General features: G+C 39.7%; 3 protein-coding genes across 3 annotated transcripts; all 3 read left to right on the top strand.

Moving 5' to 3' along the window:
- Nucleotides 1–4416: 4416 nt before the first annotated feature.
- On the top strand, nucleotides 4417–5026 carry LOC128740907 (adult cuticle protein 1-like). The gene is made up of 2 exons (XM_053836483.1): nucleotides 4417–4422; nucleotides 4484–5026. Exons 1-2 carry the CDS (start codon nucleotides 4417–4419, stop codon nucleotides 4859–4861), a joined length of 384 nt encoding a protein of 127 aa, XP_053692458.1. The 3' UTR covers nucleotides 4862–5026.
- Nucleotides 5027–20762: 15736 nt separating this feature from the next.
- LOC128740906 (uncharacterized) lies at nucleotides 20763–21479 on the top strand. The gene has a single exon (XM_053836482.1). The coding sequence runs from the start codon at nucleotides 20763–20765 to the stop codon at nucleotides 21477–21479; it is 717 nt and encodes a 238-aa protein (XP_053692457.1).
- Nucleotides 21480–38038: 16559 nt separating this feature from the next.
- LOC128742247 (trichohyalin) lies at nucleotides 38039–103828 on the top strand. Its single transcript, XM_053838542.1, has 6 exons — nucleotides 38039–38181; nucleotides 48602–48898; nucleotides 92337–92487; nucleotides 102555–102686; nucleotides 102748–103440; nucleotides 103506–103828. The coding sequence occupies exons 1-6, from the start codon at nucleotides 38039–38041 to the stop codon at nucleotides 103581–103583; spliced, it is 1494 nt and encodes a 497-aa protein (XP_053694517.1). The 3' UTR covers nucleotides 103584–103828.
- Nucleotides 103829–144179: the final 40351 nt, after the last annotated feature.

Raw genomic sequence — 144179 nt, 5'->3', positions numbered from 1 at the left:
TGAACGATTGCTCTTGATTTACATTTAAATCTCAAAGTTTAGTTTTTTAAACTGCTTGCTTTAAAAATCAACCAAAACCTGACTGGAAGAAAATAATGAAACACTTCGAAGTAATGTTTATTGTAATTTCGTTTGCCGTTGTCGGCAGTTCAAAATGAATAAATGATTCACATTTGATTTCATTCACTATTGTCGGGAATGAATCATAGTAGAGAGCAAGGCGAACATGAACGCAAGTGATTCGCTCGATAGTTGGTTTTAGGTTGGCAATGCTAAGTTCATTTCATCTGTACTATAAACAGCAATGAAGGAGCAGTATATTAGATCAATTCAGGCGTATTGCGTAAATTGAAAATAAGATTTCTAAGCAATGAATTTTACTGTCGCTCCCGATCCGGTTAAGATTCTAACAGCCACGGTCTTTGCCTTCGGTTTTCGTACTCCAACTCGTAAAATGAGGAATAGAGGGCAGCAGGCTGCTTACGAGTTGTTTGCCTCGTAAGCGGGCTATGCAAAAAGAAACACTGCGAGGCTGTGCGTTCTCGAATGTGTATGTAGCAGGATGTCTGCACACAACAACGGCGGCTGTTTATCGTACGCTTGCGGCAGTGGCGTGAGCGTTGGGTGCAATGCTTCTCACACTCGCTCGCGTGAGAGTAGGCATTGTTTGCTTCTCACTCGATTTGTAATATTACATACGACAACTGCCCTATTGCACCAGTGTCGTACATCGAGGACAAACAACAACAAAACTAAACAGAAAGTAATAACAAACCTGAAGAAATAAAACTAAAAATGGTACAAATTACAAAAATGAGACAAAAACGACACAAATGACAAAACTAAGATAAAAATGATAAAATTACAAAATCGACCTCAAAATGTAACAAATATATGATAAACTGAGACAAAAATTATGCATAAATGTGATAAAAATAAGAGGATATTTAGGCAAAATTGAGACAAACATGCGAACAAAAGTGAGACAAAAATTAGACAGAAATTATATGAAAATAAATCGAAAGGAATTCATTTCCAATTAGTTCGCGTTAATTCGTGAGTTCTACTATACGCTAAAATAATTTTAGTTGGTCGACAATTAGTTAAAAATGAGATAAAAATTAGACAGAAATGAGTTTGATATAAGATAAAACCGAAAAAAATGAAATAAAAATAAATGAAAAATGGACAAAAATGTTGAAAAAATAGAAAAAAAGTAAGACAAAATTTTACCAAATAGACATATAAATTTAAATCAGAATGAGACAAAACTTAGATAAAACTGAGACAAAATTTAGACATCAATAAGACAGAAACGTGAAACAAATGAGACAAAATATCGCAAAAAATAGATAAAAAGTAAAACAAGCATGTGTTAAAACTGAGACAAAAATGAGATAACCACCCAAGTAACAAATTCAATTTGAAGATGCATTTGAAGAAGTTTCCAGCCTTTGCTCCTTAAAACCGAATATAAAACTAGCAATTCTACAAATCTGCGATTAAACAGCCATAAAACCCTTATAAATCTGGGGAGGCCCACACTAAAGAAGGTTCTCAAGAATATTTCCAAAGGTCTTTTTAAAACTTGTAATTCTTATCGATATGTATTTATAGTGACTTCCAAGAGTCGGTTGAAAATAAAAGAAAATCACCACAAGTGTTGATGATTTTTTTGTTGTCGTCTCAAAGAACACTTGCAAGACATCATACATTTAATACAGTCTTAATTTTTTTAAATTGACTAAAAGCTATAAGAGAAAAAGCATTCACAGATATTGCTTTTCCAAAATGGATATAAATGAAAATTAAAAATAAAAGCAGCTGCTTTGTTGTCAATCTATGAGAAATTTTTCATGTCACGCTCAGTTTGTCGATGTTTTGTGACATGTAAGTTAGAAAATTTTAGCGCGCCGGTTATTTTCGCTAGATTATTAAAAACTTTAATTAATGAAAAAATTCAATAATTTCATGAAGAAGTTGATAGCTACTAAATTTTTAACAAATTGCGGTAAAAAGTCTTTTAAGTGTCCGAACATTATTTATTTAAAAAGATAAGATTACCTATGGTATTGCATAACAACATATTTATAAACGCCCATATGCAATTGGCTAGAATTTTAAAAGTAATAAATACACTCCTGCTCGCCATTTTTTCAATGGTTTTATCTAAATCAACCTGAAAGCGCTTATTAGACTAACATTTCTTGCACAAGACAAAGAAAAATTTTCCGGTCGATAAGTCGAAAAGTTCATCTATACTTATTGTATTCTTGAAGAGGACAAGTTGTGCTTGAACAACAATTGTTTGAATTACTTAAGGGGACCAAGTTTTTTGCAAGAAAATCATTCTAGTATAAACAAAGAAAACGCCAACAAAGTGTCAATGTAAGATGTTTTTTGTGATGGAGGTTCACCTACTTACATTGAGTTTAATATTTTTTATGTACAGCAGTCATTATGATTACCAATATAAATTGATTTTAAAAATTAAAAGAGGACTGCACGGCAGTTCCATGCGTAAAGTTTAATCTGCAATATTTTTTATATACTTTGTCGTTACAACCGTTTTAAAAAAATATGCTTCAACGGCTTCAACCCCTTTGAACATTTTCCCAACACCGGCTAATGACCTCTATATTCAGTTTCAAATATACAAACAACTCTACAAACCCGCACCGCCTCCGCCAAAAAACGATCGAACCAAATTTACTAATAACATACAAATCTATCGTTGATGCATCATCACCAGCATAGTCCTTCCTCAGCTCATTTTGACATCTTCATTGTTTTTTGATTTCGCTGATTGTTCATATGAAATCTTGCTAAAGTTTCGATTAAAAGATCCATATTTGTTCAATTTTCTCCTGGTTCAGACGCCCATTTTGACAGATCAGTTGTTTACGTTAGAATGTTCTTTCTTCAGAGTATGATTTCTCTTACAAGAATATACAGTTTTAAGACGGTTTTATGATAGTATTGTTAAGACAAACCAATCTTGCAGAAGAATGTCATAAATTTTTGTCAAAACTATTGCTAAGCTTTAAGGAACGTCGTTTGTGAGCAGAAATCAAGTATCCTTTAAAACCGCTTAGGTGAAGGTGAATTACATTTATTGATATTTCAGTTTTATGTGTGTTTCTTCAAGTCTCCTTCAATCATACTTCAGAAATGTTCAGATAACATTCACTTGAGGAAAAACATTATAAAACCTGTTAGATTTTGCAATGCTCTGATAAAACTACTATAAGAAATGTATAAGACCAATTTGCTATTGGGTTGTTACTTGGGCATGAAAAACAATCATAAAAAGAGATAGGTTGAGGGGGCCGGCGGAAACCTAGCAACACAGTTGTTTTAAAGTAATTGTAGAGACTGATATGTATAGACTCGGATGAAAAAGAATAAGACTTGCTGCTACTGTCGCTCACAATAAATTAGTCGCACAATTTTACCGTAACCAAATTTTCACATATTTATTAAGAATTTCAGTTCAGTTGTAACTCAATGTTCCAATAATCCTATTGGTACTTTACATTACAACCACTTTCGAGATACTAACAGAAATCACTGAAACCAGAATTTCTTTTATACTTCACAGTTTCTGGGCGCGAACTGTGTGTCATACCTTTAAGGAACAGCTGATTTGTGTTTACAAATGTTGATCTATTCTAATAAAACCTGTTCAATTTAAATTTCAACTACATTCAGATTACACAATCTACGTCAGCAGCAGCTAGCCGGGGCGGCATGGCTGACCTTCAGTGACACATCGGAAAGCAGTCAGCCGCCGGAATTGGTCCGTACTAATCAATCCATGTTGTAAAACGACGAGAAAGTTGCCTGCACCGAGGGATGAAAATTTTGCAATCATGTACTTAATAGAATTCATTGCGGTGGCTATCCGATGTATCAATTACCCCATTAATTTAACATACTGTCACCCGGTTGATGAATTGATCTCACAATCAAACCGATTTAATGAATGTAAATATTTGCCGACCGCCATTAACGATTCACCGATGTCGTGCCGGCAGCTTCTGTGATTTCTGGATCATTCGTCGCTGTCCATCACCAACCAGCCAGCCAGCCAACCTCGGCTGGCTGATGAAATTTATCTCGGACTTGAGCGAGGGATGGATCACCGATATCTGAGGCTGAGCTCAACTGAATGGGATGGCGTTTAATTTATTCTTCCCCAGGCCAAGCCGGCCGGCCGTACCCACACGCGGTCGCGAGGGATCTCCTCAGAGGCTCTCCTTTCTGAAATGGAAATCATCTCTGGAACTTAGCCGGCTGGATCCCGCCGGACTATAAAAGTGAACGAATGTTCTTCGCTGGCAGATCAAAGTTTGTTCCAGTTCTGTGTTCAACGGTCGGTTGTATTCGAACGTCCCCGCCAAACGCCTGCCAAAGATGAAGGTGAGATTCCTGCCCTGAAAATTTTTAGTGGATTTTGTCTTTTAAAATGATTTTTTCGCAGTGTTTTGTTGCTTTAGTCATTGCTGCCATTTCGCTGGTTGCCGAAGGTTCAGTGATTCCGTGGGTACTGCCGGCTGGGATTGCAATTCCCGCCCCAGCTGGACTTGCTATTCCAGGAGCAACCGTCATTCAATCGAATCCGGCCCCAGCCACCGTCCTGATTCCAGCGGCGCCCGGTCCCGTAACCATCGATGCCTCTGGCATTCCCATTGTGCTAGCTCCAGGTCCGGTTCCGGCTGTGGTGGCTGTTGCACCCGTACCGGCACCAGCTGCAACGTCACTTTCTGCAACGCGTGGAGCCGTTCATGTTGCACCTCTGCCCGGACATTCCGTTTCACAGCAGCAACTGAATTTGGCTCCCGCTCCCGGTTCGGAGTAATCACGACACTCAGGAAGCAAAGCTTCGAATTTTCTCCTTAAACAACAACGACGACCAACCGACCTAGGACGCGCTCAATCCTGCTACGGTGATAGAATCTTGTTCCTGCGGCGATCGGAGATTGTATCCCGAGCGGGACAATCTGTTTTTATGATAGTTTTGTTTTGTTTTACTGGTTATAAAGTTTTGAATAAATCGTGAGATTTTTGCATGAAAAAGTGAAATGTATTTTATCCGTAAGAATTTCGCAATATTTTTGCTGCAACCCATAGTTCAACATTTGCTGAATTAATTGATACGTCTAGTCAGGTTAATTATTTGCAGTTCAATAGCTCTTACATCTGTTATTTGCTATAGCATCAGACGAACTCGGTCGTGCTTCAGTGCTTCGATGAGACGTGACCAGCAGGTGCAGCTAAATTAATGAAAACATCAACTTTGTGCCAACAACACTACGGTACACAATTGTGACCCTAACCTTGGCCATCAAAATCGAAAACGAAACTCGGTGATTAATTTTCGTCGTCCTGTTGCAGAGGTCGATGTCCAATTATTAAATTTATAGTGTATAAAAGTTGTTGCGCTTTGGCAACCGTCGATCATAGTTTGTCAAAAGCTTCTGCCGATCAGTTCCGGACGGTATCATCAGTTGTACAATGCTGAAGGTAGATAATTGTTCAGAAAATAATAACTTTTTATACAATTTAATTTGATTATTGTTTGTTTCTAGGTAATATTTTATTCGACGTTAGTGGCGTCGATTGCTGGGCAAGCCTTTGGTCCAGGGCAACCGCCAGCGCCGTTCTTGCCGCCCGAATATGTTCAATATCCTGGTCCAGTCCCACCGCCATTGACCCCGTTCAACGTCGCTCCGGATGGGTACTATGGATTTAATCCATACCAGCCAGCTTTCGGACCCGCCATAGCTCAACCCAATCCGGCACTCGCCGTTAACAACGGAATTGCTCCTCAAAATCGATTTGTGAATCCTGCTTTCAACACGGTGGTGCCTCCCGGCTATCCACCATTTCTGCCTCCGCAGTTCATCAACCCGGGATTTCAACGAGTGCCTCCATTCCCGCCCACCGTGCCGCAGCAGCTTCCTCCGCAAGCCAATGCTTTCCCAAATCAGCCAGTGATCGTACAGCATGGCCGCCCTTTCTCGGATGCAACCGCCGTTTCGTTTGCTAACTTTCAAGCCAACAAAAACCAAACTGCGCCCGCCGGAGCTGTTCCTACGCTGGGCGTCAACGGAGCCGCAGCGCGGCCAGTTTCATCAGCTACCCTCGTAAATAGCAACGTCAATGGGAGCATTCCAGTGGGAGCAAGTTATGGCGCTGGGTTCATTCAGTATGCACCAGCATCTGTTAATCCTGCTCCGATCAGAACGCTAAATCCAGCGGTCCCATCAACCCCACGAGGTTTTCCCACTAGTTAGAGCTGTTGATTGATTTAAGTAACTATGTTAAGGCAACACTACTAGAGAAATTCCAATTTCTACCAAAGATTTGACCGAAACTAACTGAACTATTTACAGCTAGAATACGTAAAAAATCAAATTATTCACATCCTAATACACCGCTGCTAGAGGCATTTTAGCTTACATGTTTTAGTTCAAACAGACAAATCTTTAACCTGTACAAAGCGACAAAAATAAAATCGCCAATGGCGCAATCCACTCCGCCACGCCATGTTCGGGTGAAGGAAGTGTTTTTATATGTTTCATATATGCCAACAGGATACGCTAGAGCTACAATAAAATGAATACCAGAAAAACTAATCTCGATTTCGAAACCGCGGGAGCCGGGACCGTGTCGCTCGCCAAAGCAAGCGGTTCGACCTTCCCGCCTTCCAGCCCTCCCCCTGGTTGGTTGCAAACAACAGCAGCCAAGCTGCTGCTGAATTATTAAATTCTAATCCAATAAATATATGGAACTCGATCGGGGTTCCTCTATCGCGCCCGCCTTCACCGATCGAAAGCCTAGTAGGTAGGTATACTTTTGTTCGGCTTCGGCGCGGCCGCGGCGACACGGACTTGTTGTTCTTTTGCGTACCTATATATTGTACCTACATACGCTGTACCAGGTGTAAGCACCTAAGGGGACCCGCCAACGATTTCCTATCAGCAAGCTCAAGCCCAATCAAAGTGTTGGGCTTTCTCTTCTCGAACTGTTTCTTGCCTTGCAAAGTAGGGCAACAGGATTTTTGTGCACAAAATCTTTAAAAACTTAAAAATTTAAATAACGTCAAAAACTGCACTTTTCTACTTGAAATAATTTTTATTAATTTTCAGGAGATTTTTTTTTCGTCAAATTTCACTGATCGTACATGGGGGACCCCCACCCACTTGTACGGATTGTCGTCGGTTGACGTTCGACGTTTAATTGTCGACTTGTTTGTTGTGTCGCGCGTGGGCGCCACAGAGATTGTATTGTTCGGTGTTCAACATCAGCAGCACCAGCAGCAGCAATAGCTTGGACGTCACCTGTTGCATTGCATCGTGATTTCATGTATCGACTGAAAAAAAAGAACTGCTTAAGGCTCTCGAGAACGAGAGCGCAAAAATTTAATTAAACTAGGCCTCCGGGTGACGTTTGCGAAAAAATCTTACGAAATAACCTCAAAGTATTGATCGTAGCTTTTGGCGCTCGTGAGTTTTTCAATTGATTATTAAAATTAGAAGCTAAGAAAGAATTTATACTGGCTAAGTGACAAATGTTCCTAACAAGTTTTAGCAGATCTGATAGTTGGGAAATACAACTTATAGAATACCTGGAAAAATACTAAAAAATCTACTGCTGACACCGCTCGTCAGCCGGTGCACACCCTCCCCAGTCACGGCCCCAGCCAGCCGGCACCTCAGACTCCTCATCATTCGCTTCATTATCCCCCAGTATTTCAATACTAGACGAAGCCGGGGACAATTTGGTGCACTCAGCTCTATTGAAATAAACTGAAGTTCATTGTCCATTTCCGAATTCTTATCTGTCACAAAACACTGGGTTTTCACCCAGTGCCAAGTTATGACCCTTTATCATGAAATCCAATCTCTAATCTGCTACAAACCCTACCGCGAGCCAGAGCATGAAGAATTTAACCCCTGGGTTTGACTGAAATCGGCCTTCTCTAAAGCTTATTCATCATCGAGTCAGATACATGCATCACGTTTCGTCTCTATCCGGCCGCACAGCCCACGAGACCGGATTCTAGCCTTTTTTTATTGTTTGAGGCTTCTGTTGGGCTCCTAGTGGGGAGCAACACTTGTAGCCATTCCTAGACGGATTTGCTGTACAGTACAGCGGTCAGTATTCAGTTTTTTCGCCAAAGCACAATCCGTGATGCTGAAATCAGCCTTCGCTTTCCGAATGACCCTCAACCACATTTGACGATCAAGGGTTCATCTCCAACGTTTGGGCTGCGCCTTACGAACAGCCCTGAGAGTTTCCTTCCCTCAATTACTCACACCACAGCTCTTTTAGGATAATTCGTCAGTCCCGCCAGCTCCCGAGCCGACGCTGACGGATTCTGCAGGTGACCGCACACAATTACTTGTCATTTATCCTCCTGCATGATGAATATCTCGAAACCAAGTTACCTTTCAACAGTGAAAAAAATTTACCAAGCAGAAATGTTTACAAATAACACAACGCTACCAAAGCTAGCATCCACGGCCACTGGGAGCGCCGTTATCGCCAAAATGAAGTGCCCAATTTCTAAATGATCCCATCTTTACTATCGAACCGATTTAGCAAATAAGCCATTCAATATGTCCCGTATTCATCTAAAGAGAATCTGGTCACTTTATATTATTTCCTTGAATTCAACAGAGAGTAAAATTTTATTGCTAGTCCTTTTGCAATGGTGATTATAATGACCAACCGGTTCGTTAGAGTGGGGGGTTCAAATAAAATTAACCATTTTATTTTTAATTTTTTGCCGTGGATTTTTTAAGATATTTTGAATCACTTCCACTGATTGAAGCACTCGTAAAAATGGTTTTGATATCTGCACAAATCTAGTTCAATAGCAGAGATAGATATGCGATTCTAACTTCTCTCTGCAAAATGTGTTAAAACATAAACTAAACGACAGCAGCAGTTAGATAGTGGCACACAATCCGAGCAAGACTTTTTTTGCGAACTGGAAAAATGAACTCTCCCAGTCCTGGGCTGCTAGTCGTCAGTTTGTTGAGCGTCTCGACTCATGCAACTCGTCTTCAACCTGGTCTAGAATGTTTGGCCCCTCTATTCCTGGCGCCGGTGAGGTTCTGGGCGAGAACGGATTTCACTACGCAGACGTCCGACATCCTTGCGACGTGGATGGCCTACGCCATTCTGCGCTTTCCGTTTATACTCTGCCAAAAATAGTCCACAACATCTTTCGTTCGTAGATTGCCTCCGTCGTCTCAAGGTTTCTAGTAATGATGTTGAGGTCATCTGCGAAGACTAGTATTTGGCTACTTTTGCCCACAGATCATTTCTCTCGTTTCGATGCCCCCTCGCTGGATCACAACTACAATAGCGATGTTGAATAATATACAGGACAGTCCATCCCCTAGCCGCAACCCTCTGCGCGATTTAATGAAACTCAAGAGTGCCCCCGAAACACGCACGTACCACATCACTCGTTTCAGGCCGCGCCAGTTTGTCCAGAAAGCCGTTCTCGTGCATTATCTGCCATAGCTGTTCGCGCTCCACTGTATCGTATGCTGCCTTGAAATCTACGTTGTATACCCGATACTTCTGAAGGATTTATCGTAAGAGTGAAAATTTAATTCGCAGTACCACGGGCCCCCGTAAAGCTCACTTGATACTACGAATTCCTTTATTATTGGGAATAGGCGACGTAACAAAATCAGGGAGAGCATCTTGTAGGCGGCGGCGGCGGCTCTTTTGATAGGTGGGACGAACCACACCTTCCATCCACTACTGTGGTAGTTTTTCCTCCTCCTACAAATACTTAAAATTATCCAGTGAAGTGCCATTGCTAGTGATTCTTTGCCATTTTTGTAGAGTTCTGCCGCGAGTTGTTTTTTTCCGGTGGCTCTATTACTTAGCTGATCGATTTCTCACGGAATCTCATCGTTTGTTTGTTGCACTCCTCCTCGCGTTCGTTTGTGACCAAGTTTCCCTCCTCATCACAATACTAATCTGGCTTCGGTATGTATTCTTTAGGACATTGGTTCACCTTCACATAGAACTGGCACATCTAGTTAGGTTAGTACGGAATAGTTGTTTTACTCTTCACGATCTCGGTCCTCCTTCTGGCACTTTTTCCTCCTCAGGATCGTGGTCAACTCATTCCGTGCACTCAATGTTTCTTCACCTAGCACCAAGGTTGCGGCCACGTTGACGGCCGAGCGAATCCTACTCCATCCACCTTCGAGGGTCTCCACAGATAACGGTAGAGCTTCATCCAGCAGGTGTGCGTTGCTCTCAGCAACTCGCGGGTTGTCTAATTACCGAATGTTTAAGCAAGGAGGACGAATTTTTCTCGAAGTATATACCGTCCATAGTTTTGAGCGTATATGTATTGCTATTAGATACTGATCCAAGTTGATATCCGTATCCCGTAAAGAGCGTTTGTTGGTAATATTCGAGAAAATCCGGCCATCGATGAGAATATGGTCGATTTGGCTCAATGTTTGTTGGTCATGTGATCTCTAAGTGGCTTTGAGGATGTCTTTGCAGGGAAAGAAAGTGCTTCTACTGATCACTAGGTCTCGGGAAGCTGCAAATTTGCTGTATTGCTGACCGTTACAGTTTGTGTCAGTACCGTCTATGGGATCCGAATACTGGTCTATACATCACTTCCTTGGCGATCTGGGCATTCATATCCTCGATGACGATCTTAATGTCTCGTTTTATCCTCAACAAACACATCCACTCGGTGATCACCTTGCAGACCATCACACGATCCTGCATTCCGTCCATTACTACAAAGCCTGTTCCCAGATTGTTGGTTGCTCCGCCGCTCTGGTAAAATTAGGCTTTGCCGCCACGAATCCTCGACACCTTCTCATCTTTGCGGCAGATCTCCTGCAGTGTCACGAAACCGAACTTTCGAAGTTCTAACTGATCGAGCATTACCCTGTCGTCACCCACGGAATTCAACGATCTGTAGTTTCAGGTACCAAGTATTCATTCCATGTCCTTATTTTGACGCCTTTGTCCATGCCGTATGAATTTTCTTTATTTTTCCTTGTTAGGTGGGTTTGGTAGGTTGTCTTACTAAGGTCTTGTGATACCGAAACTCACATTTCCTAATTCAGTTGCTTGCTCCGCGGATCACACGCTTTCGTAAGCCCTTCCTAACCTGGAGTACAACTGCGCACTTGGTTAAAAAATTATCAAGCCTTCAAAAGCCGCCCCTGATATGGGAACAGACGCACGAGGCTGATAAGGCTATTCCTCGTTACACTGCCTCCTTCCCTACCGGTATACAATCTTAGTTTCCACCGAGGTTGGTTACCCGGTCTTCGCTATTTACACACTTAGTTGGCTTGCCGTCCTAAGACAAAGCCTGATGAACAAAGTTTCTCCAAATTACTTGGTGATGGGCTACCGCTCTCCAATTCCTCGGATACCGTGCACTCTACATGCCAGATCTCGCTCCACCACATCTGTCTTGTTCCTACTGGATGAGAAGCAAACATCATCTTTGCATGGTAGTTGTCCGACATTCCTCCAACATGCCCTAACCATCGTATCCGTCTAACTTAAGCCACCTTTTGGATACTGGAATACCACAGAGCGGTGCGAGTTCATGGTTCATCTTCCGCCTTCATATTCCGTTCTCCTGTACGCCGCCGAAGATCTTTCTGGACACTCGTCTTTTGAAAACTCCGAGCACTCGCAGGTCCTCCTCGAGTATTATCCATGTTTCATACCCGTAGAGAACAACCGGTTTAATGAGCGTCTTGTATAGAGTACACCTTGTACAGGGGCTTAGTCTGCTCAACCACAATTGCTTACGAAGTCCATAATTCCGCTGATAATACGCCTCCGAATCTCACGGCTGGTGTCTTTGTTGAACAGCAGGCATGACAGACCATCACCTTGACGAAGCCCTCTGTGTGATTCTAATGAGCTTGACAATCCCCTCGAAATCCGAACACAGCACTATGCACCATCCATCGTAGATTGAAGCAGTTTAGTGAGCTTACTGGGGAATCCATTCTCGTCCATGATAACTCTTTCCGATCGATGGTATCTGATGCGGCTTTGAAGCCAACGAACAAATAGTGCGTGAGAACTCTGTTTTCACTGCCTTTTCAGGGGATCTGCCGCAGTCTAAATATTTGATCCGGTGTAGACCGTCCTTCGACGAAGCCGGCTTGTGATAAATTCCCATAAATCTCTTCGTAACTGTAATTAGTGATAGTGGGGAGAAAATGATTTGGGACAGAACTTTGCAGGCGGCATTGAGAACGGTGATCGCTCGATAGTTGTCACAGTCCAACTTGTAGCCCTTTTCATAGATCGAGCAGATAACCTCATCTTTCCCCTCCTCCGGTAGCTGTTTCGTTTCCCAAATTCTAACAATTGGTCGGTGCATGCAAATGGCAGATCCGCTAAGGTTGCTCGTATTCCGGTTGGTATTACGAGCAAGTTGCTGGATAAGAGGCTAAGGATCTATTTTAAACCTGCAGGTACACGAGGCACTGATATTACGCATTATCTAGCCGTTTACAAACCTATTTTTCTTACTTTGGGATTACGTAGGATCACATCTTTTTGCGGGATATTTTGGTGCAATCTAAAAATGAAAATTGGGATATGTAGCTTTAGGCGGTCAACTGAGGAACGTTTACAACACAAAATTCCCTCGATGGACCTCGGATATTAGCGCACCACTCGATAAAAACATTTCTACTCATTTTTCTAGCGGTGCATTTTGGTAATTTTCAATATTGGAGTTGCTCTGGTTTATTAACGAATACCGTTTTGATTCAAACTTCGAACACTTAAGCCATGCTGAAACTTTCTCCAATGAAAAATGTTCGAAAACATCTTTATTCTACTCCCATAAATGGTTTAATAGCATGACAATTTAATTATTTTCGTGTTAGAATTTTAAAAATGAGGATAAAATGTTAATTTACATTGAAAAACACTAAAAAACTGCTGTTCGGTTTTGATTCAAACTTCGAACACTTTTATGGTCGACATTCAAAGCTCGAATATTTCAGTCTCAGACATCGAATACTTGTATTATTGTGAAAAGTATTAATACTTTTAGTGTCATTCAACTTAAATAAGTGAAATTACATCCTTTTTCTAAACACTGTCCTTTTAAATCCACCTAACAGTGTGATTTAAATTTTTCACACAATAATTAGTTTCAATCCATATTTCTTAAGTCAATTGCTAATATTCTCGAACTCCATGAACCACATCTAAAGGAAATTTACTTTCTACAGCTTTATCAATACAGACAATCAATTTTCCCGAAGGAAAACCCGGAGAAACCGGATATTATTCGTGGGTGTTCGAAGTTTGAATCACACCTCAAAACGTGATTCAAACTTCGAACACTTTTTATTTATCTAATATCTTTAAAATAATGCATGAAATATTGTATTTTAACTATGCTTTAGTACAGAAATACCTTGCACTTATCTAATAATCACGTAGTTGGAAGGTAAACATTCTAAAATTGGAAAAATAATGCAAACAAAATAACAGCTACTTTTGCACGAAACGCTAAGAGTATGCGAACGAAGTGAAAATCTGAGTTCTTTCTTTTTTCCAGCGCCTGCTGATTTATTACAAGGAGTCCGACAGTTCACTGTAATGCCTCACCGGATAGAGGACATTCTAACGAACACGGTGGTGTACAATAAGCATAATATTTAATCATATTAGCGATACTAACGAGCATTTTATTCGGAAGTGTTCGAAGTTTGAGACTGTTCTAAGTTTGAATCAGAACGGTATCTAATTCAGTGACGGCCAAACTGCAGCCCGCGGGCCGCAATTTGCCCTTCGACATGATTTGTGCGGCCTGCGGACTGATTTGAAAGATGGTGGACTTTTGAGAAAATTTTTTGATGACCTAGGAGACTCTCAGCTTAGTCGTAATGCCTCGTGTATGTTGTGAATCTGAATGTTTTCCGGTTTAAATCTTGTGGTGATTCCAAGCAAATGGATTTTGTTATCGCACAGGAAAGGCCAGAGATTATTGCGGCCCGCGGCATTCATGAGCGATCCGGTTTGGATCGCACCATGTCTATAACTGGGCACCACTGTTAATTGATACTGAACTAAACTTCATTTATTTAAAATAAAAATTTATTGCTCGTTAAAAATTTTAAAAAAACATTTGCGCTTTTACATATCATTTCAATTGCCTTCCGGTCAGTTCATTTCCGATTACCAATATTTGTTGTATCCATATCCACCGTTCCAGTTGTTCCACAGTCCATTGTAGGCTACTGGAGCACCGTAGCCCCAGCTCTTGCCATAAGCTGGCCAGCCGGTCCAGCCGGACCAGCCACCCCAAGCCGCCGGATAGGCGGACTTTCCATACAGACCTCCGTAAGCTGGCCAAACGGTGCTGGTCACGGGCCAGCTGGCCACCTCGGTAGGGTAAGCTTCGACGGTCAAAGCCAGAACTACCAGGCACAGGGCGGCGATGATGAACTGCAATTTATGAACAGACCACACGTATTTTTTGGTACAATTAAAAATTAATTCTAATGAACTAACCTTCATTTCTAAATGTTTGTTGTCGAACTGAAGTCGAAACGAAAACTTTAAAGAGCTGTTGAGTAACTGATTGACGTTTATCAGTTTAAAGTCTCTTTTATACTTGTTTCCAAGAAAGGATTCAAAATCTGAAAAAAATTACCAAATTATTTGAAAGGTTAAGTAACTATGTGTTCTGAAAGCTTTTACCATCGATTATCATTGTTCTAATTGTTTGGCTTGGTTAATTGCAGACCGCCTCTATTTAAAAATTGAGAATGGATGATCGTTTACTTTCAAAACAACCGAAGCGTGTCAACACTCACAACGACCATACCTACGCTTCTGCCTTATACAATAATGAACATTAGTAGAATTGTTAAAAATGATTTAAAATTCCAATAAGTAACGTATCCACTGGCATCCAGTGATGATCAGTGATATGATATTTAGCTTGAGGCACCCGCGACACTACATTCGGGTTTCGGCTTTAATTATAAATTACAATTTTTGTTTAGAGTAAAAGTTTCTTTGTTCGGCTATATAATTAACTATACATTTCGAAGGTAGAAACATCCATATAAAAGATGGTAGAATCTGGTTGAAATCTATCAGTCACTCAACTGATTTAAACACTAGTTGCACCACAAAAATTTCATTACTCCAGTATCCAGGGTTTTGAAAGGAGTTTTCATTAGATTTCTAATTAAAAACAAAACCTGTTTTTTACCGTCCTCACAACGCATGGCACAAAGAATTTACCACATTTATCTACGACTAGGCTTAAGGCGGAACTAGCGCAGAAGAAAGATAAAACCAACATACGCTTTGTTTGTTATGTTAGAATTATCCAGAACTGGAGCATGAACGCGGCGGCGGCGTTTGCATTTTTTTTGCCTTCTAATCATTAGGCTTGCCTAGTACAGAGTATCACTAAATCGCTTGTACGGAATGTTATGCTGTCGCAAGACACCAGTCCCCAATCGTCAGTATCAATCCGAAACGTTCTGTGTTTCCTTACCTTACTGCCAGTGCTTGCCGTGTGTACAGGAATTGCAAACCGGACTTCGACGACGACGGTTAGTTTTTCCGTAAGAACCCACCGCGCACAGTGGGGAATCGTTGGCCATCAGCCAAAAAATTTAAAGTTAATTCAGACTCTCTGTTATATTTTTCCTGTTATTCCCACTGTGAAAAAACTTTAAAAACAATTTGCAATTGGCTGGTTACAAAAATATCAGCCAATTAGGTTGTAAACGTTAAAATTAAAGTTGAAATTGGACTAGAAATTAGACTTGGAACGGAACTGGAAATTGTACTAGAAATCAGACTTATCAAATTGAATGGGAAATTGGATGTAAAACTTTAATAATTTGGACTGACAGTTTTACTTGGAATAAGATATGAAATTGGACTTATAGGAAAAATCGAAGTTTTCATTTCTAATTGGATTTGTAATTTTACTAGAAATCGGAATTGAACTGGACTAGAAATTAGATTTGATGTTAAAGTTGAAATTGAACATGAAATTGTTGATGGTATTTGAACACAAATTGAACTTGCAATTAGACTTGGAATTACATTTGAGTTTGACTTAAGCCAAAAAACCGGATTCGAACCTAACTTCGAATCCTATGGATCGTAGGGCCTGGCCGAAAAAAGGGTGCACGACGCCAAACATAAAGACGATAGGCATAATGGACGGTAGGCATAATGGACCATAGGCATAATGGACGTTAGGCATAATTTACAAAACTTCGTTTTCCCATGAAAACGCACGAAACGCGGGGTAGCCCCTCCGCAGTAATCCCATTTGTCTAGTTTTATTCTCTTTCTTAGGCCTTCTCAGGTTTAATATAGATAAAAATAATATTTTTAGGTTAATGTTAAGTTACTTAAGCTATCATCAAAGTAATTAAAAGATTTTTCATGCGTTTTAGAAACATATCAAATAATAAAAGAACAAAAGCATTTCAAAGCACCTTAACCCATTTCCTCCCAGCGTTGCGAAAACGCAACGCACTTTCATTCGTTTCTAGAGAAGGCCCGGTTGAAGATATCAACTTGGACCCTGAGAAACAAAGAAAGATTGGAAAAAAATCTAATCGACCTGTTTTTGCTCAAAGGTCAGATGTTACATGTAACATAATTACAGCTGTGACAAAAAAACAGGTTTTGCTATTTTTCAGACAGTTAAGGAAAAATTCTCATAAAACTCGACTTTACCTCTATTAACGCCTGACCTATCAATCAGTGTTAGTAGGAATCGGTTGCTTGCCAAAAAGAAACTTTGTTTCATAATTTTGATTACTTTTGTAATTTCAAGATAGGTTTGAAGCTTTGCGTTGCGAAAACGCAACGCTAAGAAGTAACGATATTCAAAATTTGCAACGGGAACGTTTGCTTTCGTTCGTTCGCTGCGGTGTTTCGGTGATATCGTTGCTTTTTAGTAAACAAATGAATGTAAATCTTATTTTTCGCTTATTTAAAATATCCCGGAAACATTATAAAAGTTTACATAACATAGAATTCGCTGCTTCAAACACTGATGGCAGATGGAGAAGCCGTTGTGATAAGAGCGTAATAAAATTGTTAAAGTACCTTTGCCTCCGGAATATCTGGAGGAATTGAGTGATGGCGACGACAGTTTCATGGACCCAAATTTAATGTTACAACCTTTCAGGAACGCGTTGGTAGGCATTTAATCATCTGCGATGACATGCATTTAGCATTCAAACTGCATACTATGCGTCTAGTGCAAAGATGGTCTCCAAACCAAATGTTTCGATATCTATCATAAAACATAACATTTAATACTCTAAGTCGTTCATTTAATCTTTATTAATACTCAAAATCACAAAAAAAAATCCCAAATTTGATTTAACGGTAAAAAAGTATGACGCATTTATATGCATAATAATGAAGGTATGCAAAAACGGTGTACCTTTAATGCCCAGTGTTGCGTTTTCGCAACGTAGCGTTGTGGGACACAGGGTCAAAATTAAAAATACATGTCAGCGGCTTTTTCTTAGTTGACCTAAAAGAGAATTTTCCTGAAAGTTTCAACTTTCTATCCCTGCTGGGAAAAATGTGGGGCTTAATGGGTTAATTGCGCTCATTATGAGCTGTGAGACTTATTTACCTTTCTGTAGCCAACGTTTTCTCAGTGATTCAGGGCGAGACGGCCACAGGACGTGAGTGTACGCCGGCGCCCTTCACAGAACTCACCTCTATTTAGGTGCATGCATTTTCCTAGGTTTACTGACTAGTACGGGTTATTCCTTAGTTGAGTCCGAATGAGCGGTAGCGAGTAAGGACAGTGTATATCCAACATTTAAGCACGTCGAAGGTTATTTTCTCTGACATTCGGTCATTTGTTGTGTGTTTTGACCATTTGTGATTCGGTCATTCGTAGGTTATCCGACTCACTTCATATGAAATGCCTTTTTAAACTGAGATGATCAGACTGCTTGCAAGCTAACGGCAGAATCCCTAACGTCCGTTATGTCTATCGTCCATTATGCCTATCGTTCATTATGCCTTACGTCTGTATGCCTATCGTTAGTATGCCGGCCGAAAATTGCGTTCGAATCCGATTATTATTGGTTCCATTTGTATTATTGGCATTGTAGCTTGGTTCGATCCACGGATTTCTCAGTCTGAGTAAAGAAGAACGTTATACCAACTTAATAAGCGTTGCATCGATGACCCTCCCTTAAGTAATTTTGTGCTCTTTCTCCTTCACGCCTTAACTATCCTGGGATACTATCAACACCTTTGTTTCATTTCTTTCGTTTACCGTTCTCTTCGTCGATTGTGAAAAACTATTGTCATAAACAAATATTTTGTCTTACTCTCTTTGACACGTTTCTACTCTTTTCTAAAGGCATTTTTCTATTTTTCGCTTCATTTTTTCTTTTTTCCTGTACCGTTTTTTTTTTGGGTTTGCTCTTATTTGTCTTCTTTTGGCTTTCGTCTTTTTTTCTTACGTTTTTCTTGTTTTGTCTTGTATTTTCTGTTTCATTATTGGGTTTCTCTTCGTTTCCTGCATATTTTTTTAATCTTCAGTCCTGTTTTACCCGTTTTCCCTCTATTCGTCTCATTTTCCCTCCTTATTTCTATTGTTTTTCCTTTTTTATGTTCGCTGCTTTCTCGTTCTCTTTTCCCTTTTCAATTTTTATTTATATTTTTTTAGTTTTTCCTCATTTCTAGGCCCGTTTTCTCCTTATTATGTGCTGATTTTCCTCCTTTTCTGTTACTTTTTGTTGTTCATTTATCCCGTTGGTCTTTCATTTTCATTTTTTTTCTCCGCCCTCCTTTTTGCGTTTGCTATTTTTGTTTCTCAATTTGCTTTCCCTCGTATTTTCCCCTATCTATTCCTTTTTAGTTCTATTAGTTTATTCCTTTTTAGTTCTATTTTGTCTTCTTTTCTGTCTTGTCAAACCTCATTTTATTTTCGTTTTCTTTATTGTTTTTCCTTCTTTCATCACAATTTTCTTATTCTCCTTACAGTGCTCCTTTTTTCCTGTCCAGTTTCCTCTTTTTGTCTAGTTTTCCCGTGTTTCTCCCATCTTTTTTCTCAATTTTTCTCTTTTTTCGATTTTTCTTTCGTGTTATTTTTGCATGCTCATTTTTGCGTTTTTGCTTTTTGACTCTCTCGTTTAACCAGGTTTTTCACGTTTTCCATCGGGCTCTATTCCATTTTTTTCTTCAATAGCAGCAATTATTCAGGAAACCATGTTTTCGATCATAATTCTAGAACAATATATAATGAGATCATGAAAATTTCATGATTAAAAATTGACAAACAAGAAAAAAATATTGCAAAACTTTAAAAAAATTGTAGAAAAAACACTCCTCACAAATATCCATTCTAATGCAAACCCAAACATAACCTGAAATTCTAGTTCAGCCCCCCAAAATTACTTGACAACCATATGTTTATCATCGTTTATTTAAGGAGGTTTACTTGTCCACCATTTGCATGAAGTCGCCCCACAGTGCACCGACATTCGACAGTTGTGTTCGCGCTTCTGTTCCAGTCCCAACCAGCAGGCAGGCAGCCTAGAAGGAAGGAAGGCAATAACTGTATCAAGGTCAACTCCTTCCACACACTCACTCGTTGTCCCTTTGCAAGCGAGTTATCTCTCCAGCAGCGCAGCAGTGGACTTCAAACAACTCCTTTCGATGTTGAAATTCCTATCGCGAACGCGCGCGATACGATACCAACGACGACGACGACGACGCGAGACTTCCCACTTTGGTAGGCATGCACCGCACAAAGTGACTGTGGCTGTTTGCGCGACTGCAAATAGGCAATTTACGGTCGTAGGTCTTGACGTCCTATGTAAATCTAATCCAATGCAATGGGTTGCGCGGTTGGGATTAAATTGGACCATACATATGCTGATGATCGTTTTCCAGTGACAGATAGGCCGTAAAGTTGTAATTTATTGTTGAATCTAAAACAAATGTTACAGAACGGTAACATTGTTCTACTGACGATTTTTTTAATGAAACTAACCGATTAGTCGACATACAAAAATGTAAGAATGTTTGCAATTATCGTCTAGTTAAAGAAAAATCAACTATCTGAAAAAATATTACAATGTTAACACCAATAGATTTCGATTTTAAAACAAAATTATCTTGGAGGATGCACTAACCTCGAAAAGAGGATATGAACTTTTTCAATAATTCAATATTTTTTTAGGTGTGATGAAAATTCATTCACATCAATCATTCTGGAGGTCACTCACCTGCATCATTCAATGGCCGCACGCGGCGGCTGAGCAATTAAAATGCAGCACTAAGCCAGATTATCACGTAAACGTGCTCATTTTGTGTTGGCCCACCCCGGATGATATGTAGTGGAAAATTGGCAACGAAAACTCAACTTTGATAAACAGCCTTTAACGGTTCGCTACCTTCCACACGTGTGTGGCGGCGAAAAAGAGCACCGTTATCTTTCTCGGTCACATCAAGATGTCAAATTGAAGATGAGAGAGTTGACTGCGAACTCTGAAGAAACATTTTATCAAATATTGTCTGGATATAAAAGTTGGTACCATCGGATGTCATCGAGTAGAGTTCGATTGATCTTTCAAGTGTTCGGTGCGGAGTGGTTTTCTGTGGTTTGCTGGAATTTGATCTTTTCATAATGAAGGTGTTTAATTCTATTCTGTGATTCTTAGAATAAATAAAAATTAACTATGATGATGTTCTTGCAGGTGTATTTCATTACATTTGCTCTAGTGGCAATAGTGGCAGCGGATGCTGAAGTGCAAGAGCCTTCCGTACATTTGCAGCCTCCGAATGACAGTCAGCAGGACTTTAACGCTCCCTGGACCGAGCAGCATACCTGGCAACCGGTCGCCGATCCAGAGCAGCCAATTAACGTAGCTCAGACTGGTACCTACGACAATCAGTATGAAGGATACAGCAAACAGTACCCGGAACAGAGCCAACAATTCCACGACCACAACAGCCTTGATAACGTTCCATCCTCGGTGGCAGTTCAGGTCAATCACCCACACTGTGCAACCTCGTTCTCCAACGTGAACCGCTTTGATACACAGTGGCCACACAGCAACTCCGTTGCTTCGCCAGCCGTCGCCATCGATTACCACACCGAACAGCCTCAGCCACCCGTGGTTGACTACAGCAACAATGTAGTCCATTCGAATTCATGGAGCGGCAACACCGACAATGCGGGCAATCATCATTATGCTGCTGTGTATCAACACCAGCAGCACCAGACTTATGGACATTCCAATGGATACGGTCAGTATGATAGTGTCAGTTTTAAGAGCCATCAACCTGTCGCCAAGTACATTGCCATCACTCCCGGTTCTGTCCATATTGCTCCACTGCCGGGTCACACCGTCTCACAGAAGGTTCTGAACCTGGACAAGGCTGGTAGCTGGTGATTTCTTATGATTCCAAAGAGGTTGTTGATTAGTTTGTAAAAAGGAAGACTGTTGAAAAAAATGCATACAAATTGTAAAGCTTGACACTGTTTAGCTACGAACAAAAAAGAATTCCTTTACTGTGTGTGATTCATTAATATCAACATCAAGGTTCAGTAAGATTTGAGGATATCCAGAATTGAGTTGTTTTCTTAAAATCATCATTCAAATGTAGCCAATGACGCTATAAATACATAGCCATAGCGGTAATTGGACAACAAACACTGCTGGTCCAAATGATCGCAGCGTGCCACGACAGTTGTGTTGATTATAGTCGTCGTATTAATCGAATCTAATAACTGTCAGCCGCGAGTGAAAAGGTGATGAAAGCGAAAGTTATTATTGCCTTTCGTACGATTGATATCAATTAGCCTTGCAAAGCAGGTACTACGCACCGGGTTGGATTTGTAGGTGCAATTCGAGTTTTTAATAAGTGGTTCTTTTAATTGGATATATACGTTTGAATACGTGCTTAGAAAGCAGGTGGCGTGCATATAAATTACGGAACCATGACGGTAGGCTGGCTTGTTGTTAGGTATTATCAGTGTGGCTAATGCTGAATGTTGACTTTCTATCACTGCAGAACACCGTTTCTAGACAGCAAATCCTTGAATGGTGGGAGAAACCAAGTGTTCTCTATGCGTAAGTAGCATTCTGTAATCTCAGCTAAACACCGATAGTAAACTATTGTCGTCTAAAATGACAGATGGGCAATCATAAATCGTATAAGGTTAACTTGTTAGTTAGGGTCTTTAAAGGTACTGTCATAGTCAAGAAACCGTGAATAGGCTAAATACACATCAGTAGGAGTTTCTTTTTCTCAAGTAAGCATAACAGTTTTGACTTTGAATTGCATAAATTACAATTAGACCAACAGTACTATTCTAATATGGAAATTTAAGTCGATTAACTACAGTGGAGCCTGTCAAATAATTAGTAATATAACTTCATAATACATAAACATTTATAAATGGTGTACCACTAAAAATAACCAATATTGTAATAAGCAACATTCCTTGAGTGGTCGTGAAAAAGTCGGTTTTGTTTTCTGTGTGCTAAAAAGAAAACAAACGCTGTCTAGTAAATTATCGAGGAATAACTTCACTCTCCGCACGGGATCAATGTTGTTTGAAATTCTAGTCGGGAATCGGTCAGTCCTACAACGCGAGTTTAAGTCATACGTCATAATGTGGAAACAGTATGGTTTCTAATCTGGTAGATCCACAACCACAAACTTGTTTCAGTTTACATCTCATTACATTTAAAATACGGAAAGTGGCATGTAAGTGGACACTATCTATACTGACTTAAAAGCTGCGTTTGATCGTGTCGATCACCTTATGTTTTTGGCTAAATTTGAACGACTTGGTGCTTCATTAAATATTGCTGTGTGGCTGAAATTTCATCTCTTGGCAGTTCGCTTTTTATCAAATTGAATCAAACATCTTCGCTAGTTTGTCTGGTGTTACTCAAGGATGTAACTATGTGGACCGCTGCTGTTTTCTCCATTTTTTAATGACATCTGCTTTGGTTTTAAATTCATTTAGGTATGTTGATAATGTGAAACTATTTCTTGTCGTACAAACTATGTTTGGACTGCATTGATATACAACGGTTGTTGGACACTTTCTTTAACTGGTGCTAGTACTATCTACTGACTATTAGTGTGTCAAAATGTTTTGTGATTTCTTTCATACGTAAGAAAAATATAATATTACTAGTAGAGCCCGAATCTTACGATCCGGAAAATATAAATGTCTGTTCAGAATTCCGAAAACTGCGTATACATTCCATTGGCTATTGTTTGCGAAGATGTTTAATCTTTGTATTAGTTCTTTGAGTTCTTATATTGCATAATATAGCTCTAAGATGTTGTACATAAAAGAGTCATAGCCAGAAACTGAAATAAATAGTTTTTATGGTCGTATTGGATTTTATTTAACTGAATAAAAACTTCTGGCTGTTTGCAACATTTATGTTTGCAACATTGATTACAGTAAAATGTTGCTTAGAAAGATCTTGATCGTTTGCGAGCATCAACTCATTTTTTAAAATTTTGCGACTTGGTCCGATCTAATTTATCAAGTATCAGCATCTTTGGCTCGAGCAGCACGTTCCTCACAATCATGTGGAAGATTTGTGCCGGTCTGATTTAACATCAACCATATGATATCGCGACAAGCAAGCAGTCGAGTCGAGCAGTTCAATCGTGCAGTAATGTCAAGCAGTCGAGTCGAGTAGTAAGTCGAACAAATGTGTCAAGCAGTCGAATCGAGCAGTTAAGTCGAGTAGTCCACTCGAGCAGTAAAATCGAGCTGTTCAGTCCAGCAGTCAAGCCGATCTGTCCAATCAAGCAGTTGAGTCGAGCAGTCAAATCGAACAGTTCAGTCGAGCAATTCAGTTAAGCAGTCCAGTCCAGCAATCAAATCGAGCAGTCTAATCGACCAGTTCAGTCGAGCAGTCTAGTCAACCAGTAGAGCAATCGAGCAGTCCAGCAGTCGACCAGTGCGGTGAGAGGTGACTGAGAATACAACCCATTGCTACGAAAGCATGACGTCCTGTCAGGGACCTGTTTTTAGTTACCGATAAGCCTCTTATGACGTCCTGTCAGAGACCTGGTTTTCGGTACAGACATAACCTCGGTACCTCTTATATAAATAGATGCGACTACACAGTATCTGGAGAAACACTTGAAAGAGTCTATGTAATCAAAGTCCTTGGAGTATAACAAAAACGTCGGCTTTAACATGAGAATAAATTTTCAGAGAATTCACTGACTTTTGCTAGCGTTCGATATACGGTTCACTTGGTCACCTTATTTTCCTTCGCTACGCCTCCCACTTGAAAGCCCTATTATTTCTCTTTACCGTGTCGTTTGTTATTTGTTTCATCGCAAATTTAGGAAATATCACATGATATAGATGTCAGGGTTTGCTAAAAATAAACTTTATTGAAACTTTGTTGCCTCTTGGTCCACGGGGCGACCAGTGTTTCGAAGTTAAAAGTGTAATTCTTATTTTTTAACCATCTGCATCCCATCTAGTATCAAAATGTACAATATTTCTCTCCTCGTGTCGTGTCAGTTAGGGCCCTGTTTCATCAAGAAATACTCCTGGTAAAACCAAAAGGAATGTGTAGTTTCCCAAGTAAAAATTTCAGGCTGGTTAAGCGCTTTTAAAGTTGATTCTAGACAAAGATTTTGTTATTCAAAATAAAAAACTTTATTCAGCTCCTAAATTTCTAAATCGGGTGATAAGCAGTTGTTCGCTCAATTTATAGCGATAATGCAAAAATCCATATGAAAAAAGTAATTTAGTACTAGGACAGTTATAATAGCGTACTAACTTAAGATTACTGCGCCTCACGCCGGAAAAGTCTTTCCGTCATCAAAAGCTTTCACAGTGGGCATTTTTGTCTCACATCCGATACAAATTGCGGTTGGCTCTTCCAATTTCATTATAGAGACCCGATTTCCGTTCCACTACTCCAAAATTTGTGGCCGGTTCACCGTCACTCACGTTTCTGAATATAACTGGAGGCTTGACTGAAGTGGACTATTCCAGACTAGAAGTCAACTGTGACAGGGACTCGAATGGCGTAAAATTGGACAAATATTGAACTGCAATGAACTGGGATTGGTAATAAAATGCCATGAACTGGGACTGGGACTGGGACTGGGACTGGGACTGGGACTGGGACTGGGACTGGGACTGGGACTGGGACTGGGACTGGGACTGGGACTGGGACTGGGACTGGGACTGGGACTGGGACTGGGACTGGGACTGGGACTGGGACTGGGACTGGGACTGGGACTGGGACTGGGACTGGGACTGGGACTGGGACTGGGACTGGGACTGGGACTGGGACTGGGACTGGGACTGGGACTGGGACTGGGACTGGGACTGGGACTGGGACTGGGACTGGGACTGGGACTGGGACTGGGACTGGGACTGGGACTGGGACTGGGACTGGGACTGGGACTGGGACTGGGACTGGGACTGGGACTGGGACTGGGACTGGGACTGGGACTGGGACTGGGACTGGGACTGGGACTGGGACTGGGACTGGGACTGGGACTGGGACTGGGACTGGGACTGGGACTGGGACTGGGACTGGGACTGGGACTGGGACTGGGACTGGGACTGGGACTGGGACTGGGACTGGGACTGGGACTGGGACTGGGACTGGGACTGGGACTGGGACTGGGACTGGGACTGGGACTGGGACTGGGACTGGGACTGGGACTGGGACTGGGACTGGGACTGGGACTGGGACTGGGACTGGGACTGGGACTGGGACTGGGACTGGGACTGGGACTGGGACTGGGACTGGGACTGGGACTGGGACTGGGACTGGGACTGGGACTGGGACTGGGACTGGGACTGGGACTGGGACTGGGACTGGGACTGGGACTGGGACTGGGACTGGGACTGGGACTGGGACTGGGACTGGGACTGGGACTGGGACTGGGACTGGGACTGGGACTGGGACTGGGACTGGGACTGGGACTGGGACTGGGACTGGGACTGGGACTGGGACTGGGACTGGGACTGGGACTGGGACTGGGACTGGGACTGGGACTGGGACTGGGACTGGGACTGGGACTGGGACTGGGACTGGGACTGGGACTGGGACTGGGACTGGGACTGGGACTGGGACTGGGACTGGGACTGGGACTGGGACTGGGACTGGGACTGGGACTGGGACTGGGACTGGGACTGGGACTGGGACTGGGACTGGGACTGGGACTGGGACTGGGACTGGGACTGGGACTGGGACTGGGACTGGGACTGGGACTGGGACTGGGACTGGGACTGGGACTGGGACTGGGACTGGGACTGGGACTGGGTTTCTATAGGCACAGTGAGTTCGGTTGATACAACACACTAGAGAATTTTTTAATTTGAAGGAGCGTTTGGTGATGAAGAATGGTAGACTGGATGATATTACGGAACTTCGATGTGAGGCCAACAATATATTGTGTAGTACAATGACTAAGTGGGACTCTAAACCACACTTTTTTGGTTTGCGCCAAAATGTTTGGGGAAAGAGTGTTCGTGTTCGTGTGAAAGAGCCTTCTCGCGAGAGTCACCTCTCCGTGCCAGACGTACACGCCAGACGTGGAGGGATATCGCTCACCTAGTTAACAGCTTGCTCAGAATCCATTTAGCTATGTCAGAGAGAGCTTCCCCATGTAAGCAACCCCTCCGTCCCAGACGTAATGCAACGAACTCGGAGGGATATCGTTCAACTACATGACAGCTTACTCAGGTCGTTTCCGATATCGCAGAGCAAGCTTTTCTGTATGAGTGACCCGTCTGTCCCAGACGCAAAGCGACAGACTTGAAGGGATATTATCCGCTCAGTAGACAGCTGGCCTTGAAGTGTACTTAGAAAATTTGGATAAGGAATTTTTAATAAGGTTGAAGACGCAAATATGAATATGAAGACGCGGAGCTAATTCACACATTATAACCGAGGTTACAGTAGTAACCGAAGTTGTTACACCCAGTTGTAACTGTTGTAACTGGGACGGAGACTGGACCGCTGTAAACAGGGACTGGACAGGGATTTTGACTGGGACTGGATTGATGTGGACTGACACTGAACTGATAGGTACTGAAACAGGCATAGATACAAATTTGAAGTGCGTTTGAACTGGGACAGAAACTAAACAAAAGTGAGCTGGGACAGGAACAGATACTGGACTGAAAGTGACCGAATTAAAACTTAAATTCATATCTTAATCTTTTGCAATGTCTTAAAATGTCAAACCCAATTTTATTACCTATGTCAAATTCATTTTCTAGTGCACTACTGGGCCGAAGTTGAGGCACGTGCTCTCTATAAAATTTAATGTGTCAGAAACGCTCATGGTGGTGCCCACAGTTCGTAGTTTTTGACCTAATCGGCCGGTTTCTCGATAAGTAAATTAACTGCCATAAAAGCAGACAGTGTGCCATCCTATGATTACTTGATTTATTCAAGCCAAAAGATGATTTTGAAAGGTCAGCGGCTCACCTTCTATTTATGTCTGGGCACGCCAGAGATTATCCAAATGCCTAACTTTTTCATTAATTCGCAAATTTTACCGAAATGCGCGGAAAACATATTTCTAATTATTCTTGAAATGTTCATGTTGTTAATGTACAGTTTTACTGTGCAGTTTTACTGTGCTTTTTTCAATGCAGTTTAATATTCAAAACTAGAAAGTATTTTCATCTCCATGCTCTGCTTTCCTGTTTTGCCTAGACTGGCGATGAAAATGGCACAGTAATATAACTGACTTGCGGTCATTTTTCTGACAGGGATATAAAATATAACCGCAAGTCAGTCTCAACAAAGTTGCGTTGACAATGAATTTCAATTCAATTTTCTTGGTTAAATATTTTGAATCAGCAATCCGGGATTAACTAATTTATTTTTATTATGAGTTTATATATTTTAATCAAGACTAAACTTGTTCTGTGTTGATTTACATTATGTTCTTTTAGGGACCATTCAATAATGACGTCCATTGCTTATGGGGGGGAGGGGGGTGTCAATTTTGTGACAGGTTGTGACAAAGGGGGAGAGGGGGTCTAAGCAAATGTGACATCCTTGAATCAGCAATCCGGGATTAACTAATTTATTTTTATTATGAGTTTATATATTTTAATCAAGACTAAACTTGTTCTGTGTTGATTTACATTATGTTCTTTTAGGGACCATTCCATTGCTTATGGGGGGGAGGGGGGTGTCAATTTTGTGACAGGTTGTGACAAAGGGGGAGAGGGGGTCTAAGCAAATGTGACATCCTTCGAAGAAAAGTTTATTTTCATCAATAGGCTGCAAAAATTTGCGATTTATTTCGATTTTCAAACTTATCTTACTTCAGAAGATCGCAGCAGGGCCCGACATCGTCGAAACACATAAATGAAACTGATCCTACCTTTGCTTCACTCAAGAAGCGACTTGTTTCATTTGTTGAACAGAATCTTTCAAGCAAGCTTTAATTGAAGCTGGTAATTGTTCCAGTAGACAGCGCTTGAAAGTCAGGAACAATTTGTCCATGTTAACTAGATAGATCACGCATTACGTTAAAGAATATAAGTTGCTCAATTTCAGTTCGTTTGCAATCAAAGTTTCTAGCCTTTTACTAAATATTGGAAAGAAAAGTACAATGAACTCTAAAGCTATTGTCACGATGTAATGAACCTGCTTCGCCGACGCAAATTGAAGCTTGTTTTGAAGCAAAGCGGTGCTACTTTAATTGAACCCAAAGCTTCATTTTTTCACTGATTTGTGACGATTTGCAAGAGATGGTTGAGTCCTTATTCGCAGTTCATAAATCGTTCCCATAAAAATATTTCAACTAAAAAAATACATACAAGCAAGTCAGCAGTTCTATAAAAAATCTGTAAAACAGCAGCATTTTCTGTATTTTTTAATCATACTCAAACTCTTAAAAGGTTAAGCTATTTTTATAAACCACTTTTTGCTATCAATACACTTTTCATATTAATTTTGAGTTTGTGTGACGTCCAGAGGGGGCGGCGGGGGGGGGGGGGGTGGTTGGAAGGTTGGGTTTTGTGACACAATCGGACAGAGGGGAGGCGGGGTCTAAAAAAGTAGAAATTTGGTGGACGTCATTATTGAATCGTCCCTTAGCGTACAGTGCAATGTATATTTGCAATACATTCTTTATATTTCATTTTTGATAAATATAAACGACAAGATGCAGACTAAATATTTTTACCCAAAGCAAAGCAAAGTCTAGGTGCTACATTCCGTTATCGAAACTTGACCTTATGTTTTTGTACGACAGACTTCGCAACCAGCTGTTAGAGTACAGGACAATTGCAGGGCCTATGACTCTAACAGCTTCTTCCAGCCAAGATTCGAACATACGACGACTGGCTTATTAGACCAGCATCATACCCCGAGGCCAATTGAGAGGCCCTTATTCGAGTTCCAAACCCTTATTAGAGTAAATGATGTATTTCAATCCCCTCGAACAGACAACTCAAATAACTCAAGTAGCAAAAATGTTAAGAGTTTCTTTTGTAAAAAGATTGGTAGACAAAATTTAAAATAAATCCTTCGTCTTTATTAAGCTGTACAGTATTAATCCATCATTCGCAGTTTCTCGATTTAGGCAACAATCAGTTTCTGGTTGACGGCATGTCCGACCAGTGGCGCCACGTGAACGGATCCGGGATTTGCGGCAACATACTTGGCAGTCGGAACACCGCCCAGGTAGTTGTTGTAACCGTGTCCGTACGATCCCCAGTTCAGTCCCCATGGGTTAACCTTAGCTACGTTAGCCTGGACGACAGTAGTCTTCGGAGCGTACCATCCGTTCCATGCCTTGCCGTAAGTTGGCCAAGCACTGCCATAGTTTGACCACGAATGTCCATAAGCAGGCCAAGCAACGGAGCTGTGGTCATCCCAGCTGTTCCAGCCATTGTTCCAGCCGTTCCATCCGTTGTTCCAGTCGTTCCATCCGTTGTTCCAGCCGTTCCATCCGTTGTTCCAGGAGTCCACCGGCCAAGCTGATTGGACGTACGATCCCTGAGCAGCAACGGCCAGCCCACAGGCGAGAAGTGCGATGAAGAACTGAGGACAAGAAAAAGTAATCAAATTAACCCTAAATTATGACAAATTTGAACAAAGCCAGCAAACCTTCATGGTTGATGTTTGATTGAACTCGAATTGATGTTCGTAGAAGTTGCTGCTGAACTGTGATTTGCTAACTTGATTCTATTAGTATTTATACCATATCGGTGGCAAACTTTCAGAGGATTCACCAAACCGTAACAATCCATCCTTGAGAATGGATGGATCCACTCCAATTTGCAGACGCGGAAATGTAAGAATTTTGTTAAAAATTTTAACTGCTGCTCGTTGATGTGGAACTTTCGCGACACGATGCGATGTCGAATGTCAACGGATAATTGGATTCTTCCTCTGCGTGTTCATAGGCCAGTGAAACATCGTTCAGGTGTTTATTTGTTGTACACTACAGGCCGACATGAAGTTGTCGTTTTGCTTTATTCATTAGCTCATTTACTGTTTGTGGAGTAAGCGTGAAGGTAGCAAATATCATGTGACTGACACTTTCACTGAATTGGGATCGATTTATGTCTGGCAATACGGACGGTGGCACATGTTGCTAGGTCAAAAAGCAACGAATCTATACCGTACCTATTTGATAGAAAGCCCGTGAAAAGGGAAAAACAAATATCATTGACGTTGCTGCATTGGTTGATCAGCCGAATTTTACTGAAAATCAATAGAGTAACACCTTGTTACGTTCAACTGTTGTGAAGGGTTGGTTATTGACCTGAAAATCATGATACTACTGATTGCTGTTAGTAAGTTAGAAATGAAGAGAGACAGGCAACCTCGCCGGAACTGGATCAAGTAAATTTGACGGTTGGCAGAATCTGTTAGTGTTGTGCTATGATTGGATTTTCGTTTAGTACGTTTAGTTTAGTAGTTTATTAGAAAACGACCAGTAAATTTGATCTATACTGACATTGTTCGATTGAATTGCTGTCAAAATTTACGTTCTTCATTTTCTCACGCTCTGTTTCTTTTATTGAGTAAGCAGCATGCGATATTCTCGGCAATTTAAGGTTTAATCACTTTTATCGTTGCTTTTATCTCATTTTTTTTTATTAGTTTGGCTTTTTGGCCTTCCAACCTCCCTTTTTGCTGAAACTTGAGCATGAATTAATCTACGAAGTGTTTTAGTACGTGTTTATTCATTTGAAAGATCATATTCAGCAGATTATCGTTCGTCGGTGCCGGAACCTGTTTTGGGCCAGGTGCTGTTAACAATTGTGTGTAAACCCCATTGAAAAGGGATGTGAAAAATAAGCAATACTCTTTGCTGATACAAATCACAAAAACACTTTTGAGTTTCAATTTTGTGATTTAAAATTATCATTAGTAAACCAACTCGCAGAAAGCAGTTTCACATACAATAAATTATCAAATATTTTAGAAGAGTTAGTTAGTAACTCACTTTACTAAATTTCTTGACATTTTGCATTATCCAGTCAAATGAAATGCAAACCAGTTCAATTCGCTGCCATCCAAATCTCAATTCACTATTTGTCTCCGTCCCAATCCACTTCAGGCCAGTACCTGTTCTGTTCACTTCAATCCAGTCCATCCCAGTCCTAATTCAGTTCAGTTCACTATCTGTACCAGCCCCAGTAATTCCAGTACAATCTCCGTCCCAGTTTTAGTTCACTTCAGTGCAGTTTCTGTCTCAGTTCGCTTCAGTCCAATCTGTATTAGTCCCAGTGCACTTCGTTACAATATTTGTCCCAGTCCAACTTCATTGTGGCCCAGTATCTGTCCCTATCCTCTGTTTCGGGCCCAGTTCTAGTTCACTTCATTTTATTCCCCATACCAATCTGTCCTGTACAGTTTGTCATAGTCCTCTTCAATTTGTGAAAAAAATAAAATATTATCTAAAAATAAAAAATAAGAAAACTTATCCAATTTTATTCTACTATGTGTATTTTATTCACGACAGATACGTATTTCGCCTACGACTTGCAGGCTTCCTCAGTGTCAGTTTCGTATTCTACTAAGACGCTCCAAAAACTTCAGTCAAAATATTATCTGTTTCAGTCCCAGTAACTTCAGTGCAATCTCCGTGCAGTGTCCCAGTTCCAATGTCCCAGTCCTGGTCTCAATCGTTGATTCAATGCCCAATTTGAATGTCCCATTTTCAATACTCCAGCCCCAATGTCTTACTTGCAATGTTTCAGGTCCTATGTCCTAGTTTCAATGATCTTGTTTAATGTCTCAGTTCCAATGTACCAATTCCGATATCCCAGTTACACTGTTCCAGTTTCAATATCCCAGTTCCAATGTCCCGCTTCCAATGGCTTTCGCTTTCAATGTCTCAGCTTCAATGTCCCAACTCCAACGTTAACGTTCCAGTCCTAATGTCTCAGTTCAAATGTCCCAGTACTGGTCCCAATCCCTGCTTCAATGTCCAGTTTAAATGTCTTTCTTTGCGATCCCAGTTCTAATTGGGACATTATTTTAATATCTCTGTTCACATATCTTAGTCCCAATGTCCCAGCTCCAATGCAAAGCATAGCAAAAACTAGGTGCTACATTCTGTTTTCAAAACTTGTTCTTTTGTTTTTACTTCGCAGCTAGCAGCCATCGTACAGGACAATTGCGGGGTTAGTGCTACAATTCTATTGACAATAACTGCTTCTCCCAACTGAAATTCGAACATACGACGACTGACTTGTTAGACCAGCTTCGTACCTCGAGATCACCTGTGACCCCAGCACCAATGCACCAGTTCCAATTTCCCAGTTCTAAAGTCCCAGGTCCAATGTCTCAGTTGCAATGTCCCACTTTCAATGTCCCATTTTCAATGTCCCACTTTAAATCTCCTAGCTCCAATGGCTCAGTTCCTATGATCTAGTTTAATGTCTCAGTTTCAATGTCCTATTTCCGATGTCCTAGCCTAGTTTCAATATTCCACTTCAAGTGTTCCGAAATCTAATGTTCCAGTTCAAATAATATAGTTTCAATGTTTTAGTTACAATGTCTCAGCTCCAATGTCCCAATTCCAACGTGAACGTCTCAGTTCCAATATCCCAGCCTGATCCCGATTCCTGTTCCAATGCCCAGTTTCCTAGGTGCTACATCCGGTTTCGAAACTTAACCTTCTGTTTTTATTCGTCAGACTTTGCAGCCAGCAATTGCGGAGTTAGTGCTTCGATTTTATTGACTAACAGCCTCTTCCAGCTGAGATACGAGCATACGATGACTGACTTATTCGACCAGCGTAGTACCCCGGAGCCGCCCAGGTCCAATGTACCAATTCTAATTTCCCAGCTCCAAAGTCCCAGGTCCAGTAAGTTCCTACGTCTCATTTATCTCACTTCCAATGTTCCAGTTTCAATGTCTTAGTTCAAATATCCCAGTAACTATGTCCCAATTCCAATGTTCCAGTTCAAATGTTCCAGTTCTAAGGTCCCAGTGTCAATAAACTAGTTTCAACGTCTCAGTTTCAAAGTCCCAGATCCTATGGCCCAGTTCCAATCTCCCTGTTTGAACAACCAAGTTCTATTATCGCACTTCCAATGCTCCAAGTTCAATATTCCAATTTCCGAGTGTCTCAGTGTCCTAATCCCTGCTCAAATCCCAATTTCCGTATTCCCGTTCTAGTGTCCTCGTCCCAATTCCTGTGTACCAATTCCAGTGCCGCAATTCCAGTGTCGCAATTCCCAGTCCCAGTCCCAGTCCCAGTTCCCAGACGCAATGAGTCCCAGTCCCAGTCTGAGTGTCCCACTTCCAGTAGCCCAAACCCAGTGTCCCAGTCCCAGTGTTCAATTTCCAGTGCCCCAGTCCTAGTGCCCCTAACCCAGTGCCCCAGTCCCAGTGTTCCAATGTTTTAATGCTCCAGTGCCAGTGTCCCAATGTTGTAGTACCGCAATGAATCACCCAGGTAGCCAATAGGCATTACCAATGCAATTTAAATGCAAGCCCATAAGCATTTAAGTCAACTTAAATTCTACTTAAAAACTATTTTGGCGAAACACCCAACTATCTTACTGCCGCTTCTCGCGAAACAGTCTCATTTTCTATGGAGGTTTTATAATTAGGATTGTTATGCGAGTAGCGGCAGTTTACTGCTAAAGGGTGTCCCACATCAAATTGCACCACGGAAGAAACGCTGTAGAAAATTACCTAATTGACCGATCGTTTTCAAACTTTCAGACAATAAAATGTAACCCATTATCAAACTTTTGGCAGATTTATTTCATTCAACTTCAATACAATAACCGCATGCTCGCCCCTTACACATAACTCCACTTTTAGGGTTTGGTACAACATCTGACTGCAGCTTCCTCTGTACGGAAACCCACTTTTTCTTCATGTTTTCCTCAGATTTGACCTTTTTGGCATGCTTCCGTAGTGCCTGCTTTATAATAGCCCAGTATTTTTCGATGGGACTCTGCCTGTTTACAGTACCGGTGGTCACGAACGGTGCACTCCGTTTGTCACATGAGTAGATTGCTTGCCAAATCATGTATTTTTTGGCAAACTTTGAAAGTTTCTGTGTTCTTACTTCCTCCGGAACATCAAACTTGTGCTGGGCGGTGAAGAACAGTAGCCCCGGAAGCTGCCGGAAGTTCTTTTTGAAGTAAGTCTCAACATCCCCCAGTATTCGAATTACAATTGCAGTGTCCCAATTCCAGTTTCAGTGTTCTTGTTTCAGTTCTATTGTCCTAATTTCAGTTCCTGTTTCCAAATTTCTGTTCCAGTGTTCCAATTACAATTCCCTAATTATAATACCAGTTTTCCAGTTAGAGTACTGTCATTCCAATTTCAGTCCCAGTCTTAGTGTCAAAATTACAATTCCATCCCAATTTCTGTGTCCTAACTCGGGTCCTAATGTCCCAATTACAGTTTCTGTGTTCTAAATCTATCTAGTTTCAGAGTCAATAATTACAATAATAGTTTATCAATTTCAGTTCCAGTTTTCCAATTCCAGTTCTAGTGTCTCAATTCTAATCCCAGTTCCAGTGTCCCAGCTCCGGTTTCAGTGTCCCAACTCCAGTTTCAGTTACTATATCACATGTCCAGCCCAAAGATTTAGGCCATTGCAAATCATATTTAAAGTTTTTGTCACCCCCCCCCCCCCCTGGAAATTGGCTTGAAAAATCGGGGGGCAAAACAATAATTTGTAGGATATGAGTCAAATTTCTTTTTATAAAATCAATTGTCTGTGGGCTCTACAGTCTGAAAAACTCGAAAAATGAGTCTCCGAGTTGAATTAACGCTTCTGCACGAAACAGAAATGGAAATTCGAACAATGGAATTTCCGAAAATTGTCAAAAAAAAATTTTCCTCGTTTTTGTCTTTTTTCGTATATTTTTGCATAGAAAATAATAACGTATATATTATAAGCAAGAATAGATTCGGTTTTCACGTTTAAACCTTAAATAAAAATTCTTAAAATCCATGTTTTTTTTGCTCGATTAAAAAATTCACTTTTTTTTTCGCCCCCCCCCCCCCTCCTTCAGTGGCCGAACACCGGAAGGACAAAAACTTTATAATATATTTGTAATGGCCTTATTTTTTTCGTGCGTCCTGGTAGAATACACGAATAAATGAAAAAAAAAATTGGAAAATTTTTCCGTTCAGGAGTTCTCATCGGCCAAGTGTAAAGAATCATGTGTATTGGATTTAAATTTTCTTTCGTAAACTCTTGCTGTTTGAATTCTTGGGAAAAAGGAATTTAGAAATAAATGCCGGACATTGTAATTTTGCTGTTGACAGTTTACATTCTCTGTTTGAATTTTATTCTATATCTGATTTGAAGCAAATATTTAAACAATGCGATAAATTTGGGAAATGAAAGGTTAGAAATATAACCTGTTTCACGTGTAGTTTGTACCGATAATTATTATATCAAATCAACACTGAAGCATCTTTTAGTTACATATGCATATAAAATAGTAGGTAAATGAGAGTTGGTGACCTTGTTGCATGCGCAAGAATGGAAAGCTGGCACCCTCACTCAAAATCTTCCAAATTAGTCTTTTTGTCTATACTCTAGTAATAAAAAAGTCTGGAAAATTCAGACAAATTTGGAACGTTAGCAACACTAAGCCAGACTAACAATTAAAAGTTATTTCAGAATTACGTCGATCTGGCTTTCGATGTTCGAAATAAAATAAAAAAATTAAATATTCGAGATTTTTGAGAAAATTGAGCTACTCTGCTTGTGGTTTCATAGTTGATGTAACTTATATGGTTTTAAATGTTTTTCTCGATAAAAATGCGTTTTCTCAGCAATCATGATTAAGCGAATCAATTACAAATTTTTAAGTAAAATGTCTATAAAAGCAAGATGTAAAAAAATCTGAAAGAATGATCTTGTGAATCTGTTGAGAAGTGATTATATTATGTCAAAAAGTTCGTGCATTACTGCATTTCAAACCTACTTCCACCATCCGATAAACTGTTTTTCAATAAAGTTGGCTATCCTGTCGAAGGAGTAATAAAATTTGATAGTAAATAACACTGAACCAGTGGAACTAACTTCGCGCGAAAAACAATTCCGTCCATCAGATTAGTTCCTGCAAAATTGAAACTAAGCCGTTTGGAACCCTCCCGCAAAATTTAACTTTTTGATTGCCAAAACTATAATTGTTACAGTCAAACTTCCACCTAGAAACTCTACATTTTCCAACAGGCCAACATTACAACATGTACAGGATAGGATTGTTTTCCTTCCGCAGGGTGCATGTAATAGACCCCGAAAAGTCCCCGAGAAGCATGTAAAAGACCCCGAGAAGTTTTTCCGGTGCGCCCATCGTATAGAGAGCACCCACCGCCCAGGTGGGTTAGCATTTGCCGGTCGGTTCAGTCGCAGTCGTGTTCCAAAAGTTGATGCGATAGCTTCTGCGGCTGTAGCTGGTTGGTTGGCCGCCACCGCGACGCGCTTCGTCCATTTTCGGTGCGATGAGGAGGAAATGATAAACGGCTCCGTTTCTGTTTTTTTCTGTCGATCGAGCGTCTCCGGTAGGTGCGACTGTGGGAAAGCGATGTAGCTTAGTTACACTTCGGTTCGGAATGCCACCGGGTGTTTTGTGGTGCGTGAAAAGTGACGGCTGACGCTGCTGCTACTCCCGCGCGCCGCGGTTGAATCGGCGTGTCGATACGATGGTGTAGATTGAGATTTATGATTTGCTCACTGTGGTATTGTGTTGGCAGAGATATAACACCGGCGGTGGTTAAAGCCGATCACTTTACGACCCGTTTTATTGTGCAAGGATAAATCATTTGGCGTGTAAGCTTTGGCCTGTGCTTGGCAGCAGGATTTTAATTAGTCGATTCGAATAGGGGAAAATTGTTGTACAATGTGACGATAGTTTCAAACGTTATGCTATAATACTACCGGTCTAGTGGCATGTTGACCATCAATCTACACTTGGTAGAACGAGATAAACAATTTTTATTGAACTAGCAATATCGTTGATTTATGAGGATGCAATGGCATATATTTCTTTGTGCTTTCATTGAATGAGAAGACTTAACAAGCAATTAACACAAGTATCACGATCTTAAACTGCAATTATTCTGAACGTTGTTCAGTTTCAATGAAGTACATAAAATTAATTGAAACATTTCAAATAGGAAAAACTGAAAGATTTGTTGATTAAAGGTTTCAATCATAACTTGTTGCTTGCAATATAGGCAAATTCCACCTCGACTTTTTATGCCTCCGGAAACAGAAGAAAAGTAAGTTGTAAGAAAAATGAAATGCAATTAAATCGACTATCGAAATAACACTAGTTGCGACGATTGCTCCAAAAAGTATGACCATGAAGTCTGGACACCAACAGCAGCAACCATAACAATCAACTTGATCAACGATAATACTGCCATCGCGTGACACGTCGTTAACGGGCGGAGGATCGAAATTTCTCTCGGACCAATAATCCTTTGTCACCTTTGACCGAGCACTGACCAGGGTAATAATGAATGCCGGCAGCTTCTGGGGCACGTTCGACTTGCTGCTGGGACGGGAGGCGCGGAAACATGGCGGTCAGGATGCTCTCAAGGTTGGCCACTGGGTTTCGGCGTACGCCGGAATGCGAAAGCTTGGACCGGGAGGATGCGGGTGAGTTTATTGCGCTTTGACACTTGCCCAATGTCTAATAGCGGACCGAACTGTATCGGCAACAACCGGTAGAAATGAACTGTGAATGTTTGGTTTCTATTTTAGTTGTACTCATGAATGTTTAATGCGTAATTTACCAGCCATAGTTTCAGCTAAGGTTACTCCAGGTCAAACTATGAGATGGCTGGTCTGTCGAAAATACTCCCACAAAAAGGAAAAAAATTGCATTTTGATCAATTCCCACTGTTTGTATAATTTTAAGCGAAAACAATTTTTTTTTAAACAACGAACTAGGAAGCAACCTACACCTCCATCGCATAACATTGGGTTTTGGCTCTCTGCTTACACGAAGCTTTTCCGAACCGAACCTTGATTGTCAATGCTCTTCCGTGGGGTTATGTGTACGAATTCGAAGGTAGGTCTCGAACATCGTACACATGTTGTAAAGTGTTGGATATGAGAATCATTGAAATTGTACACTTCCACTTGGCACTACGTGCAGGGTTATTAAATTGAGTGGCACATCTGTGCCATCGCTTGCCGCCCGCCTGCGGGCGGTAGTGGGTGGTAAATAACTTTCAACTGAACTATCGTGTTCACTCGAATTCTTCTACTATGTATGATAAAGTTTATTCGAATCTTTTTCTAGTGTTTGCTGAATCAACCTACTTTTTTAAAATTATTATCATTAAAAAATGCAGCAGTTTAAGGAGTTTTCAATCACAATTCTATTTGTGTGCTGTTCCACGGCTTATGCTTCGTGAGGAAGTCCAATGAACCGTAGCTGATACGCGTGAGCAAAAAAAAAATTGTAGCCGTTGGGGTAATCCCTGGGAACTGTTGCAAGCCGTCTGCCCTGTCTGCTATAAAATACGGTGTCATATGTGGTTGCACTGTTGTAACTCGGTACCGATAATGGTGGAAAGGTGAACCGATTGCTATCTTGTCTCGTCACTCGCGACGTCTTGAACGCACGCTAGTCGTATAAATCAACGACGTGGCTGTCCCGCCCCAAACATGATAGGCTAGGAGAACATGGAAAAAATGAAAAAGAAAAAATAATAATAACAAAGAGAACATGTTAGCAAATTCAGTAATAGAAGTACAGCAAGTGTTGTTCGCTGAAAATTTAGTTTTAGTTTTATTTATTACTAGCTAAGGGCCCGATCTCATAATGCTAGAGACAAAACCGTTTTTCTTCTTGTGAATGTGGCTGCACTTTGTTAGCACCCGCCTCATGATGTCCCCCAGCCACATGTAAATTTATCTTCTTTTAGGTAATCCCTATAAAGTCTGATAAACCCTTTTTTACATTCTTGAACCTCCACCTTAGCAATGGCCACCCTATTCCCCCTTTCAAAAATCGCCTCTCCAGTGTTGCCACGTATTCATCTGTACCGGAAGGGACAAAAATCTTTTTCATCTGTATTTTTCTTCCAAAAATCTGTACCAAAATCTGTACCATTAAAAATAATTATTGCATAGAAAAATTTGGTTTGTTAGCATTAAAAAAACGAGTCTCAAATCATTTATTTGTTTGATGATGTTTGCACATATATCTGCTAAACTTAATCATAAATACGTTTTGTATTAATTTCATTCATACTAAGAATTGTTTCTCTATTGATTTCAAGAAACAGCACTGAGAAAAAAGTATGAGTTTTGACACTCAGAAAAATCTGTACCTATCTGTACTTTTTGGCAAAAATCTGTAATCTGTACCGTACAGAATCTGTGCCAAAAAATTTGAAAAAATCTGTACTTTTCCAGATAAATCTGTACATGTGGCAACACTGCCTCTCGTCGTTCAACCACTTGTTTATTTGTTTATTGTACAGGTGCTATCGTTCCAAATGAAGAGAAACGCAATCCGTTTTACTCATTTGGACCCCCTTTTTTAGAGACCACCTCTACATTTTGTCAATCCCCTACACTGGCCTACAATATTGATTGGCGACAATAAATAAATAAGCTGATTATTTTATGGCATGGAACAAGTGTGCCAGGCTTGATGCAGAATTAATATTCATCAGAATTAAGGTAGAACATACATTCATAATCACGTTCCTCGTCGTCCCTGATGACTCCCTCCCAATCAGCTCCCCCTGAAATCATCTAGCCAGTTATGCATCTGTTTGCTCTCTGAAAATCTCTATAAAGGAAGAGAAATAAAGTCTTTTATCATATATCCTTTCTCGGCTCTCTCCCTCCCTAATTCTCTTTCTCCCCATAACACCTCGCTTCCACCCCAGCCACTTGTATAACTGCAATCGGTCTAAATGCAGAAGAATCTTAACCCCTTTCACTTGGAGCTCCCTCCTTTGATAGGGACTACCCCGCTTTTTGTCAACCCCTCAGTGCTGATTCCCTTATGTCAAGGAACATGTGAGCTAAGTTTGGTGGAAAACGATCAAGGCGTTTTGGAGTTATGGCGGAACATACAAATTACAGAGACTATAGACGAGGTTGCTCTGTTGACGAGGTTGCTAGAACAGCGGGTGTTAGGGGCGACTGGAGAGTGGCAGCCCAAGACGGAGTAATGTGAAGACGGCTCCTGAATTCGGCATGGATTCGATAAGCGGATTATCACCGAAAAAGTAAAGTAAAAGTTAGTATATTGAACGAGGAACAAAGCCTTTTTATTTTGGTCTATAACTGCGCTCTTTTTCAAAAGCCCCTCCATTTGTCTCCCAGACTGCTACCGGTCAAAATATAAGAGAAAAACTGCCCCTTTTACTTAGTTGGCCATCCACCTTCTTAACACCCCCTTTAATTCAGTAGTACTGATTCTCTTACATCATGAAACATTTATGCTAAGTTTGGTGGAGAACGGTCCAGCCATCCCAGAGTCATGACAGCCAACATATCTACTCACGTCCAGTTTCATTCACTTAATTGACCTTCTGTCCTAAGACATAGAAAACATGAACAAAATATTTCCAATGCACTCTGTTGTGGGATACCGCTCTCCAATTGATTGGACAACGCGTACTTTCTGCTAGATCTTTCTCCACCTGGTCTGACCATCTTGATTGCTGCGCTCCTGGTCGTCTGGCTCCTACCGGATGTGAAGCAAACACCATTTTTGGAGGGCAGTTGTTCGGTATTCTTGCAGCATGCCCTGCCCGTATCCGTTTAGCTTTAGCCACCTTTTGAATACTGTACTCGTCTTTTGAAAATTTCGAGCCCCCCTCGAGCATTGTCCACGTTTCATGCCCGTAGAAAACAACCGGTCTAATGAGCATCTTGTAGCAGGGTACACTTTTTATGGTAATCATGAATTTCGCAGATAATACGCCTTCGAATCTCATGGTTGCTTCCGTCGGCTTGCACGTTTTAGACGTATTTACGTTCCCAAACCGGAGCAGGTGACCTCCGTTCGTGCTTTTTGTTCAGCCAGATCAACAGATCTTTTATCTTTATCGGTCCAGGTGTAGTCTTGTTACCATTTAGTCGACTACTCCTCTCACTTACGAGCTTGCGAGCTCTTCTGAAGCATCAGTGCCAGCACGCCGTTGCACATTCCGTTTAAAAAGTGGCGGTCCGACGATGTAACCTTGCGGAACTCCCGGCACGGCAAGCTTCGTCATCCACCCCATGCCCGTCTTGTAGAAAAACACCCGGTTCTGGAAGTAACTCATCTGAATTCAATTGATATCCAAAGAACTTCCAAAGCGTATGTTAAACTGGTGTGCTCATCTTTCTTGCGCATCCTTATTGTAGCTTTCGACTGAGTATCTTTGCAGAGTGTTGGTTTTCGGCTTTGCAGTCAAATTGCTGATAAATACGAACGTTTTTCTTCTACTTCCGACGTTTCGATTTGTATTGAATCTTTTTCAAGGATTCTATAAAAAGTGCATTTACAAAAATTGTTTGGTTAATATAACATTTACGCTTACAGAAAATTAGCCTTTTTCGTCTAGTGGCTCTATTCAGTTCCTACTTATACGATTGAATACTTCGCGTACAGCTCAATTCATGCCTTTCCTCCCTATTCTTAACCCTAGAGCGGTCGCGTTAAAAAAAGTTACGTAAGCGGTCGCGTCGTGTACTGAGTACACGGCGAATAATACTGCCTATATCTCAGGACTGACATGAGATAGAAGGTTGCGGTTTTCGACAAAGTTGTTTATCTATTCAAGACGCATCTGGAAACGAACAATAAAGTTTGAAAACTGATCCGCTAGATGGCGCAAATGGCGACCAAAACAAATGATTCTAGAATCTCGATGCTAGATTCTCTAATATCTCAGGACTGAGAAGAGATAGAAGGTTGCTGTCTTTGGCAAAGTTGTTTATCTGGACGAGATCAATCTGACTGTGGACAATAAAATTCGGAACTGATACGATAGATGGTGCTTATAACATATTGATTTTTTTTGGAATATCTCAGAGTCGTGACGAGATAGAATGTTATTGTGTTCTACAAAGTTATTTGTTCGAACAAGACACATTTGGTAATGCATAACAACGTTTGAAACTATCTCACTAGGTGGCGCACGTGGTCAAACTATAATCTTATGATGATATCTCATAACCATGATACGATAGAAGGTTACGGTTTTTGACAAAGTTGTGTGTCTAGACAAGACGAATTTGAAAATGATCGGTCAAATTCGGAACTGTCCCGTTAGATGTCGCAGTTGGTAAAATCATATTTCTATTTGCGATATCTCAGCTTATGTCGAATAAACGGTAAAATGGCTTATCTGGTCTGGAAGAGAACACCAAAATGTTTGCAAATAGTATTCTTTTGGCGATTTTCCCAAAACAGAGTTTGTGTATCATCGACAATGTTGACAAACTGAATAATGCACATATCTCACCTAGAGATACATGATACTTATTCAACTTACCCAAGTAGCACACTTACGATACTTTTATTTATATCAATTTATTAATGGCTCACATTAGTTGTATAACAATTAGTTGTACAGTTTTATAATGAGTATGTTATTAGGGAAGTTTGCTATGGTATGTTGAGGTAATGCTTTAAACATTAGAATGTTAGACACTTACCATTATGTTATGTTGACACTTACCATAAAACAATACAGAACGAGTATTTGTTTGTTTTATTTCCTGCTATGATAATAAGAATGAAAAATGTGCATTAGGAAACAATCCCGTAATATTCTTATTACGGTCACTTATATCATACACGAAATAACACACACGTAATACAAGGAAAGAGTAAAGAACTGGAGCCCAATGAAAAAAGTAAGATGTATACAAATGAGTATCAAGAGAGTGCACTTCAGTCGTATTGTCACGTTAGCAAAACAAATAGCTTCGGTCCAATCATCACGCACACGTTAATAATTGCAAGCTTCAACGTTGCCATTAAGCCCGTCAAGTTTGCTCCGGGCTACGATGCTGGCCCAACAAGCCAGTCGTCGTATGTTCGAGTCTCGACTGGGTGGTGCCGCTACAGAGTTAATAGGATCTTTGCACTAGCCCAGTGATTTTCCTGTACTCTAATAACCGGCAGCGAAGTCTTTCGATAAAGAAGGGTCAAGTTCTGAAGGACGTTTATACCCATGCATGGTTTTGCTTTGCTAATAAATCTAGATTTTACCAGATTTTTTTATTGCATGCCAGCCAAAGTTCAAAATCTTCCAGATATTTGGTAATGTCCCAGATTTTTGCCAGATTTCTTTTTCTCCGTTCTGCAAAGGAGTCATCACTCCTAATTTCAGACAACATTTTATATCTACGTTGAACAAAACTGGCAAGACGTTTCCCGAAAAAGTCCTCCCCATCGGTCAAATTGATCGCCAGATTTTGGCCAGACATTTATTCGTGTTTACCAGATTTTCGAATAAACCTATCAGCGACCCTGGGAAGAATAGAGACTCAAACACTCTAAAATATTTTTGAAGAATGTTATGGAAACGCAGCACGGGTTTCCAGGAATTTTTTCCTGGTGATATTTCTATATAGACGATGTAGACGACGAAATTGCTTCGTCAAAAGCATTTTGATCAGTCTGTGCTCTTCATCTTGTCTTTTGATAAAAGTTGAAGCAATACGTATCAATTGCTTCTGTCAGGAAACTATAAAAATAGCTGTTGATTGGCTGGAATTGACAACGCAGTCAATGATAAAAAGGACAACGATGCGTTATCTAACGTGTTTTGACTACAGAAACCACTTTGTAGCGAACAGCAGTGTTCTATGTCATCATGGTTCCGCAATATTCCGAAAATAATTTGATTTTCTCATCATCTCCACCTACTACTGACTTAATTCCGAATTTTATTTACCATCATCGGAAGTATCTTGACCTGATAAACAACTTTGTCGAAAACATCAACCTTCTATCTCGTCATGGTTCGAAAATATCGCCAAATGAATTAAATTTCACCGTATACTCCATCTAGCGGACTAGTTCCAAACTTCAGAGTTCGTTACCAAATGCGTCTTGGCTTTACAAACAACTTTGTAGTAAATAGCAACCTTCTAGCTCATTACGGTTCTAAAATATTCCAAAATGAATTTAATTTCTTCATTATTAGCGCCATCTAGCGAATCAGTTCCGAACTTTGTTGTATATCACCGGATGTGTCTCAACTAGATAAGCAACTTTGTCGAAAGTCGCAACCTTCTATCTCTTCACAAACTTGAGCTATTGCTCGCCGTGTACTCAGTACACGACGCGACCGCTTGTGTAACTTTTTTCATTTCAAAAAAGTTACGTTAGTGGTCGCGCTGGTGTACTGAGTACACGCGCGCAGACACACCATTTTCACAAGCACCTTTCGACCACTTTTTTTATTTCTTTTTGCTATATTTTGGCATCATTAGAAAGAGGAAGAGTAGATCTTCGAATACAACCAAAACCTGATGTAATTTGATTAAAATTTCGATGATTTTTTCGCGTTTTTCGAAAACGCGTGTACTCAGTACACTAGCGCGACCGCTCTAGGGTTAAACAAATAGGGTGTACCACAAGGCAGCAATATGGGTTCATTATTTTACTCGCTATACTTTAACCACTTGGCATATGAGAAAACTAGGGTAAAATACCCTTCATTTGGCTAAACTGCTAGAAACAAATGCATGCTGTGAGCATGGATCACACCATTCAAATTCCTATAAAAACCTCTTTGTTTTAACAACAAAAGATTCAATGTTGCCTAGCGGAGTTTGGAGATGTTGGGATAAATGACATTTAAAAAAACTCTTCTATGCACGATCTGATAGAGATATGAAAAGAAAAAAACCTGTAGCATTATTTCCTGTCTGCAACTACTCTAGTTTCCTGTTATAGGAATATTCGCTCTACCGATTTTCCAAAAGCTCATGGCGAATGGTGCTTACTCACTTACTTACACTCACAAGTATACCCACACAACGAATCAAAATTTCAACAACAGCTGCACTTCAATATAATTCAAATTTATTTTCAACATAAATTTCTCCCTTACGAATTTAAATCCAATATCCGCAGTTGTTATGTGTGCTATACTATATTGTAGGTACACTCAACCCCCGCTAATATGAAAAACAGCTCGTTCAGATTGGGCGAGTTAATTTTTAATTTGAATATTTGGTAACTGTATTCATTTTCACACACGCGCAAGACGCGCACCCTATGAACTTGTTGTTTTGATTTGACGAAAACAGACGTTTTGAAAACATTTCAAACATGCGCGAATTCTAAAGGTTCGGTTTGTATAAGACGAAATTGGCTCGGCAGTTTCGACTAAAATGGTCTATTTTGAGTGCTGGAGAGAGGTAAGCTGCATATGAGCTATATTGCCAAAACTCCTGAGCAAGAGGAAACGCATTAAGATTTTTTGCTTTTTTTTAATTTACCGATCAATTTTAACGTCAATTTTGTGTGACGCTTGATCGGTTTTTAATGTGAACGCATTCATACCACCGGGGTACAGATTAAAAATGTTCAGATTAAAGATGGTCATACCAACGGGGGTACACGGTATAATGAAACTAATGGAGAAGAAATTCGCCCACAACTAGTTGACCATACTATTAAAACTCCAATCTCCTCGATTTCTCCTGTCATAAATTCAAATCTGGTTGTTTTGGAAATAATCTTTTTAGTGTTCTGCCCAAAATATGTTTTTTGAATATATCATAGCACCTTATTCTGTAATTCACGTCGAACAACTCGACAGTCACTCCCAAGTAACAACGGTAGCTGAATTGCAAGAGCAATGACTGTTTACGGGTTGGTTAAAGGCGATCAAAGCTGCTTAAAGCAAGCACTTAAATGGTGTTTGAATAAGCGATGTTTAAGCTACCTTAAGTTTTTCAAACCAGTTCTCTCTCAAAAGCTGATAAACAAGCTTAATAGCGGATTTTTCTGCTAAACAATCTGCTTCCAAACAGCCATAAACGTCAAACCGTTTTACGGCTGCTTAAAGGTGTTAAAGTGTAGAGTGGAAGCTTTCATTGGGCTCACAGCTTTCGAAGTGCTTTAAGGCTGCTTAAGAGTGTTAAAGTGGCTTTACAAACTTCCACCAAGTTTTCTTTCGGGTCACAGCACACATAATGTCAGATCATAGAATTTCGCTATTCGGCTGACAGCAAAAGTTTGTCAGTTATCGACATTATCGACTGCTGCACGCTTGGCGGGCTAGGCTTCAGATGTAAAGATATTCTCACTGTCTGTTCTGTAGATACAAATGGGGCGGATCATATGGTGAGTGCTTATCGATCAAAAGATGGCGGGTTCAATTCCCGGAGAAAAAGACATGCATTTTTAATTATTTAGCTTACTTATACGAATTAAAGTTATTCGAAACTAAAAATATCGCGTTGACGGGAGAAATAAAAATTACGCGTTCCATTTTTTTAAATTTAAAAATAGATTTTTTTTGGCTGCATAAAGGTTGATGAAGCGTTGATTAACCGACTGGAAAAGTAGATTGCAAAACTATTTCTCGTTCTAAAAATAGAATTGACAGCATTGCGCAAATTGGCTATTTAAAAGTGCAAAAAAGTTCCTATTAAGCTTCATCGCAGCTTCGAAAGCAGCTATTAATTAGCCTGAAGCTTGATAAAATCACCAGATTTAGATGTTTAAGAGCTGAAAAAAGGTTTTCATTTCTAAACGTAAACCATAGATCAGCCACAGGTTGAATAAAATCAGCTATAAAAGCGTTTGATCAGCCTGAAATTGTTACTTGGGCTGTCGAGTGTCGAGTGCGGGAAGAACGTGCAACATAGTGGCTCTACAAAGAACCAAAACAAATCAAGTTCAGCCACCACTTGCTGACAGTTGACTCAGTGAGCTTTTTAGCGGTTGACTCAGTCGAGTTACTCGACAAAATCGTATCGCGTGTGACTTACATAATACCAAAAGTGGACTAGTCGAGCAAAATGACACTCGACGTGACTTACAGAATAGGGCCCGTAACCTTTTCGGTTTTCTATCAGCAGTAATTTCTGGATAATTTCTCCGGAGCTAACAAATTCTCCCATCCTAATTTGATCGCACACAAGACCGCGCACCAAGACGGTTCGCTACCGAAACCCTGACACATGTGTAGCTATCCATCGATAGACGTCGTATATCATATCTTTCATTTTGGATTCCGGATATTGCCGCATTACCTACCCTTTCCGAAGGAATCAACCAGCGCAGCAGTTGGTTCCATCAGGATCAAGTGCAGCGAACAATGCGTACCCTATACTTATGTGCAACGATATCCTTGCATCATCGTCGGAACGGCTGTCCCCGGGAGATTGAAAAAATAAATATGAAATTGTTTATTGCAATAGGTATTGTGAGTGGCTTTGCCGTCTAGGTTTGCTGGTTGTATTTTACTCCATAACAACTCCGTAAGCAATCCGCTAGTAACGTCTGTTACGGATTGGAGGCGGGCATCATGTATGTATTGCGATTGGAATTAATAAAAAAAACTGTTGTTGCAACTGTTAAATTGTGCAAAAAATATTTTATCGATATCAACTGCTTGGCATTGAAAACACTACGTGTTATTGAACAAGTTTCATTGTCCCTTCAGGCGTCATTGTTAAGAACCGTTTTTATTAAAGCATTCTTTTTTATGATGAAATGCAATTGGCTTCAAGATAGGAATGACACCAGCAACCAAGGCAGTAGCAGAATTAGTTTTGCAAATAATTGATTCTAGTAAATGTCTTAATCTACCATCAATCAATACACAATCGAAGCCAGAATCGATTCGCACTTCATCATAGTTTACCGTTTCTACCAGTTTGTTGGATTATACAATTCCCCCTACATATCCGGCGGCAATCATCCGGATTGATTATTATTAAACCATTTGCTGCCAGTCGTCCCTTCGGGACAATTCGGTCCGTCTGGCTTACCCACGCATAATACGCTCAATTCGACATAACCTGTCCGATTTGTTTCCAGGACCGACAGTGGCGGTGCTGCCGCGGGCCTGCATTCAACAGGCAGCAGCGATGGATTCACCGCTTTATCGCGTTCCGCTGCCGGTGGAGGAGGGTTTCCATCGATTTTCCGTCAGCAGTCGTTCGCTGCGACGACGACGACGGCGACGATGCTCGGAGGCAATCAGCTGATCGGAACGGAGGAAAACAATACGATTGCTGCGGGGGATGGAGACGGAGGGGGCAAAAGTCGCAGCAGCAAAAAGCTTCGACTGCTGAAACAGCAACAGCAAAAGGAGAAGCAGTTGTTGGAGCAAATGGAAGTGCTGCCAGCGGAATATTCCGGGCCGAAAATTGAGTATACGTTAGTATGGTAGTATTATGTTTGAAGCTGCACCTAGGATTTATTAGCACGATGCACTAAAATAACACAAGAAATTGGTAGAAAACAATTAACGTTCGCTATCTACCATCTCGGCAAGCACCTTTATAGAGGCGCTGTACAAATTGAAACTTTAGAGCCGGCTTAGTATGTTTGTTGCAACTGATTTTTAATGTGCTTCAGTCACGCAAAGCTTTCAACTGCACCCACCCGCTTTATTTTATCCTATCGCTAGCGCTGGAGAATGTTCAATGGTGTAGGAAATGCGCGAAACGTAAAGCTCTTCGCTGAATGAAGCTTTTATTCACCAGGTGATGTTACAGTTGGGGCCGGCTCATCGTTTAACAAAGCTTTTTATCGAATGTTTCGTTAAAAAGCTTTTCGTCGACCAATGAAAGCCAATGTATTCTGGAATAGAATAAACCACATAGAGTGGGATTTTTGTTGAACATATAAATCACGATTTTAATTTTTTGCAGTTTTTAAACAATTAAGTTTAGAAAAAAGTGATTTATTTAGATTGGACACTAATATAAATTGGATTTTTCTTTATTATCGTACAGTTTATATGGGATGAATGAATAAAAGAGCAGATACACAAAAAGTCCTGTTTTTTACGTTAGACAAGACTAGCCACGCACATCTTCACTTTGGACTTCCACACCGACGGGCAGGAAACCAGAAAATGTTCAAGATTTCAGAAGGATCAAAAAATTAGTCATACTACCTCTTTTCTATTGGGTTGATTTTGCGCAAAAATAATACACAAATGGTACAAATATAAGTTTAATCGATGTTTCTCTTGCCTGAACAAAATTTAAATTACAGGTGAGCCATTTTGAATGACGACTTATTTGTAACGATGTAAAGCATCGTAACTTCGTGTCAAAAATGTTACAGAAACGGTACTGAATTTATGCAAGCATAAACCGAAATGATACAAATATGACAGAAAAATTACTCAAAAATGACAATAAAATCATACAGAAATGAAACAAAAGAAGGGACAAAAATATAAAAAATGATTCGATAGTAGAGGAGTGTCGACGTGGTTGGGCAACGTTTTGGCATTCGCCCATAACTTTCGTTTCAAAAGGTATTTCAGAAATCTGAATACATCATTGCAAAGGTCTAAGAATAAGGTGTATTTCCAGAAAGTTTTGAGCTGGTTGCTTGAAAAATAAAAAAGTTATAGGCTTTTACTGCCCATAAAAGCATAACTGTCCCATATGGAATTTTATCGATTTTGAGAAAAGCACGAAAGTAGCTTATTTATACCCTAATTTATCTAAAAAACTTTAATTTAGCCGGACTTTGTTCGAAAATTTTTCCAAAAAATATCAAACCTGAATTGTCCCATACGAAAAATAAAAGCATAACTGTCCCATAATAATATTGTCCATCATAAAAATTTTTTTCTGTCAGCTGAGGCAACCATTAGGCATATACCTTTGATAAAACAATATTCTTTTAATTTCCACCTGAATAGGATAAAAACTTAACAAACAAAGAAATATGACAGTAATACATATTTGTTTCTAAAAGATCGACGACTTTATGTCCAACACCGCGACGGCTTTCTTGCCTTCTTTAATCACGACCTTGAGATCTTGGAATATTATAGGAGCGTTTCTGTAGCGCATACTTTGGCACAGAAACTATCTTTCACTATGTACTGGCAAAAATTGAAAAAAAAATATGGGACAGACATGCTTTTATTTAGCAACTTGCGCTTCTAAATAAAAGCATAACTGTCCCATCTTCGAAATTTTGAAAAAAATATTGCATTGGTGTTTAATTTTACAACAAAATTTATGTGGATAGTTCAATTACTAGTGTAACGTGATGTTTTTGTCGAATAAAGTAAAATAATTCTTGTATAATGATGCACAATATATAAATCAGTCAGCCACTTTCAATCTCATTTTCCCACGCTTGACGTTTTTCCATATGGGACATTTATGCTTTTATAGGCAGTTTACGTGAACACAAAAAATGTTGCCATAGCCGGGCCATGTTGTACAGGTTGGGCCACCGCAGAAAATACGTATTGAAATTCTATATAGAGATATGAAAACAATGAATTCCGGGAACAACGGCTCATATAGGCTTATATACCGTATTTTTAATTGCATTTTTGCGAAATTATGGCGAACTTGTAAAATCAATATTGCTACAATCGCTTTTTCCGAAGTATACAACTACAATGATAAAAACAATAAAAATCTAGGTTTTTATCGTACTAATTTTGCTTTATTTTATCACAATTTACGTGACTGACATTTTCTAGCGATTATTGCGCTTCTGCGCTTAAAATTATGGTGGCCCAACCATGACTACTCAAGTGGCCCGACCTTTACAAATAGCAATTTTGTAGTATTTCACCTTAGCCTTCCCAAACACCTTACTGGAGGGGATTTTTCTATAGTCTTCGTGTAGAGAACAACACACTTTTTACATTTTCAAAATTTATCTCGATAATTGCATTTCATGAATCATTTCTTGAAGAAAAGTTCATTGCGCCTGGAAAACTTTTTTTGTAAGATTTAGTCACTGAATTCAGTACGAGTGTTTTGAATACACGATTGAAACTCACAATATTGTGAAAAGTTAGCTATCACAGTAAGAAGTTTTACAATGGTTGTAGCATAGATATCATGAGTTACTAAAACTGTACAATCGTGATGGCCCGACCATAACAGTGGCCCGACGATAACGACAATACCCTATTATTATGGAATAATACGAATTGATAGAATTATTACAAAATATTTCAAGAAATCATGAATCCTAAAATGCGTGAAGAGATGAAAGAGGTACAAAAATTTGTAAAAGGGTACGAAAAAAGATACAAATATGATGCAAAAATGATCTCAATCAAAACAAAAGTATGTAAAAATACTAAACAATTAGAATTTAAAAATGGCACAATCTATACCTATAAAAATGGATTTCTGCCTGTCTGTCTGTCTGTCTGTCTGTCGGTATGTTCCTTATAGAATCAAAAACTACTAAACCGATCGGCGTGAAAATTTGCATGTAGGTGTTTTTGGGGCAGGGGAAGGTTCTTATGATAGTTAGAGACGCCTCCCCCCTAAGAAGGGGGTTACCGTACAAATGAAACACAAATTTCTGCATAACTAGAGAACTAACCAAGCAATTCGAACCAAATTTGGCCTGTGCATGTTTTAGGAGGCAAGAATTTTTTCTATGGTGAATTGAGACCCTTTCCCTCTTTAGAAAAGGAATTATGACCCCTCTCCCCGTTAATTGGGAACTTCCATACAAATGAAATACAAATTTCCTCACAACTCGAAAACTAATCATGCAAATGGATCCAAATTTGGCATGTGGGGTATTTAGAAGGTAGGATTTTTTCCTATGGTGTACTGAGACCTCTTCCCCTTCTAAGAGGGGGGGGGGGCTCCTATACAAATAAAACACAAATTTTCTCATAACTCGAGAACTAATTAAGCAAATGGAACCACATTTGGCATGTGGGAGTTTTTAGAGGCATGAATTTATTTTATGATGGTTTGAGACCCCTCACCCCTGTGGTAGGAGGACAAAGACTCTCATACAAATAAAACAGAAATTTTTGCGAATGTGCCATATTTTCTGCTATGTAACAGCAAAAGCCTTGCTATGTGGAGCAAAAGACAGTGAATCGACGCCGTTAACTTACGTGCCTGTTGCCATTCATGTCAAAAGAGAAGGACATTCGAATGGCACGTCAGATTGGCGATGAACGTGCTTTGGCTTTAATGTTATTTGTAACCAATGGCCCTTTTAAGGTCACAAGCGAGTAAAAGTAAGATTATTGTAACATGTCAAGCTACGCATAATCATATTTAATACAATAACAATAACAGAACCGCCAGTTTTGTTACAGGGTGATCGTAGACACCGCTCGCAGTTCCAACTGTCGCTGATCGGATTCGACCGTCCGATGAACTTACCTTTCGTTCCTGGGTTACCAGGTACTGGGTAGGATGGATGACCACTACGTCGTCTTGCCCAATCGGCTTCGTATCGACGAACCATTTCGTCCGTTTTGTGATGTCGGGAAAGTAGTCGGATAACCAGCGCTTCCAGGACTGATTGGCCAGCGCTTGGGATGTACGCCAGTTTTGCTTCAGGAGGACTCCGCCGTCATCCAATGAAGTAAAGGTTTTCGAACCATCGGACGACCTCACTAGAAAGTCATTCGGTATGAGTGCTGGTGACGAATCCTCATCGATGGGCACATGGCCATGATTTTGTCAGAGGACAGATGGCCATTAAGTTTTTCTTCACATTTCGAATCAGCCGCTCCCAGCTACCGCCCATATGGGGAGCCAGTGGCGGGTTGAACTTGAAATGCCAACTCGTCTCAGCGGTTACGAAGTTGCTGTTAATTTGGTCGCCGTCAACTGCGTCCCGAAGCTTCTGGAGTTCTCGACTAGCGCCTATGAAATTGGTTCCTCAGTCGCTTCAAATCGTTCTTGGAGTACCGCGACTTCGAACTTCAGAGTGCAATTATGCACGAGTTGGTGCTTAGCGAGTTGACCAATTCTATTTGAATCGCTCGCACCGTGAGACAGATGACCACCCTTCCCCACCTCTTCTCCGTTCTTCGGCCTATTACGACCTCTATAGGCCCGAAGTACTCTACGCCCACGTGGGTGAAGGGCTGTGTGTAAGCTGCTAACCGTTCCGCGGGAAGGTCGGCCATTATTGGAGGTTGTGGGACCGTGGATTCTTTTTCGCACCTTTGGCAATAGGCCGTATGAATAAAAGAGTTAGAGCAAATGCTCCCATACGATTTAAACGGGAAAAGCAAAGTATGTAAACTGTTTTATTCATACGGACTAATGTTTTCTGATGGTTTCGTACTGAACGCGAATGCGAGTAATGACGTAGTTCGTTCACGACAGTGTCATGGTTTTGATGATTGACCTTTTCGAGGTAGTGGGTAATCAACAGGGTGGTCACAGGGTGTACGGGAAGGATTACCGGTCGTTTTGTTTCTTCGGTAACATAATCGCAGGCAGATATTCTACTACGCATCCGCATTACTCCACGGTCATCCAGCCAGGGTGATAGCTTGTACAGTTGGCTATATATGCTGATTTTGAGGAAACATGGGCCATTCCGCTTCACTGCGGTAGAGAAAGTCGGGACCTCGGAAGCATCTGGATTCTGGGGTAGAATTGGGCTTTGTTTTCCACTTGGTGCCATTGTCTGCTTCATTCAGTTTTGACGGTACCCAGCGTCAATCTGCTGCCTCTGTAACATCGAAAGGCTAACCCGAAAGGGAACGAATGTGTTGAATCGCCGGTGATCTGAATTTATCCAGCTTAGAACGTCGCGTGAGTCGGTCCAATAAAATTCGTGGTGTATCGGGGTTGAGAGGGATTGCGTAACCGTTCGTACCAACCTAGCACCTAGCGAGTTGCTCGTCCGGTTACGAATTTCGAATCCACCCGCAGAATGCAGTTGTCGAACTTCTTGTGCCAGACGAATAGCGTGCTCGGGCGTCTCGGTACTGAACATCGCGTCGTCCATGTAATGGCGTGGACTGATGTCGATGATGAAACTCTCCCACAAAGCGTTCCGCGTTAACATTTTTTACGTACTGAGTGCAGGCTGGGGAGCAACTAGCTCTGAACGACGTTACGGTCTTTACGTACACCTTGATCTTGCCGGTATCGTCCTTTCAAAAGAACTGATGACATTGTTGATGTTCACGGTGCTCCAAATAGCGTTATTATCACAAAAAATTCTCCATGAAATCTGAGTACACCAGTCGATTTGTAGCACTTACCACTATATTTGGGTGAAATTTAAAAAAAAATCGTAGGCACGGTTTTGGAGATATGCCCCTTTAAAATAAAAAGAGCATAAATCATAAGAAAATTGACGCAATAGTCAATTGCATCAAGAGTACCAAATATCGGTAGAAGTATTTTAATATTTTTGTGATATACTGCATGCAATATAACGGAAATATGAATGACTTAATGAGTTTTGAATAATAATAATAATAAGTTATTATGTAAAGTCGCTTGCCACTCACGTGCCACTCAAGCCGTTTTGGCTAGGACTTGTAGCCTTCTTTAGTGAGTGGCCAGCTTTAGACATAAAATATTGTAGTATTAAAAGGAGTTTTCCAATTTTTTCTCGTATATTAATGAATTTTGCTTTAATTAACTGCATATTTGTGAATATGTGTAGAGTAAAGAGGGGCAAAAGTGTGATTCAATGGTTTATCAGTGCAGATTACGCGTAATTTGACAACATTAGTATGAATAGTCGAATACTGAGATAGCTTGAATTTATCGTAAACATTTGTTGTTTATGAAGCATAATTGCTGAATTAAGTGTAAATGTTACTTTGGGGTGGTTCTGATGTAATATTTCGTTATATGGCAAATACGGCTCCTGTTGATATGGACGCTATTGCTTGTTGAAACATTGCAGCAGCGTTTCGCATCACTCAAACACCTTTTTTAAAAATGCGGTGAGAGAAATTCTCAAAATATATTTCTATTTCCATAATTTGATCAAAGCCCTTAAAACGTCTTGTAGGGCAAAAATGCGATTCACGGGCGGAGCTAAAGTGCGATTCATGGACAAGTTTTTTTTGTTAGATTATAGTCACTTTAACCAGCTTGGGTCATTCGTGACTTCTGCGGGGTTGGAATTTGAACCCAGGTCCTCGGCGTGAGAGGCGTGAGAGCTAACCACTACGCCGGGACTGACCCCTCATGGACAAGTAAATAATGCGTTGGTAATTATGAATTGGATTCAAACGAACTTTTGCCACGCTAGTGGGCATTTTTATTTTTCGTAAAACTTTCCTACGATTTTCTACTTGATTATCCATTAGAGTAAGGTGGGGCATAAGTGCGACATTTGAAGTTGTCTTTAATTTTCATGGAATGAAGCACAACAGTAAACTATATTTAATATTGATGTAACAACTCAACATCTTCACATTCGGCTATAAATCATCTGGAGCAATAGTATTAAAATAGTATTCATTTTTATTATCAGGTGCCGAATCGCACTTTTGCCAAATTAGCACGGAAAACGTGCGTTGACCGCGAGGCAAAAGTTCGTAGTTTGAATTTATGAAATTAGTGCACTTGCTAATACACTAATTGAATTGCATTTGCATTGCATTTGGGGCTTGGCGGGATTTGATTAAATTATGTAAAATATATTTTGTAAATTTTTCTCACCGCATTTTCAAAAGAGATGCTTGAGTAATGTGAAATGCTGCTTCAACTATGTTTATATTGCGTTTCCCGTATTACGAAATAAAACATCCAAACCGCATTAATTGAACATTTCCATTTAACTCTGCAATTATTATTCGTAAATAGTAAATGTATACGATGGACTTTAAGCTGTCAAAGTATGTCAAGTCCATATCAATGTTGTCAAATTATACGGAATCGGTACTGATAAATCCTTGAATCGGACTTTTGCCCCACCTTACTCTATCTCAAAAAAATAAATCTTACATTAACTTTTGTTGTAGCGCAGAACAAGGCCTACTATGTTCTTTTTATGATAATGACTGCAGTATGATTATTTCAAATCATTGTGTGATAAAATAAGCACAATTGTATATGTATTTTGTCTTTTTCTACGAGATTTACGCCTTTTTGACATTAAATGGCCGTTTCTCCAAAACTGTGCCTACGATTTTTTTAAAATTTTGACTGAAGATGGTGGAAAGTAATACAAATCGACTGGTATACTCGGATTTTATGGAGAATTTTTTTTGATAATAACGCTATTTAGAGCACCGTGTGTTCCTTTCGCATAAGAACCTGGTGGAACATCTCCTTGATATCCCTTGTTACGCTCACACGATATTCATGGAACTGCAGCAGTATTGCAAACAAGGAGCACAGCTAGTCGGGGCCTGTTAACAGAGTTGAGTTTAGAGAAACATCGAAGACTTTTGCAGCACTGTCCCATACGGTTCTAATTTTCCCAGGGTTATTGTGGTTCAAAACCGGAAAGACGGGCAAATACCATACTCTTGGATAGTTCCTACTCAGATCTTCATCGGTAAGTTTTCGTACATATCCTTTGGTTTGGTACTGGACGTCAGAATACGATTCGAATACGGGCAAGTTCCGATAGTACGGATACTGTTGGGCGATCTCGTTGATGTCGAGAGATTGGAATGGCATCATAATCATAAGTCGTTTCACGGTCCGAACTCCCTTGAGTTCAAACTGCTTGGAATGATTCTGAGTTCCAGTGATTTTCAGATCCTGGCGCCCAAAGTGGGGCAAGTTTAGTAAATCTATGTAATTTGAGCCGTCTACTAAAACTTTTAAAGTTCCGATCACTTAGAGTAGAATGGTAAAGAGCATTTTAGTTTTGATGGAAACAGCATAAATTTAAACGTTAACAATCGATGTATTAGTCGAATTGAAGCGAAACAATAAATTATAATAAACCGCAGATATTTTTATATAAAACGAACTGACGAAACTGGCATTTTCAGCCGTGAACCTACCTATAGTGCTAAGAACAACAGATTTAAGATTCTGTACATATTTTCAAATAATAAAGTTTAGAAAGTCAGGATTTTTATGTTTGTTCTTACGAGTAGCATCGGAAATCATAATTTATTATGTTACTACGAATACATATTTAAGGATAAATGAAGAAATTTGAAAGGATCATAATCTAATAATTTTTAGAGTTCTTTGCTTCTGATTGGCACCTTGTAGATACAGTCTTGTTAGACATCAAAAATCCATCTTCCGAATTGCTAATACTCATGATAGGTCTAATACTTCAAATGCGGTGTGATGATCTCAAGTTAAATTAACTAAATATACTACCTAATTACGCAGTCCGGCTATTTATAGCTTAACACTTTGACCCAGATTTCGCGGAAACAACTTCCCCATACCAATTCGTTGGAATAGAGAAAACCTACAGAAACAATTTTTTTCCTAGCAATTATTCATTTCACTTTTCCGTTCTTATCAGCTGGAAATCTACACCGAAAGCGCGAGTTTCCTACGAGTCACGATGGCTGTTCATCGAAAAACACAGTCGTGGAATCCTTCGCCCCCCTGCGCTCCCCGGCTATGTTGTTTGAATCGTGTTTGTTGTTGTTTTTTTATTGCGGAAATAACTCTTTAGCACGGCAAAGGACAAAGTTTCCTGAAAGTTACCGCACGACCTGATCTCCACCTGGAACGGAGCCACCGTCTTTGCTACTGCTGCTTTCTGCTGTTGTTCCTTTGAATGAGGTGTGGAATGTTTTGTGGCACGCAAAAGTTGGCTCGTTCTTTTTTTCTGATTTCGGTTGCCGTCGCTGCGCTGCTGCTACTGTCTCCATTGTCGTACAACTTGTGACAACCAAACACCCAACTAGGACACCGAAAGTGTGAACGAGACTGATTTGTTGCCGTTTTGCATGAACCGCAAATTGTTGATTCCATTCTAATTAGATGATGGTGCTCTTTTCGCTGAAAGTGGAACTAATTCTCGGAAAATTTTGTTACGGTGAATGTGAAACGACACGAGGAAGTTACCTTTCTAGACTCTGACACATACTGGCTACTTGCTGCGGCAGGATTGGCAATTTCGACTGAAAATGACTCATTGAGAGAAGGGTACTTACCGCACCGGTGTAGGGATAGTCGCTTTGCCTCATGATTCCCCCGCTGCTTTCCAAATATCGGAGTGTATATCTGAGAGAACCGCCTGCGCAACCCTGTAAGTTTAAACATTTTATTTAGTAAATAATTCTTTATAAGTTTTACGTTCGGCAAAACCTGATTTCCAGCCACCGAAGAACAGTCGACCAGCTGTTGCTGGCTGACTAGCTCGACGCGGCCAATCCGCTTCAAGATTTGGCCACTGATTGCGAAGGCTATGCTGAACGCATAACATGAACCGCAGGTCTTCTGATTTTCCAGATTGGTCTTAAAGCCTTTGTCGCGCCAGTCTAAACTGGCGGGCATTCCCGCCGGTGCTCCAACCATCTCGTCCGCAATTTCCACGTCCATCTTTCGATGGTTGGTATCCCGCATGCGGACCATTCGCTTTTTGTACAGTTCGTTGTCCTGTAGAAATTAAATTTGACTCAATGAGCCGAATATTAAATCTGCTTCTAATTCCCCACTTTTATCAAAATTAATTCTAGTAGACAGGTATGGCTCAATCGAACTCACCAAATCGGCAAACACGTTCACGCCCATCTGGAACGAACTTTTCCCCACCAGAAAATCCTTATTGTGCGCTTCGATTTCCTGCATGTTCTTTTCGAAGGCACTTTTCCGGCGCTCGATCCGATACTTAACCATATACTTTTTATTGTACGAGTCCTACAAAGTCGCGAAAGAGCAAAGATACACTGTAAGTTTATGGCTGGGCGGCTGGCTGACGAGCAAGCAAACGGACCAAGTACGACTCGAACGACGGCAGACTGTAGTTGGCCTGTCCCGTAACGTTTTCGGCTCCAAACGTTGGAATTGTGTGACTCATCGCTGCCAGCAGCAGCGAGGCGACGACCACCAGCACCATTTCGTACTTTGTAATTTTACTGTATTATCCGATCGGTAAACTAAACCGATGTTGCGATATGTTTGAGTTATGACTTGAAACTGGTCATCGATTTTCGTGCTGGACGCGTTATTGCGCTGTCTGTATGGGCAAAATTGTGTGAAAACAAACTGCTGCCTCATCATTGTTCCATTTCGTGGCGCACCTCCAGCCGCGACCGGACGTGTCAAATGTCTTCAAAGCTTTTGAGCAATCCTGACTTGGTTGGCCTGGCCTTGGGAATGGTTAAAACCGTACGTCATGTCAGCTGCCTCATTGGCATTGTGGAGCATTGGAATGTGGCTGCGTGTCTGAGTGGACGACCCGTTAGATCAAGATTTTGTTTGCACAGTTGCACACTGCTGTTGACACGAGGACGACGACGACGAACGTTGACTTGTTGCGTCAACCTCCTGGCTATAGAACAGACTCGAAGGAGCATGAAATAACAACCTGGTGCAACCCAGATTTATACTGCAATTTACTGAGGAAGTGCAGGTATGCACATAAAAACAGTTTGCCATTCGTGATTGAGTCTTGAGGAAGTCGTTTTTTCATTTTTTATAAGAACTTGTTTCAAGTGTGATAGTTTGTTAAACATTTTTCGCTTTAAGGTAGTATCTTGGTAGTATGTACTTGATATTGACCTGCGGTATGCGAATATGTTAGGAAAGTAAAAATATTATAGAAAGTTGCCCTAATTTTTGAGGTAAATAAATTCTTAAGTTCTTCACATATATGTATGTGTGCTTGTATGACTTATTTTGGTGAAAGTTAAATTTATTTTAAACAGTGAAAAACTATTAATGAATTCATATAGTTCAAACTTATTTAAACTCTATAAATTAATAACAAGTGAAAATAATCAAAATACTATTACTAAAGTTTTCACCATATCATACTTTCTTCGAAAGGAGGGTTTGTGAAGTTGGGGGAACTTAAACCCAAAACTCTCGATTATCGGTCGAGTGCATTTGCAATTACACCACCACGCATATCACTCAATCAATTCCTAGACTTGACTGATAAAATCGGTTTATTCTCAGAATGCGATGGATATGAGTCTCCAAATTAAAAAAAATCATTTGTTATTAAGAACGGTTTTTTAGTATTTTAGCTTCTTAGCAGCTATAAAACTAAAAACAAGTTAAATTTTAGTATACTCTGAGAAGACTCGTGACTAATTCTATGTTGGGATTTTGGTCATTCAGTCGTTAAATGTTAATAGACGCTAAATTTTCTTTTTTACACCAACGTTTCAATCTCGATTTGGGACCTACTTCAGGGATTCCACGACTATACATTTTTTATTTATTTTCTCTATTGATTGTTGTCTGATATAATTTGTTTGTAATTTACAAAATGTTGGTCGCCTTTGTCTATCACTTTATCTACCTTTATCTTACAGTGTTGTCTTTGTTGGGGTTTCAGCTCACTTTATTTTACTGAATGATGTAACCACAGACCAACAGACGTAACACCTCGAACAAATTTTTTAACAAAACCTCGTTTCATTAACACCCCTAAAACTTGGAAAAAAACACTAGCATCACCTTGTGCAGTCTTCGCACTACGCAGAGTAAGTTGCTATAAATTTAGCAGTGCTATAAATTTACTTGTATATTATCTGACAACAGCGCCAGCGCAGGCGAGCGGCGTTCTCGCGCAGCGACTGTTGTTTGAGTCTTGGCTTAAGCGAAAATTTGAAATGATCGCTTTTATTGACCATGGAATGAGGTTCCAGTGTTACGTCTGTTAGTCTGTGATGTAACGATTTAATGCAAAGCGGGGTCGAAGCGTTCGTGTAAAAGACAAAGTTTAGCGTCTACTAATATTTAACGACTGAACGAACGAAATCCCAAACATTTGATATATAATAGCAGTCGACAAATAACCAGACAATAAGCCTCTATCTTGAATTTTTTTACTACCATAGATATTTACGAATTGTATTTATTATGTTGAAAACAAGCTTCTATAGTTTTAGTAGCTGCTTTATGTCTAAAACTCTCTTTCAAAATTATTCAACAAGTATTGCATGAAAACATGACGCGATGGACAATTTTTATTATTTTTCTGAATTCAGTGGACAATCTACAAGACTCAGTTGAAGAATCCTATGCAGTTTTTTATGCAGACCTGTGTGATTTATAATTTTAAATTGAAATAAAATATAGACAGATCGTGCTATTTATTATAAATTTGGCTTTATTTGAAGGATAATTCTTGAACATTTCAATTTAGCTTGTTTTGAAGTGATAAGCTAAATTCACTAAATAGTTAAATAGTTTGATCAAATAGTTAAATCAATATTAAAAAAAATCAGATTCACACCAGCGGAGATAACCGGAATATATGACCAAAATGCCCTAATATTTTTCTAACGCTATGTATCTCTGTAAGATGCAACTACGATGTTTGTTTTGAATACAATCTGATTTGCTGGTTGCCACTGTCCACTGTGACGCTGCAATTATACCCAAGGTACTGACCTCTGAACATCGTTGCATCACAAACAAACAGACAGACAGACAGACAGACAGACAGACAGACAGACAGACAGACAGACAGACAGACAGACAGACAGACAGACAGACAGACAGACAGACAGACAGACAGACAGACAGACAGACAGACAGACAGACAGACAGACAGACAGACAGACAGACAGACAGACAGACAGACAGACAGACAGACAGACAGACAGACAGACAGACAGACAGACAGACAGACAGACAGACAGACAGACAGACAGACAGACAGACAGACAGACAGACAGACAGACAGACAGACAGACAGACAGACAGACAGACAGACAGACAGACAGACAGACAGACAGACAGACAGACAGACAGACAGACAGACAGACAGACAGACAGACAGACAGACAGACAGACAGACAGACAGACAGACAGACAGACAGACAGACAGACAGACAGACAGACAGACAGACAGACAGACAGACAGACAGACAGACAGACAGACAGACAGACAGACAGACAGACAGACAGACAGACAGACAGACAGACAGACAGACAGACAGACAGACAGACAGACAGACAGACAGACAGACAGACAGACAGACAGACAGACAGACAGACAGACAGACAGACAGACAGACAGACAGACAGACAGACAGACAGACAGACAGACAGACAGACAGACAGACAGACAGACAGACAGACAGACAGACAGACAGACAGACAGACAGACAGACAGACAGACAGACAGACAGACAGACAGACAGACAGACAGACAGACAGACAGACAGACAGACAGACAGACAGACAGACAGACAGACAGACAGACAGACAGACAGACAGACAGACAGACAGACAGACAGACAGACAGACAGACAGACAGACAGACAGACAGACAGACAGACAGACAGACAGACAGACAGACAGACAGACAGACAGACAGACAGACAGACAGACAGACAGACAGACAGACAGACAGACAGACAGACAGACAGACAGACAGACAGACAGACAGACAGACAGACAGACAGACAGACAGACAGACAGACAGACAGACAGACAGACAGACAGACAGACAGACAGACAGACAGACAGACAGACAGACAGACAGACAGACAGACAGACAGACAGACAGACAGACAGACAGACAGACAGACAGACAGACAGACAGACAGACAGACAGACAGACAGACAGACAGACAGACAGACAGACAGACAGACAGACAGACAGACAGACAGACAGACAGACAGACAGACAGACAGACAGACAGACAGACAGACAGACAGACAGAGAAGAGAGTCAGGCAGAGAGAGAAGAGAAAGAGAGTTTAGACAGAGAGAGCAGAGAGACAGACAGATAGACAAGAGCGACAGACAGAGAGAATGGACAGACAGACAGACAGACAAGTGCAAAAATAAGAAGTACAAAAGTATGAGAAAGTAATAAAAAAAAAAGAAAAAGAAAACATAGATAAAGTAGTAAGATACCTAAGGGAGAGTGAGAAGAAAGAAAGTAAGAGAAAATTGGAATGAAAAAAGAATGAAAAGGCCTTCAATCAATATGGTAAGAATTAGACGGCAATGTAAATTGAAAGTAAATAAATAGAGAAGGAAAGAAAAAATAAAGTATGAGGGTAAAAATAGAGAAAAAAATCGAAAAAGCGTAGCAGATAGAAAATATTAATTAGAAAAGGAAACAGAAACGAGGAAGCGATCGAAAGTGGAAATACAGAAAAGGGATACAGAGAAAGTAAGAAAAACTCGGCTAAAAATAGTAAATGTAATGTTGTAAATCGAGTGAGAAGCAAACGATGCCTACTCTCACGCGAACGAGCATGGGAAACATAGCGTAGCTGTCTTTCTGCATAGCCCGCTTACGAAGCAAACAACTCTGCCAACAAACAAGCTGCCCGTGAAGCTAGCGACACACTGGAATGCAGATTTTGTATTATTTTTTAATCTCCATCCTACAGCCTCGATTCTACACACGGGTGGGAGTGAGAGCCCTCGCGACTGATCGGTATCTAGCGCTCGGGCAGTAATGGGGAGCGAGAGCAACGACCGTAGCTATTAGCTTGTCGCAATGCGTGACTAAATTAGAGTACGGGAGTCCGAAAGGATGCTTATACTGGCGTAAAATTACACAATTTGAGTGCGGGTTTCTCAACACTGACTTTATGAATATTTATTTTTGAAACGATGATTCTACAATTGATGAAGGGACGGTAAGGGAAAGTAATGAAGAAGGATTTTTTCGGGAATGAAGGGGAAGGGTGGAAAGGAAGGGGGGGGTAATAGGTAGCTATGGTTAACAAGTTGTCGTTGTGACTCCTATCTTTTGTCCAATGCTGGAAGGTGCATGGGTCCAGCATTCCAGCATTGGACAAAAGATAGGAGTCACAACGACAACTTGTTAACCATAGCTACCTATTACCCCCCCCCCCCTTCCTTTCCACCCTTCCCCTTCATTCCCGAAAAAATCCTTCTTCATTACTTTCCCTTACCGTCCCTTCATCAATTGTAGAATCATCGTTTCAAAAATAAATATTTATATATGCCTGACCGCATTTCAAGGTCATGACTAAAGTCACGAGTTTGGTCAACTGACTTTATGACCAATTTTGGTTATAAGAGCCGTTTTAAGTGAATGTTCCCTCCAAAAATATCTTGTGTTTGAACGTGTTTACTATAGTACAGTTGTTACTAACCAAAGAATTTGGACTTATCATAGATCGTCATAGAAAACAATCCGATGAAACTTTTGAACAAAACCGTGCATCATTCAACCGAACAAGATTCATAAAGCATCAAATAAAATATCGCTAAATCCTTGTTGCATAATGCATAGTCATTCTCAGCTGTTCGAATAATCATTTTTCGAAAGCATTTTTTTTATCTGGACGGTTAAGTTAGAAAACAAACCTGCTCTATTTGAGGCACGGTAAATACGCACATTATCGCCGAAAAACCTACGCATTCTCATAGTGTAACCGTTTAGCGTTGCAGCTTGTGGAGAAGTGGCGTAATTGGACTATTTTCCTCGAAAACGACGGAACTGGAAACGTGATCTCGGTCGATGAAAAGGGTTGCAGAGAAAAAGCTTCTTGTGGTCTACAATTGATGATATAAAATAAGCGCTTTGTGAGTTATCCCATTAAATGTTAAGTGGTCAATCCGAAACCGTTTTATGCTTTCGTGTTGAATGCTGGAAAACTAGAAATCTAGAAGATAGTCCTAGGAGCTTTTACTTCTCCTTTTGCGCTAACGTAAGAACTGACGACAAGTTCGAGGAGTTAATTTAAAATTTTCTTTCCTAAATTTAATCTAAGTTAGTCTGGATATTGTAGTAAAACATGATCAAAAAATGTCTACCTATTGGAATGCAAAACCCTTTACTTTAGAGAGTTTGTAATTCATATGCACCATGGAGAATGTAAATATTTATAATCTACGAAGCAATCATACTCAGCCATGTTTTTTTCCAGAATTGCAATCAACTGCGACGTTTGTTTGTTTTTTTTTAACGGTCTATTCTCGACACAATTCAATTTATTATTTGCTATTTGTGTCGTAGCCATTAATACTGGGCCAGTGTGAATGAAACATATCAAAACCGGTTAACATTCTGATGGCTCGTGGGAATATTACATGGACTTGAAGTGATAATGAAATTTTATCGAAAAATGAAGTACTCACATTAGAAAGAAAATTCACCCAACGCAGTAATCATCAAGGGACATTTTGTCATAGTCATCAACTGACACATTGTCCCTTTACTGTCATCAAACAAAAATCTTTACCATCAAACGACGCGAGTGCTGCTACCATATGAAGCAATGTTCTTGAGCTCACCAAGTAGTGGGAAGGTACCTACTCAATAAATGTACCAAATTCAATATGCATACATTATTTTGCTCCTATAAAGCACGTATGTGTGTCTCGGAGTCATAAATTCGGAAAATTTATTATTGAATATGGTTTGCCGATTTGAATGGCAAAGGAAGCCAGACCTAGGACGATTTTTTTTGTTTCGTTTGTTGTTTGGGTGTTGCTTCAACCTAGAACTTGGCAACGATTACACCGGTACCTACGGGCTACAAAAGGACGTGGGGGCTAACAAGTAAGTTCAGCGGTGCGGTACGGTAGGTTTTTACTGCGATCCGAATGAAAACCTTCAGCACCGGCATTCGGGCTGGCATGTGCGGCGCAAAAGTTACAATATTGCGCTCGGTAGGTACTTGTTTCGGCATCAGTTCATTCGTTGACAGTCGGCAATGGGACGCATAGTTGGAGCATAGGTTCGACGCCCAACTTACTTCTAATTTTAATTGTTGTTTTCCTAAAAGACTAAATCTAAAGCAAGTGTAGACGTATTAATTTCAGTCTACAAAGAATGTTATTACTTAATTTCCCCATCATTTAACCCACTGTGCCCGGATGCAATAGTCGCAAATCATCACCTGCCAAAAAAGAAAATACAAGTAAGTGTGGAAACCGACATGGGAACGGCCTGCATAAACAAAAAAAAGTTTGCCAAAAGAAGGAAAAAAAAGCCCCAAACGGAAAAACCTTCATCGTCAGGCAATTCCTGATTGTGGTGGATTTAGCGTTTCCACGACTCGTCACGTCAGCTTTCAAGGCAACGATCAACCGAAGAGCACAATGCTGTTGGGTGGTTGGTTGCTATATAAGGTTAGCGTTCTGGTCGTTCTAACGACGATGATGATGATGATGATGATTATGACAGGGCGCGGAAGTTTATTTTTCTCGCGTTCTGGGATGCCTAAGAGCGTCAAATTGGGCTTTCAGACGGATAACCACCGGCTCGGGGTCGGATCTTGGAAGCGTCATTTGCTGGCTGGCTGGCTCGCTGGCAACCGGAGCTGTGCAGTTAAAAAGCTGATTCGTCCTCGGAAGGGCGTTCGGACGATTCGGACGTAGGAAGAACCGAAATCGCTCAGCCATAGTCGGCGCGTTTTGTCCAGCTCAATTTCCCTCCGAAGTGTTGTCCAAATATTGGTTTTGGTCATTAGCCGGGGAAGTTGTTGATGAAAGTGCTCGTGTGTGTGTGAATGGGATAGACTGCGTTAAGAGACTCGCATTTTTTCCGGTTTACTGTTGACAGCAGCCGAAGTGTGGTATAGTGCTGCAGAAGTGGTGCAAATTAAAAAGCAAAATTATCTTCATTTTGGTGCGTCAGTCGTCATCGCCGCTATCGTGTCTCGTGCGATGGATCACCAGAGAAGAGTGGGTGGTGGTGGTAGGAAAAACAACTCCCACTTTCGCCGCCGGACGGCTGTGGCCAAGCAAAAAGTGTTACGTCCGCTGGCCGGTAAAATGAACGATTTGACCGATGTTGAGGACTTTACGCTATGCGAGTGCACCTTCATCGTGAAACCGTCCCGACCGTCGGAGTAAGTTTGAAGATGTTTGTCTTGTTGTTTTTGCTAATGATTCTCGCTAGTTTGGCTTAGTGACTGTCAACGGGGGGAATCCCTTCCTGTTGCTAAAACAATGAAGCAGCAAACTTAAATATTGATCGCCTGAACGACGTCATCTGTTTGGAGAATTCGCTGGGACAAAATGTATCCATTGGTCTTTTATAGGAAAGATAAGGTTTCAAGATAATTAGTTGTTTTCCCCTGTTTGCTTTGCAGATCGTGTTGTGTTGGAGTATAAACAGGTGTGAATTTTGAGAAGTTTATTTTAACGTTTTGCCTTTTCTTACCGGGGAATAATTTCTACGCTACGATAATGAGCTATTTAATTAAGACCTGCATCCAACGAGTCAGCTCCGGAAACTAAGAAAATACTTATCTGCGTTGATTCACTGAATCAACAATAAACTAGTTGACCGACTTCAGGACAACTTGTGAACCGTAAATAATATCAACAGTAAAAAATTTAGGGTCAAATTACATAAATGTAAAACAATATTTAGAAATTTCGTTAAAACGGACGTAAACAAAAGCCAGTCGAGATTCGAGTTTACGACAACTGGCTTAGACCATCGTCGTACATGGAGGCCAACTGAGAGACTCGTCATTGAACTAAACTATCCACCTTTCCGCGTGCGTAATCCCTGCTAGTGGGTACAACTTTTCAAAAAGATTAACACACTATTGGCAACTCTGCCCATGCCAACTTTACATTTTGACCTTCGATTTTCGTTATAAAATTGTCAATTTATGAGAGAGTATTTTTGACGATTGAACCCACCCCAGGTACACAAAAGGTGGATTATAAAAAATGAATAAAAGGGGACAACACTCTTACAGAATTTCTAAAAACTAGAATTCAAATATGAGCTTTGCTTCGATTAATTCGATTCGAAAAAAACAACGAAAAGTTGTCGAAAAGACAATAATAAGATGACAAAAAAGAAGGGGCGACTACTTGACAATGAAAAAGGATATAAAACAGCAAAATACAACGAAAAACACCACAGCAGCAGAAAAAGGTGCCAAAAAGGACAACACAAAAAAATGAAATGACTAAAAACAACATGATAAAAACAATTAAAAACTTCAAAAAAGCAACGAAACATGCAAAAGATGTCGAAAATACGAAAGAAAGACGATGAAAAAAGGACAAAACGATAGTAAAAAATAGTTTCTGTTGTCTTGGCAACAAACAGGATGAGAACACTGCAAAAATGAACGAAATGACAACAAAAAAAAGGTGAAACGATGAAAAGATGGCGTAAAGATGAAAATAAATATCAAAGAAAAGATACAAAAGAGGAAATTAACGTCAGAAACATGACAAAACAGGTAAAAAACAACGAAAAAACTACGAATACGCGTCAGAAAGCCGACAATGTCGACGAAAAGATGACAAAACAGTGACAAAAACGGCAAAAAGCCGTCAAAAAACTAACAAAAATGAAAACACAACAAAAAACATTTGATAAGCAGAAAAAGACGCAAAATGTGCCAGAAAAAAGACGACGAATATAGAACAGAAAGACGATAAACGAACGACGAACAGATAGTATATAAAACAACATTTTGGAAGTCGTATTTTACATGCCAGAAGGGCAATGAGTTAAAAGGTCTCAGTGACAGTGAGATGATCGTCTTTTGTGGCAGTTTTAGTTGTGTTGACAACAAACAGAACGACGAAAAAATGTGAAAAAAAATTTGACGAAAAGACAATAAAAACGATGCAAAGATAACAAAAAAACAACAAATTGACGATGCCAAAAAGCAGGTGCCAAAACAGCAACAAAAAGACGACGACAACGGTAAAAATCCGTTACAAAGCGACGAAAAAAGCAAACGCGGAGTCAACAACTAACGAACAGAAGACGGAAATGTGATGTAAAGATAGTAAAAATGACCGTGAAATGACGAGAAAAATACGACAGAAAACGAAAACACAGACAGACAGCACATAGACAGCAAATAGTCGGCAAAGAGACTTTTCGAAAAAGTGATGACAAGTAGGTGAAAAGCTGATTCAAATAAAAGACGAAAACTGACAAAAATATTACGAAGATGACCAAAAAACGCCAAATAAGTTACAAAAAATATCAAAAACTTCGAAGAGACTCAAAATAGATGTAGAAAATGCGATGAAGAGACGATTGAACGACAGCAGTACGGCGACAAGAACAACAGACTACAAATGTGGACAAAAAGACATAATCAAGAGCAACAAAAAACGCGCTAAAAGACAATAAAAAATTAAAAAAAATCGCCGAAAATAGACAAAAAAGATAATGTAAAGATCTCAGAAGGACAGTTGTTAAAAGGAACGAACCACCGAACCGAAAAACCGCATGAAGGAAAATAAATAATGAAGAACGGAAAAACATAGATATAAGGCGAATGATTAAAGATCAATAACAAAAGTCGAGACTAGGCGCCCAAGTAATAATTTTAAGTTTTATTATGTTCCACTAGTGGTTTTCATAACCAATTCCTTAAAATCGCTGACGATAAACTACACCAGAACTTTTTGATGACCACTATAAAACTGCCTTCCAACTAAGTGACCCACTCTTCAGAAGGTTTTCATAACCTCTATAGGAATAAGATCAAAGGCTAAAGTAAACTTATCACGCTCTGCTGAAAGCAGCAATAAAACCGTTTTGCTGCTTGACAGCTACCGCCATAATTTAATGAAGCTTTTGGCTACAAAGTTATAAAGCTTGCTCTGGTGAAAGGCTAAATCCATCTACCAAGTATACTATCTTGAAAATATATCCGTGTACAGAAAAGTTAAAGTTTTACTGTTAGATCGTCCTGATCAGCGACCATAATAGAATATCCCATAGAATAGTTAATTAATTTTCAGCAATCGCCATTGGTTTCTAGCATATGCGCATTAAATTTTATCGTACATATTGATATGATTGGTAGATAAACTCAACGTGCCATCGAAATTATGCAATTTTCGAAAACTGGTCATTTTAACAAAATAAATATATTAAGTTAGTCAATCTCAATTTCTAGTAAAATAATTTTAGTTGCTTCCTGTGACAGGAAAACCGATTGATTATAACTTTATTTCTGCAAAACACTTTGTTTTGATGAATTTTAGTTTGCGAGCTAAAACAAAATACTAGAATATGGCAACATGACCTCGAATAAAAAAAATTTTCTTTGTTGAACTCTAATATTCTTCATAATAGCAGCAATAAATCTGATTGATCAGGGTGTTACCGTTTTAATCTATACCTATAAAAATGGATTTCTGTCTGTCTGTCTGTCTGGCTGTCCCTATGTTCCTTATAGAATCGAAAACTACTGAACCGATCGGCGTGAAAATTTGCATGTAGGGGTTTTTGAGGCTAGGGAAGGTTCTCTCGATGGCAAAAGACCCCTCCCCTTACTAAGAGGGGGCCCAGTAAACATTTTCATATGCATATCAAAGTAACAATTGAGTTATATGTACTTATATATACCCTTAAAAATCGTATCTGATGCGCAAAATTAGCATATGCGTACTAATTTGGAGGCCATATACGTACTACAAAATATACATTAACAATTCAACTTTATAAGTCTTTGTATGCGACAAGACCCGACTCAAAGCGATTAGTTTTATAATGCTCTACAATTCTGTACTGGAAGTCGTAGGTAAATCACTTGCTATCGTCAAATACGACAGAATATAAACTAGTGTGTATTTCATTAGGCTATATTTACGATCCTGAATTTATTAAAAGTCAGTAACGATAATTTTCGTACATTGATATACGAGTTGGTGTTTGCTGGGGGGGGGGCTCCCATACAAATCTATACCTATAAGGAAGGATTTCTGTCTGTCTGTCTGTCTGTCTGTCTGTCTATCTGTCTGTCTGTCTGTCTGTCTGTCCGTATGTTCTTTATAGAATCTAAAACTACTGAACCAACCGACATGAAAATATGCATGTAGAGGTTTTTTGGGGCCAGGAAAGGTTTTAGTGATGGTTAGAAACCCCTCCCCCCACTAAGAGGGGGGGGCTCCCATACAAATGAAACACAAATTTCTGCATAACTCGACAACTAATCAAGCAAATAGAACAAAACTTGGCATATGGGTGTTTTCGGTGACAAGAATTTATTCTATGGTAAATTGAGACCCCTCCCCTCTTTATAAGGGGAATTATAACTCCTCTCCTCTTTAAAAGGGGGGGGCTTCCATACAAATTTCCTCATAACTCGAGAACAAATCAAGCAAATGGAACCAAATTTGGCATGTGAAGGTTTTCGAGGGCAAGAATATTTTCTATAGTAAATTAGGACCCCTCCCCACTTTAAGAGGGGGGGCTCCTATACAAACGAAATACAAATTTCCTCATAACTCGAGAACTAATCAAGCAAATGGAACAAAATTTGGCACGTGGGTGTTTTTGGAGACAAAAATTTTTTCTATGATGAATTGGGACCCCTCCCCGTTTTAGGAGGGGGGGGGATCCTATACACACGAAATACAAATTTCCTCATAACTGAAGAACTAATCAAGCAAATGGAACAAAATTTGGCATTTGAAAGTTTTCGAGGGCAAGAATATTTTCTATGGTGAATAAGGACCCCTCCCCACTTTAAGAGGGGGGGCTCCTATACAAACGAAATACAAATTTCCTCATAACTCGAGAACTAATCAAGCAAATGGAACAAAATTTGGCACGTGGGTGTTTTTGGAGACAAAATTTTTTTCTATGATGAATTGGGACCCTTCCCCACTTTAGGAAGAGGGGCTCCTATACAAATGAAATGCAAATTTCCTCATAACTCGAGAATTAATCAAGCAAATGGAACCAAATTTGGCATGTGAAAGTTTTCTAGGGCATGAATGTTTTCTATGGTGAATAAGAACCCCTCTCCACTTTAAGAGGGGGGGCTCCTATACAAACGAAATACGAATTTCCTCATAACTCGAGAACAAATCAAGCAAATGGAACCAAATTTGACACGTGGGTGTTTTTGGAGACAAAAATATTTTCTATGATGAATTGGGACCCCTACCCACTTTAGGAGGGGGGCTCCTATACAAATGAAATTCAAATTTCGTCATAACTCGAGAACTAATCAAGCAAATAGAACCAAATTTGGCATGTGGGGGTTTCTGGAGGCAAAAATATTTTCTATGGTGAATTAGGACCCCTCCCAACTTGAAGAGGGGGTGCTTCAACACAAATGAAACACAAATTTCCTCATAATTCGAGAACTAATCAAGCAAATGGAACCATATTTGGCATGTGGGTGTTTTTGGAGGCAACCATTTTTTCAAGATGAATTAGGACCATTTACCTTTTTAAGAAGGGGGGCTCTCATACAAACGAAATACAAATTTCCTCATAACTCTAGAACTAATCAAGCAAATGGAACCAAATTTATCATGTGGGTGTTTTCGTAGGCAAGAATATTTTCTATGGTATATTTTCTATGGATTTTCCCACTTTAAAAGGGGGGGGGGGGGCTCCTATACAAATGAAAAACAAATTTCCTCATAACTCGAGAACTAATCAAGCAAATGGAACCAAATTTGACATGTAAGTGGTTTTGGACGCAAGATTTTTTTCTATGGTGAATTGAGACCCCTCTCTTCTTTAGAAAGCGAGTTATGGCCCATCTCCCCTTTAAGAGGGTGGGCTTCCATACAAATGAAATGCAAATTTCCTCATATCTCGAGAACTAATCAATCAAATGGAACCAAATTTGGCATGTGGGAGTTTTAGATGGCAGAAATTTTTTCTATGGTGAATTACGACCCCTTCCCCTTTTAAGAGGGGAGCTCCCATACAAATGAAATTCAAATTTCCTTATAACTTGAGAACTAATCAAGCAAATGGAACCAAATTTGGCATTAGGGAGATTTTGGAGTCTTGAATTTATTTTACGATAGTTAGAGACCTCTCACCCCTGTGGTAGGGGGATATGGACTCTCATACAAATAAAACAGAAATTTTTGCGAAACTCAAAAACTAATCGAACTCGAGAAATTCGACTCTTCCATAAAACATTAGTCAATACAAGACCACAAAAACTATCTATAGTAACACTAGATCATTCAGGACGAGACGGTCGCGAGTGTTGCCGGTGACCCACCGTCGGAAGCACCGCCCACTGGGGGGCTTGCAAAACTCGGGATTGTGACAAAGATCATCCGAGATTCATGATTTATGTACAACACAGGTTAATTTGTGGCAATACGAAGTTTGTCGGGTCAGCTAGTCTAAGCCTATAAAAATGGATTTCTGTCTGCTCTATGTTCCTTATAGAATCGAAAACTACTGAACCGATCGGAGTGAAAATTTGCATGTAGGGGTTTTTGGTGCCAGGGAAGGTTTTTACGATGGTTAGAGATCCCTTCGCCCACTAAGAGGGGGGGCTCCCATACAAATCTATACCTATAAAAATGGATTTCTGCCCGAATGTTCCTCATAGAATCGAAAACTACTCAACTGATCGGCGAAAAAATTTGCATATAAGGGTCTTTGGGGCCAGGGAAGGTTTTTATGATGGTTAGAGACCCCTCCCCCACTAACAGGGGGGGGGGCTCCCATACAAATGAAACACAAATTTCTGCATAACTCGAGAACTAATCAAGCAAATGGAACATAATTTTACATGTGGGTGTTTTCGGAGACAAGATTTTTTTCTATGGTGAATTGAGACCTCTCCCCACTTGAAGAGGGGGGGCTCCTGCACAAATGAAATACAAATTTGCTCATAACTCGAGAAATAATCAATCAAATGGAACCAAATTTGGCATGTGGGGGGCTTTGGAGGCAGAAATTTTTTTAATGATGGTTTGAGACCCCTCACTCCTGTGGTAGGGGGATAAGGACTCTCATACAAAAAAAACAGAAATTTTTGCGTAACTCAAAAACTAATCGAACTCGAGAAATTTTAGACTCTTTCATAAAACATTAATCAATAACAAGACCGCCAAAAACTATCAATAGCAACATTAGCTAATTCAGTGTGAAACGGCCACAGGCCGCGAGTGTTGCCGGTTGCCGGAGTGTTGCTTCGGAAGCGCGGGCCACTACGGGGGGCAGCCCTCCGTAGAGATCACCTCTATCTAGGTTTATTTATTTTCCTGGATCTAGTGACCTCTATTACTTTCTACGAAAAGATTTTCCGTGAAATGGTATATCCCGCGTAAGGTTTTTCGTGAAATGGTATTCTGCAAAACTCTATAATCAGCGTTATGGTCCACCGAGAATTGTTATTCCGCAAAATGGTATTCGGCGAAATGGTTTGTAATGATGGCGAATATTTAAATGCTATCCGCTTTATTTTATCAGGCTAAGCAATGGGGGGAGTTGTTTTCTACTTTACGGTGAGGAAAATTTGTATATTAAAACACCCATGAACTCCCCAGAAACTTGCAAAACTCAAGATTGTGACAAAGGTCATCCGAGATTCACGATTTATGTACAACACAGTTTAATTTATGGCAATACGAAGTTTGTCGGGTCAGCTAGTAGCTCTATAAAACTAACAGATTTATTTCGGTTTGAGAAGCATCCGTAATAAGATCAATTTTGATTGGTGCGCCATATTGTATTGATACGCCACGCATATAGAAAATTTATTAGTGACGAGATACAATAAACTAGTTTTATCGTGGTAATAAAAGAAACCACTATAAATTTGCTTTATTAATAGATTTATTCTGACGAGTTTTGACTCGTATTTTCTTGGTATTACGTAATACCATAAAAACCAAAAGTAATGAATAATTCTGCAACAAAATCTTTATGAAATTCACCGTCTAGGTAGCGCGAGGTGGCCGACCGGTGGAAGCAGTTTCTTGATGAACACCTGAATGGCGAAGTTGCAGAAGGAAGCGGAACGGAAGTCCCAGGTCCCAGCACCTTCAAGAAGTCAAACGAGATATCGGATTGTTGAAGACCAACAAAGCCGCTGGTAAGGACCGACTGGTAGAGCTTTATAAACATGGTCGAGAAATGCTGGCAACGGCTCTACACCGGGTTAAATCTAAAATTTGGGAGGCTGAGAAGCTACCGGAGAAATGGATGAATCGAGTGGCATGTTGTATCTACAAAAAGGGCAATTAGCTTGGTTACTGTGCAACTATCGCAGCATTACGCTGGTAAAGGCCGCCTACAAGCTACTCTCCTAGATCCTGTTAAGTCGGCTGTCACCGGTGGAACAGGGTTTGGTAGAGAATTACCATGTGGGGTTTTCGGGAGTTCGCGCAACTACGGACCAATTTTTTACTATCCGACAGATCTTACAGGAATGTTGGAAATACAATCCACCCACGCGTCACATCTTTATTGATTTCAAAGCAGCATACGATACAGTCGGTCGTGGTCATCTATGGCAGAAAATGTACGAACACGATTTTCCGGATAAACGGACGCGACTGATCAGAGCTACATAATTTTCACCGCAAACCTTGTACATGATTGTAATTGTGAGGAACGTGCCGTTCTAGCCAAAGATGCTGATACCTGCAGGGTAGTTAATTTCTAGGCTTTGCAGATGACTTTCATCTCATAGCCCGGAATTTTGCAACGGCGGAGGCAATCTACGCCAGACTAAAAACGGAGTGCAGGAAGATTGGACTGAAAATAAATGCATCGAAAACCATATACATGAAAGGAAGAGGCTCAAACGAAACAACTCGCGCCTCCCTCGGACGGTCACGAACTCGAAGTGGTATATGAGTTCGTGTATTTGGAATCGCTGGTGACGCGGACAACAACATCAGTAAGGAGATCCAGCTTGAATGCGCCGGGAAATCGGACATACTTTGTCTTTCGAAAAGGCTACTTTCAAGAAGCATGCGCCACTGTGCGAAGCTGATGATGCACAAAACCCTTATTAGACCAGTAATCTTTATGGGTTTGAAGTCGTGGCGCTGTTCAAGCAAGGAATATGCGCCCTTGCCGTGTTAGAGCTGAAGCTGTAGGCTACGGTGGACCGGACACGTCATAAGAATTCCAGACGACAGCGTGACTAAAACTGTTCCTCCATCAACTCCACCAACACCAGGAACAAGGGAGCTAAACGGGCAAGATGGCTCGACCAAGTTGAAAGTGATTTGCGACTTCTGCGACGACTAGGACGAGTAGCCCAAAATCGAGTTGAATTGAGATGACTACAATTTAAATTAGCTTCTCCTGTGGAATGGAATTCGAAACTCGAAGTTTTCAGCCGGTGATGCGCATTTAGCATTTACTGACGACATATGGTTGCATGCTTATGCAGGAGTAAAACGAACTACAAGACTGTTTTCGGACAAATTCCTGGACAAGAATTTGTTACTTCATTGAATCAGTAAAGTTCCCCGTAAAACTGCAAAGTAAAGAAGAGAGGTCGAAATTTTTCAAATAGTTCGCCGATTGACAAGCAATCTGTAGTTACGAACCGATAAGTCACGCCGATGTAACTTCTCTAACCGCCGATCACGCACAATTTTTGGTGTTGTCGATTCTACGAATAGTTTTGGCAACTCTTTCATCGGGCATTCTGGCCACGTGCCCAGCCCATCACAGCCTGCCACATGCTGCTTTCCATTTGAAGGCCTTAAGGTCTCTTTCACTGCTATACGGTTGATTCCGATGTAACCAAACCAAAAAGCTTGTGAAATTTTATGATCCATCGGTAAGGTCTCACGCACTATCAGCGTCGCCCGAATCAGCTTAACTAGTTTCGTTGGAAAACCATGTTCTAATGATATGTGCTACAGCTTGTTTAGTTTTACTGAATCGTACACAGCCTGAAAGTCCACACACAGATGATGAATTTGCAAGTTGTACTCTCGAAACTTGTCTAGTCTAGCAAATGAGGCCATCCAACCACTCCTCCAGTGTTTGTTTTATCTCCCAGATGCAGACAAGGATCCGATGGATTACTTTCTACAACCGTTCGCTGCCCACTTTTAGAAGTTCAGACGCCAATCAGTGAACTGAAAAACGGTAAGACTGGGAAGGACAGTAACCTCCTCCTGTGTTGGTGGCTTCACATCTTGGCCATCACTCACAATCCCTATCCTGTTCCTGTTGATCACCATGTGCTGATTTGGGTGTACGGAACTGAGCTTCCACCCAAAATTTTAGACCAGGCAAACGGTACAATTGCTATAGCAGTTCTTTTGATGGCGCAGTTCGCGTTTCCAGCTCATTGCCTGATCTGGAGCTAAACTCTTCCCAATCCGCTGCTGATTTACTACCAGAACGTGCGTGTGCTCCCAACGTGAAAATCGATAATTTCCTTTTATTACTGTGACGGAGTTGGACTTCGATATAATCATTGAATTTGACGAGAAGATTTGCTTGCAAGAGCTATTCGGAAGTGCTGTTTCCATCTTTTGACGCGTTCGTAACCAGTAAAACAACAGAAAATTCCATGGCGGAGGTGTATTAAATACCGTCTCTAACAAGCTGAATTGCTTCTTCGGCCTCCAATTTATGAAACACTTGAGCGACTATGGGTAAAAGCTAAAGGTTTATCATAAATAAAGGTAAATCTCCGCTTTGGTTCAAAATTTAGCGGATTTTTAGTGCCTTGTTGCCTCTGTAATCTATAGTCTCTGTAGTGTAAATTATTAAGCGCCCAACCGTAAAGATTTTCTCGACGCATCCCGGTCATAAGGGTAACGTAGAAAGTGTCAGTGAATACATTGGCTTAGCTGGAAGTGTGCAGTCATCTAGCGTCAAACTTAGGTTGGTCGAACGACAGCATTGCTGTTCAGTAATGGCAATTATTCCGGTCTAGTTCAGAATATTCTTGTAAACGGTTGCTTGATACCGATCACTCTCGCTCGATATAACATTCAGTTTGCCGTGTTCGAAAATGTTATTAACCTCTTTGGTTTAAAGCTTCTCAGAACCGATTTTAATGGCTTAGAGGCACTTGCTTTAGATGCTTAGAGCCGGAGTGGCTACACTCGGTCCTGGGCTATCGTCCGGCATCCTCGCGACGCCGCCAGCAGGGCGAAACAACCAGCCAAACGGCGAAGAACTGCCTGGCAGGGTATCTATACAGTTTTGAAAGAAGGATTCTTTGAATTTTTCAGGGTTTTTCCAGGATTAGACATAAGCTACCGAAATGGGGAAATTTCCTCACCTATTTCATTTCCTTGGGCGAGTTCTCCATGCGAGAATTGCTTCCTTCAAATCTACCGACCGGCAAATTGCGCCCCGCGCATGGGTTCTTTATCTGTTGCTGCCTTGTTGTTTCCCGCGCAAGCTCAAGCAAATTTGGTTAAGCGGAGGGCAACACTCGCTCTTTCATCGCTTACCAATGCGTGCTGTATTCTCGCAGCACTGAATTCTTGCGCCCATTGCGGCTAACTCTAAAATCCACCGCGGTGTTTTTCTGTAAATCGCGCGGAAATGTTTGTATCTGTGTTTCGTTCTCCGAGCCACAAGGCATGCTTACTTACTTAGGAGGCTTGCCGTCGCAAGACAAAGCCTGTTGAACAAAGTTTCTCCATGTAACTCGGTTGAGGGCTACCGCTCTCCATTTCCTCGGACACCGAGTACTCTCCGCCAGATCTCGCTCCACCTGGTCTAACCATCTTGATCGCTGCGCTCCTGGTCGTCTTGTTCCTACCGGGTTTGATGCGAACACCATCTTTGCAGGGTAGTTGTCCGGCATTCTTGCAACATGCCCTGCCCATTGTATCCGTCCAGCTTTAGCCACCTTCTGGATACTGGGTTCGCCATAGAGCTGTGCGAGTTCATGGTTCATCCTCCGCCTCCATACTCCGTTTTCCAAGGCATGCAAAACTGTTTAAACTGTTATTTAACTTAAATTTCATTGCGCGCACCCTTGGAGAAACCGGGCCGCGCATTCCGAAGATGTTTTATATTTTTATGCCAACGTCGGTCATTTGGATCGTTATCCAAGTCTGGATACAGTGCTATGGGAAAAACATTGTAATAGATTTTAAGAATTCCCTGACGTTGGGTGAAATTCGCTGAGAATTCCCGGTTTTACCAAAGTAAATAAAAAATCCCTGGGTTTTTCTAGGTAGTAAACATCCTGCCTGAACAAAATATACATTTTTATGGGGAAATAAAGGAACCCAGGTAACCAATGAGCATTTCCAATGCAGTTTAAATGTAAACCAATAAGCATTTAAGTTGCCTTAAATGCTACTTAAATGCTATTTCGACAAGATATGCGGCTACTTTACTGCTAGCCCTCTTATAATAGCATGAGCCGCCCTGGCTCTTAGGCTGCTGACGAGTTCGCAACGACAAAAGAGACTTGTAGAAAATACATTTTATTTATCTAGATCAGATTTTACTATTACGTTCATTTTAGGATCGTGCAATTTCTTTCACGATTTTCGTTTGAGTCGGTTTATAAACCTTTAATAATAAATAAAACTTTTTTAAATTTTTGCCCTGCATAAACCATATTCACCTAATAATAGAACATAAATACTGCAGTTATTTGCACTTCGTTCGGTCATACCATGAGAAGCGCAGCGACCTTGAAACGTTTGCTGAACTGCATTTCTGCTTGATCGTATTCTACAGCCGGTGCAACCCAGTGATGTCTACCAGAAACCCAATCCTGAAGCTAATAATTGCAACAGCCCCCTTCTAATAAAACGCGGACAAACACAGTGCTATCAAGAATTAGCTACATTAGCAACACTATCGGTTGCTTTGTGTAGGTTCTATAGCTACATTTTTTAACCATTGTGCCAAGGCTCAATATCAAGGCGGACGGCGGAGTCAGCTGCAGAAACTTGGCTCACTCCCGCGAACCCGACACCAACAGCGTCAGTCGTCGGTTGGTTTGGGGTCGGCAGGAAAAATCTATACACGGCGGAAAACTGTGTGACTGTACCACGTACTATGGTACGGAAAATGAACAATCGCTGGCTTTTAAATGGCACGTTTCGTGCCAGCCAGCGCAGCGCAGCGCCCGGCAGGAATTGAAATACTGTCACTCAAACTGGCTGGCTGGTGGTAACATGATTGCATGATTCGGAACAGCCGCGCAGCACACTGCTTGCAGCAGTGAGGAGTGCAATCTTGAGCTCGTGGCAAATGTGGAACAGTAGAACAAAACCAGCAGCAGCAGCTTTCTTTGCCGAACCGGAAAGGGAAAATTTCGATTGGTTTTGCCCAACCGGTGAAGGTCACGTTTGAGTAGGATAAATATGGGAATCGTAACTTTTGGACGGATCAACAGATTGCAAATTTACCAATCGATCACAGATGACCTTTCTCGATTCGAATGAGAATGTTTGCATTTTTACGTCATATTTGAAATATCAATTTAGAAGATTTCGCAAAATTTATTATCCCTTTAACAACAGCCATAAAGCAACAAATCTAATGCTTCTAAATACCATGAACCGCCACCTGGTCAGGCAGGTGCAGCGTGATTACTTGCCACCAGCACTAACGACCAGCAGCGAGGGGCTTTTTTTAATTAAATCTATCCTCCGCTTGTATTGTGTTGTCTTTCTACTCAAAAGCTGACAAAAAGCCAGACAGAATCATATCGGCGGGGTTTCTCAAATACGAATATTTATGTGTTCGTACGTACGCGAAGTGATTAATGTTATCAACCGTTGATTGATGGGAGGCCACTCTTTACTGTTCCCCCATTCAGCCGATGTATGCAACATATGAAATTGCATCGTAAGTGCACGGGAATAGCAGAAAACGGGAACAGAAAGTTTTAATATTAAATTAAGTTTCATCATAATGTCGAAAAAGGTTGAAAAAGGCAGCGAGTGACATCACAGCGTACTTTTCGCTTTTTGATACCAGATAAATTGCAGTGCTACTTGAAGTTTATCATTTTTTAGTTAGTGTATTTAAATTGTTTTCATTATTAAGAATTCAAGTAAAAGCTAAATTTAATTTTAACTTTATTGTAAGTAATTTCCTTGATGTGTGCCATCTGATAAATTCAATTCGATGTTGTCCATAAAACTTCTGTAACTTTCCGGCTTTGATTTCTATGCTCAATGCAGTAAGCTACTTTCAACCAGCTCAGTTCAGCTGCGCGGACTGGTTTGAGTAGGAAAATCATGGGTAGAAGGTCTTCTATGCCGCGTGCAATTCATCATGCATCGCGATGGTGGATTGCTGGAGACGCGTGGTTGCTGGCTGTCTGGCTGTTATCGTCACAATTCAATTTACGTCGTACCTACCATATTAGCCGACGTGGGAGGGGACTAGAATCACCACAACCGCTTTGGTCGGTAACTGGGCCACACCATGGCTGTCCAGTACCGGTTATTGCTGGAAAAAGCATCAATTACTGACAGTTGCGTTCGATCATTTCTCAGTATCGAAATGAAGGAGGGTTCGCTTCTACTATTAAGTAACTTTCATAAGAGACTGTTAAACGGTAGAATTTCTCGCGAAGACTTTCATCTATCTTACCGGTAAAAGGGTCCAGCCCATCTTGCAAGACCAGAACCTAATAATAAAACTAGCTAGTGGAAAGGAGCTTGTGTCGCTAATACTTTCGTACCGTGCGAGGTTGACATACCATGCCGCCCCATCATCTGCAACAGGACGATATCATCTAACGCAGAAAGAGATGCTTCCTCTAGATGGGAAGCAACACGATAAATTATACACGCGTATCAAATGATACCTTTTAGTTTCAGCCACGGTAATGACGACCGCTAGTGACTGTCACGGGCACGGTGTTCTTGTAGTAAAGAAAATTATACTGTTGGTACAGAAAGTAGCTACCGGAGCGTGAGAAGTGGAGCCAGCAATGACGATGATTAATTTCTAACGGTTGATTAATATTCGTGCGATATGAGCCTGTCAACGATATTCACTAGTCAAGGCACTCGCAGTAACGAGCACTTCAAACCTTTTAAGTACCTTTCTTTTTCTTCTATTCCCTTCAAAAACGACGCAAAATTACACTCGTACAGCTCTTTTGTTTGCATAAATAGTAACCTTCCGGAACGAATCCTTGTTATCACTTCAATAACAAACTAATCGACCGACTTCTGTCACGTCCTTCTTCTCTCTCCAAGACCAGGAGACCAGGACAAGTTTAGTGTCCTGCCTGCGCTGTCGTCCTCGGCCCGTACTTGGAATCATTTTGTGTCAATTTCATCGGTGCTCGGATGGTTTCCAGCTCGCAAAGGTTTAAACAATCGCAAAGCAATTGCGAACCATGGCCGGAGACGGACGACGAAAGGTCGTCAAGTTCTTCAACCCGCCTAGGCCTGGCACTAGCCACTTCTAATGCGCATTTTATTTTTACTGTCATTTCAATATTATGGTTGGCACGCCCGTTTCTAACCGCTTTTCTCAGCCAGCGCGCGCGAAAGTGCTCACCAGCAGCTAGTCCTAGTCCTTCGACCTTCGATGTTGGTGTTGCAAAAAAAAAAAGAAAAAAGAAAAGTGAGCCTAGTTAAGTTTTCCGCCCGGCTGATTCAATTGTCTTCGATTAGTGCTTCGGAGTGCACGCGTCTGGGGCTTTGCCGGTCGGGGCCTACCACCCGGTTGTTAGTATTTAGTGGCGCGAAAAGTACGGTCGACGACGCGACGCACGGACGACGGTTTCATATGTCTGTTCTAGGCTGACGGAGTGAATCGTAAGGTGAAGCAAACGAGCTGTGGAAGATTGCTTTCGGTTGGGTATTATTCTGTTTCGCATTAAAGCTTTCCAGTATTGTAGAGGTTGTAGAAATTTAGATAGCATAGAATAATATTGTTTCCATGCTCATTTTTTTCTTTCCATTTTTTGGATCACATGTTGCGTGAAAGTTGGATAAAATGGTATATTAGTGGATTTTCCAAAAGTGACTCAGAAAATACAAGTAGAATAGAATAATGTTTTGCGATATATTCCATATATTACGCCAATAAAGAATGACAAACACTTTCGAAGATCGTGAAAAGTTGATTGCATGAAATAAATGTTCAGGTTCAGGTTATTCAGGCCAAACAAAATCTTTTATCAAGATATACCGTGACCGCACCAAATTCTGCGCAGCTCCTAATTCTGCGCATTTTTCTATATATAAGTATTTTTTAGCATTGTGCATAACTATGATCATTGCGTTATTTTTTTATAAATGTCTTTTGAATATTACGCCATTATTCACACACGAGCCATAATATTTGAGAGCGAAATAATTTAACGTGAAACATAAAGTATTTTTTATGGCAGAAAACATCGTCGTTAGCAGCAACGCTAAGATTATCCTTCTAGAAAATTAACAAATTTATGATAGAAATTCTTTGCAATGATTAAATTAGTCAGCGTAATTAGAAAGAATAATTAGTTTTAGTCATGTTTTAGACAAAAAGAGTGATTGCATGCATTGCTTTCCTTAGAAAAATACGATGCAATAATGCGCAGATTTGGGCACAGATTTTTTATTCATGTGCCAAATTCTGCGCAGTAATGTATCCTACAAAGAAATTACAAAAGAATACGCAACCGCACCCAAATGGCTGAGGTATAGAGGCATGAAAATTTAAGTAGAATCTTTAACTTGCATTGATTGGAATCCTGTGCTGTGTCTCGGGGTCCGAACCTACGAGCGCCAGTTCATGAAACCATGTCTTCTATTTTTTTTAATGTCCAACCTCATGTCAGAGAGTGGGGAAGTGGTTTCTATATGAAAACACAATTTTTAGTATTAATCTAAAGTGTAATGTTAAGTGTGCAGAAAACCCGAATCAATTCGCCCTTAACATTATCGAGAATAAAATATTTAAAATGAAGCAATCAAAATGATAACAATATTCCTTTGCTACCCGGACAGCACAAGAAGGCCGGATCATGGATTTATTTATGGTAATAGCTAATGCCGGATTTTTTGGTGTGATTTCAGCGTATAAAGACATAAACAGTATGGCAGGAGTATTTATTTTCACTTTTTGGGTGCGCAGAATTAGGAGCAAACATGCGCAGAATTAGGAACATGGACAAGAAAGTGCGCAGAATTAGGCACCGTGGATAAGTTTACAAAACGAAAAATATACTCAATTGTTAGTCGACTTATAATTCCTATATTTTTACCAGATATTATAGATCGTAGCACTTCACGTTGCTGCTATCTACGTTGTTAATTTAAATCTAGAATTCTTAGAATAGCGGAAGAATCATAAAAATGTCTTAACTGCGCAGAATATGGTACGTTCACGGTATAACCTGTTGGCTGCGTTATAAAACAATGCAAAGCAAGAAAGCAAGAAAGCAAGAAATCGATGAAATACGCATTGAAGTTATCAAGTGTCATTTTAATTAAGGCCTTGGGACCCGAGTTTTGAACGAAAACTTTTATTTTCAGCTACTAGAAACATGATACGCTTTCACTACTAAAAAGCTAACCAATTCAGAATTATAAAATTCTACTAACCAAAATGTCTTAGGTATTTAATATTTGGAGTCATGTTCATAAAAATCTAACGCTGTTCAATTTATATGCAAACTTGTACGACGGTTCATCAAACTCAAAAAAGTTCGAATGCAGGCAGTTATTGTTTTGTGCAATCCAAAGGTTGTTCGGTGGAATCTTAGCTGCAGTAGTCCGAACGGTCGGAGTGACCGTTACGATGTGCATCCAAAGTTTAAGATAGACAGAATTATCGGTAAATCGATCTCGCCATTTAATATCTTAGCCACACATTCTGAACCTTCCTACGGAGTTCGGAGTGTTTGGAAACCCAGAAGACGAACTCTTTCGGGGTATGGTGATTTGCTGGATCGCACCAAGGAAAATCTCTTAATAAAAGCCTGACAAACCAAGCTGTCAAACCCCTATTTATACTGCCGTCGTGCGATGCAAGTTGAAGGTGAGTTGGGCGTCAAGCAGCACCCCAAGGTCCCCAGCTAGCACCAACTCGTATATCGATGTACGAAAACTATCGTAAATATCTCCTAACAAACTCGAAATCGTAACTAAAGCTGGATAAAGTGGGATCAAGTTGATTTTCTTCCGTATATAATGATAATGACTGACATACATACGAATTTCAGCACAAAATCGTAGAGTAGTACGGAGCGAGTCGCGCTTAATCGGATATTATCGTATATGAATACTTATATAGTCGTAACGCTCAAAATTATTCGTAATCACGTATATCACCTCCAAAATAGTACGGATATGCCTATTTTACGCATGAAATACGATTTATTTAGCCTGTATATCTGTACGTAATGCTGATTTTTACCTTTTTTATACAGATGAAAATGCTAGCTGGATCGTTACCTTAATCAACTCTAGTGGGTATATGCTCATTTATTTGATAGTAGTTAAGGAGCCAGTCGAGGCGATGCGATAAAAAGTCATTACTTGACATTTCGGAATGCCGATAACAAGCCAGTTTTAACTGTACCAATCGACAAACAAATCCAAGAGTCTCAGCAGCTGGACACAGTCATCGGTAGAACGAATCACCGAATATAATTTCAGATCATCAGCATACATCAGCTTGCATCCAACTATACAAGTAGCGAAACAATGTCGTTAAATAACAACACAAACAGAACTGGTCTAATGTTGCGGCCTTGAGGAACACCCGAGCAGTTGGAAAGCTGAATAGATAAACAATAGTCATGTTGCACACATTGAAAACAACTTCATAAACAGGAATTAAGGGGACATGAACGACTAAAATTTTTGAAAAAATCGGCCACTTCCCGAGATCGGATCATTACATTCCCCTTAAGCCATTTCGTGAAATTCCGTGATGCGCCGAGTCGCGAAATTTTTTGAAGTAATATGCTCTAAATGATTGAATTCAGATCATGATTACGAATTATGGGGTTACGGATCGCCAAGGTATAAACACGTGTTGGTCGGTAGGAACATAACATTTTGTTCAAGCAAGAATGAAATTAATGACTACTATTTCGAATAGATTGGATGCAGCGGCTAACAATGTCACGATAATTCCGACGATTTCAACGATCCTCTCTTTTGAAAACGGGAAACTGACAGAATCATATCTGGAGTAATATCCAACGTGCTTATGTCATTATCAACAGAAGTGAAGACAGCCTTAGAATCAAATGCGGATTTTACAACGAAAGCGCGAACGAATTTTTGTAAACAGATCGCATGATTTTATTAGTTACATAATACTAATTATATACTGATTCGACCACGGGAAGTGGATTATTATGTATTTGCAGTCAATCATGTGTAGTCCGTGTTACAATACTAACCTAATCTTACCCAACATATTGGGTAGCTCCCAGCTATCCTACGGATTTCTGCCATACTTTACAAAGAAGATAAGATGCTCAAATCCTAGATCCTCACCCCTATCAACCTGACGGGTCGACGGGTGACTCACGACTCATTTATTCATAACTTCACTCTTATCGTTTAGCCCTACCTTCTGTGTAACATAAAGGAAAGGTGTGGTGGCTCGTGCGGTGCGGTGCAACATTTTAACTGTTGCGCTGCCTACGTCGCGAAAAGAATAATAAACGCGACCACGCGTGTTCTGCTGACTTTTACAAAATGACAAACTGTGCGAATCGTTAGAGACTACCGGTAAATATCTTCAAGGACTTAAATCCGGGTTCAGAGTATGAAGAAAGAGCACACGCGAGGTAGGGGCGCTACATCTCCCCCCTCCCCCTAGCAGAGCTCCGAATCAGAAGAAGCTGCTAGCGTAGGCAAAATAGGGAACCACCGCGGCGATATATGTCTTTGCTACTGATGATATTTGGCAATATTTGCATTTGCTTAGTTCTTTTTTCTTTTTCATTAGGGTAAGATTAGGATGAAAAACAATCATACACATAAGTAGGATAATTTGCCATTTGTTACCCACAACCCAATTGTTGCCTACTTCTCGGTTTTTGAACAAGGCCAAGGTTGGGCAACTGAAGGAGGGGGGAGGGGGGAGGGGGGCGAAAAAAAAACAAAGAGATTTTTTTATTTGACCAAAAAAAATGCGTGTTAAGCATTTTTACTTAAAGTTTGAATGTAAAAACCTAATCTATTCTTGCTTTTCATATAGACGTTATTATTTTCCTTGCAAAAACCTACGAAAATCAAGACAAGATTAAGAAATCGCTCATCAAATTTAAGTTTTTAGATCTCAATAAAAAGCAAATTTACCCCATATTACTTTTTATGCCTTTCAAAATACCCGCTTTTATAATGTTTGATTAAATAAACAACTATATGTTCCTCTTTTTGTGTTCTCATGCATATTGGTTAATAATTGGAAAAATATTAGGATTTTGTCCATTTCTTGCACACCATCCCCAAATGCCGCTAAGCTAGACCCTGCTTTGCCATTTTTACTTGACTGAAGTTTTTGGAGCGTCTTAGTAAAGCGTGTCCCACATCAAATTGCACCACGGAAAAACAACGCTGTAGAAAATTACCCAAAGGGTATTTTCTCTTGAAAATTTGTATGGAAGTAGCTTAGAGTGTATTGTTTGCACTCTAATGTTATCGCGGTCAGTTTTTCGAAAATTGGAAAAAATGGCGACACCCGAAAAGCAAAGTGGCGAATTTATTTTGCCCAAGCACCTGGAAAATCCTCAACTCTCTCATCACGAATGATAAGACTTACGTCAAGGCCAACTTCCGGCTGCTTCCGAGGCTACTGTACTTCACCGCCTAGCACAAGTTTGATATTCCGGAGGAAGTAAGGATGCTGAAACTTTCAAAGTTTGCCAAGAAATACATGATTTGGCAAGTGATCTGCTCATGTGGCAAACGGAGTGTACCTTTCGTGACTTCCGGGACTGTAAATTGGCAGATCTACCTCAAGGAATGTCTACAGAAGCATCTGCTTCCTCGGTTGATGTAACACGAGGGTCCTATGATCTTCTGGCATCCAGCTTCACGCCACTGTTCAAAAAATGTTCTGGAGTGATACGAAGCCTACGGGGTCACTTTCGTACCCAAGGACATGAACCCCCCCCCCCCCCCTCCCAACGCACTAAGGCCTATCGCAAAATACTAGGCTATTATTAAGCAGGCACTACTGAAGCATTTCAAGGAGGTCAAATCTGAGGAAAACATGAAGAAAAAGTGGGTTTCCGTACAGATGAAGCTGCAGCCAGGTTGTACAAAACATTTTGAGTAGAGTTAAGCGTAAGGTGCGAGCATACGGTTATGGTGTTGAAGTAGAATAAAATAAATATGCCAAAAGCTTACTCATGGGTTATATTTTGTTGTTTGAAAGTTTGAAAAGGAGCGGTCGATTAGATAATTTTCTACAGCGTTTTTTCCGTGGTGAAATTTGATGTGGGACACCCTTTATTCCCGGAATTGTCGCAAAATAAACGGAGTGACTCTCACGAAAACCAGTTTGGCACTCGCCGACGAAGGACTCCGCTGTCGATCTCAGTCTACAGAGCATGTTAGGGGGAGAACTGAGAAATGTTATGCCTCCATAGTTTTTACACTCCTGCCGAAGTACTTTTTCCAAATCCATTCGGTATAACGCAAACTCGTAAGGGTGTGTAGGGACGAGGGATCTAATCACAAACAAGCACGAGGTGGTCGACAGGTGGACGCAGTTCTTCGAAGAGCACCTCAACGGCGATTTAGCAGAAGGAAACGAAACGAAAGTTAACCTAGGAATGCCTACAAACGACAACAGCGTTTGTTCTACCAAAACTACCGGAGGAGTGAATGACAGGTGTAGTCTATTCCCAATAGCAAGAGAACTCGCAGGACAGTATCAAGTTGGCTTTATGGTGGCCCGTGCTACTACGGATCAAATTTTTACTCTTCGACAAATCCTCCAGAAATGTCGAGAGTACAACGTGCCTACGTATCATATTTTCATGGATTTCAGAGCAGCATACGATACAGTTGAACGCGAACAGCTATGGCAGATAATGCACGAGTACGGTGCTAGGCAGATGCGAGCACCAGTGATATGGTAGTGGGTATTTCGGAGGCACTCTCGAGTCCTTTCGAATCACGCAGAGGGTTACGGCAAGGGGATGGACTGTATGTTATTCAATTTCGCTATTGAACGTATGATGCGACAAGCGGGCATCGAAACAAGAGGAACGATCTTCAGTAAGAGTAGCCAACTCCTAGCCTGCGCAGACGATCATTATTAGTAACCTTGGGACGGCAGAACAAACTACACTAGACTAAAAACTGAGCCTAGGAGGATAGGGTTACAAATCAATGCGTCGAAAAACAAATATATGGTAGGAAGAGGCTCCAGAGAAAGCAACATTTACTTCCCACGGACAGTGACTATTGACGGCGATGAACTGGAAATGGTGGTTGAGTTCGTATATTTGGGCTCTCTGGTCACCAGCGACAATATTACGAGTAAGGAGATACAACGACCGAGCCTACTTTTCCCTCCGCAAGACGCTTAGATCAAGGAACAAACGCCGCCGCACAAAGCCGATGCTATACAAAACGCTAATCAGACCGGTAGTCCAATACGGGTTTGAGACAGTAACTTTGCTTACGGCAGACATACGTGCACTTGCCGTATTTGGTAAGCTGTTTCGGACTATTTTTGCCGGAGTACAAACGGAAAGCGGAGAGCGGCGGAGGCGTATGAATCATGATCTACAGGCACTGCTTGGAGAGATTCCCATCGTACACCTGCCGAAACTTGGGAGATTAAAGTAGGTCGGCCACGTCGCAAAGATGCCGAACGATTGAATAGTGAAATCCGTTCTCTTTAAGAATCTCTGCGTCCATCTAGGAATAGAGGGGCCCGACATGCTAGATGGCTGGACCAGGCTGAAGCCGACGTGCGTGTGTCGAGACGCGCAACAAATTGGCGGTGAGTTGCCCATAAATTAGTTCAGGACCGAGTGCAATGGAAAGGAATTCTTGATACGGCAAGAGCCACCCCGGTTATCGGCTGAATAAGTAACCGTTATCATTAGCCGACAGATACCGCCTATGTCTTAGAATGAAGGGACGGAGGAATTTCTCCCTTTGCGCATTTGTATTTCCGACGATGATTTCCACATCGTATTTTCTATAGCACTATGGAATATGGAGGCCGAAATGCCGGACAACTACTGTACAAAGATGGTGTTCGCCTCAAATCCTGTAGGAACAAGACGACCAGGAGCGCAGCGAGCAAGATGGTTAGACCAGGTGGAGCGATATCTGGCGGAGAGTACTCGGTGTTCGAGTAATTGGAGAGCGGTAGCTCACAGCCGAGTTAATTATAGAAACTTTGTGGTTTCGCCTTGTGGACTTTGTCTTGCGACGGCAAGCCACTTAAATAAGTCAATAAGTTTTGTTTTCCAGCACTATGAAATCAATCCCATGTGCCGCCTTCTACCGTCACTGCAGTACCTGTAACAGGATCTGGTGAATAGAACCCCTTTTCTCCGGAATTCGGCCACCGATCTTCTTGAATAGTAGCAATCTCCACTCCTAGTCGATGTAGCTTTCGTGACGGTTTATGAAGGATTCGGACATTCCAGAGTGCGAGATTCAAATCGTTATCGAATTTTATCCCGATTAATCGGTTCTGTATTTTCATTTTCATTATTCGTGGTATGTAAGAAATTCGGTATACATACTACCTTCCGGGGTCGCAATATCAACATCCCCCTGAAGGGTCTGCATTTCATATTCAGCCGCTCGTTCGAAGAAAGACGCTGTTTGAGCCGCCCCTCACCTGGGGAACAGACACTCAAGTTCGCACCCCCTACCTTAGCTACTTCAGTATTTACTTGTATACAGCATTTCCGGGTATGACTACCAAACCGATCGTCATCAATTGGCTTAGATCTGCGTGGAGGTGCTAGGTAGGGGATTGAGAGAACCAGCCAGACTTCCAACTAACTCTCTCGATGTCATACCCAAGTACTGACAAGTCTAAAATAATTTAAAAGATGACTGCAATAGATCGCTTTATGTTAATTTAAAGATGTGGTTTTTCGGTCTCGGGTTTCTTACGAAACTTTTATTTGAAAACGGTTTGAAAACAATTATTTTCTTAGTCAAGTTTTGAGAAGCAAACAATAAAATTATGAATTTGTTTAAGGCCTGATAACTATAACCTTCCACGCACATCACAACCAGATTCGTAATGTGAAAGAGATATGAAGGCTTCTGAGGAAATTTTGGCCATGGTGAGGATGGTCCCGCAAAAAAAAAACGTTTGTTTGAAGAATAATGGCTTTATTTTTCTCAATAAAATTAATATTGCCACTAGCGTGCATGTGCAGATTGAGAAACGGGCAATATTGGGCAGAAACTAACGTTCAGATATACCTAACGCAAAGCTGAAAGCAGCAAAAGGCTTCTACTGTTACATAAGGCATGCTTTTACGATAACTCCTACTCCGTCGCTGGCTATCTATGCTCCACATCCATTGAAGAGGAAGCGATATTTCACTGTGTGACATCTTCGTGACATATCAATATTTCACATTCGTGTGTAGAAAAAAAACAGCTGTCGTAATGGTTGGAAATAGATAACAATAACAGCAACTACTACTACTTCTACTAATACAACCTCAACTATGCATAGCTAAAAATGGCAAAAGAAATCGAAAACTATTGTATAATTCTGCTGTTTGGACGAATGAAGCTTATGATGGTAAAACGTGTGTTTAGTCATTCCACCATCCAATTTTTCTTTGCCTTCCGGCGTAAACATGTGCCGAAAATCCAATCGATTAAATGTAGGGTATATCCCTTTTGGGTTGCCTCGCCGGATAGTTTCGTGCCACAACTAACCAATTGAATTTTAGTCGCTTGCAACAAAGTCTGCACGGTGGTTGGTTTCCTGCTCTATCTCTCTCTGAAGATCAAATGCATCGATTGTCATTGTGTAAGAAGATTGTCACTCACTTGCAACTGTATTACTCATAGTAGAAAAACACAGTTACTGCAGTTAGGATTTACGCGTGGGAAAATCTTCCCGGTAGTTGGCTTGATTGATGATCGGGCTCACCTTTTGACCGGATAGTGTTTTACCGTTTTTCTTCCGCTCTTACTGTCTTCATTCGCAGTGTGAACCTCCCACGCGTGACCGCTCAGCTGGAGAAACTGATGGGGACCAACGTGGTGCGGCTGACGGACCGGAAGTATATGCAGGATCTGCAGCGGCGCATCCAGGAAGATTACAATGTCACCCTCGAGAAGCGCATCCAGGAGCGGGAGGTAAGAATGTAGTAAAAACGGTTCAAATTGAGATCGGAAGGTTAGTGGTTTTTTGTGTTGCTTGTGAGTTTTGCACGTCATTTCCGTAGCATGATTAATTATGCAATACTAGAGACTAGAGAATATTCCTTTGTAATTTATTTGAATTTATAATCTAATAATAAATTAAAAAATTGGTACTTTTCCAATTAAGTTGTAAATGTGCTCGCTTCGGGTGACTTCTAAATAATTTCGGGTCAGTCAACAATCAACCGAAATTTAAATTATTCTATGATGAATTTTACATCCGCAAATACGTCAACCACAATTCACGAAATGTAAGCGACCTGGATCAACAGAATTGTCGCTTAATCAATCAAATCACCTCATCCTCGTTCGGTCGTTCGGTGGATTAGGCAAATAAACCAACGGATTGAGATTGCATTTCTGTGACGTCCTCTAGCTCTTCAAAGCAGCTCGGGAGTCAGTGGAGAACCGCCGTAGTCTATCGTAAACTAACGAGTTTGAAACCGAAAGCAATTCTTTTGGGGTGATTTTATTGATCCTGAGAGTGGGTGGGAGTTGACAGAACGAATCGCCAGAAGAACAGAACGGTCGCGAAATATTTAATGTACTTTTGGGAGCTCGATATTTATCCTCCCTCTCGTGTTTGGTTCGAGTACTTGCAACTGTTTTTTTTTTCTATTTCTATTCTATCGTCATCTGCCCTTGAGCTTTCGGTGCAGTTTATTATTCATGCTCGTTGTTGGGAATGTCGATGGATAAATATCAAACAATATTTCAAGGGAATGATAACTAAAGCTAGCTTATGGAAATATAACATTCACTATTCAATTCCCAAATCATAAAAATTGTTTTGCTTATCATACCTGTGCTTATCATGCCATTGGTAATAGTTTCACCTTTTCCTTTATGAGCAGCTCGTCTGGGGACTCGTATGACTTGACTCGTACTAGGTGATGGCTGAGAAATATGTGACAACCGCCTCAAGCCTTAAAGTTACATAGTCGCTTTGAGTGTTTCGTCACGTCACCAGTAATGTAGTTTTTTCGCAATATTTGATCTGACACCCTTGCGTTGAATATGAAGTCTTTTTACTGTGAAAATGAAGAAGACAGTAGTAATTGGGCAGTTCCGAATCAATTTGAAAGCAATGCATTGTGATCCTGATTTGTATCGAAGTTTCGCTCCAAACTCGGCCAATTTCTTTCATCAGTAATTGACGGGCTGTCATCATAAAACAACTTAAGCATGGAAAATCCATATTTGCTAGCAGTACGAAAACACTCTGCATTTCGGTACAGTAGCAATAGCAGGTTATCACAATCGAATAAAGAGGACACCGTCTTCTTTCGATTCAACGTGTCGGTTCGAACCGGTACGGTGGTTTACCACTAAATCTTCTGGCCCAGCTTTACTCGATGGACAATAAACGCAACTTTACTACTCAAACGTGCCCCAGCGTGTTGATACGATTATCAAGAAAATATCTTTTCTTTACGAGACTCACCCAGCCAGATGGCGGTGTGGCGCGTGTGTCTTCCACAGGCTGTCAAGTCTATGGCGGCAGGAAAGTGCACCTTTGTTGGCAAACGACGACGTGTGAACGAGTGTCGCTTTACTGCACGGATCACGTGCATGGAATCCAACATACCTACTGTGCTGAGCTGAGCGGCTTGGTCCTCGTAAATAGTAACTTGTACTTTTCCACAGTCAGCGGTTACATTTGAACGAGCTCTTAAACCAGGATATGTTGCCGGTCTGCCAGTATGGTGTTACTATTGTAGGTAGTGGTACTTTAAGTGAATCAGGGGTCTGGTTGACATGAGCGTAGTTAAGTGACAGTGGTACGTTCCCAGGAGATTTTCCAAAACTGTTTAAAGATTGTTGTAATAGTACTCAAATTAGAATGGAACATTATCTCGTAAAATTTTGGAAAGAAGGATTGTTAAAAACAATTATTCTGCAATCTTCAGCAAGTTTGATCATTTGAAGGATACTAAAAATGCTTTTAATAATTGTGTCTACCTGCACATACCTAAATACTGCATCTTAAACCTTCGACCTAGTTATACCGCACAAATATTGGATAATGTTGATGGTGAATGCCCAAAAATGCACGACCTGCAATCACCTGTAAATTCATAAAATAGGTTGTATTATTATCAATTATACATATGTTGACGTCGCGTCGTCGGTGTAGGCTCTACAGTTGACGCTAAAAAAGAATTCGTTGTTGGAAAATGCAGATAAAAGAGATCCTAGATTGCTCCCCTAAGGTACACTGCAAATGTTTCGGGAATATTCCAGAATGAAAAGTTTCAAAAAAGCAAAAAATAGGTATTCAGATAGGATCTAAATCAGAAATCAAAAGTCCAGAGACTCTTAATTTTTCTAACATACTCAACCACAACCAGTGTCGAGGCCAGAATTTTGCTTTGAAGGGGGCCAGGCGATGGGAGACAAGACATTATCTACAAAACCCATTAAACCCAATCCCTTTTGAAAAAGCATTTGCAAATGCAATTACAGGACTTTCAATTTTACATTGCGATGCTTTTTCCATGCTTCTTCGTTTGTACCTCGAAGTGCGACACTGATTTAGCAAACATATTTGTTAATTTGTTGTTCGAAAGGGAGAAAATGTCTAATGCGAAGAATGGCTAATTGGGTGAACTGGAAAATTTCGATATACAACAAAAATATCGCGTTGTGCAATGGAAGGTTAGGCTCGCACCCACGCTCTTTCGGTTGGTACTCGAATGTTTTACTCACTAAACTACTGCCGCCCGTGATATTGGGTAGTCTAATGCCTAATTTTGTTTTATTCTCCCTATTTTCTCATTCCTCGTATGCGCACCACACACTTCCTATGCGACACTATTATTTCTGTATGATTGCTCTTTTTTCTACCGCCGAGAAGATAAACTGTTATCTACTCGGTCAGTGCGATAGAAACAAGCAGTGCGTTGCCGATTGTCGCTGCGGCAAATTAACTGTTACACTATGACTGCCAAAGACATTTTTGTTGTATAGCAGCTTATCATATGCTTGTTATATCGGCTGGCATTGGCAAAATTGTTGTGCAGCTTAATTTATTGTGTGGTAGTTATAAATCACAAATGAGCATATAAGTTATTTGGATCAAAAAATGGCATGAAGCAGGACCAAGTTTATTTTGACGTCACCAAAATAAGTGGCTTGCACAGTTGCGCGTAGATTCTACATGATTGCATCGACAGAAATTTTTCAAAGGGCCTAAATGCCACTGCTGTACGGTTGATTCCGATAGTACCGACGTCATCCACAAATCCAAGAAACATGTGAAATTTCGTGAAGATAAACTCGTTCCCTTTTATATTTGCTTTTCGTATTCCACCTTTCAAAACAGTGTTGAATAGCAGGTTACAACGTGCATCCCCTTGCTTCACTCTATTCATAGTTATGGAAGCGACTGAGGTTTCACTCGCTCTTCTGGCGTATGATTTAGCTCACCCAGTGTCACACAAATCAGCTTAACTGTTTTTTTTTTCGGAAAACCACGTTCTAGTATTATCTGCTACAGCTCATTTCGTTTGACTGAATCATACGCCCACTGGAAAAAGTGGTTTCGTTTAGCCGCTCGCATCCCATTTTGAGACGTTCAGCCGGGATTCCGCCTTCCTAGCAGGCTTATCGTTTTTAGATCTCTAATTACCTTCTTAACCTTCTCCTGTATTGAAGCGTCCACAATTTGGTTATCGCTCACATCACTGGTATCTCGAAATCCTGAAGATGGTTCTTTCAGGTGAAACTGGAAAAAAGTTTGTGGTTGAGGTTAATCCCTGAGCTGATCGCCCAAATGATACAGCAGTCTGGCGCAATTACCAGCACATGCAATACAATTTACTGGTATCTGGTTAGGTGCACCTGGCGAAAACGGTCGGATGTCCTAGCACAATCCTCCCATATTATTGACTTTTTTTCTAAGACGAAACACAAGTTTTCGGGTCTTTCACACGCTTTATTGTGTCTTTCTGGACCCGCAGGATTCTCTGCCTGGGGATTTTACCGAGGTTCGTCTAATTTTTGTTCATTTCCACTGAACATATTACTCTTCTTCTGTGTCTCTCTTTTCAATATCACAGTCTCCGTTGACAATCAGCGATGGCCTCTACATATTTGCATCCTAACATACTGAATGCGGTGAAAAGGAAAAACTACTGTCATGTTATTCATCATGAATGGCACTTTCACAAACCAATGCAGCTTTAAAAATCTTAATTCATCATACTGAATAAATCCAACTTTTTGACAACGATCGTACAAAACCACTTTATTTACCACCCAAGTAACAATTCCAAGTTTTATTACGCTCGTATAGTGATTTTCATGACCAATGTCATAAAACCGCTAATAAAGCTTCACCAGAATTTTCTGATGACTGCTATAGAACTGCTTTCTGACCAAGTGGCCCCCTCCTCAGAATGTTTTCATAACGTTCACAAAAATCAGGTTATAAGCTCAAGTAGTCGTATCATGCTCTGCTGACAGCAGCATTAAAACCGGTTAGGCTGTCGCTGCTTGACAATCATCGCCATAATTTAATAGCGACCATAATAAAATATCCCATAGGATATTTAATAAATTTGAAGCAATTCCGTTGGTTTGCAGCATTGTGTGCATTTAATTTTATCGTGCATATTGATATGATGGGTGAATAAAATCAACGCGCCACTGAAATTTTGCAAATTTCGAAAACTGGTTGTTTTAACAAAATAAATATATTCAGTTAGTCAATCTCAATTTCTGGTAAGATAATTTTAGTTGCTTCCTCTGACAAGAAAACCGATTGATAATAACTTTCTTTCTGCAAAACGCTTTGCTTTGCATTTTTACTTTACTTTGAATTTTTATTTGCGAGCTAAAACAAAATACTAGAGTGTGGCAATATGGCCTCGTATAAAAAATGATTTTGGTGTTTAACTTTAATATTCTTCATAATAGTAGCAAAAAACTGTTTGGTCAGGGGGTAACCGTTTGAATAGCTCGATAAAACTAACAGATTTATTGCGGTTTGACAAGCAACCGCGATTAGATCAATTGGTGCACCATTTTGTATTGCTACGCCACACTTATGGTGAGTTCATAAGAGACGTGTTGCAGCCAACAAGTTTTAACGTGGTAATATAAACAACCACAATGAATTTGCTTTATTAACAGTTTTATTATGGTTTTCTAGCTAGCTAGAAGTGTGTTTGGACTCAATATCACAATAAAATCGTAGGTCGTAATGAATGTCGCAAAAAAACCTTTATAAAATTCAAGTAAAACTAAGTGGCTTTAGAATTGTTACTTGGCCAATACGTATCAAGTCATTTCATTAATCTACGTTCTTACCGATCCATATTTTTTCATTCAACTATGGTCGAACCGAATCAAATAATTTATTCAACAACGATCGTACCTAACCAGTACCGTGGTAATCGACGGGGATGAGTTCGAGGTAGTCGGCGAGTTCGCATACCTTGGCTCACTGGCAACAGAGGACAACAACACCAGCCGTGAGATTAAAAGACGTATTATCAGCGGAAGTCGGGCCTACTACGGACTCCACAAACACTTGCGGTCGAACAATTTGAGCCCCCGTACAAAGTGCATACTGTACAAAACGCTAATTAGACCGGTTGTCCTCTACGGGCACGAAACGTGGACACTGCTAGAAGAGGACCTACGAGCACTCGGAGTTTTCGAACGGCGGGTGCTAAGAACCATCTTTGGCGGAGTGCAAGAGAACGGTGTATGGAGGCGAACAATGAACCACGAGCTCGCGCGTCTCTACGGCGAACCAAGCATTCAGAAAGTGGTTAAAACTGGACGGATCTGCCCAACATGATATGATGCTAGAATGCCGGACAACTATCCTGCAAAAATGGTTTTCGCATCAAATCCGGTAGGAACAAGACGAAGAGGGGCACAGCGAGCGAGGTGGCAAAACCAGGTGGAGGGAGATCTGGCGAGCACTGGGTGCCGCGGAACTGGAGATCAGTTGCCATGAACCGAAACAGATGGCGAAATTATACTGCGCAGGCCTTGTCATAAGACGTTAGGCCAATTAGGTAGTAAGTAAGTAGTACCTAACCATTTCATCCATCTATGGTCACAACGGACCAACCATATACTTTACTAAACAATGATTTGGCTTTAGTTATCGCGCTTTTATGTACATTTGTTTGAATTGATAAATTTAAATTGAATTTTCGATCGGTGAAATATTAAACTTTGTTGATTACGTTTCGGTTTGCTGCTTACATTTTATTCGGCCATCATCAGGTATTTACTTTATTTCACAATAACTGTACCGAAACATTTCATTTATCTAAGGTCGAACCGGACCATCTAATTCTATGTCATACCGAATCATTTGGCTTGCTCATCCTTAAGAAAAATTAAGTTGAAATCCATTTATGCCGCTGTGATAAGAGCATAAGAGAGGGCACGCAAATTGGATCTCTCATTTGCACATTGAATCTTTTTACACATTGATTGAGATTTTTTTCACCAATGGTCGTATCGAACCACATACTTCATTGAACAATGATCATACCGAATCATTTTACTTATCAATGGTCGTACGGAGCCGTTTCATCAATCTATGGTCATACCGAACCATACATGTACTTCACCAATAATGATTATACCAAATGATTTCTATTAATGACCATACATAAATATTTTGGTTATCATGGGTGGGTAAATGGGTCGTACGAAACCATTTCCTTTAATTTAGCTATGGTTGCATCGGATCGTTCGTTTTATATTCCGATTTCGGAGTATCTGAGTTTCCCTTTTTCAATTATGTTGGCCATGCTGACCAAGTCTTTCTTCGAAAGGACCGAAAAAAACATTAAAGAAAGCAGAGTAATAAATAAGTATTATAAAAACATACTCTACAAGTTCAATCATTTATGTACAAACATGGATAAAATATCTTTTCTATAATATACCAAACAAATAACCCTTCGAAACAAGTAATAATATTTTATTCTATAAAGGACTAATATTTTCAATAAAATACGGATTACAAGCCTGACCCTTGCAAAGTAAATTGTGACCAGCAGTTAGGTCGTTGAACGCGGTCGGAATCTAGACGATGCCGATGATTGCCGCTGTGATGATGCACTGAACTATTCATATCGGTTCTTGCGACAAGACATGTTCTGTTGCTGCAACATTTACCAAGAAAACAAAAGAAAGTTTGTTTCAACTGCTGCAATTTTTGAAAAAAAAAACTTCTTTTGTCGGTCTCTATTTTTGTAAAATTTGGGTTTGCATCAACAAAGTCGAGTAACGAATCACAAAAGTAAACAATAAAAAACTTTCAGGCTGAAATAAAATTTGGGCACCAGAGGGTTGAAATATGAGGCAATTAGTGACGTTTAAAAATCTTTGAAGGTGGCGGTGTTTGAACGTGGTGTTATCCGCGCGGTTTAATCCCATCAATATGATATTTGAAGTGAAAAATAGGCAGAAAAGAGCTCTTAATGCGGTAAAAGCTCTTCACTTTGCATTTCAAAACACTTAATCTTAGCTAGTTTTGTTCACACTAATTAACAAATATATAGCACGTGGTGACAGTTATTAATTTTTCTAGCAGCCAGAAACAATATCAGATCACCAGTGTACATAAGTCTGCAAGATATCCAACATCGGAGCGACCTCGTTGGAAAACATTGAATAAAACCAATGGGTCCGTATTGCTACCTTGCGGCACACCTGAGATATTAGTAAATTAACGTAAATACGTCAATTAATAAATTAACGTAGAGATACAGGAACCAAGCTTTACAGCTTAGCCATAGGATTGATTGTTGAGAAATTTGGTTGAAGTCTGCTTCCTAGTTCGTGTAAATTGCATAAATGTACTTCTTGTTTTTGCGACATAAAATAAAATCTATTAAATTCGTAAAAAGCGATCGGGAATGAAGCCATGCTGAGTTCACGAAATATTACTTTTTGGAGGGATCGAATCAGTTCCTTATTTTCTGATAACGCATATTTCATATACTAGGAACCTCCGGCCCAGGCTGGTGACTGGAGCACGTGCCCCACCTTCTTTGTAAAATTTAACGTGAAACGACATAACCTGCGTAGCTCAGAAGTTCGCCGTTTTCAATTTGATCGGCTAATTTTGATTGCACAAAAATAGTTACCATTTCAAGTAAGTTTTCAAGTCCAGTTTAAAATCAATTTCAAGTTTAGTTTCAAGTCTAATTTAATCTCAGTTTCAAGTCCATAGTAAACCTTAAGCGAGTGCCCTAACTTCTGTTTTTGTCCGGGCACGCTAGTATCTAGAACATAAAATAACTACTACCAAACATTCGGGAATATACTTTTTTGGTACTATTTGTTAAAAGTAATCCTCAAAAAATGACCAACGACTCGATACGTTTTAATTTTATCACTACGATGTCAAAATAGTGTCTCATTTCAGTTGAAATTTCAACTTATTATGTCTAAAGTTACAGTTTTATTTCGTTTTTTTGTGTTATAGTTCTCAAAATGTTGATCTTTTATATAAACTCTTGAACTCTTGATCGAAACAAATTTATTTAATTTATCTCTATTTTGTATCAGTTTAATTTTAGGTTTTCTTATGTCAGTGTAATTATTTGTAACAATTTTGTATAATTCAATTCAAAAAGCTCAATTTGTATTGAGGTAAATTTGACTACGATAGCATCTCAGGGTTAGCCAATACAACCCACAAAAGCACATCCCAGGTGTGAAATTCCTGACTGCGAGACTGCAAGCACTGCTCATAGTAGCTTACCACTGAACATTGCTGGGGTGATAACCATCCAAATGACATTTTCCACAACTCTCAGCCAGCCCACCTGTTGCTGTTTTTACTACCTACCTGCTTGTGGTCGTTCTCCAAATGGTGTAAAGATTTATCATTCGTGGTAGGTGCAAGGGTAGTTCTGCGTTCGTGATGTAATAATTGTAATAAACTTCCGACATGGCATTTTGGGCCATTGGAGCTTCATGCAGGCAGGAATTCCTTATGGATTTGTTACATTGAAATTTTATTTAATTTATGTTATTGGGTCAAATTAGTAGGTAATCAACATCTCGCCTGTGTGACATTTCCGGTCTGTGAATTGTTCCTTCCCTAACCTTGTGTGTGTCTTGACTTGACAGACAGACTGTAGTCCGGACTCACTGGTTCGGGTCGGTCATAGAGCGACATAGAAACACACAAAGGTGACAAAGAATAATCTTTTGGTGTTTGACTTACTTACACCGAAGACGAGGAAACCTCGTTTGCAGCCAGACGACATCCACCCACTGCGATGCTTGCACATGTCGGTTCGTACGGGAATAGTCCACCTGTGGTCGATGTAGTTTCCATCTTTCTTGTCGTATTGTGACTTTCAGCTATTTCGTAGACTGGCTCATGCCTGCTGTGAATGTTTCCCATTGGGCGAACCGTTTATCATTCACACAAATCACCCTAACTGTTGACTGTTCCTGGCTGTTCGTGTGCTTTCCTTGCGCTCTGTAGCCGCTTCAGCTTCACATGATACACATCCGGCTAGTACGCCCTCAGGCATAAGCTAGAGTAATGGTGATTGCGTTTCATTTGTTTAACGTTTGCCCACTATCATTTACACAGAATTTTATACCTATGTTTATTCATTATAATCTCATACATTTGTTTTCACTTTCATATTGTTGCACCATACCATTATCATCGGTACGCCATATGGCATTCATCATATTGTCATCGATCTGCCTATCGGCAATTGCACTGCACTGGCTTCTTGCTGCACTGAATCACCCAATGTGTACCACCGGTAAATGCACAAAATTTCCACCCGCTGATCACCGCCGATGCTGATTAGTATGAAGAGCTCGAGCGCCAAAAATATCTCATCCTGAATGGGAAATATAGTCTGTACAACTGTCCCCGTCGGCTGATTCCATTGCACAGTGTAGTTTTGGTAAGGGGCTTATTTTACTTTTAGGCTTTTGTAGCTTTTGTTCGGTATTGGCTAATGATTAATTTTTTTCTACCAACCAAGGCCAAAGAACTGGACAGAGAACGCAACCTAATCCTTTCGGGTGCTGGCGACTCCATTCCCGAAGAATTAAGTAGTGCAGTTTTTAACGTCAACAAGAAGACAAACCAACAAATTTGTAGCAAACGTGAAAAGGTTTCATATTAGCTAAACTTAATTCTATGATTTGCTGATCGACATTCACATTGTTTCACAGCTCAAAACCATCCGGGAGAAAAATGCCGAACGGCTGATCAAGCAGGGGCTTCGCTGGGAGCGTGAACGGTTGCAAATGGAGGACTACAACCGCCAGCAAGAGATCGAACGTCGTTCACGACGGGAGGAGCTGCTCGAGAAGGAAAAGCTATACATGATCGAAGACGATGAAAGGGCTCTGAACTTGCTACGGTTAAAAACTAAAAAGGGACCCTGTCGTGATATGGATTTAAGAGCTTTGCTCATGCAGCAACGGATAGAGTTGGGCCAGAAGATTCAAAAACGAGATTTCGATACGAATGACGAAAAACGAATGGAGTCCGATCGGAGCAAGGAAAAGAAGAAAAGGCGTCATAAGAGAAAACCGAAGAAGTCGGTGGACGCCGTGGAGGGACAGCTTGCTTCACCGGAGGAAGGTTACATTTCGATGAATCAGGGTGAAATTCCTAGTGATCTGGAATCATCGGTTATGATCAAAATTGATAAGGATAGTAAAGATTCCGGGGATGAATCGGATGCGTTGGATGATGTAAGTACAACGGAAACAGCGGAGGGTGTGGGAGGTTCGGAAGCAGAGGATGCCGAAGCAGCCGAAGCCGAAGCAATGAAGGAAGAGATGAATAAGGTGCTGGAGAAGAAGAAAGTTAAGGCACGGAACGAGGATCCGAAGATCACCCGATTGAAGGAAGCGGATGTAAATGAGCGTTTGATAAGCTGTTGGATACAAGATTTCTAATTATATTTTTTTTTTCGTTTCAGACTGTTGACGACATCTACAATATTGCCGATGAAATTATAGTGCTCGAGAAGAAGAAGGTTAAGAAAGGATTTAAATAAATTACGCGAAGATAGCATCTATCAAGTTGAAACTACAAAAATAGATTGTTGTACGCGACGCCTGTGGCGGTTAAATTATGATGTGATAAAATTAGTAGAATATGATCGATGTATTAACTATGTATTGTTGCAGAAGTTCTGAACTAGTGACCATCACGTTGGTAATGTTGAACCTAAAAATAATTTGAAAACGAAGAAATACTGTAAAACAGAACTTTGAGTTACGTAGAAGACGGAAAATAAAATATCGGGAGAATACCGTAGACTTCTATATATTCAATAATATAAATTGACTAAAATTGCAACTGGAATATAGTGAAGATCTTTCTTTCAACAGCGCCGATAATCGCAACAACATCGATTAGAAACGACTTGTAAAAATCTGAAAGGTCAGGTCGAGAAAAATGAAAATTGGCAAATTTAAAAAATTTAAAGAACTGACCACGAGCACTGCAGACATCAACAATACAATGGCGGATAATAAAAATATGGTAAGTTTAAAGTAATTTGGTATTCAAAAACGTGGCAAATAAGAAATATAATATTTTTAAAAAATATTGACGAATTCAATTTTTTGTGCGGTTTTTTGCATTTTTTAACTTACATTTCACCTGCTACCCGCGGTTTGAAAAAAAAAGCAACGACCAGAAATATATTTAGGAAAAATGGAAGTAAATATTACCAATCCGATTTTTTCATTTAACGGTTAGTAAGCGGCTTGGAATTTAAAAAGGGTATTACCTTATATGCGTACACTACCCTCACTGCAGCCTCCCAAAGTCCGCCGAATTTGGGAGCGCGTGAAACAATTCGATGAAATTGATTCTATTACCAGAATCAGAGTAAATGTAACGAGGTAATCTTCTTATAGAATCAAACCTTCTTAAAGTGAAAATAAAAGTGGCAGTGGATGTTCAACAAAGTCGTTCTGGTATGATCTAATAATTGTGCGCGAATTAATCTCTCATCATCATCAATATACGGATTGAGGGATTTCAGACTTTGCACTTCGGTGGTTTAACACAGGTTTTCCTGTTTTCAATTATTTAAACTCTTGAGAAAACACTTCCGATTTCAAAACGTTAAAAGATCTATTTTGACTCTTTTCACTTTTTAAACTATTTTTAAATTTTGAAATGAATAAAATGAATTGGTATGAAATGGATAAAGTTACTTGGAAAGAGCGTCAAATATAGCTCTGGCTCTCTCAAGCCCCTACTTAGAGCTTCCTCGAAGATCTAAGCCAATGATGACGATCGATGGCAGTAACTGAAAATGCTTCATGTACTGGATCAGCTAAGCTAGGAAGTGCAAACCTCTGCGCCTATTCCCCAGGTGAGGGGCGGCTCAAACAACATCTGTCTCGGAGCGAGCGCGTGAATACAGAGCGCTGTATCCCGCAAGCTACATCTAAGATGGCAGACCCATCAGCGGAATGTATTTTTCCACTACAGCCTAATCAACATATACGCATCGATAAATGATAAATCCGATGATGCTAAGGACGAGATCTACTATAGACTCGAGAAGGATCTATGGAGTGTGCGCAAAACATGACGTGAAAATCATTATGGAAGTTGAAAATGCTCAGATCGGGAGGCAGACTTGGAGGCACTTGGCTAATACTTGGACTTGGAAGATCAGCAGAAACAAGATAAGCATTGTGAGTGATGGCCAAACTGTGGAGCCACCAACACAGGAGGAGGTTAAGAAGGCAATCAGTGAGCTGAAAAGCGGTAAGGCTAGACTAGGAAGGACGGTATCCGGGGTGAGCTTCCAAAAAACGGGGAGGGAGCGACTGTACGCAGCAATCCACCGAATCATTGTCAGGATTTAGGAGGAAGAACAAATGCCGGAGGAGTGGTTGGACGACATGTACTCGAGTGAAGAACTATCGAGGCAATGTAATGTTCAATTCAGACTATAAAGTGCTTTCCCGTATCCTGTTCTGTCGACGGACACCGTCAACGGAATCCTTCGTCGGTGACTACCAAGCTGGTTTTCCTGAGGGTCGCTCCGCGACGGATCAGACATTTACCCGACGTCAGTTACTAGACAAGTTACGGGAGTACAACTTGCAGACTCATCAACTTTTTGTGGACTTTAAAGCGGTGTATGATTCAGTCAAACTAAATGAGCGGTGGCAAATCATACTAGAGTATGATTTTCCGACGAAACTAATTACGCAGCTGTTCCGAAGGTTACAAATTCATACGAAACTGCTGCTCTGTAGAACACTACTCTTTCCAGTGGCCCTCTACGGGCATGAATCATGGAAGGTAGTACAATACAGCAGACTGCCAGGCTGCAGAATGCCCGACAAAAGAGTAGCCAAAACTAATTTCAGCAGAGAACCAGGAAGAAGCCGTAAACTTCGGGGCAGACCCCGCACCCGATGGATGTGCGCTGTCGGGGACGACGCACGGTCAGCTGATGTTCGAGAGGATTGAAGAACGGCAGCACAGGACCGACAGTACTAGAAGACTATAATTCGTTCGGCGCAAGATCGATGACAGACCGTCACCAAAAAGTATAGTAACACTTGAGTTACTCTTTCGATTGTTTATTTAAATACCATTTGATTCTTGATTTGTTTGGCTTTTATTTCTTTTGAATCTATTTACTCTATCGATTTCTCGACTCTTTTATACTTTTCGTTTGAAAAATGAATAAGTATTACTTCTGCATATTTTGGTTCTATTTACTTCTTTATTCTTTTTTTATATTTTACGTAGACCAATGATTCTTCGAGCTCTTATTAACTTCTCAGCGCCACCTTTTTACCAATTCTGTTAAGTAATTTTTGACTTTTTCTAACACTTTTGAATTATTTTATTCAGTTGACTTTATGACTCTTTTTTTGATTCTCTTTGATTCGTTTCCGTTTCTTGTTTAGCTATTTCTAACCCAATTTTTTATCTCTTTTAGCTCACTGTTGATCATATTTACAATTCTTCTAATTCATTTTCAATTTCTTTATTTCTGAATCTCTTTATCTGAATCTCCTTCGAATTTTTTCAGCACGTTTCGATACATGTTTGACACCTCTTTAAATCTTTTTGATTCTATTTTGACAATTGGTTTTATTTTAACTCTTTTGTAATCACTTTTTGATCATAATCTTACTGTTTTGATTCTGTTTATACTCGTTTTTGAATTCTGTATTTTGTATTTTTTCTACGTTTTATGATATTTTGTTTAAATTTTTTTTTCTAATTTTATTTTACTCATGATTTACAGACTTTACTCGAATCTTCTTTGGAGTTCTTTTATTCTTTCCCGACTGCTGTTCGACTTTGTTGACTTCTTTTTGACTCTTATTGATATTATTTAACTCTTCTAGTACTTTTTTGACACATCCCTTAATAATTTGTTCACTTTCTTTGAATTCGTTAACGTTCGTTTGAATTCCTTTTTGATTTTTGTTGGAATCTTTTGGGTATTTTTGACATATTTTTAATCATTTGCTGTTTAATTTGGAGAAATTTGGACTGTCTTTTGACTCTTTTATAATTTGTTTAACCCTTTTTGGTTCGTCTTTGAGTAATTTTCGATGATTATAAATCTATGTCAATTCTTTTGTATTTTTTTTTGTTTCGTTTTTCGGCTTTTATTTTGAATCTCTATGAACTCATTTTTGATCCTTCTTTAATTAATTTGTCTCTTTTTTTGATCTTATCAGCCTTTTACTTGTCTAGTTTTTATTCTATTTTGGCTGGTTTTGAATCGTTTTTTTGGCACTTATCAACCATATTTTGGTGAAACTAAAAATTTGTTTTTACACCCTTCTTTAACTCGTTTTGGGGTTTATTGTGACACTTTTCGGTTATCTTTTGAGTGATTTTTGTTTAATTTATATATAGGGGTATTAGGGGCATAATGAGCACCCTAACTTGTTGGCTGATTTAAGCACCCAAAATGATTGAATTTTTAAAGTGTCGTCATTGCAAAACATACATTCACTATCGATAATCAAAGGCATACTGTTAACAAATTGAAAAATAATTGACATGATGTCGAAAATTGCAATTTAAATTCATGCTTCAAAAACAAAAAATCGGTCAGTGTGTGGGGCACAATGAGCACCCTTATAAACACATGCTTGAAGGGTGTATATAAGTACAACAACCACACACACATACACACATGCATATACACATACATACATACACACATACATACACACATACATACACATAGACACATACACACCCATACATACACAAACATAAAACGTGTAAAAACGTCGAAAAAACTATTGACCGCAAGCCGCTTAAAGCCAATTGAGCCGCGGAGGTTACCTCTGGAGCACACAAGGAATGTTTCGGATGACACTTAAGCTAGCTGTGTTTTTTGGTCCACCTCCTGCCCCGAAATTTCCCTTTCGTATGGCCCCACATACCGGGCTAACGTCTTCCGCAGAATGCCGTGGTACTTGGCGGCTTATTTTGTGGATATTCCGTCTCGCCTTATAGTGGTCAAGGCCGCTTGCAAGGCCTTTTTTGACCAATTATGTCTTCCAGATTCCCTTGGCATATTTATACCATCACTGTAAACAAGCATTGATGCGATAAACAAAGAAACTGACAGGTTAGTTAATGCGACGTAGTGCTCGTTTTACCCCACCTAAGGGTGCCCATTTCGCCCCCAGTCAAGTGGTTAAAGTAAAAATGGGTTTTTACACTAATTATAGTATAAAATCAAAACTACAATGAAGGTGAAATTTGAGATACAATGTATACATCATGTTGCAGTGTGCACTTGATAGATTAAGATATTTAAATGATCGTAAAAGCTTATTTGGTAGTGCACCAAAATTATAATTTTTTCAGCGTCTGAGAACCTAGTTAAGTTTTTTAATATAACTCCGTGTTTTAAAAGTATAGATCACTCATTTTTTGATAAATTGATACTGTAGTACCTACAGCAGTGTTTCGCATGCCACATGATGTTACAAAATGCGTACTTTCTTAGAAAAGAGGGGTGCCCATTTCGCCCCGTGTGCTCATTATGCCCCTAATCCCCCTACCCTTACAAAAACACTCATAAACACACTGATTGACTCACTTGTTCTCTTTCTCTTTGACAATTGTTGCTCAGTTTGTTTCGATTTTTGTGAACTGCTTATTGACTTTCGTTTGATGTTTTTGATTCTTTTTTTTTTCTTTTTTTTGTTATATTATTTCAATAGTCGCTCCCTCTTAATTTTTTTGTTTGATTTTCTTTTGCTGTTTTTTGAATTTGTACAAAATTATTTTTGACCCACACTTCATTTTGTTACGTTTTTGATTTTTCTAATCCTTTTAAAGTATTTGTTAAGTCTCATTTTATCTGTTTTGGACTCATTTTTGAGATTCTTTTGATTATTTTGACTTTTTATGGACTCTTGTTTGGTTTTTTGAATATTTTGAATTTTTTTTTCACCCTTTTTGACCTTGTTTGACTTTATTGACTCTTTATTTTTTTCGTTCAATTCTTTTGGGATCACTGGCTATTATTTTAATTATTTTTTACCAATTTCTTGACTTTCTTTTTTTTTTGTACAGCCTTTTTAACTTTTTGACTATCGTTTATATTTTTTGATTTTTTTTGTAGCTCTCTTTTGACTTGATCCCGATTTGATGCTTTGAAATTGATGCTTGTTTTTTCTTATATCTCCTTTTTACCTTTGTTTTTTAGTACATTGACTCGTTGATTTTTTTAATATTGATTCTATTGTGGGTTATTAGAAAAGTCAGGAATCAATGTTGATTCCTTATTTTCCTTTTTATTTTTTAACTCTTTTTAACTTTTTTGTATCGAATAGAGCCAAATCGTTTGGCCTGTTTTTGAATATTTTTTGACTGTTATAAATGTTTTTTGAATCTCTGTGAATCTTTGACTTTGCTTTGAATCATATGTAAATCTTTTTCGAATATTATTTTGACTCTTTTTTCCTTGATGAAACAATTTTCCACTGCTACCAGTTATTTGATCTATTGTGGCAGGCCGCTATTTATTGTTAGCCATATCAGGGTTTCGTTCCACACTTGGCGTGAGTGATTTTCACTTGCTGATTTATGGCATTGTTCTAATAAGATATTATGTGACGAATAAAGTCTATTGCCTTATGCATGCATACAACTGAGGGTTGTATTAAACCCATGTCAAAAAATGCTTTCCTTTTATAACTACGCAATTATGTAATTTTGACTTTTGTTTGGCTTTTCTTTTGTACTTTTTTGACACTTTTTCAACTCCATTTAACTTTCTCTAGGCACTTTTGAATCTTGTGTGCACTTTTTTGACTCCTTTTTTACTAGTTACATGTGACGAGTCTTACGAAATAAAATCCACAAAGAAATATTTCTCAGAAAGCTAATAAGCAATTTTTGAAACATACGAAATTGAGAACTGTATTATTCGACGGTCAAAACTTTAATTCTAAGCAAACGATTTGCCACATAAGTCTTCCCATTGTGTAACGACGCGAAACCTGACTACACAATTATATTGGAATTTTCACCTCTAATGCATAACTATCTTCCATGACGTTCTAATGGTCTCCTCTGGGCTGAAAAGTAAGTGAGATGTGCTTGCAGAATATCCTGATTGATTGATTGTTTTACTAGTTTTGCTCAAATTCTTTTAAACGTAGCTAACCACATGAAAATATTTGAAAAATTCACACAAACATTTTGGAAGATTTTCGCCTGTGTTATAATCTTTCATTACAGTTGGTATTTGAAACGTAACTGATGTATAAATAGACTGCAGTATCCATATAAATCTCATCGACTGTCAGCTTATCAGCAAGTACCAAAAAGAAATTGATTAAAATATACATTTTAAATTTTTTCCCTTATGCTCGCAACTCATGCCCTAGAAAAACCATAATGTTCTTGTTGTATAATCAAAACGATAATTCCTGGCAGCTTATCGTCGCGGCTTAATCCAAACAACGGTTACTCAGCAGAACCTGCACATCGTCCTACATACATCCGCGAAGTTCTTTCTAATTGCTACTAGGTCTTAATCTCTCGTCGTCGGTATAAATTGTTTTAGCTTCCGAGAACATACGTTTGGTGTTCATCCATATTTTCCTAGCCAAACAGGAAACAATACGAAATGAACACGCACAACGCAACGGAAAATCCCACTCTACATCACACCGAAAAAGGCACCCACTTTCCCACCCACACCCATTGCACTCTGCCACCGATACCGATCAACCGCATGCTCGATTTCGTATGTGTTTGGCTAGCCGCCCTTCATTGTCCGTGGAAAGCTAAAAGCGAGCTCGCAGGTGCAGTGAAATTTATGAATGAAAGTAGTAAAACGCTCCCCGTACGGGGCAGGGGCTGCTGCGGGCTGACGGCTGACGGCACATGGACACGAGGATCTTCGGCGGTTCGGCTTTCGTTCTTCGTTCGGCCGGAGCAGGATGAATTTCGCCCGACGATGAATGCTGGCGCACTTTTATAAAAGCGTGCTGCTGGCGGAAAAACTCGCTCAAACGCGCTTCAACAAGTGGTTCCCTCGGTTCCGGAAAACGTGTGTCACGCGTTGTTCTGCGGATATCATCTAGTTTTCTAATCGAAACGCGGGTTTTTACTTTTTATCACCCCCTGAAGTGTGGTTGATATAGGTATTTCCTTTGAAGTGAGTTGTCTAGCCAATTTGGAACAGAGACGAAACGGTAGCTACAAGGTGTGAAAGTTATCTGATTTTCCTCGACTTCCGTTGGTTCGACTAGGCAAAAACGGTGCGGTGCAGAACGTGGTGCTTTTGTACGGGTGTGAACGGGTCAGCGAAGTGGTGCTTTGAAAACGGAAAATAAATTTGATTTTAGCGGAAATATCAAAGATTGGAGGTTAGTGATTTTCTTCTGATTGATCCCCTGGGACGGACGCGAAAGAACGCTGAGTCGGAATATATATGAAATGATACGGAACGAAACGGTGGTGTTGTTGGTCGTTTGCAAAGAACATAGACACAGTAAGGAACATTTGTGACGAGTTGAAAGAAATTGATTTGATGAGTGAGTTGAACGAAACATTAAATTATTGACGCTGTTGGCGGCGACCAGACGACGACGGTGTAGTGAAGAATTTATGGATTCTAGTCTGATGTGTTCTGTTCCAAACGACTGCCTGATGTGCTCCTGCCAAATCTGATGGACACGGAATAGGGGTAGCTTAATAAATGTTTAAAAAGTAATATCAATGAACGAGCTGAAAGGATGTATGATATACGAATTTCAATAGGTTTTTGGTTATTCGACTGAATAAATAATTGAACACGTTTAAGCCGGAATATTCTATTTTCTTAAGATTTTATTAACATTATTCACTTGTTAAAAAAATGACGAAAAATCGGTTTATGAAGCTTAACATATCCATTTTAGGATAAATTTTCATTTTAGAATTGTCTACCCACCACAAAAATTATACCAGCCAACGGAAAACGCTTTTTAATCAACAGGAAACTTTTCGAGAAAGTCAAACTTCGTTCATTTGAAGCAATTTTTTAAACCTGTTTGCTGTGAATCTAGCCACGCTTGTTTCGACTTTTGCCATTTCACCACCCAGTTTTTTTTCTTGGTCCATACCATTGACCTCAATTTTTTGAGATGAATGATGTCTGCTGGACATGACTAGAACAAAAATCAGAGCCACACTAGTCACATATACTGCTGTAAGCTTGGTCTAGTTTGTTATCGTTAATATTAATTAACGGTCCAAGTGTCAAGGCCTTAGCGTGGCGTGCATTGGGTGAGTTTACCTTGTGAAAAACAACCAAAAGAGCCCCTGCTTGAATGTACATCCATATATCAGACCATCATATATGGCAGGGTTTTTGGGCTAGCCATAATGGTTGAGGTCATCTTTTGGAAACTGGTAGTCTGAAAATCAACTATTTTACTAACCGCATCAACTTCGTTGAGTTTTCAGTTGAGTTGAGAAATGAAATGAAAATCATTCTATCATTCATAGAAAATTTTTTTGATTGAAAGAAAAAAGATAAATGAAACGTTTCCTTTTAATTTTTTTACGTTCTATTAATTTTCAGCTTCTACTAAGACATCCACCGGCGATAGCTAAAGCGTTTTTCACGATGCGCATATTGCGTATGAAAATTTATATCCACCACCTACGGAACAATGAAGTGTGAGCATATTATGGCGGGGGCGATTCAGTGAAGCGTAACGATACCTAGTGGAAGAAGGAGTTTAAGACTTTCTAAGTTGATGCTAAATAGTCGACTATGCTAGACAATACCGCTAGATGTCGTTCGCAGAAAAGTTCTAAAAGTCTGCAAACTAGTTTAAAGGGTTTTCTGATTTGCTAAGTTCCAAAAGGTAAACCTAGTTTAATCAATTTTTGTATAATTAAATAAAATCAAGGTATTTTGTCAATACAATAGTCTTCTTCGTATGAAATATTCTGCCCACGAATTTCTCTTTTAGTTTGTGACTTACTCGAGAAAAACATCTAAACAAGCTAAAAGTATTGCATTCATTGAAGTCAAGAATTTAATTGAGTTTTCTGGACTAACGTTTTCAGACATTCTAAGAGGTAAAACGAATTGTCACTTCTATTTTTACATCAACCTAGCAGCAAATACTCCCTTTTTGCTGTTTTAGATCTCGCAAAAATTTCCATTCATATTGCATTGATTAGACTTCTCTAAAAATATATCTACCTTAGGCATGATGCGGTAATCAATTAGAGCCAGTGAGCTACCTGCAGCAAAACTTTTACATTTATAAAAAGGTTTATTTTGGAAAATTAAAACATCAAAATATCAAAATATTGTTCTGTAGGTACTAAAATGTCAAGAAAATGTGTTCATTTTGCATTTGCTCGAACAAAACAAAAGTTTCAAGTGTGGTTCTAGGGCCCTTAAACGGGAAGGCACTCTGAAGACAGCTTTACCTACTAGAGGCTTAAGTTTTATCGAATGAGAAAAAAATGTTCAAGGCTAGGTGGTATTTTTTACTTTAAAGTATGAGGATTTCCTTTTGGATTATTTCCTGTTACTGCGATTTATTTCTATGATTAACTAGTTCTGAATTCCGACGGCTGCCTGTCTGCTCGATCCACAATATAGTACATTGGATCGCCTGTAAAGTTTACTTCAATTTTTAAATTTAGGCAAATGGTCAATATTTCTAGCCGTTACTTTTGAATAATTTGTGAATTCACATTCGCGTTGCGGACTGGCGGTGTGCTCCGGAGTCGACCCACTAATCGGTGGCCATCCAATTCCGTGGACACGTGGTTTCAGTTTCGCGCTCTTTGTCACTTCACTACGTTATCGAACTACTGGTCAGGGATCGGTCAGCTTGTAGTAATAAAAACCCGATTTAATCCACCTAGTGGTGAAAGGAACCTTTGTTATACGGTCTTACTTGCTATTTGAGATAGAAATCGACACGTCTTCGGAACATAATTCATCTATTGGTTATCGTTGCGTAGTGCGTTGGTTTACATAAAATTTTTGAAAATTGAAAAACTTTACAAAATTTGAACAAAATAGGAACACTTTTAAATTTTGATAGATCCTTTTTTCATGAAATTGCTGAGTAAGGATAAGTAAGTTGTTATTAATCTAAGTAAGTGCAAATAAAAGTAAGTTGTAAGAGGAAGTCTTATCCTCTAGCATATACATTGTCTAGTAAAGGTCTAGTTTATAGGTTTTTGAACTATGCATAGTTTCCTTTAATGCCATTCTATTTGAATCACATCAATAGAGTTTTCTTGAATAATTTTCATCAATTTTTATTAGCTCACGCTGTCGTATTTTATACAACACGTGTAGGTTTTTCAACGCCATATTGTTATAAAGTTACAAATTGTTGTTTAACTAACGTATATTCTTCAACAAACTTATTGTGAGCAAAATGTCATAATTATTCAATGCATTAATAATTTAAATTGTTGGGAAAATTTAAGCAGCAAAACTATCGGCAAATGTAAAATGTTTAAAATGTATCAGTCTGCTGGTAGTCGAGTAATTCGGAGTCAAAATTAGGGTATTCTTTATAATCAAAGTTCTACAGTTCCTAAACAAGCAAACATAGAGGTATACTATTTTCAGCAAAGTTGTGTATTTTTACTATTTGTACAATTTTGCAGTACATGAAAAAGCCATACAACAATTACAAAAAGAGCAAAAATAGAAAAACTGATTTTACAAATTCATTTACAATAAATAAGATATTTCTATCTTCGCTGCAGAGATAGAAGGTTACTGTCTTTAGCAAAATTTCTTGTAATAATATGCTCTATAACTTTGCAGAACACATCAATGTGTTATATTGACACTGAAGAAAAATAATTTTTTTATTTCACTTTTAGGGGGATTAATCAAAATTTAAATTCCACCAGACGATAGAGCTTTCAATTTCAAGAAACTCTTCCAAAGGTTCGATAAACCTAAAACCAAGTTTTCCCAGTCAAAACTCTAGTGCACACGTTTTCTTTGGTTTGGGGCTACTGTGCGCGCGAGCAACTGTGTTACAAAAGTTGGCGCGAGTGTTCGACGGTTAATATATTTTAACCGGTAAAACCAATTATTATTAAATTTTGCATATATATTCATAGTGTCAAAACCTCTCGTTTGATATTAAAATAATTGAAATTAGGTAAATTATCTTGGTTAAAATCATTATAAATTATTGTTAATTTTGGTGTGGTGTATACGGTTGCTCATAACTTTCAAATTAAACGTCCAATCAAAAAACCATTCAATAGTGATCTATTAGGATATATTATCTTTCGAATGAGACTAATAGCGCATAAATCGGTTTGGCCACCTCTAAGAAACAGGCGATAATTATTACCTTGTCAAAACAGGTTTTTTAAGGCTAACTTTTAAACTACTTGTTTGTTTTCAATTAAAAATTCCTGAACAATTTACCTTTAATAAGGGCTTTCATTTGATACTAAGATCGATGAAATTGGTCATGTAGTTTCGAAGAAACCCGTGTCACGTATTTTTCACTTTTTTGCTTATAACTTTTAAACGAAACGTCGTATCACGAAGCAACTCAATAGTGATCTACTAGACAATAACACCTTTCAAACAAAAGTAATAGCAAACCATTCGGTTCAGCCATCTCTGAGAAACAGGCGATAGAAAAAATCATTACATACATACACACACACACACACACACACAGACATTGCTCAAATCGTCGAACCCTATCGATTGGTATATGTAACTTGGCCCTCCGGGCCTCGGATCAATTTCGTGTTTTTCGACCAATTTTTAAACCTTTGTTATAGTATAACAAAGGTAAAACCCGATTCACGCTCCTGACCCACCGACACAGATATAGCGAAACGGCTATCGAGTATTTCCGTGACCGACTTTAACTCCGAAAACCCCGAAACTCCGAAACCTCGAAACGCACTAGGTAAAGCAAACTTCAGACAGCTCGCACGTCTGAAGTCGATGAGGGATCAAGCCCAAGAGACCGAAAGCCTGCCGTTGATTTTTTTTTCCAACTGCCGCGTCCCGAGATTTGTGCGTTTTTTCTCTTTTTTTATTTGGAAGTTCCGCTGCTACCAAGGCTTGGTAGCGACGGCGTCTCGAGGAGGGGATTTTTTTGAAACTTTTAACAATTCTAAGCCTAACTCCTATCAACGAACCAAATATACATTTTTTTAAATATTTTTTTATTTAATTTTAATTTTATGGGACTTTATGTTACACTATATAATTTAATTTGAAACGATTTTGCTTGCTATGCTATGGATAGGTTTAAGACTTTGAATTCCTTTCCATAACCCTCTTTGAATGTCAATTTTTTACTTCAAATTATTCCCATTTTCCAGCAGATCTTTTGAGGGTCCTTTTTGAATTATTTTTTTCAGTGCGCCATAATGTTTACCAAATTCATTCAGGTGTTAGCCGCTTATCATTCTGGCTAAACTTTTTAATTACTTTCACTATCTTAACTTATTCTGTTATTTTATAATTATATCTATAATACTAATAAATAAATTTTGAACGGCAATCATTTATGGATCATCTATGAAAAAAACTTAGTGCGGCTCTGAGTGCTCTTAGAAGGTTTCATAGGGCAAAGTTTTCGAACAACAAATGCAAGAATGCAATAATGCATAATGCAAAGAACAAAGCTCTTGCTACGAGCTTTGCTACGATTATGCTTCGATTAACCTTTCGTTACTCGCGCCAACTTTGATTTATAGGCACGCTAAAAGCTAATAGAATTCACTAGAATGCTAATGCCACTTGGTAAAAAACTTATGAAACTTTTTCCACCGTTTGAAAGATCTTGGTCTGCGGATCAATTTTGCTGAAAACAATAATTTTTTTTATTGCTGGAATTCCGAGATAAAGTTAACGGTTCACAGGCGTTGTGCAAAATACAACAGCGCGAGTAACGGAGGGTTAAATAATAGCCTATGGCAGGGGAATTACTAAAACTAAAATATTGCGATGGCCATATCCTGACAGTGGCCCAACCCTAACGATATTCCTCTATCATCCTTGCTGTCGGATGTCATTATGTTTAAAAAGGGGCGCACTCCCCAACAAACCAGATGATTATTTTGCGAAAAATTTTGAGATTTCGACTACCAGACGCACAATCTCGTTGTGGACTTCAATGCAGTGTGTGATTCAGTAAAGTAAAACTAAACCTTAGTGTTCAATATCGCATTACTGCACGGAGAGCAAAGAAGTCACACCATCATTACGTAGTTTCACATGCTCTCAGGTTTTGCTGTCGCCTTCGACATCATTTTCGTAAACCTTACCGTAGAGGTCTTCAGACTACTCAGGCGAGTGTCAGGTTCATCGTTAATTGAACCTAAACGTAAAACGTAATAACGGGTGACAACTAAAATTATTGAATTTTTTCGAGGCCCCTATACTCAACGAACAAACGAGCTCAGAGAGAAATGTATGTGTTCAGAGAGAGAGTATGTGTTTGCTCTTTCTCTCCTTTTTTGACGTAGGACTACGTCTTTGTTTACTATACTGGGACTAGGTAGCACTTTGTGGAAACGAAAACAGAAGTGTAACGTTTGAATGAAAGATTTCAAATGCTAATAACTAATCAACTACTGCACGAAACTGAACAATTTAGGTGTCGTTAGATAGATAAAATGATCAGCAATTTTATGAAAAATATTCAAAAAACGATTGTATTTAAATTATAAATAAGTTTCGTGGAAAACATGATGTTGTAAAAATGTTTTATTTCTAACGCCAATGTTTTCAACCAGAATGACAATTTGATGTTGCATTTCGGTTATAAAGCTAAACTTTCATCGATCAGTTACAACTGAGTATAGAGACAAGATAGTAGGCGGGCTTTCAGTTTCAATGTTGGCAGATTTAATTATTATTAGGCATATAATCAAAGAGGACAACAATATTGAGATAACATTATATATGTGTTTGAAAGTTAGAAATTTTATTATAGTAAACAACAACTCATACCTACAAACCATTATTGTTTTCTAAAACGTCTAAAATATATATTTTGCACATAATATCCTGTCGTTGAAATGCTATCCATATTTCAAAATATTGGTAAACGATGTTTATTGGCAACCCCACTGCCAGCATTGACAACCGGGCGAAGCAATGACGATGAGTACAGCGCAGATCAATAACTTTGACACATTTTCGCAACAATGCAATATTTTGCATTATGCTCCAATTTATGTGTTTTCCGAGTATCTTTTGGTCGCAATTTAAGTTCGTTTTCAAAAAAAATTAACTTTGAATTAGTTGTATCACGTTGTATGATAATGCAAAACAAATTTCATACAGGAAAGCTTTTCACTGGTTTCCAATTTTTCGGCTATCGGTGTACCCATTTGTACGCCTTCTTGTATAAATATGGCCGATGACTACGCAAAAATATGATGAAATAGATTATTATTTTCGTGTCGTAGAATGATTTTATGTATAAATGGAACATATAATATAAGGCCATTACAAATATTTTATAAAGTTTTTGTCCTTCCGGTGTTCGGCCACTGAAGGGGGGGGGGGCGAAAAAAAAACAAAGTGAATTTTTTAATCGAGCAAAAAAACATGGATTTTAAGAATTGTTATTTAAGTTTTAAACGTGAAAATCGAATCTATTCTTGCTTATAATATATACGTTTTATTATTTTCTATGCAAAAAAATACGAAAATAGACAAAAACAAAGGAAATTTTTTTTGGACGATTTTCGGAAATTCCATTGTTTGAATTTCCATTTCTGTTTCGTGCTAGAAGCGTTAATTCAACTCGGAGACTCATTTTTCGAGTTTTTCAGACTGTAGAGCCCACAAACAATTGATTTTATAAAAAGAAATTTGACTCATATCCTACAAATTATTTTTTTGCCTCCGATTTTTCAAGTCAATTTCCAAGGGGGGGGTGACAAAAACTTTCAATATGATTTGCAATGGTCTAATTAAACTGAAAAATCCACAGGTTTTCACAGAGATTAGGATGTTTTGTGAGATCGTCAAAATATTATATTTATTTCACCTCACTCAATTTTTCCTTATCAAAACATTTCCTGAGTGCATCAATTTAATGGAAGTAGAATGGCAAAGTTCACGATAAATTTAAAATCGCACTTTAGTTTAGGTTATTTGAGCACTACAATATTGCTTTGATTGGTTGATGAATTACCAAAATATATTATAGCCATTCTATCATGCGAAAAATATCTGACATTATTTTGCTTGCAAATAGATCACTTCAGGGAAATGTCATAAAAAATCCCGTCAACAGTTATTTGCGCTTTTCTGTTGGTAGTACAAAAACCATGGCGTCACTTTGAAATATTTCACATAGGTACAAGTTACATTTTAGCTCGTTTCTTGCGCTTTTTCAGTCGGAAATTGGTTGTAAATGAGTATCGGAAAACGAAAAGTCAGCATCAGCTTTGTTTTAAATCTGTTTTCAATTCTTATTTAAAACCAATTGTGTTACTTAAGAAGCTATTCAAAGCAAGCTAATAAGTATTTAAGTCGCCTTAAATGCTATTTGAAAAATCCACAAGTTTAATATACAGGCAAAATTTACAGCTACTTTACTGCTAACCTTCTTAGAGTGTTGACAATGCTAATTTGCAGCTAATTAAGGGCACGAAGAATTTGTATAGAATTTTGGATACCAATTTACAACACCTATGCAGTCAAAAAGCTAACATACAACAACGCGCAGTGTAAAATGCCAGATATGCAGATTTGCTGCTTATGTTGATGGTTACCTGGGATGGGTAGATTAATATACAAATTTGCAATTTTTCTTCACAGTAAAGTAGAAAACAACTCCCCTCATTGTTTAGCCAGAAAACGGATAGCAATATTCGCCGTGATTGTACAACATTTCGCCGAATACCATTTCGTGGAAAACTTTAAGCGGAATGTACCATTTCACGGAAAACGTTTTCGTGGAAAGTACCATTTCGCAGGGGTGTCATCGCTGTCGCTCGTTCGGACACAACAGATGGAAAGTAATAGAGGTCAGTAGACCTAGGAAACCAAATAATCCTAGACATGGTGATTTCTGCGGAGGATTGACCTCCCCCCAGGGACTGGCGCTTCCGACGGCAGGTCGTCGGCAACACTCGCGGCCGTTTAGCCCCGAATGATCTAGTGTTACTATAGATAGTTTTTGTGGTCTTGTTATTGACTAATGTTTCATGAAAGAGTCTCGAATTTCTTGAGTTCGATTAGTTTTTGAGTTATACCAAAATTTCAGTTTTATTTGTATGAGAGTCCTTATGCCCTACCACAGGGGTGAGAGGTCTCTAACCATAATAAAATAAATACAATACTCCAAGATTTGTATGGGAGCACCTCCTCTTAAAGGGGAGAGGGGTCATAATTCCCCTCCTAAAGAGAGGACGGGTTTTAATTCACCATAGAAAAAATTCTTGCCTCCAAAAACACCCACTTGCAAAATTTGGTTCCATTTGCTTAATTAGTTCTCTAGTTATGCAGAAATTTGTGTTTCATTTGTATGGGAGCCCCCCGTCTTAGGGGGTGAAGGGGTCTCTTACTATCATAAGATCCTTCCTTGGCCCCAAAAACCCTGCATGCAAATTTTCACGCTTATCGGTTCAGTAGTTTCCGAGTCTATAAGGTCGGTAAGTCTACATACCGACAGGCAGAAATTCATTTTTATAGGTAAAGATTTATCGTTTCGAACTTAAATTTGAACAGTATGTAGTACAAAACTTCATGAACAGTGCACAATGGACAAAAACGAGCTCGTAATCCCAAGAATTAAAAGCCGCTGGTTTGGAATTTTACAAGATACCTATTCTTATGTAAAAAAATGCTGCAAATCGATTGGTGATAGTTTCACCCTGCGCAGAATTTGAGAAGTAGTTTTGCCCTGTTATCCCCAATAATCATGATAAAAGCTAACTGAACAGTAGAAAAACTTATTTGCCGCCTCAAAACTCAAATAGCTTCCAAACGTTGTTAAAACATCAGAAGAAACAAATCCCATTCCATACATTCCATACATTCCAACATTCCATACTGCGAGAAATGCAATAATAATCAATTTTGCCCAATTCACCCCTAAATACATAGTAAAACCTAATAAAAGCGATTAAAACTAATTCAAAGACAGGGGACAAGTGTGTGTAGCACCAGTACATTTGAAAGACATCAGAAGAGTTGAATGTCATCGATGAAGTACCGTGATTCACAATCGGTCCGTTTTGCCTGATTCTCTCCTAGATCTACAAAAACACGATGGTGTCTTTAGAGAAGTTTATCAATAAAATGCAAAGCATCTTTATAGACTATTAGGGTGATCTTATATTCATCTATCAGGGTAATACAAACTTTTATTCTTTTGAATTCGTCAAAAAATTTGTTTCTTCAGAAAAGTTGTAGAACACATTAAAATGAGTAACTTTGCTGAATATCGTAACTATATATCTTTTTCTAGTTGTGAGATATAATTTTTTGCTTAAAAATTACACTAAAGTACAAAAATCAATTCTGCACAATAAGTTTGCATCCAATTTATTTATTGCTTTCAACTGTTCTTCAAAGTTGTTCAATATGATAAAATACACATTTTTTCTGAAGACTGTTTTAGCCTTTGAATTAGTTTTAATCGTTTTATTTAGGTTACCTATGTATATGGGGGTGAATTTGGCAAAATTTGACTATTCATGCATTTCGCACAGTATGGAATGGATGGGATTTGATTGTTCTGAAGTTTTGGCAACGGTTGAAAGCTATTTGAGTTCATTTTACTGGCGGTCAAGAAGCGTTTATACTTTTTCATTAGCTTTTATCATGATTTTTGGGGATAACAGGGCAAAATGGACCACTTCCCGAAGTCTGCGCAGGATATCTGCGCAGACCAATCGATTTCTTGCATTTTTTTCACATAAGAATAGGTATCTTGTAAGATTCCAAACCAGCGGCTTCTAATTCTTGGGATTACGAACTCGTTTTTGGCCATTGTGCATTGGTTTCATTTGACAGAGACAATATAATAAAGCAGAACCAACGGAAATCTGACGGTTTATTAGCGAGTGACATTTGACTTCCAGAGCTACAGGTAGTTGCAGCTCAAAGTTATACGGTTTTGTAGAGGGCACTTCAAACAATCTTTCTGTGTATATTTTATCTTGGAACTCAGTGGAACATTTTTCAAAACAGTAATCAAAGTTGGAGTTCTGTTTTTTTGAAGATCAATACCTATGTCGTTTCAACATGGCGATTTCTCAACAGTGAGACCAAAATGAATTCCGTCTATAAACAAAATTTACTTTAGTAGCCGCGATTGTTATGAAGGGCTATGAAAAAAAGTAAAAACCGATTTTTGTCTATGCCTCAACGCACTGTGCGCCAGTGAGAAAAAGAGTAAAGCTGCAAGCGACGACAGAAGATATTCAACAATAATGTAATTTGGCTGCCGAACAAGTGGAAAACGGCTAGTAGAATCAATTCCTCTTGTCCATAGTTGTCCGTTAAGTAACATAGAAATTCACTTTCCATTTTCTCTACATTAATTTTCCACATCTTGAAGTCTAAGAAAGTATAGTAGAAGACTTTATAACGTTAAATTTAATAGCGAATAGTTATCATGAATGTAGAAGTATTTTTACTAAAAAAAGCTAAATTTCAAATCCATGCTTCTGCTTTTTCTTAAGATATAGTAAAATCATGTTTTAATACTAGGCTTTAAGCGGGTAATTTTGCTTTACAAAATATAGAAGAGAAACTTCCGTTGATTTAACGAGAGTGCTAACTCTATGTTAGCATGGTTTAGCACAACAACTTCCAGAACAATCTCCTAAATATTACTTTAGTGGCGACGGCCCGTTACCGATCTTGTGCCGAACGAACTATGGTCCTGCCGGTTCAGGGCTGCCGTTCTCTAACCCCCTCCAACACCAGCAGAACGTGCACATACATCGGGTGCAAGGTCTGCCCCGAACTCTACGCCCTCTTCCTAGTTCTCTGCTGAAAATAGTTTTAGCAACTCTTTCGTTGGGCATTCTGGTTACACGCTCAAAAACCGCAAGCTCTCCTCGCCGATCACTTTCTTTTAGCATCTATGATTCATGTCTGTAAAGGGCGACGGGAGTATTACTATTCGGTAGGGGTCTATCCAACTCCACCTCGGCACCAACACCAATTGGACTCCCACGTTCCCTAGCAGCAACCATGAACTCCGCTTTGGCGGTGTTGATGGTAAGTTCCAAACCTCTTCCACTGCTCTACGGTTGACTCCGATGGTTTCGACGTCATCCCCAAAATTTCATTTCGTTTCACTGAATCGTACACCGCCTTGAAACCGCCACAAACAGATGATGAGTCTGCAAGTTGTACTCCCGGAACTTGTCTAGTAACTGATGGAGGATAAACATCTGATCCATTGTGGAGCGACCCTTTCGCAAACCAGCTTTGTTCTTGCCGACAAAGAATTTGGCTAACAGTCTCAGTCCGGAGACAGAGTTTTTACACTCGAGTCGACGTCGAGTCGAAAATAGGCTAAATGAAACCATCCAACCAGTTCGTCTGGCATTTGTTCTTCCTCCCAGAGTATTCGACAGCTTAGAATTATATTCAAGACAGATAGGAATTTCGTGATCTCACTTGTCTTAGATCACCCTAGTGCGACCCATTGTTGCGGATAATTCAGTCGTTTGGTTCCCATTCCATGGGTGGTGCCCTAATTGGATAGTAAAAATACAAAACGTGCAGCGGAAATTGCTGCGATATGCTCAGGCTCCCCGTTTTCCTCTTTGGTGTAATCAACTCCAGCTGTTCGACCGGCATATGTTGAGATAGTTTGAAGCGCAAGCTGCGTTTGCGATAAAAAAAATATATCTGCGGAAATTGATGTTTTCAACTTTTTCCAGCAGCTTAATCTGTATGCACTGGGAAAACCCGTGAGGCCTAGGAACTTCCTGTTTATACCATTTACGCTCTTACGCTTACGTCTTACACTCTGTAGCTGAATTTTATATTTTCAGCATAAATAACAGTCAAACAACGACTTTGTATTTGACTGCTGTTTGTTCTTAAACAAGTTCTTAAAGTTGAAAATTTTGTTCTGTCTTTTATAATCATGGCTGATCGTTGGAATATTGTCATACGAATTGGTCTTTCTGTAAACGAAACTTGTACGTTTTTTGCTTACCTGATTTGAATATTTAAAAAATAATTTACCATTACCAATGGGTACAAATTGTATACTTATACCGATTTTTCACGAATCAATTTGAATATAATAAACACGTGAAAATTAACTTCCCGATGGCATTCGACTCGATATTCCCATGGCACTAAAACATAAGAAAAGAAATCACTGCGAAAACTTAGGATTTCTACGAACCTCTGCTCACCAAAACGACACCGACTATAGGCTCACTAGGTATTTCGAGACAGGCACGTACGCACAGAAATTCGCTCTCTGATTTACAACTTTTCAAGGAGCAACTCTCCGAGTGAATTAGATTTTTTCCCACCCAATCCTACGCGTAGGTGAAAACACAACTTCTGCGCGTAATTCGCGTAGGAAAAGTTGCAGCACGAAAAGTCGAAAAGTTCTTTGACATGCATAGCTCTAACGGAATTATTTTGATTTATTTTTAGCACGGCAGATGTGCGTTAACAGATCTGAAATGATAAAGGATAATTGTATTCCATAATTCACAAACGCGATTAGGCGAGTCGACTAACTCTGATTGGCGGTAATTTCGTTCGAATGCATAGGGTTTCGTTCTTCTCTCGAAGAACGATTTACCAGCCAATCGAGCAATGACTGTGCATTTCAATTTTAACTTTTGCAAATTAATTGGGTATTTCTCAGCAGACAGGTCAGGTAGGAAAAGTTTGCGGCAATGTCTCAAAGGTAATGTACGAAATAACAGTACTTTTAGGTCGAGAAATGAATAATAATAATAAATCATTTCGTCACTCAACGATTCTTTTTCCACAGTCGTATCAAAACAGATGCTAACAGATAGTTCAGTTTTATTACCCACCTGATCGAATAGCCGCCAATATAACAATCAAAACGAAAGAGTGGAGTGGGTAGTTGCACCCCTCGAAAAGTTGCAGAAATCATCTTGAAACGGAATCAATATTTGATCGATTTATATACCAAGCTGGCCAACGTAAATCCTATCTCTTGTCAACAAATTTCCATAAATCGTATAGCAACCCAAAAATTAGCACAAATGTCACGTTTTCCCCCTCAATAGAGCACGAAGTTAATCTAGATAAGATACAAACATCACATTAGCAATTACGTATCGTCGTCGTCCGGGGCAAGTGTCCGCGGGGATGACGATGGTTGGAGCGCTTCGACCCAAATCAATCTTCGCCTGGTCAAATAGTGTGCTGCCCGCGCTCTACGGACTACGGTCGAACGACGACGACGGTGTGCGGCCCCGTCATCGCTGAAACCAACCGGGCTGGCTGGAAGAAATATGAATGTCAGTCGTGTCAACAGCAGGCTCGTTGACTGTTGGCATTGTTGTATGTTGGCCTGGCTGCCTGCAGACGAAGACCGGATCAACGCAAGCCCGATCTGTTGCATTGATATTTATGTTAGAGTTTCATCACGTCGTTCCGGCAGGAACCGGAAAGCTAATTGTTGCACAATTTGCGCCTCTTCCAATTGTGGTGGCATTCAGTGGAAATTCTCTGTGAATAAGGTTTAATTTAATTCAATTTAGTAGAATTTAATCGAAAATATGTCGAAAGCAGGGGAGCGATATATATTAGTTTCAAAAATCTGATAAGATTCTGTTATCTAATATTAATATTCCTGCAAAATCCCACATTGCCCAGATATAAACAAAAGACAGGGCATTCAAACTTTTGAATGAATTTATTATTACTTGTCTCGGAAATACCGGACGATTAAATTGAAAACTCCGGACATATAGGTGCAATAGAAATTAAAATCTGAGTTCAATTTGGACTATAAAGCAGACTTGCAACTGGACTAGAATTCAACGTTGAAATCGGCCTTTATATAGAGCATAAAATTAGACTTTGAATTGAATTTTGATTTGAAATTGAAAATTTATTTAGAATTACATTTGAAATTAGACTTGAAATTGGTGGAATTTTGATTTAAAACTGGAATTTGATTAAACTTGAAAATGAACTTTACGTTGGACACTAACTAAGACTTGAATTTGGACATGGATATGAAACAAGAGCAAAGCCTTGGGCTTAAACGTCTTTCTAAGACTTGACCCTTCTTTATCGACAGACTTCGCAGCCGGCTGTTAGAGTACAGGACAATTACGGGGCTAGTGCAACTATCTTACTGACTCCGCCTAGCCAAGATTCGAACCTTCGACGATTGCCTTGTTAGATCAGCATCGACCTCGAAGCTAACTGGGCGGTTACATGGACCCACATGAAATTTTACCTAAAAATAGGATTGATATATTTCGTCTTCGTCTTTCGTTTTACTTTTTACGTCTTACTACTTCTCTTTTTCTTCTTTTGTATGCCGTTTTATTGGTTTTGCTCTGACTTATTCCTTCAGGTTTTCTCTTTCTCTTTCGTTTTTCTTCTGTCGCATATTTTCTGTTTCATTGTTCCGTTTTTCTTCGTTTGCTGTCTTATTTTTAGTCCTGTTATTCGTCTAGTTTTCCATTCATTTTTGTTGTAATTTTCTCTCCCGTTTTCTGTCTTTTCTCTTTCCTCTTTTCTGTTTTTTAGTTTTTGCTTTTCGTCTTTTTCAACGCTCTTCGTTCTCGTTTTAGCGTCTACGTCTGTTCCATTTACCACTTTTAGATGCACAGTGTTTTCTTCTTTTCTGTCACGTTTTTTCTGATTTTGGCTCTCGTTTTACGTTTTGATTTACGGTTTTCCTTTGTCATCTTCGTTACTCTTGTTTTTCTTCTCTCCTTTTTGAGTCCCATTTTTACATCTCATTAACATTTTGTTCTATCTTTCGCCTTTTATATCCCGTTTGACCTTTTTTTCCTTTGTTTATCCTCAGTTTTTTCTCTTGCTGTTCTTCTTTTCCCTTTGAGTTTGTCCAGTTTTCTAATCCATTTTCTCTTTCTTGTCACATTTTTCCTTCTTTTCTCTATCGTGTTTCCTTCTTTCAGTCCGCTGTTTTCTCTTTTTCTTAATTTCCTGTCTCGTTTTTCACCCTTTCCTGAATTTTCTATTGTTTTTCTCTATTGCCTGTTCCATGGTTCGTCATTTTTCCATTTTCAGGCCTCTTATATCTCCTCGATTTTTTTCTTTACTACTCTCATTTTTTAGTTCTGTTTCATTAACTCCTTTTCTGTTATTTTGATTTCGGCTGCTCCGTTCTTTCTCACACACTCAAGACATTTTTTACACGGAAGATACATGGCGCGTAAAAAAAACATGTTTTAAAAAACTGTGTTAAATGTTGTAAAAAAACCTCGTTAAACGTTGTAAAAAAACCGCGCTACTTCAGAAATCGTCGTAAAAAACCGCGGTAAATAAAAAACAACTGAAAAAGGCACACGAATTTAAAATCGCTAAAAAAATCATTAAATCATAACAATTAACCGTGTAAAAAGAGACTTGAGCGTATTATGCTCTGGTTTTCCTTCTTTTCTGTTCGGTTTTTCATTTAATCACGTTTGTTTTGCGTTCTAATTTTTTCTCTTCATATTCTTCTTTTTCTGCTCTTGCTGCACAATTTTCCTGCTCCCATATTTTCTGCAGCCCTTTTCCTACTGTTATATTCCGTTTTTTTCTTTTTTCCATTTTTTCTGTCCTGCTCATCATCATTTTCTTCCTCGTTTTCCTCGTTTTCTTTAACGTTTTTCCTCCCTTTCTCTCATTTATCTTCTTTTCATTTTTTTTTCATTTTATGTATTCTATTTCTCTTTTTTCTGTCCGATCTCCTCGTTTTTTGCCTCGTTTTTCCTTTTTCCTCTCGTTTTCTTCTTTTCATTTCTTTTTTCATTTATGTTCCGGTTTCCCTTCCATTTCCATTCCTTTTTTTCGTGCCAGCATTTTTACTTTTTCGTCTGTTCCTTTCTTCCTGTAATTATGACCTGAATTTCCTTGTTTTTTTTATCACGTTCTGTTGTTCATAAATTTTCCTGCTTCTATATTTTTTCTTCTTATTTTCCTGCTATTATATCACAACTTTTTGGTTCGTGCCAGCATTTTTTCTTTTTCTTTCACGATTTTCCTCTTTTTCCATCCTGTTTATCCAGTTTTGTCACGATTTTCCCTACATTCTTTCCCGTTTTTTCTCCACGAGCAGAAAAAGACGCCTTACCTCTAGATAATGATGGTATAAGAAACCATCATTAGGACAATTGTAGTCTGTTGATGTTGAATAAATGAATTGAATTGAATTGAATTGAATCCATCTGTGAATGGATTGAATCGGGGTTTTCTTCCGTTTTCAAGATCGTTTTACCTCTTTTCCAGTCTCGTTTTTGTTTTCTGCCTTGTTAACTCCTTTTCTATTATATTGTTTTTGTCTGTTCCGTTCTTCCTGTTATTATGTTCTGTATTTGCTTCCTTTCTGTTACATTCTGTTTTTCGTTTTATCCCTTTTGTCTTTTGTTTTCGTTCACCACTCAGAAACTGCTTTGAAACTCTTCTAAAATTGCTTCAAAACTCCTTCGGAACTGCTCTGAAACTATTCCGAAGCTTTTATATTACTCCGAATTTGTTCGGGAGCTTATCTGAAAGCATCCAGAAACTGCTTTGAAATAACTCTTCAACTATGTACTTCGAAACTGCTCAGAAGTTATTCTGAAATTGTACTGAAACTATTCTGAAATCATTTCGTAATTGCTCTTAAACTGAAATCTGAAGCTTCTCAAAAACTGGTCTAACACTGCTTTGTAACAGTTCTGAAATTGTTCTAAAATACTACAAATTCTGCTATGTGAAATTGCTTTAAAAAGTTTGAAATACAGTAATGAAACAGCTTTGAAACTAATAAGAAATTGTTCTCTGATACTTTACTTACAAAATGGTCTGATACTGTTTACAAATTGCGCTGAAACTTTCCCAAGAGCTCAGAACTTCTCCGAAACAGCTCTGAAGTTGATGTCCTAAAACTGTTGTAACACTGCTGTAAAATGACTCTAAGAATATTGTAAAACGGCTTTGAAACTTAGCTTTTAAACTACTCTAAGGTAGTTCTGAAAATGCTCTAAAGTTGTTTTAAGACTGCTCTAAAGTTGATCTGACACTGCTTTGAATTCGTCCTTAAACTACCAAGAAACTGCTCTGAAGCTACATTGAAGCTACTCTGAAATCATTCCAAAGGTGCTCCGAAATAACTCTGAACTGTTCATAAATTTGTTCAGAAACTTATCTAAAACCTCTAGAAGCTTTCCTGAAAATGTTCCAAAATTCTATCAAAACTGCACTGAAGTAACTCTTTAACTGCTTCTAAACTACTTCAAACTGCTTAGTTTAGAGCAACTTATTTGAAACTTCTCAAATACAGGACTAAAATTATTGATTACTAGCTGAGTGCCCGATCTTACTCGGGGAGCCTTTGTCTCACAGCCATTTGTACATCGATTATTGTAACCGAAATGCTTATAATGCAAAAATACAACGCTTGTTCCTCTTTCGGAGGTTCCACCCCATTTATCCGCTCCCCCTCTTTTGTCTACCTGGCCACCTGCACATCTGTTTTCTTTACGGAAGTCCCTATAAAACCCTATAAAGAAAGAAAAACAAAGCCATTTTTCCTATTTGCACCTTCCGATTTTAACAATGGCAACCCCTCCCATAGGAAATGAATAGTTTTGTTATTGTACTTTTCTAAACACAGCATTTTATTTATTTATTAGTTTAGTATTACATGCTATCCTAATAAAAAAAGTAGAAGGTGCAACAGTGTTTCTTCCATGGATACAATAAACCTGTTATTCCTTTCATCTCATCTTTTAGTGTCACCACCAGGAGCAAGTATGCACAAATTATTGGCTAAGCTCACATTGGAGCATGCCACATAAAGTTTACCATGGGAAAAACAAGGTATTCTCAGATGAACTCCACGCTGTTTGAAAGATTGCCCCTGGGACTCAAACAGAGTCGGCCAACAACAATTAGCACTAATGATCGAATACTTTTTATACAGGGCACTTTAATTCGGTGCATAATTACACTTGACTAATCTACAGCTGCGGGCATTGCAGATTAGTGTTTCGTATTCTGATTTTTTCTATTGTACGGATAAATTGTTACAGTCATATGCGCGTTACTCCCCCTTTCTCGTCAGCAACCTCCGGTCATCAGCTCCTCCTTTTGTCCTACCGTCACAAACAGTTCGGTCGCCCTCTCAAGTCAAGATTATCTTAAGTCAAGGGCACATGTGTGCCAAGTTTGATGAAGAACGGTCAAGCCGCTTCGGAGTTATGGCCTCCCCCCTAATAGGAACCCTCCCCCACCTAATAGGGAACCTCCCCCTCCTTTTTGGTGACCTCCCAGTGCTGATTCCCTTATGTCAAGGAACATGTGTGCCAAGTTTGGTGGAGATTGATCAAGGCATTCTGGAGTTATGGTGGAACATACAAACATACAAACATACTCACGCTCACTTTTATATATATAGATTAGGAAATTGTTCTAAACTTGCTCTAAAATCAGTCTCAAACAACTCAAAACAGTATTGAAACAATTGTAAAACAGCTTTAAACTTGTTAAAAAACTGCTCTGAAACTTCTTTGAAACTGTTCCAAAATTACTCAAAAACTGATCTGAAATTGCTCTAAAATTGTTGTATAGCTGCTTTGAAACGTATATGCAGCACCTTGGAAACACCTTTTAAGCAATTCTGAAATTACTCTAAGATCGTTCTAAGATGGCTTGGAAATTACCCTAAGGCATCCCTGAAACTGTTTTGAATTTGCCCTGAAACTATCTAAAAAGTGCTTAGAAACTCTTCTGAAATTGCTTTAGAATTCCTTAAAAACTACTCCGAAACTATTCCGATATGCTAAAAAAGCTCTAAAACCACTCTAAAACTGTTTTGAAAATGATCTGAAGCAGTCGTTAAACGACTTTAAAACTGTTTGCCTTACACTAAGGCTGCCCAAAACTTCTCATAAACTACTTTGAAACTGCTCTGTGAAACCACTTTAAACCAGTTAACCAGCAATTAAAACTAGACCTGAAATTGGACTTGAAATCAGTGTTGAAATTGTGCATGAAATTAGAGTTGAATCTGAACTTAAAATTAACCTTAAATTAGGCTTGAAACTGAACTTCGAATTCAATTGATAACTGAACTTGAAATTAGACCTGAAACTGGAACTATTTTTACACAATTAATTAACTTATCGCAAAAATAGTGGCACATTAAAAAAAAACTGCGGACTATACTGGGTTTTAAAAAAAAATATTTTGTTTTATATTAAAGTTGAAAGAGAAGATGGAGAACGTACCTCAGTGTGTCCCAACCTGAGCACGCCAGTGCTTATACTCAAACACTTAGTCCTTTGATTTAACACACCCAAATTGTTGGATACGTTAATCATAGGGTTAAGTTGATTAATGTTTCAATTGCCAGCTTGCCTTATCGAAATAATCCAAAAACGCCGGCACGCGAGTGGTAAAGGTTAAACAACCTTCGGCACAGTAACGATAGCAACTCTCATCTGCAGTAAAATATTCCCTCGTCAGCTCCAAATGTGATGGCGAAGACGACAGCAACGACGACGACGACGAGCATCTGTCGACGATGAATTGTAACAAATTGACGTTACATAATTTGTAACACAATCCGAGCGGTGCATTTCAGCGAGAACGTTTTCATTTCGCTCGAAACGGTTGCGAAAATAATATGCAATTACGCAACTTACGCTAAAGCGGTTCCGATTTGCTTTGTCAATAAATAATTTACTTTTCCGCGGATCATCGGTTCTAGTAACAGTAGCAGGTGGCTGAAAATTAATCACGAATAAACCGTTCGCTGTTAATTGCTTAAATTTAATTAATTCCAGTTAGCAGTATGTAACCCACAATATAACAAAAACTTGCTGTAATCAATGGATTCAGTGGCATCTTATCAAATCTTATTTAATCAAACTAAAGTACAATTACGCTACATTTTTAGATTAACAGTCTAAGTTTTAGCAGAATAAATCATTAACCTCCATCATATTTATTTTCTAGTGTAGACACTAGAAAATAAATATAATGGAAGCTAAGCATTTTGCTAAAACAGAAGTTTTAAATCAATGTTGAACTCGATGTTTTGCTGTCAGGCTAGACATAATACGAATTTGAATTAAACTTTCGGTTCGGTTTTAAAATGCTAAATCAAGCAAATCCCCTGTGGGCTGTTAAGGAACGGTCACTGGCTTTGTTCTCCGGTAAAACTGGTGATTTCAAAACAACAGACCTCTTAGCACGATGGCTATTTTGACTACTGTGGGTACCTACATAATTTACATAATAATGTAAAGAGCATTACGCAATCTTAAAAGTTACTAAAGCCAAACTTCGTAGAAAAAACAAACGTCGGTTTGGACTTTTCTTGCCAGAAAAAGAGAATAAGTTACCGAAACGGCCTTTTTCCTTCATTCCAATGCAGCGACGACATTTTACTTCGAACGGATTTACGAAAGTAACCCAAAGTAGCCTGTGGGCAAAGCTACTCAATTTGTTCGATCAAAAACAAAAGCGAACGAAATGCCATAGCAACGCCGGCCGCTAAGAATCAGAATAAGTCAAAAAACTTTTTCCTATAATTTAAACCAATTTTCGGAACAGTGAAGGAAAATCATCATTTTCGGAGAAAGCTACACGAAAGTGAGCGAAATGTAATTCCACTTGACACCAACAACCACTCTGTAGGTACCGGTTAAACACCCAACCGATGTTGAATTTCGGAAAATATTTAGTTGTAACTCACGTGGGAATAATCCACCCGCCTTCAATGTAACACAGAGAGTGTTGAAAGTATTGTTAACAACTTTGAAACGCACACCAGCACTATTTGAAAAGTCATTGCATTTTTTAATTACATACGTTTGTACAACGCTCTTCTTTAGCTCTTCTCGGCGAAAGATATCATATGCAGCTTTGACCCCGTCTTCCCAAGTAGCACTGAAATTAGTCATTAATCGGTTACCACCACCAGTTTATAACAACTGTGCTAATAGGGTTTCTACACCTCCGGTAGCTGTTCCGTATCCCATTTTCTAACAATTAACCGGTGCCAGCTTTTCTAGTCCAATTTTAATTAGCTCTGCTCCGATGCCAGCGTTCCCAGCTAATTTATTGTTCTTTAGCTGTATGATGACTTCCTTAACTTCGCATATCGTTGGCGCTGGCAACCCTTCCCCGTTTGTTGCACCGTTGAAATCGCTTCTCCCACCGCCATGGTTCTTTGCCTGAACATCATTCAGGTGTTCATCGAAGTGTTCCTTCCACCTATCGGGCACCTCGCAAACTTCCGTCAAAATACTGTCATTCTTATCCCGACACATTTCGGCCCGCGGCACAAAGCCTTTACGGGATCCGTTCAATTTCTGGTAGAACTTTCGCGTTTCCTGAGACCCTGAGAACCTGCTCTTCCAGGTAGCTTTCTTTCTCTCTCTCTCGGAAGAGTTGGATTCGCTGCATGTTCTTCTGTTTGTGTCTTTTTACATTCAGGCGTGTGCGTTCTCATCATCCAATACGCTCCTACATTCATCGTTAAACCAATCGTACCGCTAATTTCGTGCCACGTGCCGGATGGTGCTCTCCGCTACACTGGTGATGGCTGTTTTGATGGTCTCCCAACAGTCCACGAGAGGGGCTTCGTCCAGCTCGCCCTCTTCCGGCAGAGCTGCTTCGAGTGAGTGCGCGTAGTTTGCGGCGACATCTGGCTGCTTCAGCCGCGCGAGATCTAACTGAGTCTAACGGAAATCGTGGTTTTTCCTCGTTAAGGCTTAAAGCCAATACCAATCTTATATACTGGTCCCATTTTCCGCCGTCTATCACCAATTGCGAATAGATTTGTGGGAACTTATCAAACCGGCTTCGTCGAAGGTCGGTCTACAACGGATCAAATATTTACACTGCGGCAAGGCAAATCCTCCAAAAGGGCCGTGAATACAGAGTTCCTACACAGTGCTGTGTTCGGATTTTGGGTGGATTGTCAAGTTCATTCGAATCACACAGAGGACTTCGTCAAGGTGATGGTCTTTCATGCCTGCTGTTCTACATAGCGCTACAAGGTGTTATGAACCGAGCGGATATCAACACGCGGGGCACGATATTCAACAAATCTAGTCAATTCGTCTGCTTTGCCGATGACATGGATATTATCGGCAGAACATCTGTGGCGGTGGCTGAACTGTACACCAGACTAAAGCGCGAAGCAGAAAAGATTGGGTTAAAGGTAAATACGTCTAAAACAAAGTACATGCTGGCCAGCGGAACCGAGGCCGAACGACACCGCTTGGGCAGTAGTATATTGATCGACGGCGATGAGTTTGAGGTAGTCGATGAATTTGTCTACCTTGGCTCACTGGTAACGGCGGACAATGATACCAGCCGTGAGATTCGGAGGCGTATTATCAGCGGAAGTCGTGCTTACTATGGGCTCCACAAGCAATTGCGGTCGAGCAGACTAAGTCCCCGTACAAAGTGCACCCTGTACAAGACGCTTATTAGACCGGTTGTTCTCTACGGGCATGAAACATGGACAATGCTCGAGGAGGACCTGCGAGTGCTCGGAGTTTTCGAACGACGAGTGCTAAGAACGATCTTCGGCGGCGTACAGGAGAACGGAGTATGGAGGCGGAGGATGAACCACAGCTCTATGGCGAACCCAGTATCCAGAAGATGGCTAAAGCTGGACGGATACGATGGGCAGGGCATGTTGCAAGAATGCCGGACAACTACCCTGCAAAGATGGTGTTCGCCTCAAATCCGGTAGGAACAAGACGATCAGGAGCGCAGCGAGCAAGATGGTTAGACCAGGTGGAGCGAGATCTGGCGGAGAGTACTCGGTGTCCGAGGAATTGGAGAGCGGTAGCCTTCAACCGAGTTACATGGAGTAACTTTGTTCAACAGGCTTTGTCTTAGGACGGCAAGCCACCTAATGATGATCTTATATACTTAGCATAATTTCATGAATATTAGGTCAAAGTTTCAGGAGCTATAATGTGAAAAAGGTGTGCAAAGTGATTTTTGATATTCAGTCAAAAGTCTGAAATGCCGAGGCAAAATGCACCCATGCATGTTTTGTATCTATCAATTAATGGGAACTTATTCAATAAATTTATTAACTGTAATACAATTCGTGCACGCTAATTGACCATGTTGATTTTAATATTTACCAAAAGCTGTGATTACATTTCCTAAGCGAGGGAGGGAAGATGAATTATTGGAGGTGCGTTTGCTTTGGAATTCCGTGTACCCCAGTAGCATAATAGTTGAAACACAGTATTTAACACACTTCAGTGCTGACTGCAGTTATTTAACAGTATCAGAAAACATACTAGATATTCGGACGTAGTCGCGTATCATTTTTAAAAAGAAGCAAAGTGAATAAAGGATGTTTGCTGAGGGTGCATTCTGCACCGAGTTTCGGGGTGGATTTTGCCCCGAACTTACACAAAAAGTGTTCCTGGTTAAAACGGAAGTATTAAATGTCAAAACTTCTTATGTTCCATCAGAATTGTGTAGTTCCAACCATAATTATTCGAATTATAACATTTACCGGCGATCAATGTTGTTAGTGTAGTTAACCCTCCGTTATTCGCGCTGTTGTATTTTGTACAATGCCTGTGAACCGTTTATCTCGGTATATCTCGGGATTCCAGCAAAAAAGAAAATTACTTTTTTCAGCAAAGTTGATCTGTAAACCAAGATCTCTCAAACGGTGGAAAATGTTTCATACGTTTTTCACAAATTGGCATTAGTATTCGGGTGAATTTTGTTAGGTTTTAGCATGTCTATAAATCGAAGTTGGCGCGAGTCACGAAAGGTTAAAAAGTGTTAGCGAAACGAAACAAAAAGTTGTAGGTTATTTATAGAAAGCATATTTTTGTTATTATTTACATTTTTTAATCAGATAAAACGTCCAAATTGACACAACAGCCAAAGCAAACATCGATTTAACTGGGAGAATTACTTTTGACGTAGGACTACGTCTTTGTGTACTATACTGGGTTGGGTAGCACTTTGTGAAAACGAAAATAAAAGTGTAACGTTTGAATGAAAGATTTCAAATACTTATAACTGCTATACTACTGAACAAAACATAACTGTTAATATTTCGTTGGATAGATAAAAAGTCCAGCAAATTTGGGAAGCGAAGGCAGACTGCAGTGATAGCTACTAGTAAAAGCTTTTCGGCGCAGGATACAGTGAATAGATGCCGATAACCTGCGTACCTGTTGCCATCAGGGGTGTGAGACTGTCAAAATTTGTCAGAATAAACATCCATGGATGGCGACAATTCTGATGTAGCCTACATATCGAAAATAACAGCTAATAACAGTTAAATTACAGTTCATAGGCTGTGTTAAACTGCTTTTTGATTAGTTTCAGTTGTTTTCAGATAAATCAACCAGTAAGTAGATACCAGAACCAAAAGTACCAAAACCAATGAGTGGGACATGGACAATGTATGTAGTTTAACACCCACAACACCTTTCTGGTTGCCATTCTTGCCAAAAGGGAAGACATTCGAACGAATTAAATGAAGGTTAAATGAAATTTTTCGTAATCTACACTTCGCATCGCCTTTCTTGTTAAAATTTTTAGTTTATCGTACCTAAAACGCCAAACGCATACCGCCTTTGTGGCGTTCCCGTTAAACTACTATGCTACAATACTGGACAATTCCATAAACAATTTTTGCTGTTGCTGATACATCGAAGTGATATTTTCAGCAGAAACAAAATTTAATTTTATCTTCAATTAGGCCATTGCAATTTATTTTTAAAGTTTTTGTCCAAGGGGGAAATTGGCTTGAAAAATCGGGGGACAAAAAAAAATAATTTGTAGGATAGGTATGAGTAAATTTTTTGTATAAAATCAATTGTCGGTGGGCTCTATATAAGCTGAAAAACTCGAAAAATTAGTGTTGACTTGAGTTAACGCTTCTAGCACGAAATAGAAATGGGAATTGAATCAGTGGGATTTCCGAAAATCTACAAAAAAAATTTCTTTCGTTTTTGTCTTTTCCGAAAGCTCAATGAACTGGGCACAGCACACTGATCCAAAACCTTTTTTGGTGCGCATTAGATTTGAGCGGGAAAACGTGGTTTTAGGTTGATGGAACCTTTGGAAGCGATTCTTAAAATTAAAAGTTCTATCGTCCAGCGCAATTCAAATTTTGATTAATCCCCCTAAAAGTGCTATAAAAAAATTATTTTTCTTCAGATTCAATATAACACATTGATGTGTTCTGCAAAGTTTTACAGCATATTATTACAAGAAATTTTACTGAAGACAGTAATCTATCTCGATTTTAATTTTTTTAAAGATGCTGAAGAGTAATCTATCTCTTCAGCAAAGATAGACAAATCCTATTTCTCATAAATGAAAAATCGTTAAAATCAGTTTTTCTATTTTGGTTGTTTTTATAGTTGTTGTATGACTTTTTCAAGTTTTACAAAGTTGTACAAATAGTAAAAATAAACAACACTGCTGAATATAGTATACCTCTATATTTGCTTGTTTAGGAACTATAGAACTTTTACTATAACAATTCCCTAATTTTGACCCCGGATTACTCGCAATAAGGCATCATTTTATTCGAAAACTCTCCCCAGGGAATCAAAATAGTTTCAAGCAGGCTGAAAAGTTTTATAAATTATGTTTAAAAATGTAAGCACAAAAGTTAAACAAAATTAAAGGCTGACAAAATCGGGATAAAAAGCTGATAAAATCGGGGGTGGACAAAATCGGGAGCTGACAAAATCGGAACATTACTGTATTATGATTTCTGGGTGGTTTTGTATTTTAATTCCGCTTGTTTCGGCGAAAACGATGGGAGGGGGGGGGGTGTGTTAAATTAGCCAGGGGGGACACGTTGTACGCAATTCCCCAACATGGATTTACTCTTTCCACACACAAAGTTTCATTGAATTCTGAGAGGGTACTACCACTCCCATAGATGAATTGGCGTGAAATCCATCATTAGCATCAATACCATCGATTAAAATTAAATTAAAATTACAATAAATTAAATTTTTAATAGAAACAAATGTGTATAAACTTTAACTATGTATGTAGGTATACACTCCCTCAAACTTGATTGACCCCACAAAATAGGGTGATTTATGTATTTTGGACAGTCGTTACGCGTATGCTATTTCGGATATTTCCATTTGACTTTGCCGTAAATGGCCAAAATAGAGTACGCGTAACGCCTTTCCAAAATAGATAAATTACCCTAGCATCAGTGGAAGCTGTTCATTTCAATATCAAACCCAAAAATACTAGTGTGACAATACACGTCACTTCATTGTCGGTGACTAAAACTGCCTACTAATAGCATGGCAGAGTACTACTATTTAGGTAGGCAAGCTACACTAGCGTTTTCCTTCCACCTGATAGTGCAATAACAGTTTTCGCTCCAATGCCTGTTGGGCTATTATCTTGCGCTTGCCGAAAGAGTACTTGACAGGTCGAGTACGAACTAGAGAAATGAGGCTGTGTAGGCCGGGCCTAGCAAAACGTCACAGTTAATGACTGTCTATACCATAATAATGGGTAATGCCTGCGAGTGATGAATGTTTTGCCAACACGAAGACCGTTCTGTGGAAATGTGAAATAAAGAGCCGAAACTGGCAACAAGCAGCAGTGGCAACAGCAGCAGCAGCGAGCGCTCCGGTTGACGACAACAACTAAACCATTAGATTGATGATCTGTGTCGCAATTGACGGTCGTATCTCCGGGCTAAGAGGACCTTCTATTATATTCAAACGTCTGCCTGCTGACGGTATTTGTATAACGGAAACCAGTCACGTTTTGCGTTACTTTCTTTCCGGTGAAGTTGCTGTTGTTGTTATTTTCTGTTGTGATTCGTCAATGGGATGCGATCAGGCATAAGGTAAATTGTGGCTCTCGATTACACTTTCAATTTGATTTTTAACGGTCTGTTGAAAAAGTAACTTCGTTATGAGTTAGGAAAAATCGGGTTCAATTTAGATCGATTTAATTATGATCGAAAGGGCCGAATGGCTGGTCAATGGAATCGGTAACAGTTTTTTGGCTATATTTCCTATAATGGAAAAAGGCAGATTAGATTTTGGTTTATACGTTCATTCACCGCCATCTGTTGTGTTTGCAGTTCATGAATTTATACAATTATAAGGAGTAATTTTTCAATTAAAAATGCTCATGAATTTATACACATTACACCGCCGAGGGCAGATACTGAATCACGACGCCATAAATAATAAAGCTAAAATTAAATTATGGCTCTCATAAAAGTAGCCGCTTTCTTCTTCGGCCACGCATTCATTGTGCAGCTCTCTGCCACGCCACGGTATCCAGTTTCCGAGACGAAATTATACTCCTGGGCGAATAGGGTCACAGGACAGGACATGATTACAACGATGCAATTTACAGCGCCCTGCCAAAGAGAGGGGGTGTGAAAATTAGCGCCCAATATTCCTTTAGGATGTTACGTCTAGAATCAAAATTGTTTTGCTGTGTGATGGAAGATTAATTCTAAATTGAAATTACTGCTTTATTTCATAAAATTGCTTATTTTATGACGGTATTATTAAAATGGGTCGATCGGCATTTCTTCCTTCTTGGTGGATGATTCTTATTCCCATTCTAATACACTTTATAGATTTTCAATCCGTGGGTGATTCGATTATTGAGACGGAAGAATTTTTCAATATTCCCTTGATATTACTCCTGAAGCAGACTTCAGTCCGTAACATAAAATACTATAGGAGTTAATGTTTACGTTTTTACGATTATTAATTGTAAGTAATCAATCAGCGGATTATGAATACGTTGCACAAGCAATTATGGATTTTATAAAAGCACCGCCTTGCGTCATAAAATATCAAAATAACGAACCACTAATCACCGACAATTAAAACGCACCGTTTCAGTTGTTCCGGAGAACATTCACACACACAGTGTAGTGTTACCTTATCAGAACCTATTATTTTGAATTTTCAGCTCCAGCGACCCAACAATCTCCGACTTCACGATGTGTCCCACAACAATTGATTAGAGGCCGTCACCGCCATCACAGCTGCATCAAAACCACACTTCGAATCACATTTCTCAACACGGCTAAACCGGACCACTGCCACATTTCGCCACGAAACGACAGCAACTTTATCACGGGCGCAATGCCTACATTCGTTATTTTGTGCTTGCAGCTCATCATAGCTGGAGGTGGCATCGTTCGGGGTACACCGTACCCACCGGCAGCGATGACACCTGAGATCCGGCAGCGGTTGCACACGGTTGTTCTTCCCGGCAGTCCTGCTGCTTCCTCGGGAAGCGGCAGACCGATACATTACAACACATCAAAGCGGCTGCAGCCATCATCGCCGGTCATAATTGAACCCAGCGATGTCTTTGCCTTTCGGCAGCATCATCAGCCACCTTTGGATGACAAGCATCATCATCATCAGCAGCAGCAGCAGCAACATCAATTAGATGAAAGCTACTTTGGTCAGCAACGTACGCCGACTCATTTCCGTCAACAGCAGCAGCAACAGCATGGCAGTCCGGGACACATGAATCAACCTTTCCACGGAGTGCATCACCAGCAGCAGCAGCAATATAAGCATTTTAATGGAGACTCAGTTGAATCACTAGAACTGCAAGGTAGGTGTATTTTAATATCACCCCTTTGACCATTTACTGCGATTTCCTCCACCAGATGAAGTTTCTGTTGAGTACCTGAGTTTGATGGTAATTATTGATCTAATTAAATGGCTGACCCATTTTTATGGCTGCGCTTTTGATTTAATGCAGCATGTTGCTCCATTTTGACCTTAATATATAAAGCTGAGCATAAAGAAATAAAGGTTTCCCCACCAGGTTTTCCAAAACGTCAATTACCATAAAAGAGATAAATTTTCACATCATCATTTTCATGAGTAAGCACGCAATTACCCAAAAAACATTTTTGTTGTATAACAACTTATTAGTTACCCGGTAATTAGCTATTCAACGGTTTCAACATTAGCTATTCAACAAAAATGTTTGTTGGGTAACATTTGTAAATATATTTTGTTTTTTAAATTAGTAAGTTAAACCATAAACTTTGGAGCTCTTTCTAATCGAAAGTGTCAACTAACAACCGATAATATTGGGTGGAGTTGATGGATTCTTACAATTCAAGAGCGCTATTTTCATTGTCAGTGCAATTGTACAGTCACCCCAATATTATGGGCCACCCAGTATTATGAGCCAGTCTACACTTTACGCTAGTTTTATACGTAACAAATTAATATTTAACTATCGAGTATGAGTTCAATAGATAGAAACAACGTTCTGCAGCATGCTTGACAGCAATACACTTAGTTCCAATGCGTTAATTTTCTTAATTTTCCGATAGTTGTCAGTTGGCTCCAACCGACTGTCGATTTGTTGTTATTTTTGCGGTTGTTATAAAAAATCGGTTGTGAATTATAAGCTGTATAGCGGCGTAAATTTGTGTGTCTGAGCATATAATGAACGAAAATGGAGGGAATAGGTATGTATTCATTGAATTACGGTGAACCCACCTGCAGAAATTCATTTTCCGCTTTAATATACGACATTAAACAATGGGCCATCCGCCATAATACTGGGAGCAAAATTGACTTTTTCCAGTATTATGAGTCAAGCATATAGATCAACAGTATTCGCTGTTTTTGACTATAATTGTAATTTGTTTTCAGTAAAACGAAAAAACGTGCAAGAAAAATCAATATACAGCATATTTAGCAAGATAAATCGAAAAAGTTCAGGAAGTTACAAGGAATCATAATATACCGTACAGTACAGTTCCGCGTTATTTTTAGAAACCACCCAAAACTAATAAGCCAGGATCAAATACCTTTCTTCTTCCTGAACTTACTTACTTTACTTAGTTGACTTGCTGTCTTAAGATAAAGCCTGATGAACAAAGTTTCTCCAATGCACTCGGTTGTGGGTGTTAGCCACTAACTCGCTCAGTGGATAGGGAAGGGAAAAGGTGCACTAGGGAAACCCGGTGTGCGTCACGGCGCTTGCTACCTTCAATCCGATGCTCACTCACTTACAGACACCGCTGAAACTAACCATTAATCAGGTTTATTATACCAAGAATAATCGTATTGCCAAGTCCACGATGATCGAGATTGTTAGAACCAGGTTTCAAGAGAAAACCGAACGACCACAGCTGACCACTCCTTTCGAGTTCGAACCCGGTATTTAAACGAAGAACGGATATAAAATTCAAAGATAATGTTGCTCACTTTAAAACTCCATTCGTATGTAAAACGGCACGGTTTATTTCCCCAATTCCCAACAATCAATACTTAAAGCTAAGCTACTTGCGTATTCTCTAAGGCTGGTGTATTTTTCCTCGGGCTTATTCTCGCTTTTGAGTGCACTCTCTTGGCATGCAACGGTTCCACCACCCGCAGCAATGCTGATGCTGCTATGGTTGACGTGGCCTCGGTCACGGAAGCTGAGTTGTAGGGGATCTCAGTAACTTCCCACCACGATAGTATCGACGGCACGGCCACCGATTGTACGGCCGGTCTCACAATAGCTACTACACACCGCAGAGTTGGTGCTAGGATAGTCGGCGTGGGCTAGGCTCCAGCCGTTGGATGATACAGGACGAGAATTTTCCCGTAGTTATAGAAGCCACGACACCTCACCGATGACGTTGGTGGGTTATGCCTTGTAGATTGCCTCACCGATCACCGGAGCCGCCGTGGAACCACTTTGGATTTGGTCTGTGGAAAAGAGTCCAAAAATAAAAGGCCCCTCGAGGACCTTTCGAGGGATATTAGCCATTTTATCACACCAGCCTTGATTTTCTCACACCAGCCTTAATTCAACCACACCAGCCTTAGTCTATCTTTACACTATTTAACTTAAGTTTTAAAACTATTTTACCTTTTTTGTTTCGTTTCTTGGTTTCACAATTATATTTATAGGTTTGCTGTTTCCTTCTGTGTCTTTTGAGTTGATTGTTAAACTTTCCGTTTACTTTTTGTTTGCCACCATAATTGCCTATTCATTTTACAATAAACTTTTATTCATTCTTTACAATGCACTTTTTGGTTCCAAACAATTACCTTTAGTGGCCTTAAAATTGCAACATTACACTTCTTATTTATATCACAGACAATAAAATATAATAACGTTAAAACACCTTAAGCTATATTAAAAGCTCGACACGCACTGTTTTGCTCGTTCAATTTTTTTACCAGAAATAATCTTACTTTCTGAACCTCAGCCCTTTTATAAACTCGGTCCGTTAAATATCGGTATCTTTACAAAGATTTACAATGTTTAACTTTCTTTTGTCCTGGCAACCGTTATTTGTTGGATAATCCCCTTTTGGTAACGAATACCTTGGTTGTATTCCGCCCGGTATTTGTGAGTAAACCTGTAGGTGTAACCGCTCCGTCCCATACGCAAGCGCAAGACTTGGAGTGTTATTACACTTGCATATGAGCCTTCGTGATTGTGGTAGAAACCGCCTGCCCGAGAGAATCACCCCTCCGCCCAGACGTAAGCGCCAGACGTGGAGGGCTATCACTTCCTCAGTCGACTACATCACCGTTTCTCCTACCGATTCCAGAGAGGGCTTTCCGGGGTGAGAAACCCCTCCGACCAGACGCAATGCGCCAGCCTTGGAGGGATATCGCTCACCTAGATGACAGCTCACTCAGATCGTTTCTGGTATCTCAGAGCAAGCGTTCCCAAGTGAGTGACCCGTCCGTCCCAGTCGCATGGCGACAGACTTGGAGGGATATCACCCACTCAGTAGACAGCTGGCTCAGAGGTGTACTGAGGGAATTTGAGTTAGAAATTTTCAGGTTGAAACCGCAATTAGAATTGGCGAAGCTAATTCACACCTTGTAACTGATGATTACATGGGCCAACGCTCTCCAATTTCTCAGACTCGCTCCACCTAGTCTACCCATCTTGCTCGCTGCGACCCTGGTCGTCTTA

Source organism: Sabethes cyaneus, chromosome 3 (genome assembly GCF_943734655.1).
Source record: "Sabethes cyaneus chromosome 3, idSabCyanKW18_F2, whole genome shotgun sequence".
Classification (NCBI taxonomy): domain Eukaryota; kingdom Metazoa; phylum Arthropoda; class Insecta; order Diptera; family Culicidae; genus Sabethes; species Sabethes cyaneus.
The sequence above is the reverse complement of the archived record's forward strand: the minus strand, read 5'-3'. Positions and strand labels throughout refer to the sequence as shown.

What these genes read in the sequence shown, in the direction of transcription:
- LOC128740906 (XM_053836482.1), top strand. Translation starts at nt 20,763, where the DNA reads ATGATGATGTTCTTGCAGGTGTATTTCATTACATTTGCTCTAGTGGCA.
- LOC128742247 (XM_053838542.1), top strand. Translation starts at nt 38,039, where the DNA reads ATGAATGCCGGCAGCTTCTGGGGCACGTTCGACTTGCTGCTGGGACGG. An exon ending in CTTGGACCGGGAGGATGCGG is followed by an intron (nt 38,182 to 48,601) that starts GTGAGTTTATTG and finishes TTCAACAGGCAG; the next exon opens with CAGCGATGGATTCACCGCTT. An exon ending in TTTGTAGCAAACGTGAAAAG is followed by an intron (nt 102,687 to 102,747) that starts GTTTCATATTAG and finishes ATTGTTTCACAG; the next exon opens with CTCAAAACCATCCGGGAGAA.